The following is a 144,179-nucleotide window of genomic DNA, read 5'->3' on the forward strand; positions in this document are numbered from 1 at the left end:
AGCAAGGGCTGAGATGGACGAGGGAGAGGAGATTGGCTGTTTGGTTTTGATAGCATGTGCCAAATCGATTGTGGCTGACTAATCCAGTTAGTTATGGCAGAGGCATGCAGAAAAGGCGCTTATGGGGGTGTTAGGTTATTGGGTAGGGGTACGGGTGTGTGCGTGCATGCATGTGTGTATGTGTGTGTGTGTGTGTGTGTGTGTGTGTGTGTGTCTGCGTGCATGTGCATGTATGTCCGTCTGTAGTGGTGCGACTGGTGTATATTTCCTGCCCTGTGTTTCTACATGTGTTTGCACGCGTGTTTGTGTGAAAGCATGTCCAAAACAGCCGTGCTAGGAAAATTTGTTATCTGAGAAAATAATTAAATAAATGAATAACACAGCACACAACAGTTATTATTCGCTCATACATATTAATTAAAAGTGTTCCAACATAAACTCATTTAAATGACTTTTATTATAAATGAAAGGACTGGCAACAAAAAAAAATAACCTTTAACATGGTATGAATTATTTTCATTCTTTTTTGACTAAATGATAGATTAATTAGATTCTTCAGTGCAAACAGACATGGACAGATGGACTCTGTTGGCAAATAACCACTTGCAAAGGATTTTCTTAAGGTGTCCAGTCAACTAAACATTTTCAGGAATTACTGTATGTTAAAGAACAAGGAATTTCTTTGTCAGAATTCTTAAAAAAAAAAACATGGTAAAATATTATTGCTAAACAGCAGTAGTGCTACTTGGTGCTTACCATGCACTGCCCTGGTAGGCTGCTCTTAACAATGAGCCACTTATATAGAAAAGGAACGCTGGCATGTTAAATCAATTCTATAAATGCCTGCATTTACTTCTCCTTATCGGGGAAAAAAAGAAATTCTCTTAGGTCTAATAAATGCTGCCACTGACCATATTTCTGATTAGGGGCTTTGGGTGAAGGAAGGGGTTTGACACTCATTTTTCACAAACAATTTTTCCATTTTTCTTCACAGGCAGACAGTTGGCATTAGATTAGCACAGGCCTAACAGAGACAGGGCTGCTAGCAAATTGTGCAGCTTGAAGGGCAAACGCCCCTCTGAATTTATCAACTTATGGCTCCAGTGAGCTGCAAGGGATGGTGATGACCTTAAGATACCCTCCTTTTACCGTCAGTCCAAGCTACATGCAGAGGTTTGTTAGAGAGCCATAGGCTACTAGCCTGAATGGGTAGATTGTTTTCTGTAATTTCATATTTAATAAATCTGTATGTGCTGCACTATGGTACAACTACGACATACGTCTGTGGCTTAATTAAATAGTGAATACACATTTACAGCTTTATTCTTACTATGTTGTTATTTAAAGGTACAGTCAGTTGTTTTGGTTTATTTAATAGAAAAACAAATATTATACTCATAAATATACATTGATTTCTCTGTAATTATGTCTTCTAACAAATAAATTCAGTCTCATGAACTTAGAATTAAATACATGGTAGGGAGTGCCAGTTTGTGAAAGCTGCCAGTGGCAGAGATGGCCATTCCACCTAACCATATTTTATGTATGTGGTTAGAGATCTATATATGGAGTATAAGCGCCAGAGGCAAATGTTAATTTGTTGCTGCATTTTGAGACTAAAGATATAAACGGTCATATCTTCACATAAGGGGTCTCCTTCACCAAAGAAGCAAAAACACAAAGGGAAAAGAGTGCAATCAATATTTTAATAAAACAAGTTTTTCCTCATCTAAAACCTCATCTCCTGAACAGAAGTTAGCCAAAAATGTGCATAAATGTGCTTATTTATGCTGATATTGTTGCAATTATTTATGGTCAGCAGATTAGACATTTGACCCTCCTGTCCCCGGATAGCTGTCAAGGAGCTGGCTAAACAGCAACAGCTGGTTAGAAGTTAACATTATGACTGCATTCTCACATCATATGGAACCTTTTTTGCTAAGTAAGATATGAGAGCATTAAGTCCATTAAAAAGTAGTTAATAAACCAGCAAACAGTGGCTAACAGCAGCTAAAACGCAAGAACAGAAAAGTTCATTATATGATCAACAATTCACAAGTATCACTGCCATTGGTCAGAAGTGAGGTTCACTGACTCACCGACTTGTTTTGGACTTCTTTCAAAAAGTTTTGCATCCTTCTTCAGAAGTAAGCTGACACCCTACACCAGGGCTGGACTGGGACAAAAAAAAGCCATAAAGCCTTTGAATGAAAACAGATGCTGTTGTGACTGATGTACACTGTCTCGTTGGTATATGCATGATTTCTATACATTTTACATCAGATGAAAACGTTTGTTGTAAGATTCAGATCATTTTTAATTTAAAGCTAGACATTTTACATGAGAATAAGAAAGAAAAGGATTTCTTTGTGCCCCCCTTTCCCTGTTAATGCCCTACCTGGCCCCCTGGCAAAACTTTGCTAGATCCGCCCCTGCACAGTTACCAGCTGTCAGCTACTTAGAAAAAGGATCCTGGTGTTATTTGTCTCTCAGAAACAGTTCATAACTTCCCTTCAACTCATTCATGTCACCTAAAAGGTAAACCTGTTTCTCCATCACCTGTTCAGCTCTGATGATTCAGTAAGGACATCTCCTGGTTTAATCTTCAAAGAAAACAAAAAACATTGGCCCATAAAAATGAAAAATCACCATCGGCCCACCAGTGCCCTCACATACAGAGCACTAAAGGGCCAGACTCCAGACTTCTTCTTTTCAATCTCTTTTAAATTGCTGATTTTATATTTATTCTGTATCAAAATAAATTTTACTTATTTTATACTTTATGGATTATTATGGATAATATTAATACAATTTTATTGATAGATCCAATGTTGTCCAGAATGTTGTTTAAAGTAAAAACTTTGAGTATTAATGGAAACTAACAGTTTGGCACAGATACCACTCTTTATGTGCTGTCTTATAAGACTGAATGAAGATGGAATAGAGAGGGTATGATTGAGACTTGGATATATACGCAAAGCATGCTGTGTGTACTCAAGTGTGTGCTCCCCAAACTCCATCACTCATGTATATGGCAGCTTGATACAAAGAGCTGTTGTTCACTGCTGCAACTCAACTAAAAGGACAGAAACAAGGGAAGCATAGATTTCAAAGCCATTCTAAAATACAGTGTACTATATTGTACTGTGCAGGATTTCCTTTGTTAGATTAATTTAACAAAGTATATCCTTAAATTAAATAAGTGAAATGTAGCTGGATGAGTACATTGTGCCTTAAAAACAAATGGACTTCGTTAAATGCAATTGGTTTCTTTTCATAAGGCAGCTGGTCATAGTGCTTCAGTAACAGAGTAAGAGTAAGTCTTTACGACTGTTTGATTATGTAGACTGCATGCAACCATTCTACATTTAGTATCTCTGGATCTGCTTACTAGCTTACTAAATCACTTGATTTACTGATTGATTGACTCACTGATTATTTACTTATTGTTATTGCATTCCATAGATCAGCACTAAGAACACTGACACGCAGACTCCTAACTGTGTTATAAAAATAATAAATATAGTACAATGGACATATTTCATACTGTAAAGTAATTATCACCCAGTCTAGATAATCAAAAGACTTGTTTTTAGTCTAAAAGTCATTCTTACTACTTACTTACTTACTACTCTTACTACTAAATGAAAACATAGTTGTTAAAATGGCAATGTCACAAATAGCACCAGTCTGTGTCAAAGTTAACATTTTATTTTCACAGATAAAGTTGCAGCAAATGAAAGACAAGGAGGGCATCAGGCAGCATTTTTACAAATAATAAAAAGAGACAGACAGGGAACAAGTTAACATAATGAACAAATGCTCTGAAAACCCATATGGTTTACCTCAATATAACATTTTGCACTTAACTTTGAAAGCATGGTGTAATGGCCATGGATAAATTGGGCTATTACAGAGGAAATACACTAAGCTTTTATGTTGTTTTTTTAATTTCCGTTTGTTCCAAATTCACTTAAAGCGTAAAGGATTACCTCTATCAAAATGGGAAAGGAACTTCCTCAATTGCCATCTGCTGCACTGAACGACTACTTTGTTACTTGCTGCTATTTCAGAATAACAACATCATATTCCCTTTCCTGATCATTTAAGTTCTTATTAAAATAATGATGTTTGTAATGGTAAACATTTTGAACTGGTATGTACTGTTAGCTAAATGTAAAATAAACATTTTTTTTGTTGGTTTTTCAGTTTTGATTCCCTTGGTGTCAAGAACAATGTTAATATTTTGCTAGAATGACTATTACTGCTATCTGTCCACATGCAGTTGAGATGTGTGCACATGATGTACAGTGTTTTTTCCAATGATTTTTTCTGAGCTTTTGACTCGTGTCTGTGTGCGACTCTGTGGGATATAATTTATTCTTAATGTAACCAACTCCACCTCATCCTGTTTCTCCTCATCTGAAGCCTCAGAACTCAGGACTTTAACATGTTAAAACATTCATAAACATGCTTTTTTTTTATTTCAGATATTGCCACAATTGCTTATTATCATTAGAATTAATATGTGACTCTCCCATCTACTGACAGCTGATAAATCTGCTAGTAACAGCTGTTTATAAGCTAAAATAACATTAGGCTAGTGCCCCAAAAATCACACTTTCTATCTGATAAACTGATTGATTACATTCTTATATTGTATGGGAGTTCATTTGTTAATTGTAAAAGTCTGACATTAGATCCATCTTCTATTTACTTTTGAAGTAGTTTCAGTAACACCATCGAACAGTGGCTAACACCGGCAAAAATAGCAGCACTTACAGAAAATTTCATGATCTTCAGGATCTTCAACAGCTCACCTCAATCACTGTCATCAGTCCAAAAGGAGTCTAAGCCATATTAGACTCCTTTCATAAAGCTTTATCATCTCCTTTATTTACTCTGACTGGACCCACATTTCATACAGATGCATGATGGTCAGAGAGTTTGAGTTAACTTGGAGTAAAAATGCAAAATATTGTAAAATATTTGAAACAAATGCTTTTTTTCATAATTTGCTATTAAGTGTTGAAATTGTTCAAATGCCTTAACAGTTTGTACAAAAAAATGTTTTTATATAGAGCTGTAGAAACTTACTGGGCATCCTCATTTGTTATTGGGAAAACAGAGTGGCCAGAGGAAAAGATTTTTTTTTCCAAGTCAGTGTGACCCTTTTAGGTCTGATGGATCAGAATCTTTGCTTAGTCAGAATAACATCAGTTAGACTGCACTCTTAATACGGTATTAGTTTGGATTATTTCTGCTCACTGAGAATTAATTGGGAGGCTCACCTTTTTTAGGAATTGCTGATTTCTATTCAATGGATTTTCACCTACAAAAAACCCTGACCTGCAGTGAACCCAAAGCTCAAAAATGCCTATATAATGGCACAATTATTAAACAAAAACAATCATATTAATGAATAATACTAAATAATCTTAATCTATTTTCTCCACCATACTTACGGTAAGGTGTCAATCTGTGAGTCAAACCTCCTCTCAGTTGGGTGAATATAGTGGTAGTCAACATGTTGATATGTTAATGAGTTGTATAAAAAGGTAAATAATTAAAAATTCATTAAAAAGTACTGCACTGTAATGAAAAACATTGGACATTTCATGAGTTGAAAGTGGGTCAACATAAAATTTGCACTGCTACTGTCCCTGTATTAAATCATCCTGAACCTTACAAAGTAAATGTTGACTCAGAGTTAATCTATTTCATAAAATTTGAAAATTCAAATTGTGTTTTTGATTGCTTCTTTGTCAGACTGCATTTCCCTTCTGACTCATATCTGGCAGGACGCTGAGAGGGAGAAAGCGAGTGAGAGAGACAAGGAGAGAGCTTTGTGCATTACAATGGCTGGAGCCAAGAGCTCGAATTGATATGGCTCGGGACCACCATGGTCCTCCACCAAACTAATGGCTGCTTCAGAGGATGCTAGAGAAGAAAAGTCCATCCATCAATCTATTTTCTTAACCGTTTATCCAACTAGAGTCTTGGGAGAGCTGTAGCCTATCTTGGCTGAAATTTGCCGGGAGGTGGGGTACACCCTGGACTGGTTGCCAATCCATCACAGGAAAGGAAAAGTCCTTCACCTCAAAAGAGCTTTCTGTGTCACTTTCAACTGTTCTATGGCCCGGGGATCACTATTTAACTCTTGCCACACATATCCACGCAAATTTCAAGCCTCGTTTATTTTAAACTATCTATTCAGTGCCAATCTGATCAAACAGATCAGTTAATTGAATTTTGCTCTTTGATGGTGACACTACAATAGACTATGTATTAAAAATAATAGGGCTTCAGGAACAAAGCATACAAATGTTCTTTCACCTTCAAACTTTTCCTGCTTTCTTTTTATTAATGAAGCACTGAAGGCAAGCTATAAAAATATCTTGGAGTCCAAACATGTTTTGTAGAATCCTTAGAACATACAATAGCATTGAGATGACCTCAGCAGATTGGATATCCTATTTTAGCTTAACTACTGTACATTTAGTTGGCATCACAGATTATGAAATGCCTACCGAACACCTTTAAATGTCAGTTTGAAGAGTATCAATTAATCACAAATCTTTGGCTATACAATTACAAAGGAAAGACAGGTAGTACAGATGAAAAAAAGAAGAAGAATGAGGATTATGGATATAGAAAAATGCACCAAAAAGATGCAGAGGATTTCAATTTAATAGTTTGAGATGACACTTTAAATCCATTGAATTCACCATTGCAACACAGTTTCAATTTTCATCAGATATCGAAAATAAATAAGTGTTTCTACTCCTTTTTTGATTTACAAAAAGACAGAATAGTATATAAATAGCATATAGTATATAAAAATGACACAAGACTAACCAAACCCTTGCTCTCAAACATAATTATAACACATCATGGCCATGAATCATGGCTAGTAAAGCTATTCAGCCTGGTGTGACTTGCAATGTGACACATAAAGAAGCATAGCTGGTATCTCTTTGCATCACATTTGAATACACTACAAGCTCCATTTAGTGTTACATCTCAATTTTTCCTGTCCAGTTTTAATGGTGTGTTAAGCTTCATGCAAGCAAGACTGATCTACTGTTTTTTCCTAAACTAAATAGGCATTTTTTAATGTAAAAACCTGATCCTAACAGTGAGAGATATTTAAGGTAAATTGAAAAATTGGCCATTTTTGATTCCTTGGGAGTGTTAAAGGTTGCATCTTTTGATAATAATCAATATAATTATTGTAATGAACACAACATAGCTATCGCCATGGACCTCTGGGAATTCAGTGGGCCAAATATAGAAGTTCTAAACTATGTGATTGCTTTTGCTGTTATGGCTGCATTCAATTATGAACTCTCCCTCATAACCTCAGGTATTGCGTAGCACAGCAAAACCATGGCTGATTCAATTCACTACAAATAAAACCTGGGGCAGGGTGCCCGTAATCAATGGATAATTTCCACGTTACATGTCCTGTGGAGTTCTGTGGTGTCAGATGCAATCAAAAGTGTCAGAACCTGTAAAACTTCCTCTCACCTTGTGTGTATATAGGAGAGCGGGTGTGCTCAGAGGGTGTGCACATGTTGCCTTGCCACTCAATAACCACACTGTCGTGCACTGCTCTCTCAACAACAAATGGTACCAACCACTGTGTTGTGAATCCAATTTTCAACACCCAGTAGGCGTCATTCTGTACTTTATGTCAATAAAGCCGTTTCATTTGCATCATTATAAGTATTTATATTGATACTAAAATAATTTTACTTCTCTGAAGGCAGAGTGTTCCACCTGTGCTATTGTGCTATGGCTTTACCAGAACATAACTTTAACAGAGCATGCTACCTTTAAGATAACATTACATGCTGCAGGTGCATTAATGAGCATTTCAAACACGCTTACAGCTATTTGCAAAAAGCGCACATCGTAATTGCAAAGACTCTTTTATTAAAATACTGCTAGAAATTGCACAAAACCTTAACAGTAATGTCTTCTCTGACTTTTAACATTAAAACCTCTCACAGCAAAGGGTTTTTTGGTTGATTATTGACCTTAACATAGTAAGAATGTTATATTAACATAGTGCTATGTATCTGTCACTCTAAAAAACCATAATGACCAATTCTAATATTAATCATCAAGAGGTGCTATATCTCTAATAGTTATGAGGTGTATCTTTGCTTAACTCTTGGAAGACATAAGAATAAGAGAAATGATTAAATTTCTTTCCTTTTCCTGTGCTTGCTAATGGCATTACATCTCTTTGTTATGCCTTGCTGGTGCAGACAGCAGTCCCTCGGTAATTAAGTACAAATGCTAGAGAGAGAAAGAGAGCGAGGGAGGGAGAGGACGAGAAAGAGGAAGGCTCAGCTGGTTCCTTGAACATAAAAACAGGTCTAATTAACAGCGCTGGCTTCACACATGAGATTGACTCAAAGGGGAGTGAATTGCAGGCAATTACTCATACAGCAGAATATCATTTATAGACAGTTCATCTGGAAACTTCTCCCAGTTTATTAATTTTACTGCTATGATACTGGAAAATGTTAAGCATGGATGTATTGCAATTTATAAAATGATGTAACAATGTTAGAACGACCGAGAATCTTCTGTTGTGAAGACAAAAAGTACAAATCTGTTTTCCGTACAATGTGGGCTAATTACCCCTCCTTATTTTGACTTCAGGATGAAGTTGTTCCCTTTTTACAATGTGGATGTTACCTGATGTGAGGATATTGCTTCGTCATCAGGTTTGTCTGACAAAAGATGGAGAAAAAAACCAACGAAAAAAACCTCTCCACTCTCCCTGTCTCTTATTTTCTTTTCACAGTGAGACATAATAAATGGCTAGTCAGCATCCCACCAGAGAATAATATAACTCCAGCTGTTGCTTTCTGTCCATGTCTTCCATGTCTACCTCCACCAGTATTTTCCTTTTCCCTCCACCTTTTTTTTTCTGAACATGTAGTCACTGGCAGACACTCCCCACCTCATCCCACATACACACATACACCTCCCACCCTTCACTCCCATCTTAACTCTATCAGTCCCCTCCGTTTGGAACACTCTCCTTTCCCTTGTACCAACCCTTTCCCCTCTCCTCCATCGTCAGCACTCAGCATCCTCCCCCACAGAACAGAGAGAAGCCAACATTATTCTAGCAGAGGAGCAGGTGAGGGTTAAAAGGCGACCATGGCCTAGTCTTTCAGGAATTAAAGGGAAAGAGCTCGGGGAAGCTGGGGATAAAGACAGGGCCTGTTTAAAATTCTGACACCTCTCTGCTATAAAGTAGGATTTCTGAGCCACTTGGGGCACAGGGAGGAGGAAAAGCGACTTAAGCAGATGCAGAGGGTAAATGCAGGGCTTTGTTATTTCTGACAAGCCCACAGAATGGAAATGTCATTAACTGACTGTAAATATTCAAACTCCATCTCTTCCATTCCCACTGTCTGATGGAGGTTTTTACAATGTTATTTTGTCTTTAGGCATTTGCATAGATAATACACATTGTGCACTGAGAAGAAATTCTCTTAAACCTACATCAATAATTCAAGCATATAGGTAAAAAAAAGGAAACAAAAAAAAAGATAGGAATATGAAAGCCTCCGTACAAGAATTATTCATTTGCATTAATTTTGTGTGAGGTTTGCTGAATTATGCAACTAAAAAAGAGGGAACAATGTCTTCCATAGTCTAGTTGCAGTGTAGGAAAATGTACAGTTTTGTGTAGGCAACCGTATTACATTTTGCTGAAACTGCTTCATAAGAATTTTATTCAATTTCTCTAGAAGACTTTTTGAGTCAAACTTTTTTCCACCAAGTGTATGTTATTTCATTTGTAATGTGTACTATTTTATTGACCTGATATGCATATATTATGTTAAATTATTTACTTTTAAAGATTCTATTTAAAACCTGCAAAAATTCAAACAACAAATCTCAAGATTCGGGGTTTGGGCAACTGTAAAGCCATTGCATTTAAGATCAGACATTGCTCTGTTCTTACATGGAGTAGAAGTGCATGTTTGCCTGTCTACCATAGCGTGTCCATATATTGCACAGGGCAACATGATAGTAATACAGATTTCCCCTAAGGATATATAACAAGATAGCAAGAAATACAGAAAGAGTGAAAAAAAGCAGCATAGAAGTGGGACTCCCAAGTCCAAACCAAGACAAGACTAGCCTAGGTAATGAACACAAACAAACTAGCCACAAAAGACAACCCAAGCAGATGACAACATTTGCAGCCAACACCTTCAAGGACAAATGGAATACTGCTGGCAGCCACAGAGCACCTCAGGGCAGCCAGTGGAATCACTCTACCACCAACAACATATATTTATCATTTAGCCCTTGGCAATTCAGCCTCCAGAGACATTTGGAATGCCTCATCAAATGATGCCGATGTTCCCTTTCAGTGGTTTTGTGTTGTTTGCCCAAAAGCTGCAAGGCACATTCATCTTTGGAATAAGCCAATCCCCTTTCTTCCTTTCTCCCCTTGTGGATATGTTGAGAAGCCTGCTGATGTGGGTTATTTGTCCCCCTCATACTGAACACAAGGAGTGAGTGTATTTGGGTTGATTTTGTTGCAATATATTCTACACTACTGCATGAGATGGTTATTGGGAGACTTAAAACAAAAAAGAAAATGAATGTTTTTCTAGCCTGTTTATTTATTTATTTGTTTACTTTGTAGAGTTAGTTAGAGATATCACTGCATCAGTCAGCAAGTGATTGCTTTGACAAGACTGAGAAATACCAGAAACTTTATCACTAGAAGGTTCTGTACAGTAATATTCAGCAGACATGAATAATCATCTGAATTTTTCTTTATCAAAACTTATTGTGTGGATTGCCATAAAATGTTATATTCAAACCCCCCAGCGAATGAATCAGTGACTTTTGTGGCTGTGACCAATGACAGACCTAGTTTTCACCTAGTTTTCAGTGAAATATCCTCATAAAATGACAGAACACTTTGACCATTCCCCTTACTATGTTTCCTCATAACTTTTGCAGTTTTGTTACTTCTAAGATTGATATTTTTGTTTTTGATGAAATAACTAATATCTAATAAATGCACTGCCTTGAAACTTGTTATACACACTCATGTTTCCCTGAAGATAACATGCATATATTAACTCATTCACTGCCATTGACGTCTATAGCCGTCAATGGCAGTGAATGAGTCAATGGGTTTAACTCATTCACTGCCAATGGCTGGCAGTGAATGAGTTAAGTGGTTCCTTAACTTAACTTACATGTCGAAACAAAAAGAAAAGAAATTGAGAATTTAGTATTTTTTAACCAAATACAAAAATTTCCACCCGACTTTGTCCTTCTTAAATAAATATCAAGTCCTACTGCCATTCAAACTCCTGCACTAACATGCTAAAGTAAGGCTTTAGCCTGTAAACTAAGATGACGAGGTTATCATTTTACCGGCTGATCAGCATGCATTTCAATACTAATGTTAAAATGTAGTACACTGAAAATTTTGATTATTAAGTATGACTCCCAATCATGACGTTACCTGCCTTTTATCTTATCTTGCCAAACCAGGAGAGTAAAAAATAGACAAATAAGGGTTAAAAAAAATCTTTATCTGCAGCAAGCAGACACAAAACTGTAATGAAATAGGCATGCTCATTACTCGTCCATTTAAAGTCCAAAGATATCCATTGTACATGCTGCAGTTCCCTGGAAGCAGCTCGTTATAAAGAATGGAAAGGTACTGAACATCAATAGCATGCATGACTTCTTTTATGAGCCTTGCACACAGTTAAATTGGTGACATTTGGCCTTTAATGGGCTGGCTGAAAACTCATATCCTTTCTAACTACTGAATGAGGACTTCTAATGAACACCCAACCAGCTAAGAGAGTTAGTGGCCAGTACTCAGTGAACTGAAAAACCAGGAAAGGCAATTATCAGTGCTCCCAAACAGCACTGATCGAGGATTGCTGCCCAGAGCAATGTTTTTAACCTTGATTTTAGAACCCTAGATTTACTGCAGCTGCTATGCAGCAATTTTTATTATTAATCATATAAAATTTAATTATACTCTTTTTGAGGACATACTAACAGCACTAAATTGAAATTTAAAAAAATATACAGCCACAGAAAAATAACTACTGCAGTATAATAATTATAATGATGATGATGATGATTAGAACTCCAGTTTGGGCTTATCGGTAGGTTTTAGCCTGTAATCATAGCATAAACAACTAAACCTCGAGATCAGCTAATTCATAAGCTGAAAGGTCACGAAACCCTAGTTTACTGACCCAGCTAAAAACTTGCTGAGGGGGAACATATACCATGTTTTATACTTCAGCATTACTTTTCATGCCTTCATTTCAAGCACAGGACTTTGCTATTGATCTATGAGCCTGAAGATTGGACGTTGCGATTAATGACCTTAGATGAAAGAAGTATTCCTCTGAGGTCCATTCCTTGAAATGCCACTAGATTACCTCCCACCTTCCACCAGAACTTCATCATGAGTGTGAGTGATGCAGGGGCAGGAGGACTGAAAAAATGATGGCCCCTGAGTCGCAAGAGAGCTGTGTAAGTATAAGGTAAGGTAATTTTTGCGAAGAGCTATCTCCATCTCTCTTTTCGTGTCATTTACTCATTCTCTAAATTTTCCTTCTTCATCTTTCCTCTTCTTTCTGCCTTGCATCCTCACTCCCTCTTTTTACTCACCCCATCCCATTTTGCTTGGCTCAAGTCCTCAATTATTTTCAGACTGCCAGGCAAGGCAGTGCAGGGGCACAGGGGACCATTTTGACTTAGTACATTAAAGAATTCATGATTTGAAACCACCACAGCCCACGCTGACGACTCTATGATATGACTTTTCAGTGCCTGAAGCTCGTTCCTTCTTCCCCCCTTTTCCACCAGACTGGCTTTCATTCCCCCTGACGACTGACATTGATCTATCCTTGAGTCTTTTAGCTCCAGGACTCCCATACCTTAAACTTCTAAGTCTTGACCATTAAAAGAACAGAGAAGCCAATATTTATGAATCTGTCTGCAATGATTTCCTGGTCCGTTTCTTGTGTCACCATCTGTAAATTGGCTTGTTGGTATTAGGCACATACAGCGACAGACTTGACAGCAAACTGCTGAAAAAGTGATGAAATGTCTCAGGGAAACACGATGTAATGGTGTTAAAGAGAAGAAGGCATAACACAACACTGAGCAGTGTGTGCTGGACAAACAGAGTTTAACATATTTGGAAAAGGCAAAGTAAAACAATACAGGTCATATCTACTGACACATTAATGTTTTCATTTCTTTTTTTCTTTCTAATGATATAAGTTGAGTATTCAATAATAAACATTACACTCTAATAGGTTAACTTGAATGGTTTTGTATTAAGCATCCTGTACCAGTGGACTCAAACAACAACAGCTTATCAAAAAGACAAGCAGGAGGGGGGTATTAATTTAGTCAAATTCACAAAATTGAGCTTTTTAAAGTTATGGTTTGCTTGAAAAATGTGACTTCCTCAGGTTTATGTACACATTAGCTAAATTAGGGTTAATTATTGCACAAACAGTAGGTTTAACATTGTGTTCAGAGTGTCAACATCACAGCCAGTACCTGTTCTCTGCGGGAGAGACTTCAGATTTCGCTCTCAGTGGGACGGTGCTGACACTGCGCACATCTAATGTCGCTACTCTACTTGTAGTGACTTCATTCATAAACTGCAATGTGTGAAATAACACATTCAAAATATTTGTATTATCAGAGTCCCAACAATATCTAAATGCCACAGCTGTAAAATGTATAGTCTTTTACACACTTAGCCATTCACCCTTCACAATTTCATTCAAGCCCCACTGTGTATCCTGCTTTTAATGTTTTGTGTGTGTGTTTGAACGATCTGCTCTTCTGTGAATACAGTAAAGAGCATGGCGTGAGCAATGTGATGGGAACATAGTGCCATCTTCTGCCCAGACTTGTTACTGCTATTTTCTTGATTACACTGGTTCATGTCTGCGACATCTGGTTGCAGGGACATAATGTGATGTTAATCTCCTGAGACCTGGTCTTATTTTTACCTCAATATTCTGTTCAACCTGGTGCTTTTATTTACTTGTGTGGAATAAGAAGAACTCAGACAGACACCATCTCTGCTACGCACACCTAGTCAACATACTGAATGTCCTAACATGTGTTTCCAGACTGCAGGGGCATTCTTCCATTGCTTGGCTACAACATCCAATACCAAACAAGCCTTCCTCACTGTGGGCGGCATGCTGCTCACAGTGTGAGCTCCCTAATGGCTATAATGGAGGACAAGACCATTTATTATTACTGGCGGGATGAGGTATGTATACGGCTACAATTAAGGAGAAAAACATCCTGGTGCTTGTAAAGGGCAGTAATGTGACTCTGGGAGTGATGGATGCAGGAGGAATGAGTCTCGCAGGCCTGTGGGAGTATCTTATTATCTGAGGCAGGTGGGGGATCCGTCATTGAGGAAAATTAGAAAAGGGAGCCAGAATGAGCGGGAAAAGAAAGACATGGGGGAGAAAGAGGCTGGAAAGATAGGTATCTTGAAATTGGAGAGAAGGAAAAGGAGAGGAGCCAAGAAACAAAGTAAGAGATGTTAAAACAAGAGAAGGTAAAACACAGGTTTGCTCTGCTGGTCAGTTGCATAGTGACAGTAGGCAAGATAAGTGTAGCTAAACTTGCTTTGAAGCAAATTCATCTGTTATTACAGATAATTGGAAGTCAAATTGAAGAACTGCCCTTGATGTAATGCTTTCCATGTGGAATTCACTTATTTACTATTCCAATAATTAGATTATTAGTAAAGTTACTGACGATCCTTTCAAATTGCTGGTAATAACGCCCCCTTCTTGCCATGTATGTGCTCTATGTGGAAAAGGATTTCTCTCTCTCTCTCTCTCATCATTTTTCCTATTCAGAAATCTGTTTCCTTAAAGAACAGGAAATATTGTCTATCCTGCATCCATTTGTTTATATTTTGGTATCACTGCAGATATAAAGCCATTAATCTACGCCTAAGAACACATTATTGTATGCATGAAAAGGACAGGCACCACTATCTGTGTGAATTATTACAAACACCAGGGTCCATGTTCACTACTAGCAAGCAAATCTCAATTAAACTGGCAGGTGAAAGTGAAATGCATAAAATACCGTGCTTGCAGAATTACAGCCAAATGTATTACTAACTGTAAGTGTGTTTGTTTCTGTATGCGCCTGTTCACATGGTCCCCTATTTGGGATGAACAGCCATATGCATGAATTCATTCTGTGGGGCAGCAAATGCCAATGAGCTGCCTAATAGCGCCATTAGGCTCTGACAAATGAAAAAACAAACTTACTCTAAAATGGAGATTCATACGTTTCAGTGCCTTTGGTTTCTTAACCATCACTCCTGGGTCGATCTTACAATTATCTATGGCTGTGACATTTGAACTGCAATTGATTCAAATGGAACATTCATGCCCATGGATCACTGTTATTCAAATTGTACGACAGATGAAATTGTAGAATCTAATGTGGACTGATTTCATTATCATTGGCGCTTGGAAATGTCCAGTTGGAATACTTAACATAATCAGGCAATCAGGGAAGGTTAACTCTACACTGTACTTAGACTTTCAAATACCAATATTTTATTAAGCTATGATTGGCTGTTTGAGCTAAAATCAAACTGATAAAATAATGGGTGCACTGTTTCACAAATACTGCTACTCTTTTTAACTCTACATTATAGATATGTGTGAGTCAAATGCATTACAGAATTACTGCCTAATGTGAATTTTTACTAAATGTAGTAGATCGTCTGTGTATTCTTGAGGCTTAAATGCATGATGGGCAATAAAGATTATTGCATCACAGATTTTAAGAATTTTTCAATACAAATCAATTTTAAAATAACAGAAATACACACACAAAAAAGATATTTTCCAGTTGCTTATGTAAGAAAAATGCAGTTATATAATCTCAAAAAAGTAGTTTGTACACAAAAAGAAAAAGATGCATTCCTTTTTTTCCCTATCTTTTACTTATCTGGATAATCCGAAAATTCCTAAAACTGTCAATAAAATGTCAGGGTCCCCTATCTCATGTACATACTCCTGACATTTCGTGAGGATGTGCTGGAAACTTTATACAGTATATACCCCTGTCTGCGTGCACTGGGCTTGACTCTGTGTATGTGCACGAGTGTCGCCGTGCCCATGTGGACTTGTTAAATCGATTTTCTGGAAGATGTACGTGATTTGCAGTGTCAGTTGTACACATTGACAGGCAGCCTAGTCTAATGTAAAAATGGATAATCCCCAGCCTCATGGTGGATGCTCCATGATAAGAAATTTATTGTCATTTTAATGTGTTTTCATTGATATAATCATCTGCCAAAAGCAGGGAGGTGATATTGAGAGAAACAGAACAGCACAAAGAAACACATAGAAAAGCACACTGAGACAATTAGTCATAAAATAAGGCAAAGTGAACATGAGCAAGACTAAAAATCTATTTATTTATGCAGAAAGAAAAAAACTACAACAGTCAGACAGAAGGAGGAAGTGATAGAAAGAGGCAGATGGGGGACATTAAGTCAAAGTTAAGTAACCATCGTCTGCTTCTTTATCTCACCCAGATATGGTAATCCAGTGAGCCTCTGATATTTGTTTAACAGCCTGGCTTGTGTGTGTGTGTGTGTGTGTGTGTGTGTGTGTGTGTGTGTGTGTGTGTGTGTGTGTGTGTGTGTGTGTGTGTGTGTGCGTGTGTGCGTGTGTGTGTGCGTGCGCATATGTGTGAGATTGAGAATATGAGTGAGAAAAGGCCCAGTCGTGCTTTTTCATCTTGCTCCCAGTTACACCAGCTCAGCTTAGCCAATGTTGAATGAAACAGTTATAATCTCATTGTGATGGAAAAGTGAGTATAAACTACTTCTAAGGCATTCAGAAAAAACACAGCTGTGCATATGTGTGTTAAAGTAATCTCAGTAAACAGATATCTGCATATAAATTTGCAGGATCCGTAGGCAAGAGACATGACTTTTTATTCCTGATGTGCTTTCTGATGTGTGGTTGCAGTGCCACTACTATTGAACAGTCAAGTCTGAGCAGATAGTAAAAATTCTACTCACTGGTCACATGATGAGTCTCTGCAGCATTTGTAAAATGATGCATGGAAATATCAGCCATTTGAACCAAAATTAGGCCATTGGTCCCAGAAGCCACATGCATGTTTTATCTAGGTTTGTTGAGTCTTCAGACACAGAGGTCTAAAGAGCTGACTGGCTTTTTTCAGCTTGCTCAGTCACCATGGTAACTTTTTTTCTAGCATTAGGCTGATAGTAATATAAATTCTTAGCTGAGGAAAGACTTTTTGATACTGCAGACTTTATTTGTCTGCCAAGTAAACACACTCAACCTAAATTGTATCACACACATTTAGTTGTTGATGGTAGTGATTTTATGTAACTTGTACTTGATAATACATATAAATACACTGCGGTGAACACATTGCATTCTTGTCTTGTTCCTGGAAATATATGGGCATTTCCAGGAATGGTATACTGTCAATGAGTGGTTAAAAAATCTGAAAAATAAATGGAGGATGCTTAATTTTAAAATGGTACTTTTTTTGTTTGTTTGTTTGTTCTTTTCAAAACATATTCAATTTACATCCAATATATAACCAGACTTTGGTTATATTTCTTTTGAACCTAATTTTGTTTCTGTGAATCAAATTCATTTTTTATATCATAGGGCATCCATGAGAATCCTCCTTGGAACAAAAGTCAATAAAAGCATCAAAGTTAATAAACACATGTGTAATGATGTTTGATTTTCTGTTTTTAATTGCCAACTTGATTTTTCCTGTCCCAGGTCAGATAAAAAGTATGTTAAGTGTGAATGAAAAACCTACGCTTGCAGCTATAATGTATTGAGGGATTTCACAACCAATCCTGTTTTATTTCCATGCACAGATTTAACTATTTAGGAATTGCCTGAAGTCTAGAGCCCATGGACATCACCAATTGCTGATTTTTTTCCCTTTGAGATGCTCTGCTAGGCCTTTACTGCAGCCACCTTCAGCTTCTGCTCATTTGTTTGTCTCTTTGCATTTAATTTTGTATTTAATAAGAGCTATCTCTACTGGATTAAGATCAGATGAATGACTCAGAGTTTGAAGTATCATCATAGTCACAACACTACCGCCTCCTCCATGTCTCACAAATAATGTGCTACTGTCATTGTCAGGATATCGTGTTTGTTTTTTCCTCCTCTGTGCTTTGGTTTCCTTCTCTGGAGTTGGTTACAGTGGGTTCGCCTGTGGATGAGTTTGGATGCAGATACCATTCATTTCCCCTGGTCTTAAATGCAGCAGACTCACTGAGTTTGCTGTATTTAGGATTGATAATTGTCCCAAGAGCATCTTCACCCTTGTGGTGGTAGTGACTACTCTGTGATCCATAGCTCAGTAATAAAAATTCTCTTTCCATTCCAGCTTGCCTTTTCCAAGCTTGGCTCCTTGATTCCAGCCCATTTTTGTCCGTGGTTCATCCTCAGTGCCTCCAGTGTGCTCCCCGCTGTCTCACTAGGATTCTGTAAGCTGCTTTCACTAACTACTGTCCGCCTGCCCACTCTCCGCCACAGCTGCTCACCTAGCCTGTTGAGTAGATGTACCGAACCCCTCCCAACTTTGGATCCCCCTCACAGAAAAGTAAGAGTGTCTAAACTCACAAGGCAAACCTGTCTCTCAGAAAATTCAGCTAACTGTCTCCTCTCCTTCCCCAGCACCCCCTCGAGTCTCACTGGTTTCTATTAAAAGGAGTACCTGGTACGTATCAGTCTGTTCGAGATGGTGTTCTGCTGCCAGTCTGGTAAATGGTGGAGAAGATTGGTCAGTATTATCGATGATGGGCAACAGTTTGGTCAGTAACTTTCTCTCGACCACAGCTTCAAAAATGTCTTGTTTGAAGCCAATCACAGACCCATTCCTAGTAGTTTCATTCTGTCTATTTTTGTCACCAGCGCCATCGCTGGTCTCCCGTAGACTACAGCAAAGTATGCTGCACTCGCCACAAATAAGTGATGAAAAATCACCAACATTTTGTGGACACAATGAAGCATCCCAGCTTCCTTAAGAAACAGAGCCTTCTCATCCTCTTTTCATCCACCAGTGCTCTGTACTCCTTCATAGAGTATTTCTCTAAATTGGATGACCCTAGGTTGTGCTGAACCTGAGGCGTACAAGGCTGACATGGATGGAGATGGCATAGCCCCTTATGAAGCACTGCTTGTGCACATCACCAAATCAGAAGAAGATTGATCAATCTGACACTGGCCTGTCAGGAAGTCAGTAATCCATAAGAAGGTTGACATCTACACTGATATTTTCTGTAGCTTCTCTCTCAGTAGCAGGGGCTGGATGATGTTGAATGAGAAATCAATGGTGATCTTCATCATACAGCTGTTACTATTTTGATTGGAGAACAATCTCTGCAGCACATAGATTATTGGGTCATCCACTCTCATGTTTGGTCTATATGCAAACTTCAGAGGATCAAGAGATTTTTTTTTTTTACCTGAGACAGCTATGTGGGGCCAAGACTAATCTCTCCAAGTTGGTTGATAATCATTAAGTGAGGCTGACAGTGTTAACTTTTTTAACACTAGTATTTTCTCCTGTTTGAGTTAATAGTAAATGTGACAGAGGATCACAAACATTTGGCTAGCACAGGTCCTTGGAGCCTTGAGAATGATACGGTACCATGAAGCCCAGCAACCTTGCCCTTTATTCACATGTGTAGTGTGAGAGATCATTTGTTTTCTGTGACTTGTGTATTAGTGGGGACTTACAATGATTATGTGTATCCCATTATTGCATTGCCATAACAATTGGATGAATATATAACAAAGTTCAGTATAAACACAGGACCATTTCAACATGCTGTTGATGGCACACTTGCAAGTTCAGACATAGAAAAAGACCCATTCTTACTCACTGGCTTGCACATGTGATTATGGCCACACTCACCCTTTGCTGGCAAAATGACTTTTTGCAGGCCCTGATGGCTAAAGTGAATAAACCTCCATTAACTTTACCTTTTTCTTCCCTCTACAGTTCTCTCAGATTTTCTCCCATCTCTTCTGTTTATTTCTTAGTTCTTTCTTTGTCCCTTAACCCTCTTTTCTTTCTTACCACTCCCTTCTATCCATCTAACTCTCCTTCTGAGCCCTCTCTCTAATATCTCCCCTGCAGCCATTTTTGGGACCCTACAGGGAGGGAAGCAATCTTAGATTTATTTTACCTCCAATTTCCAATTTGAGAGACCCCTGCTGCTCGAGGCGAATCTTCAAAGGGCCTGATGTGAGTCGTACTGTTAAATTAAAGTCTGTAAAAAATGGCAAAATATTTCAACCCCCCCATGTTCCTAAATAGAGCAACAAGAACCAGAACATCATCTACACTCTGTACACAGAACAGCATGTATTACCTCCCTGAATAGTTTCTAGGGATACAATCCCTGGCAAGGAACATGACTTAAAGTGAACATGAGACAGAAATGTGCCAAAAGTGAATAATAATAATAGAAAAACACAAGTTGAACTGTAATCAGAACTTTTCATGTAAATAGTAAATCCCTTCAACAGGACAGTTAACATAACAAGAAGCATTTCAGCTACATAAATGACTTTCATGCCACTATATTAAATATCGTGTTGGGAAAATGCTATGTACTTGCAGTCAGTGCCACAGTGATACATTCAACAGTTACAGTAGGTGGCATTAAAAGGCAAATTAAAGCTCTCCTGGCCTTATTTCATAGCTGATCCGACCCCATGCAAAATAAGACCCAAACTATTGCCCGAATGTCCTTTGATACGCCATCACCACTGAAAAGAATACAGTCTGCCTTGTAGTCTCCATATGTCAGTTCTCAAATCCTTCCACAAAAGAGCCACATACACGCCATTTTTGTTCTTGATCTCTCAGAAACACAAACTGTCTCTCTCCCTCCCTCTCTTTCTTTCAAAAACAAACACTCTCTCTTTGACTGGCCTATACACACACTGTACTCTTGCATTTACACTCGCGCAGCACACAGTCCTCTTCTCACAGTATAAAGCCTGAAGACAGGTGTTGGATTAGCTTTCTGGAAGAAAAGAGCTCAGCTCCTTTCATAGGAGTTGAGCTGGCCTGGAGAGCCGGGGAGGCAGGTGCACCATGAGAAGAGGGAACGGGAAAGAAGTGCGTGTATGCATGTGCGTTTGTGTGTCAGAGGATGCAGCCCAGTCATCCTATCTATTGAGAGGAAAAGAAGGGGCTTTTGGCAAAGCTGGCTCCTGTAATTGGAGATCCTGGCGTGGCCAGAAGTGAAGCGTGGTTGGCTGTTGCCACGTGGTGACAGTTGCTTGCCAGCCATCCTGTCTATACACATATACAAGCACACTTTCATACACACAGAGAGACAAATGCACACTTGGACGTTTAAACTTTTGAATGCCTTCCACTGACTAACAGTTGCTCTAATCTGTTTAGATTTTCCCCACAAAAATTGTTATGTTCATCATGAGAATCAGATCATTTCTGCATCATCTCTAAAATGAAAAACAATCTTTTTATTATTAATTGTAAATCCAACAATCATGCAATCAGGAACCTGGCCAACCTAGCAAATACTTACATTGCAGACTCACAGACTTTGCAAACATGCACAAGCTGCCAGCTTGTAACCAGGGTAACAGAGAGAGCAAAGGAGGCCTCTTCCAGATGCTTTTGTTCTTAAGGACAACCCTTGGAGACTGTCTGCCATATTACCATGGGACTCTAGCCCTCTCTCTCTCTCACTCACCCTCTCCCTCGCTCTCTCTTCTCTCTCTCTCTATCACCTTTAATCCTCCAATTTGAGGCTTTTTTCATTTAAATGACCAATTACAGAGATGCAGAGTAAAGGGGGAAGCGCAACAAAGTAGAGGGGGTTTGAGGAGGGGAGTAAACTGAAGGGCAGATGGAAAAGTACAAAAAGAGCTGAAGATAGGCAAGCATACTGTAGTGTGGTTGTGTGTGTCTGTGTGTGCATGTGTGTGTGGGTGGGTGGATGGGTGGGTTGTGTGTTGGTGCGTCATATTAAAACCCAGAGGAACCCAACCTTACCCTGCCAGCTGTGAGGCAGGTGCAAGGTTACATTCTACACTCAAGTTGCACTCCAAAAAAACTCTTGCATTTGTGTTTAGCAAATAAGTGTGTGTGCGTGTGTGTGTAGGTGTGTGTGTGTGTGTGTGTGTGTGTGTGTGTGTGAGGCACTTGAATTTCGTCTGAACATTCAAACAAAAAGTAAAGTAGTAGCTTTTTTTCATACATTTGCTTATCATAAAAGCAAAAGAAGTTTGGCTCTTCACATTTACGGTAGCTCATGAAATAAAGTCTTCAGCATAGTGTGGCTCGTGTGATTTTTCCTGTTTTTTTTTGCATTTTGATCTTCATTTAATTGGGAATGGAAGATAAACTCAAAGTGCTTAAGGTAATAACACACAACCACACACTTATTAATTAATAACAGGTCCTCCTTTACCCCTGAATAAATAGCTGCAGATTTGAAATCATGTTTTTCCCTCCGCTGTATTTCAGCTATGGGTTGATCTTTTCATGTTTGCTTGCAGTGCTCGTTTTGCTACATGCTACGTGTTCTTCCTAAATTAAGAAACTTAATAAACCAAACCTTTCTGGGGAACTGCTCTATCCTTTTAAAAAAAAAATCTTATATTTATTATACTTTTTTGGCAGTTCTCAGTTAAATGGCTTGAAACAAGTGTGTGAGAGAGAGTGTGACCCTGTGGGGTGTGATTCAGCGTGATTAATTGTTGTTAAGTGCGCTTCTTATAAGAGATGTTGTGCCTGCAGAGGAAAGAGACTATTACAGCTGAGACCCATACATCAAGCCTGATAGACCAGTGAAAGACGACCACCATCAGCGCACATGTGCACAAATGGTACAATTAAAACAGCTAAAAATGTGGGGGTAGGTAACTACAGGGACATCAGGCTATTGACCCAGCAATCTGTGTTCATAATGTGTGCGTGGCAGGGCATGTGCATTAAGTGTTACTGGCTATTAATAATTTTGTGTTGGACGATGTATAGGATTTATACCTGACAGCTCCTTTCAGATCATATTTCCTCTCTATTTGCCTTCAAATCCATAACTTTGAAAATCCCAGTCTTCTCTGTTTATTAAAGCATGATGGGAGCATAAGGATAATTATAATTAAGGATAAACATCATTATTAGTTTACTGAAAATGATGTGAAACTGATCCTTTTTTGGTCACAATACATTACATGGATGCCATTACTGAAGGGCCTGTGTCAGAATTACATTAGCATTTATAGATATGGGATTTCTCTCAATTACTTCTTCCCATATTACTGGCTTACAGGGCTCATGGCCCATATAAGAATGAAGCTAAAGATAAACCAATTAATTTAACCAAAGATTACTGCTCTATCTTACTTTTTTTTTCTCACCACAATTCTTTCCAACTGAATAAATGCTGCCTTGGTTTAATGTCTGTACAGCTATAACTTTGACAGCTTTCTCTCCAAAGAGAAAGATCACCTCCATCACAATGGCACTTTTGCCCCCTCCAGTCAGTGGTTTATGAAATACAGCATGGTCCAAGTCCAAGTGGAAAGTCCAAGCTTCCAGCCCTGGAATGGCAGATTGACTGAGGAATCAATAAGATGACAAATAGGCCACAACACCAAGGCTAAGGATTCAAGATGGATAAATCTGGTCTTCCTTCTCTCCATCTATCATACAATATAAGAGAGGTAGGGAGAGCAAATGCAATGCAGCTACGATCACTACTACAAAATCTTTCTTATCTTTTGTCTCACTTGAAAAAAAAAATAACAAGAAAACATTAATTAGTTTCTGTGTAAGAAATCTTGAAACTTCAGTTCAGAAATGTTGAATTATGGATGCACATTTCACAATTGTAATAGCTTTTGCAAAGAATCAGCTTTCATTTCCTCTGTGCCTCCAATTCTCATCATAATATAATATAACAGGAAATAAATAAATCACATTATATCAAAGAGCTATTGCACAAGCCTTGGCATCGAGGAAAAGCTCCAGTTGCAGATTATTTTATTTCATGAGCAGAATGTTTCAAGTTTTCATTGGCTGCACCGACATCAAATGCTGTAAAACTTTTTTAAAACTTAATTTAAGTATTAAAATCATAGTCTACCTTAAAATGACTGTCAAACAGTACACATAATAATATCAGTAAATGTTTGACGAATGTAGGTCAGTGTCTAGATAGTATGTAATGGTGCTGAGCCTAGGCTGAATTTGTTTACTGTTATTGCAGTTCCCACGAAGTCCAGTAGATGTCAGGCTTGTTAGCAGAAAGTTAATATTGACTGCAGTGTGGGTGTTGACGTCGGTAGATTGATGGCAAATAATGTATTGCCATGAGATGCTTAAATTATTTATCTGATATTTTCATTTATAACATCTCTGTCACCATGGGATTTTTTTCTTGTTAAGATTTAGTGGCTAATGGAAGATAGATTTGTATGTTGTACAGATAGCAAAGCCAATTGATTGAAATTGTGATTTTTGAGACTGGGTTATAGAAATATAACTGACTTGATTTGCTTATATTATGTCTATTAGATCAAATTATCCAGAATTATCCAATCATAATGAGCCTTACTGTGTAGTATAATTTAGAGCACACTAACAGAATAGCTTAAAGTGCCCCCCCCCCCCCCCCCTCCCTACCTCTAAATAAGACTCAGTTATATGGGTGCTTAATATAGCTTTTAAGATATAGTGTATATAAATTATGGTGACATAATCAAATACACAACTCTCGAGGCAAAATAGCTTAATAAGGTGTACTTTTCTACCAATTCAATATAGATATTTATTTTAAATATGTGAAAAAAATTTATTTAAGATTAGTGCCACTTGAACACTGCATCATGAAATGAATGGTTGGTAGAAAAAAAGGCTAATTGGACAACATTTTCCTATACATGACCAGTAACTTCCAGAGAAGGTTCACCATATAAATCAGAGTATAATGAAATAAATTTGCAGCGGAAGAACACAAGACCACAGACGAGAACAGGGGAAATCATAGAGCAAAGGAGAATAAAATGGCTTCTGTTGCAGCCACAACACTGAATCAGCCATGAACATCTCTGTATACCAAAGTACTCTAGAATCAAATGTGAGGCCATCTGTCCAACAGCTGAAGCTTGGTAAAAACTGAGTCATGCAACAGGACAATGATGCCAAGCACAGCAGAAAATCTACAACAGAATGGCCAAAAAGGAAAAGAATCAAGGTGATGCAGAGGCCCAAAGTCCAGACCTCAACCTTATTAAAATGCCTAGAATAAAACCTTAAGAGAGGTGCATAAACAAATGCCTGTAAACATTTAAAACAGAGGAACTGTAGCTTGCCAAGTGAAGGGACACTTCAGTAAAATCTTGTTAAAATGTTATTGTTCCACTTTCCCATGAGAAACAATACACCAGCTTATTAACAAGTGAAAGTTTATCTTGAAACATTTGATTTTTAACATGGTAACAATGACACCCTGCTAACAGCACAATATTATAGCTATGTTGCTGTTTTACTCTGTAACTAGATAATGAGAACTTTCCAAACTTTATTATTTATTTATTTATTTTTTTACATTTCATTGAAAAATTACACCCGTCAGCCACAACATTAAAACTACTTGCCCAATATTGTACTGGTCCCTCACCATGCCTATCATGGTGTTCCGTTCAGTTTAGTTCAATTCAGTTTATAAAGCTGCCAACAGATAATATTATTGCCATGGGTTTGTGATGTGCAGCAAAATTTACATGGATGGTGGGTTTTCTCAGAGTAATATCATCATGAATGCCTGGACATACTGTAAGACTTCCAAACAGAATAATACACAGAGTATCACGCTCCATCTCCACAGCTTGTGTTCCTTCCTATCCTGCTACTATCTCAGATAAAAGAAAAAAAATAATTAAGTGTACCGTGTTGCTATTAACATAATACACAGGAAAAAGTCCATACATCCTTGTTTGATTCTTTCAAGAAATGGGTGTGATGCTTGGATGCACAGTGTGAAGTAGACAAGGGTGTAACCAGTTTGCAGCTTTTCAGGCAACACACAGTAAGTGGTAATGCATATCTTAGAAAGCATTCTTCTATAACCAGCAGAAAGCACAAGAAAAAAGCACTGTCTGCTTTTGAAATTTAATGCTAATGTATATGCCATTATGCTTCCATGCAGCTTAGTTTTTTAATACAGCATTTCATTGTATCTTATATCTGTGTCATGAAAATTTTACGGATAAATTTGAGCATCTAATAAAATGCACAATACAAACTTTACAAAACATAACCTCAGTTTTACTCTGCATGAGAAATGTCCACCTCAGTAGTACTTAAATCTGCATGCAAACCCCTTTTTATTTAAATAAACACAAAGTTGTACTTTTTAAAATACTGTATAATTACAGGGGATGAGGCAGTTAACCTTGAGGTGAAGGCAAACTCTGGAAGTCCCCAAAAGTAAAGAGGTTGATTTAGCAAACCTGTTATCATTACTGTCAAACCATTTCAGGGCTGCAGGATAGCTTGTGGTAAAATTGGAGTTTCCTTCATAATCAGCTGTCATACACTTATACACAAAAGGCATCTTGAGTCATAATGTACTCCGGCTGCAGCATCACTGCTAATGTAGGTCACAATGTCCTGCGGGTTGCCAGGTACCATCACCCTATATATCAGTTAACTTAAGTGATATGCCAAGAAGCAAACATGAGCAATATGAGATGCTTTCTTTCTTATATATATTTCTTATCCTATTTACTGTAGTGTTAAAAGCTATGTGCCTTCTATAGCTACACAACCTGCATCCATTTAGTAATTATTGTGCTGTATTTCACACTAAGTGTGTTGTAGGTGGACAACCTGTTAGCCAAACAAACACCAGACACACAGTATTTAAGTAGCATACCTTTAATATAAACATTTTATTATTTTATTCTACTGTGACCAATACTCGGCCCTGCTCTCTGCAGCTCAGTGCTGTCTCTCTCTAATGAGCTATGGTTTGCCATCAGTCATTACAGGAAGCCTGATTATCCAACTGGCATTCTGCACAGCTCACAGAGAACTTCCTGAAGGTGACCTTCTCAGGTTGCCATAGAAACCTCTCTCTCAGTGAGATAGAGAGAGAGAGTGAGAGAGAGGCAAAGAGAGCGAGGGACAGAGACAGAGCAATACAGAGAACAATAACAGAACATTTTGTCCAAATAAAAAAGCATTAGTATGCTGTGGTGTCATTGCACAGGCACATCATCTGGCAGTAGAGTTGTCTTGTTAACCAGTGGTAAACAGATAAAAAAAAAAAATCCCCTATCATTATTCAACAGCCTTCCATTTACTTTATTTATTGCATTCATTACCTTAAAAATGTTACTGTGAAGGTTCATTATTTGTCATCAGGTTAGAAGGTGTTTTTTTTTCCTTTTTGTGTTTTTGGGGGTGACGTGTACACCTATACACCATGTTTATCAATGAGCTGCACCATAGAACTGAAAAACAAAACAGCTGCTGGAGTCTGGGGAGATGTTGTTGCCATTCTTGACTGATATATAACTTAAGCTTGTCTTCTTTGTCATATTATTTGTTTCATGATGTGCCAAAAGCTTTGATTTGATGAAGGGTTTGAACTGCACACAGGCCAGTTCAGCACCCAGACCCTTGGACTATGAACCTGATGCAAAAGATGGTTTAACATTGTCTTGCTAAAATGTGAAAGGCCTTCCCTGAAAAAGATCACATGTGCAAAGGAGCTGTGTGTTGCTTTAAATACAGGTTGCTGTTAATATACTTTTGAGCACTGATGATATCTTTTTCAAATGTGCAAGCTGCCAGTTTCATAGGCACTAATGCAACCCCATTCCATCAGAGATGCAGGCTTTTGAACAGAGCGCAGAAAAAAGACAGATGGTCCCTTTCCTTTTTTTTAGTCTGGAGGATGTGGCCTCCATGTTTTCCCAAAAAGAATTTCAAATTTCAATTAATCTGACCACAGAACAGTTTTCCACTTTGCCTCAGTCAATGATAAATGAGCTTTAACCCAAATAATCCAGAAGTGTTTCTGGTTCATGTTCACATATCATGGCTTCTTTTTGTTCATAATAGAGCTTTTACCTCCACATGTGGATTGCACAATGAACAGAGCCTGTGCATTCATTTGCATGACTGACCCAGAGTCTTTGGAACTTTATGTTGAGGAACATTATGCTGAAACTATTCCACAATTTCCATGCATTTCTTTGAGATTTGTGAACATCTGCCTATCTTTACTTCAGAGGAACTCAGCTTCTCTAAGATGCTCTTTTTATACACAGTCATTTAACTGACCTTTTGCCAGTTAACCTTATTAGTTTCAAAATGTTCCTCCAGGTGTTTCTTTTTGCTACCATCTACTTTTCCAGTTTTTGCTGTCTCTATCCAAACTTTTTTGATGTATTGCTGCCAGCAAATTCTAGGGGTTTTTTTCAGTTTAAAAAACTGATGCGGTTCCAAGTCACTGGATTCTATTTTAATAATGCTGTGCACAGCAACATTTTTGCGATGCTGGTTGTACATGTAATACTTTGATCTTACATTATTACATTTCCAGTGCAACAAAAGCATGAAGGCAACTTTACTTTCCTAATACAGGTAAAAGAAAACATGTTGATTTGAAGCATAAGGTAACTTGACCTCTTTTTCAAGACATTACAGCATCACTTCATATATATCCAATGACTTTCATAGTGGATATTTCACTACCTTTCCACTAGAAAAACTTAAGAATTCCTTTACTGTGATTTGACTGCGGCGCAGAGACTTTTCAGCGTGCACTATCAGTCATTCAAAATAAAGAGATGAACTTTCTCAGTTACCTTTCTGCCAAATCACTCTTTAAAATTTGAATGGTCCAGCCCTTGTTTGTTCTCCTGTTGTTTTTCTGCTCCAGTCACTTACAATTACGCCTTTTGACCAATAAAAGACAAATTTTATTAAACCTGTTCTGTCTTTCTCCACAACCAAGTCAACAAAACAAACAGTGACAGGTTTTCTTTGTACAACTTAAATTCCAAAGCCTGTATCAAAAAAAGCTAACATTTTTCTAAAAGCTGAAATAAAAATGTCAATTACATTATTAAAGCAAGGCATGAGCAAGGCAAATGGGGAACTAAGTCTGCCATTCTTATTCTTTCTTTATTCCGCATGGACTTTATTTCTGAGGCGCAATATAGTTTGCTCTTTTAGATTCCACCTCCTTCATGATGATTGCTGATATGGTGACTAACATTTCCTTCAGCCATTTATGTCACCAAGTGAGCTAAAAATAGAGAGCTCTGGAATGTGACCAGAAAAAAATATATGTTTTACGTCACTCTGTACCATTGCATGTTCTCTGACTTTGTTCTGACTTGTTCCCCTTGAAATCTATCTATCTATCTATCTATCTATCTATCTGTAAAATTATGAATGAAATTCTTTTTTTCTAATCCTTCCATCCCTCCTGCCTGGTTATTTATAATCGTTACTGAATCATATACTGTCATGGATGGAACGCCTGCGCAGTAGACAGCGTGAAAATGTGAATCATCGACAGAGAGAGAGGGGTGACTGTAGAGTGATGGGACCCGGCTAAGGGAAGAGCAGCGAATGATCACTCTCCGAGCTGGTAATGACAGGTAAATGGCGATTTATCATCATCATCATCATTATTATTTGGAAATATGGGGATAGTGCTGTAGCATCGGTGCGGGTTGTTGTTTTTGTTAGTAGCACACCGAGAACTCACATTTTCTAAGAAGACTCCTTCAGTCGTGTCCTCCATGCACCGCTGCACATCTGGAAGAAGCTTCCGTGTTGACAATGTCAAAGTAATGTTTGTTTTAATCACCGTGCATTCATTTGTATCTCATTTTTTCTATGTCGAGTATTTCTGTCTTACTTTAAACTCGTTTCGGGCGTTGCTGTCTTAATGACATGGAACAACGTTTCTCCAATACGTTTCTTCGGCGTATGTCATTTCATGCTAAAGGATTAGCTACTTTTTCTCAAGTGGTTACAATATCAGCCAACTTGATTTGGACGTTTTTTGTGTTGTTTTTTTACGTGAAGTCCACATTTGCAAGGTTAAGCTTCAACGGTGCAGTGGGTCTCAATCTCATAGGGGGTTGGGAGGGCGAGTGGATGAAGTCTATTTTCAGACTGGCGTCACATATTACGTCTGTGTGTTTTCCTGCTGGGTTAAGGCTGAATGATTTTCAGCACCACGGTCAGTGGTGCTGATATGTTTGGACCGTTATATCAAGACATTCCGGTTTGATTTGTCCTAACAGCTCTGATTTTTAACCGAGATGGGTTAAAATGTTTGTGTTTGATTTACTTTTATTTTTATGTCTTGTTTTATCTGTTGTAGAAAGGAAACACACAACAGCTGATTGAAGATTAGTTAAAGATTGGATGTTGTTTAAAGTTATTCAAGCCATTCTAATTAAAAATGTTTGTTTTCTTAAAAGCTATTATAACAAGTTCCCATTAAAGTTAACAGACTGAATTAAATTTGAATTACACCTTGTTGTTGACTCAACAACTAAAAAAACAGAAAATTAAAACTAACAGTCAGTCAGCAAACTCAAGCTTTCATTGTTCATTTTTCAGGTACATGATATATGAGTACAATATAAATATTCTTCTGTACTTTGTACAATTAAGCTGTGTGTGACAAAGGTAAACGTACTAGGGAAGAGTGTGCCTCATCTGTATGCAGCATTTCAGATAAGAGGCACTGGCTGGGTAGAGTAGCAACATGAGAGCTGTTGTTTGCACAGAGAGAGAATGTGTCCTTTATCTACTTACTTATAATTACAACAATGAAGACAAAGTGAACTAACCCTTTGTTGGTATTTGTCATATGGTTAGTTTACGCCAATTAAAAACTTTTTGAACTATTTTGTGACTATGGAGTACATAAATAAAACAGACAAAAGTATAAACATCATCAGGTCCACTGATTATGTAATGGTAACTATAAAAGCTAAGTAAAAATAAGCAAACCGACAGTTTAAACTAGAGTTGTGTAACCATATTAATAGCACTGTGGGTTGGAGGTTAAAAAATACTTGACATGTCCACTCAAATTTCCTCCTGTAGGACTCTTTCATATTGCACTATCACTGTACACTTTGCATTAGTAAATTGATTTTATATGATTTACTCTACAACTCATCCACATATAATTTGGCTGTAGAACTTTCATTTAAAAATGTTGTTTAGATATTAACTGTAAAGCTTCAGATTATGACTGATAATATTGTTTACTGCCTCTATTAACATTATTTGAATGACTATTACAAAGGTGAACATCAGGTTTATAATATATGTGAAGTGTAACAGGAGTTTGAACATTAAGATCACAATCTGTTTCAATTACTGTTAACGTTTTCTTCGCTAGATGGTTAGGTTTGGGCAGCTTAATGTTGTGGTTTACACCATTAACCCTGCATATTATAAATGTCCAGTGCATGCAAATGTGAGCAAGAGGTCCTTCACAAGAGGTTTGGATCACTGATCAGCAAATAAACCATTATTACCTTAGAATGATAGTGTCTAGGAATGATTAAAACCAAACTAACAAACAAACAACCAATATGTTTTATAAAATGCAATGTGTGCTGATGTGTGTGAGGTGTTATCGTCTGACATTGACTATGATGTAATGCACAATACTATATTATTAATGATTTTTTAAATTTGATATCATAGAAACTGATGGAAAAAAAACATATTATATAAGATTACTAATTAGTTAAAAGTGAAGTTATTTAGTAATTTAGTTATTTAGTAATGTGTAATTAACTATGAATTTATATAGATGATTATTATATATTATTATATACTATTATTATTGTCATTATTATTTTATAGTATTGTTCTGTTTATTTATATCCTGCTGCTAAACTAAACTAATTTCCCCTTGTGGGACAATAAAGAAATTGAATTTAATTAAAAAAAATAATGTTTTTCTTTTAATAATAATATTGTAAATAATTTACTCGCTAGTTTGGTATAATGTGGTTCCAGCTACAAGAGGTATGTAATTTCATGTACTATTATGTCTGACATCTAACTGATGAGTTTTACAATATCAGGCCAGTGGTTTTCTTATGAGGTTAGACACTTAGTTTTTTTTTTCATTATTCCAACCACAATGCATTGTATACCAGTGTCTTACTGGAAAGAGCATGATCACATTTTAACATATATGGACTCAATATTTCCTTCCCACAATTAAACCCTTTTCTTATTGTAATTCAGTCCAGCAGAAATAGTCGATTTAGTATTAGCTAACAAAAACATGAAGCATAATTGGTTTGTACAGAGCAGAACTGTGCAATGCAGTTAGCTCTCAGTCAGTAGGGGATTAATGTTCATAAAATCTATTCACATATGGTCACAGATATTATTAGTTTTTAACTAACACCTAATAGTTACATATTTCACATATTTCACTGTTGAGGCAAAGTCCAATATGCAGTTATGTTTGTTAATAGTTTTTCTTTAAACATTACAAAAAAGATTTTTCTATGTATGTCAGCACCCTCTGCATTTAGCTGAAACATTATTGGATCCAAAGAGTAATATGTCACGCTTTATTTTATAACAGCAGACAAGCAGAATGCATCATTAAACTCAATGCCCTATGGCACCCATTCCTTCAGTACATTGTTACATAACAACAGTGACTACATGCTTATGTGTACAAAAGCATAAATGTACTGCACATGTGTATGCAATTATGCGTTTAAACAGTTTGTCCAGAAACTGTGTATGCAAACAACAACAAAAAATAAAATAAACAAACTGCCTTTTTTAACTCCTACTGCAAGTATGATGTATAAAAACAGAAATAGCCTCACCCATGCGGCTTTGGCTGTGGTGAGCAGAAGGCTGTACTATTAGGCTTTAGTAATGCCACTGATATCAGGCTGCTTTCACGGTAAGTCTAAATCTTTGAATATGAAGATACATCCCATTATATTTAAACCCACACTTTCCTTTTGACTGTCATTTTTTTTTCTTGCCTTGCTGAATCGAGAAGTTTTTGAGCTAGATTTTCCCCCATTGAAATGAGGTTTCCAATATTGGGAGATATGTACATTATATAATTAAGAAGAGGTGCAAGAGTTTAGTTTCCTCCCAGATCTCTTGAATTAAATCAGGCTTAAAGGTTATTGGAGATGTGTGTTTTTTATGTGTGTTCTCAGGTAGACAGATGTGAAGGATGACTTCTTGCTCAGAGATCTGTGGGTCAGAATATAGTGAGCAAGTTCAAACCGGTGGGAACTACCAGCAGTATGGCGTCCGCTCCTACCTACACCAGGTAACAGTGTAACCAGACTCAGCACCCACACAAAGTAAGACGTCTCCTATGAAACTCACAAACGGATAAAAGCACAAAATCACCAAACCTTCATTTCTTGTAGGTTTAGGTTCAAGATGTGAATTTTAAGAATGCCTGTACTTTTCTTTGATTCCTTATCCAGTTTTATGAGGACTGCACAGCTTCTATCTGGGAACGTGATGAAGATTTTCAGATTCAGAGATTGCCTAGCAGGTGGAGCTCTTTACTCTGGAAGGTCAGATTAACCCTTAGCTTGTTCAAAACGACACCAATATAATGGAACTGAAAATAAACCAAATTAACCAAATTATTTACAACTATAACAATATATGTTTTTGACTTTCGTTGTTTTTTGACTTTTTCTTTTCACAGGTCTGTCTCGCGTTCGGTACCTTGATCTTGTTTGCGGGCCTCATTGTTGTTTTGGTAGGTTATGCCACTCCAGCCAAGATTGAAGCATTTGGTGAAGATGATCTACTCTTTGTTGACAGGTATAGAAACAGTACAACGTACGAGTGGGAAAGAATTTAGGTAACCTTTGCTATTCTGAAATAGTAAAGGTTACATAGACTTACAATTAACAGATCATGAACTTTATTTGAAGTGTTACTTCTTAGTCTTGACAATAATGTCCAAGAACAGTGTTCTAGTAGGACATGCATATGTTTAAATTTAGAAATAACTCTAAATAGTTGTATAAATATTGAACAAAAAGACTTGGTGGCAAATAAATGATTGCTTTGAACTGTTCTTGTAACAGCCATGCCGTCAGTTTCAACCGTGCACTGGATGTTTGTAAGCTGACTGGTGCAGTGCTGTTCTGTGTGGGAGGCACCTCCATGGCTGTGGGTCTCCTGCTGTCTGCCTTTACCAAAAGCTACTCCAAAGAAGAATTGTTTCTGCAACAGAAGTTTAAGGAGAGGTTGGCAGATCTGCAAGCAACAGTTGGTAAGTTTTCATTCTCTTCTTTCCCAGTATAACACGTTCAAATTAATGTAAGCAGAATAAATGTAAAGGTTGTTGAAATGGCTCTGCGTTTGTATATGAATATGAATATCTAAATCACAGTAACTGCTTATGCCACAGGTACTCCAATAATGAGAGCACCAACTCCCGGAGAAGGAAAGGTGCCAGTCACACTTACCAAAGTTCAGAACATCCAGCCAGTGACCACAAAGTCAGAGCCCTGATCAAGGCTAAGATCAAGGCATAAAGTGAAAGTTGTAAGAGGACCGGTGTGTGTATGTCGATCCATGTGTGCAGTTTATCTTTTTAAAAGGTCAGCTTACATAACAAATAGTATTGCTTCCTCATCTTATTTTGTTTGACATTAAAATGAGATTTTAAAAACTTAGAAAGGATGAACAAAATATAAGGGATTTATTTATCAGATGTTATGAAACTTTAATATTAAGAAAACATTTTTTTTTAATTTCACTGGAAAAGACATCTGCAGAATAGTGACACAGTGCAGTAGTTTCCACAGAACGTGTTTTCTGTTTGTTTACTGTTGAGAGAATTCTTACTTTTGTAAAAGGCAATGATGTTACTGCTGGAGGGCGATGGGCAGCAAGTGGCATATTTGAAATTTTTGTCCCCCATTCCCAGAAATGATCAAATGTACCACTTAACACTCATTACCTCTGACTAGTGACCATCAGGATGAGTGCATGTTTGGAATTATTAGCTGTTAAAAGTGTAAATGTACTATATTTACCTGAAACGTTCATCCAGGCTGACAAAGCACGACATCGTTTTATAATACCTTTTTTTTCCCTTTCTGATAAAGTAGTAACTCAAAGGTCTTAACCTTTCTAAAGGTTCACAGTGTCCTAACAGATTAGACATAAATGCAGATTAGAAGAGACAGTATGGGGAGATTCTGTGTCTATCTTCTGTCTTATTAGGCCAGTGACCTTGTTTCCTTCAGTAAATCTTCAGACAGAATCAATACACAAGAGCAGACAGGCTGATGAAAGTTACATTGAACCAGACAGAGCATGCAGAACAGCAATGATATGTCAGATTACTTCCAACATACAGCAAATAAGACATTCATCATGTCTTCTATCTTTATTTTTAAGTTTTTAATACCTAAACACTGGCTTACCCACCTTTTCCTTTCCATTGTTTCCTTTTCACCCTGTGACAAAAGGCTCATAGACACACACAGATCCATCAGAGCAGACGCTGTTTTGAATCAAAATGCTAATAGCTACCAGACATGAGTCAGTGCTACTCATGAAAATGAAGATGGGTGCATCGAGAGAGACAATGTGACACACAGGTTACATAACGGAGGGAAGATGAGAGCACGTTCAGCTCTCCAATGGGATCGCAGCAACATTGTATCTGACAGCACTAATGGATGAATTAAAGAGATTCAATAAATGCCTTCCTACTATCACACACAAAATTTGAAACTCAATAATTTATATCACAGTCAGCAATGTTTAACACCGGAGAGCTGTTAAATTCCAGGACCACATTTTTTACACTATAGAGAATTTGCTTATGTACTGGATGTGAAACTGAAGGAGTGATTATTAAGACGGTTCCTGTTTTATTCATTCCTTTATGCTATACAAGAATTCACACTGTAACTGTAACTTAGAAGCACAATAAGCTGGTAACGGCCATGTTTTTCTGCTTTTTAACACACTGTGTCCTCATGTGTTGTACATATATTTATTACAATTACTGTAATCCTACCCTATCACTTTAAAAGCTTGTTTTTGTTTGTTTTTCTTAACATGTATCTTTTGTTTCATCATTATAAACAAACCTGTACTGTAAAAAAAAATCTGTACTTGGTTAGAACAATTCTACTGTCCAAGATACAAGCTTCAGTTTTTTTTAAACCATATCTCATCATCAAATTCTTGCAGCACAGCTTGTATATTTACTCTATAAGATGTTGATTTGCTATGCTGACTACTATTGTCAATGTAAGTTGACCTTTTCAATATTATTCTAATTACCTCCAATCTTCTTTCTACTAAGTCCTGGTGTCATTTTAACACATTTACTCTCAGATGCAACACAGAAGCATAGCTGTAACTACAAAAAAAACCAACCTAGTAATAAGCAAGGCATTTCATTTTCAAGATACACAGCCACTGAGCTGCGGGCCTTCAGTACATGAAGAAAAGCCAAGCTGTTAAACAAGCCATTACGGACAAACCTTCTAGTGCGGCCAGGACTTTAACAGGCAGTGCTGGTTTGTAATGTTATGCTGTTTCCTGCTGCATTACAAACTCTAATCCATAATGGATATTTTTTTTCTGCTATATATCAAACTTGAAGTCTTTCCTGATGTAACAGTGGATCATCCCACTAAATAAAAAACGATGCTACCCTTATTTGCGAACAGATCGGATAAAGAACACATATAAATCAGTGTCTACATGCAGTATGTCTATTTTTCGAACAGCACAATAAAACTGACATATCGGTGGATCGGAAATGTGTGAAAACTGTATTGCAGCACACTGTGCAGTAAACTGACAGCCTGGTGGCTTAACTGTTGATAAAACTTTATACCTCCCAACAGAAGTGAGAGGTATAAAGTGGTATAAAGTGGGAGTATAAAGTGGCTTAGTTTATGTCTCCCTACAGAAATAAAAAATACTTCACTGTTGTCACAAGGGTCAAATGTTTTTGATCTTATTTTAATCTTTAATCTTCCCTGCTGTTTTCCTTTAATATCTCACAGTTGCCATCTATGTGTGCCAAACAACTGACACTTTTACTTCCTAAATTCCCTGCAGGGTTATTTAAATATACTGTACAATACTAGCTAAGCAGGACTTTGTGTTCTTTAAAATCTGGTGCCTTCCCTTTTTTTCTTAATCAAGAAAAAATTATAATTTTTGATTATTGATTCAAATCAATGTTTAAATAATTATAGATTTAAATTAATTCAAACAATATGTTAATAATGTTCATTTTTACATTGTAGAAGCCTGGAGGGTGTGTTATTTAGGGCCTTACTGAACACGCCCACATGCATACACACTCAGAAAACAGTAGCTGGTGGAGGAGATAACACAGAATTAATGGTGACGCCAGAAATAGCATCTTGAGGATCATCACCTCAACCAGGCAGGCCTTATGACTCACACACTTCTGCCCCCACCTCCTTTGCTTTCTGCGTCTCCTGCTCTTTGCTCTCTCATTCTTCCTCCTCCCTCTCAGCCAGGTTCCTTATCTCTCTTGGGATGGTGACTCACAAACACATCGACTGCATGAATCCCAATTTGAACAGCTGCGGGGATGAGCGGGCAGTGGGGCCATCATACATACTGAATTAGATCAGAGTTCATATTTCCTGCCTGCAGCTGGTGGTTTATAGTGGATTTATGGAACTTTGTTTCAGGAAAAAAATGACAAATTAAAATCACTGAATGAGAGTGAGAAGAGTGGCTCTCCAAAAATATCACTTTTCTTCCTGTCAGGATGAAAGCAGCTAAAGACCAAAGTGCAGTTTCACTAAGACAGACTGAAGATCTAGATCTAATGCATCATGAGACATTAGTTATAGTAGGTCTCTAAGTCCATATTAGTCCATCTAAGTCTTCATAACAACAACATAATGACCTATGCCTAGAGTTTTAAGGGTTTTAAGAATGTTCTGTTTGGAAAATTCAACCAAGAGCGTCCCACAAAAAGTTGGGACGCTGTAAATAAAAACAGAATCTGATGACTTGAAAATCTCATAAACCGATATTTTATTCACCAAAGAGAAAAGAAAACATAGTTGTTTTACTATTTCAGGAAAAATTGTATTTTGAGTTTGGCAGCAACACATCTCAAAAAGTTGTGATGGGGTTGGAAATATAAATGCTACTGAAAAAGAAACAGCAGGAGGAACATTTTGCAACTAAGTAGGTTAACTGGCAACAGGTCAGTAAAATGACTGAGCATTTTACAGAGGCAGTGACAAATTGTCCAATTTGTAAAAAAAAAACATCTGAATAATGTCCCTGAATGTAAAATTGCAAAGACTTTAAATATCACATCTACTACACAGAGTCTGGTGAAATCTCTGTGCGGAAGGGACAGGAATGTGATATTTGAGACCTCAGGCAGCACTGCATTAAAAACAGGATGGATTCTGCATGGGCTCAGGAAAACTTCCAGAACGTGTTGGTGATCCACAGAAAAATCTACATCTGTGAACATGATCCAAATACACTGAGTCAAAGTGGAAAGCTGTTCCACCATGAAAAGAATTGAAATTTGAGATTCTTTTTGAAAAGCATGGACATCACATCCTCCAGAGTATAGAGGAGAGGGACCATCCAGGTTGTTACTGATACTTAGTTACAAAGCCTGTATCACTGATGGTGTGGAGGTGCATTAGTGCCCATGCTTCTATGCAGATGGAATCTTTTTCAGATTGTATAAGACACTAAACTGCATACTGCATCTACTACAACAAGGCCTTCTAATAGAAAAGTCCAGGTGCTAAACATTTGGCCCATCATGAAAAGAAAAGTGAGGAAAGTAGGACTGAAAACTACTGAGCAGTTAGAATCCTGACCTTTTTTTTTCTTCTTCTTTTGCAAAATAGTTTTCTCAGTTTAAATATTTGATATCATTCTATGTTCTAAAGTGAATGAAAAACGGGCTTATGGGACATTAAAACGTTTAATTCTCTTGTATTTACATTTTACACGTACATCTCAACTCTTGTGGAATGGAGAGTGTAGTTCCATCTCAGTGAACTTTTTAAAAAAGCTTTACGCCTGCTGTGAAATTAATTTCCAATATCATACATCATCATCACTTTTTTAAATGATTTTATTTTTACTATTCCATTGACTAATGCATTTCATCACTGAAGTATCAGTTACAGAAGACCAAAAAAACTGTCTTTTTTTCCCTCAGTTTAATTTTTCTGGAAGCAGATGGACATTGGCATAGCAGCAACATTACAAAATAATATGACATGAAACTGCCTTTAAAAATTAGACATTGAAAATATGGTTCAGTGACAGAAATCAACATTAGGCGTAACAGTAAGGTTCTGGGCCTCCACTTGCACTTGTAGACTGGGAATAATTCTGTAAGTCTCTGGAACTGCATTACAGGGATGAAACATCATTGTTATAAAAGATATTGACTATTGTGATGTGTTGATCCTGCCGTTAGAGGGGACTAAAAATATAATGGACAAAAATCTTGCACGAGTGTTCTGGGTATGTTAAATTTATATGATGCACATCACTTTGATGCTAACTGAATCATTCAGTGACAACTTTAGCCCTACAGATGGAAGCACTCATTTAAGAAGAAGATCTGAATTTTTTATAAATTAGCTTACCATTCAAAAACAAACAATAATATATGTCTCGTTAAATACATTAGTATGAGTTTCTATGAGAGGCATAACCATTCTTTCGAAAAATTTCAAAGGATATTATTATATTATCATTTCTCTGCATCACTCACAACAGTGCTCACAGACAGTGTGTAAAGAAACAATAAAGCAACCTATTAGTTAAGAACATTTTTAATGCAAAAATAAGAATATATATGGATTTTATATGTGTATTCTGTTTCAAACATGAAAGTTATAAAGTTTTGATCCATATGGTGTTTCTGTAGTTTAGCAGACAACCATTTAAAGATTTAGGTTACATGCTCAGCATTGCAAAACTGCTTTTATATTGCTTTGTTTTCTATAAATTTCTATAAATTTTCATCTGTCACTTTCATTATATAAATAGATTTTGTAATTTCATATTTTCAGTATAAAGAACTTGGTGTTTTTTCCTATCCTTTAAATTTTTCACTTTCGTCTTGCCTCTCTTGATCACCATCTTCCCCTGTGTGTGCACTCGGCATCTTTGCTGGTTCATTTTTTCTCATCTGTGTTGAGCTCTGCTTCACCTTCTACCTCATTATCTTCTCCACTGACCTCAGCATTCACCTTGCTCTCTTCTTCTTCACCTGACTCTTTGGTAGTGCCCTCTTTTGTTTCGTTTTCATCCTCTTCTTGATTACTGTTGCCTCTGCTACTTCTACTGCTATCGTTCGCTTTAGTCTCGTTATCTGACTGAGTCGTCTCTGGATCGTTGCCGTTTCCCGTCTTTTTCTGTTCCTCCACTGTGTCTACATCATTAGTGTGATCCGTAGTGCTTTTTTCCACCTCAGTGTGGTCTTTATCTTCCTTCTCATCTTCCACAATTTTCCTCCTTTCACCTTGAGAAGACATATTGTTTCCATCCTCAGTCTCCTTACTGTCTAGAGCCTTATCACTGCTAGATCCATACTCTTCACCATTAAACACCTTCTTATTCTTTTCTGGATCCTCCTTCTTTTCCTCCACTTTCTTCTCATTTTCTGCTATGTCTTCTCCTTTTCCATCTTTTTGTCCATCGATTTCTGTTTTTCCTCCACCTCCCCCCTCTTTTTCACCGTTTGTCTCCTGGTTATTCATCTTGTTTTCACTGCTAGGTAAATCACCTTCTTCTCTGCCATTTTCAGTGGCAACCTCATCTTTTTCTTCTGGCTTTTCAACATTCTCCTCTGTTTCATTTGTATCAGTAGCATCAAGTTTCTGTAATGCAGTATAACCACAGAAGCAATTAATATCTCTAAATATTTTAACAGATGCAGTATGTTGAATTCTTTCTGTGATTTACACTGTTCTGTTGATGCTATGGTTCGTTGGTGCCATCTGCCTCTGTACACCCGCACAGTAGATTTTAAATCAAACATCAAGAAACGATAAACAGCAATCAATTATTGCCATACTGTAACTGTTTAGGAATTACAGTCATTTTTATACATAGTTTTTAGACGCCTGAAGTAATTGAACAGTTAACTGACAAGCGGTTTCATGCCCAGGTGAAACCAGTCCGTCCCCTCATAATCTTATCAAAAAATTAAGCAGAAAAAGATCTGGAGATGAATCCAAGTATTTGGTATCTTTTCCCCCGAATTCTCAATGTGATGTCCCAAAGACATGAAAAAAACAAAAACCTATGAGACCTATGCACTGGCCAGCTCAGCAAAACCAAAAGGACTGGAACACCATCGTTTGTTGGTTACGAAAAAAGCCTTCACGACTTCTAGACCAGTCAAGAAAACTATCAAGGAGCTTAGTCTAAAATGAAGAGATGCTTTCATAAATGGAAAGAGAAGGTGCAAATCAGTGGTTCCACTGAAGAATGGGAAGAACATAGCAAATATCTAAAAGAGCCTACACAGTTCTGGAACAACGTTTTCATCTGTTCTTTGGTCAGATGAAATCAAGAATCATGGAAAGGAGCATGGAGAAGAAAAGGAATAGCCCATGTTCCGAAGCATACCACATCATCTGTCAGACATGATGGACATATGGGAATGTATGGCTACTGAAACCAGGTCACTAGTGTTTATTTATGATGTGAATGACAAAGTAGCAGGATAAACTGTGAAGTGTACAGGGTTGTACTCTCTGCTCCGATTCAGCCAAATGCTGCAAAACTGATCAGACAGTGCTTCACAGTGCAAACTGCAAAAGCAACCCAAGAATATGTCAAGACAAAAAAAAAATCTGATATTTTTCAATGGCCAAGTGAGTCACCTGACCCCAATCAAATAAAGCATGTTTTTCAGTTAACTGAAGAAAAAGCAGAGAGACCCACAAACAAGCAACTACTGAATGTGGCTGGAGTAAAAACCTGCCACCTCAAGAAGGAGGAAGAACAGCATTTGGTGATGTCCATGGGTTCTAGACTTCAGGCTGTCAGTCAGGTAGACTAGACTACCACCACTGACTTTCATTATTAGTATTAAGAACAATCCTATTTAAAAATGCTTTGTTTAATAACTTGTGAGTCTGAAAATGAGGGATTATGTATAAAAATGACTGTAAATATATATGTAAAATAAAAAGAGCGAGTGAGTAGTGTATGTTTATACCGCTTCAGGTCCATTGTCTTCTAGTTTTTGGCAATCAGCATTTCCTTCATCAAACTTCTGTTCCAGTTCATCTAGAAAAACAGACAATATTAGCTCTGCATGCAAAATCAGAAGCTCATTTTACAGAGAGGTATTTGATTCCTTAAAGTACCGAAAAAAACAAGTTAAAGCATGTTTTCCAGTCGTGTTCCATCCTAATGTGCAATATTGAATACTGAAAAGGCTTGTTGTGGCCAGTACAACATAAAGGAAAGGTAAATAAAGAGTGTCCTACTATCCTGGTATAGATGCAGTAGACTTAACTGGACTCATTCAGAAAAAAACATGTAAAATACAGTAAAATAATAATAATTGACAATGTTAATGAATACATGTAAAAAAAAAAAAAAAAAGCAGATGAATATAGTGTCACACCTGTAAAAACTTGCCCTCAAATCTTGTCAATCTTTGGGCATTAAAGAGCCAAAGTGTTTCTTTATGTGCCCACTGCTCATCTTTTCAAGACCCTGAAACCAAAATTTTCGCACTCACTGCAAATTAATTCATTTTACAAACCCAAAAAATCTGTCCCATAAATATGGGTGCTTTTATTCGTCCTTCAGTCGAAGTCTTGTTGAAATTATTCAGCTTTTATTCAGCAGATGTTGCCAAATTTGAATACATGCAGCACAAGAGTGACACCTGCTGGTCTAAAGGAAAAGCACCCAAGATAATTTGTTGCAAGTAAACAACTTTCCCTAGACAATGGAAGTGTGCAGGAGAGAGCCAGTAAACATTTTATAAGCTCATTTAGTGATCTAAATTTTACACTGAATGTTTAACATTGTCTTCATCTTTATTATCACCACTGCAGTAATCATCCTAATCATCACCACAGGCATGCAAAGTAGATGGTTTTCTCCTTTAACCATTGCTTTTGTATGATATCACAAAAAAAATATGATGACCCATGATAATCATCCAACAGACTAGAGGCCTGTAGAAGAAATCCTCCAGTTCCCCCCGAGGAAACACAAACAACTGTAAAGTGAGACTGGGAGTCCAGGAATTTAAATGAAGACATCGTACTACAACTCCAAACAAGCTCAGCTCAGCAAGGCAGTTCTGTTGGAGTGTGAAAATGGATACGGGGCTTTTCTATTTTCATGTGAGCATGTGCATCAAAGACCTTGGAGTAATTAACCCTAAACATAAGAGGAAGACAAGTATACGCTCTGATAAACAACATAATTACACACTTGTTTTGAAACATTGGATGAGACTGAAATTTCTAATCAGGAATGAAAAAAAGAACAGTGCAATTAATATCTTTAATATTAGTTTTCCTTTCTACACATACCGGTTAAGGAAGAAAAATGACTCCGGTAGAGATTAGAAGAGTTTATGGAGACATTTAATGCATTTCAAATGCAAAACTGATTGAAGTTTAGCCATGGTGGGAGATGAAACGTTATGGTAATAATAACAGACCTCTTTAAGAATATTTTATGGAAATCACCCCGCATTCATTAGGAGTGAGGGCCAAGCGATTCAGTGTAAGCAGTAAGCAGAGGAGGAGCTGCTATGACTCTAAACATCTTAACATGATTTAAGGATGAGGAACAGGCTCATGAAAATGCTAAATCAAATTAAATATGATATTTAGAATCTCCCCCTTCTTTCTCATTCCAGTATATCCGGAGAGTCTGGCTTTGCAAATGGTTGGACTGCTTTATGTATGTGTGTGCAACTGAGTGTAAAATGTGTCTGACTTTTCCTTTCATAATCAGGCAAACACACACACACACACACTCCCTCCTCCACAAGGCATAAGCAGACAGAGCACACCCACATTTCAGATGATGTGCTGCATCCATTAGTAAGAAGTAAAATTGTATGCAACTGCAAGCAGATATAATTACTCATATAAACGACTCTTGCTGGCATTATCTTGGAAGGTAAAGTTACAGATGATTGTCGCTCCAGAGAAATGCAATAAAACACAACTCAAGATGAAGTGATAGGCTGGATAGATTGCACACGTGCACACACAAATACAGTCTGCTTTTAGCGATGCAGGGTTTTTTTGCTGATCTAAATCCTGAAATGCATTGTTAAAAAGTTGCCAAAGGACATTTCACCAAATTCAAGTCTTAGCACAGTAGCAAAGCAGGTATTTTATCATTTTGCCTACCAGATGTAAAGGATTGCTGAAATCATGTGATGTTCTTAGAAGGTGTAGTGAAGAGGTTAATACAGAACTTAATAATCAAACATGAGCAAAGAGATGCATTCTACAAGAATGTTTCAAAGATTTTCCACTCCTTCAGGAAGCACTTTAAAGTCCAATAAACTTCTCCACAGGACATTTTTAACCACTATTGCAAAGGAATCTGTGAGTGAGTGGTATAATCTACACTGTTCTTTTTGTTGTTCTGCAAATTTGCAAATTATTCTCTAATTTGTGTTGGGACTTTTTAGAAAACCATTAACCCAGGTAAAACTCTTCTTTACCTTGTTTTTTTTAACCAAATCTTCCTTACAGAAAAAATAACTACTGTGCTCTGTCTAGTATCTGTGGATACTAGGTAGGATAGACATTTGTTATTGCAACATTTTCAGTGCTGATGATCACCAGGCATAATAACCTCTGACAGGGTGACACTTGCAGTAGGTTGTAACTCAGAGCAAAACAAATCACTGCTTTACACAGTAAAGCCAGTTTCTGCTGATCCCTTATTCACAAGGGGGTCACTCTGCATGTTTGATTTAGCAAGATGCCCTTCCTGACACAACCCTCGAGGGACTCGTGTCTCCTCTCAGGATCAAGCTGGAGCGCTTTTGTTAAGCGAGTGTGTAAACTACTACACTGTGGATGCACCACACTACATCACACACATGTGTGCTTTTATTTATTTATTTGCTTGGCCTCCACAAGCCTGGTCTACTTTAGCATTAACTGTACTGCAGCTAATAAATTCTCAAGTCTTGAAATACTACTTAATGGACCTGAATCACTTCACACATCACTCCTTGTATTTCACTGGACAGTACAGTAAATTGCATATTTACACCCAGATGATTTAATCCACTCAGCCTGTACCTGAGTTATAGTTGGGTGTAAAACAACATGCACAGTGATTTGGAATGCAGCCACTCTGCATGTGCGCTCCGGTCACTGACCAGGGTCCTGTTAAAACATGCAATGACTGTATGGCTACATGGGAGACCCAGCTGCTGCTGGCTTTACATAAATCTGAAACACAGAAAAGCTGAACAGCTGAGAATAAAAATGGTTGACTGGTCTAACTCTTTCATTCTGTGATACCACAATAACATGACTTGATACTTATAATGCTAATGATTTGTAAATGAAGATTTGGTGACTCACATGTCACTTACTCCAAATCAACCCTAAGGACTTTACTCATAAAGACAGCTGGAATCTCCCTTTGTTGGTATTATTAGAATGGTAAGATCCACCAGTTTCGGAGCTTAACTCAGTACAATGGATCACTATCTTGGCATTTGTTGCCATCGCTAAATATTATTGTTATATAATGGAAGTGCAAAACCTTGCCATGTCCTTTTAAAAGATATGGTATATTGAAATGTCTAGCATTAAGAATAGACACAAGCTGTCTACACTGTGGCATTAAGTATTTCTTATGTATAGCCTTTATCTTTGAGATTTGTTTCCAAGATACATCTGGAAAAAAAAATGCCATGCACTTTTGTGTAGAAAATTCCTCATATGCTCTGTGCTTAGATAGCTTTGACATTAAATCAAAGAAAACCTTTGCTTAACAATGTTGCAACCAGACAGCCAAAGTAATATTTATAAAGGTCACAGCTTCTGTTAAATGTTTAAATAATTCATGGAGCTTTTTCCCCTGCACTGTTCTCAAAGTTGCCTGAAATCTTGCCATTGACCGTTTTCATTAAACAAAGGTTTTAATCTGAATGAATGTCTAAGTGCAATATGAACACATATTAAAATCTGATTTCTTTTCCTTTCTACATAACTGAAAAAAAAACATGAGAGCATGACCATTTTATTCCAAGTTCAAGTACTTATGCTGTTGAGTTGTAATCATCAAATCTAAGAAAACACTGAACGCAATTCCTTTCTCTAATAATTCAAGCACTGATAGTCTTCTGTATATTTATTTAATTACTAATTGATTTATATCTTTTCTGATAGTTGTTCATGTTCTCTTTATCCTCTAAACTACATTATATGGACTAAAACTAGAAGAAAAGAAAGAAAAACACATTTTAAAATGCATCGTTGATGCCATTTGCTTGCATTCCTAAACCTCTCTTTAACAAATAATATAAACTTTAGATGGCCAAATGAAGAGAAATGCTAAAAAAAAGACAAGCCTGAAAAGTAGAGATTGAACCTGATAGACATGAGGAATATTTGTGTCAATAAGAGTGTCACACATCACCTTAACACATCACCATCACAGCCGGTGCTGTTGTATGTCACAGCCAAAACACTTGTTAACAGATGAATGTGGCAGATTAGTACAGCTTCCCTGCTCTTTAATCCAGTAATCCTGCATCAATGGGTCATGAAGAACCCTTTTCTGCTGTAGTGAAAAGGAAGGAGATGAAAGGAATAGAAGAATCCACGAAGAACAGACAAGCATGGCGGTGATGTCGGAAATTTGACATATGAGCGTGTGCACAAATGCACATAAAAACAGACATGTGTGCGCACACACACACACACAGCACACGTTGTCAGAACTTAGCAAATGAAAAAAAAAAAAAGTGGTGCCATCATTCATCCCTCACTGCTTAGCCTCTTTTTTGACACAGGCACACGATTTGAGATGCACACTCTCTTTGTGTACATGTCTCCTGCCTCCTAACACTGGGTTGAACCCTATTTCACTCTGACAAGCATTATAGATACATATGCTAACAGGGCTAATTCCCCCCAGCAGAATCACATTTTATGACACCAGAGGCTGAGGTTTGATCTGGTTGGTTGGCTTGTGCATACGCAAAGGCATGCAGAGACAAGCATAATCACACAAACACACATGCACACAAGCTCACTCACTCATGTCCAGCAATTTTTATTTCTCACACATTCAACTTTCAAATAATACAAAGAATGGTTTTTGTTCCCTTTCTTATTTAAAACTGACTTCAAATCAAAGCCCTTTTGAGAAAATGTATGCTGTACATCCTTCATAAAACATACTTAAATACAACAGAAATTCAACTGGCTTCTGCTACCTTCAAAAAGATAAAGTACAAGAAAAGAAGGGAGCCATGCTATTCAGACATGAAGGTTCTGTGTAAAGTGAATGCCCTTGAAGTATTAATGCAAGTGCAGAAATCATGTGTGTGAAATTCAACATCTCTAGATTTATATTTTTAAATAAAAGGCATGATGAACCATGTTGGAATATTGGCTGCTCTGTAAGTAAATAGAAGTAGAAATAGAAAGCCCATTTTTAGCTAAGCTGATGCATTTTTTTTTTTACCCTATTTCTGAGGGTTTCAAGCTGCAAAGAATCCAGATTTTCCACAAATTTTCCTGTAGTAACTTCCTATAGTAACTAACTACAAAGTGGAAAACAATGTTTGGCTTCCACTTCTAATCATTATTTGTACTGTAGCTTGCATTACATCCACTATTTATTGCATTGTGTGCTATTATTTCTTCCTACAAGAAAAAGCATCCTGGATTAAAAGTATTCCACAAATTTAATCACACAAAAAGTTCTTTAGGGAACAAAATAAACCTGACCCTTTAATTAGTGTCTCATCCACCCCCCACCAACAGTGTTAATGTAATAAGTAGGCATGTACACAGCCTGTAAAAGTTCAGATAATCAGTAGAACCCTGCTCTGCCTTTACCTTTCCTCTCTCTCCTCTTGTGCATACCTTTTTATCAGTAATTTCTTCTTGAAGTACAAGGCTCTTTTGTTGATTTTCAGAGCAGCAATTTGGCGCCAGCGAGGGGCCCAGGCAACTAAAAATCTGCTTTGATGACTCTAAATGGAGAGATTATCCAAATGAAAGGCAATTATCCAAACCCCACCCATCCCTCTACCCGTTAATATCTCTCTGAGCGTTTTTTTTTATTCCATCCAGTACTCATGCTTCATCATCCCTTGGTTATTCATCAAATTCACTGTTTGATTCCACCTGTTTTCCCTTTTCCTCCCTTCTCCACCTCCATAATGTTCTACTCACTTCATCATCTCAGCTTTTTATTCCCTCTTCTCTCCTTCTTTATCCCCAATCACCTGTCTAAACACATCCTTTTCTCCTTTTTCGGTTACGCTTTTCTTTGTCTCCCCTTTTGGTTCTGCTGCATTCCCCTTCTTTTCCCAGGAGAGCCATTAACTGAATTGGCCACAGAGGCCATTTAAGAAAGAGAACACTGATAAACATCCCATTTCTATTTTGAGGCTAGCAACAACTGCTAATTGCTTCCATTCAAGCTGTTTTTGAAAGAAAAGGCTAACACTGACTAAATTGGACCAATAAGTTTAAAAGAATAATAAAGACCAAACCAACAAGCCATGTGTCTTTCTGGTTAAGTCTTTTAACCCACAGATACTGGTTATGTTTCATGCCTTCACAGTATAGTCTGGGTTAATTCCCCTCATATTAAGTGTGTTTTGAACTACAGGTCAATTTAGAATGTCTAAATAGCATCTCTGAAATTAACAATAATGTTAATAATCCTTAATTAATGTTTCAGAGAGCAGGAAGAATGTATCGTTTAGGCTACTGGATGGTATCTACCATCACACAGTAGCATGCCCTGTTTTACTCAACACATGAAAACATAACAAATATAATGAATTTAAACATATTTTATCAAAAGCGGAAATCACGAGAACATTCTGGAACTGTTGGGAGTTGTTATGCCTAACCACTAAAACCTTACGTATGTGGCATTTTCACATATGCTTCCCACATACTACATAACTGCATGATGCTTGATTTAAATATCCTCCTCTTTATATTTTATGACTTGAGAAAGGAAATCCCAGAAATACGACACAACAGGTTCTGGTGCAAAAATCTTTGAGCTCCCACCTCTTCCAAACAATCTTATCACTGCACTCTCAATGCCAAGAGTACTTTTTTAATGCCAAAACCCAGATGGCACTGGCATAAGACATTAGCAAATTTGACCTTAAGTCTCTTGGCTGGCTGGGAATACTTTGGTGAATATTGATATATATCCAAAATCAATTGCAATTGTATGGGTCAAATTTGACCCTGAACAGCCTCAGGGTACAACAATTTATATTATACAATACAATTTTTAAATACATCTTGTGTATTTTGGGTCACTTTATAAAAAGTCTTAAAATCCAGGTCAAAAGCATGACATTTAGGGTACGTTTTCTGCTGTCAAATGTCAAAAAAGGCTACATTTGACCTGAACAGGATGCAAGGGTTAAGCTGGGTCTCTTTGTTATATTAAGGTCAAATTCATGTCATTCATTCCAAGTTTGCTGCATGAGATGTCACACCTCCTCTCCCTTCTCTCTGCTCTCACTCAGCATTGTGTTCCCTAATGAAACAGCAAAGGTAAAGGCTTTACAATAGACGGTGAGTAACGGGGACTGGTGAACACACACACATAGACACACGCACTCAAAAACTAAACTCCATGTTGTAAACACAGTGAGTGCACTGCAGAGGGAGAATCTCCGGTTACAGGGTCACTCGGTCTCGTTTGTCTTTTTTTCCCACTGTCATCGGCTTGCTTGTCCTTACAGTCTCATCCCTCATTCCAAAGCCATCTTTGACAAATACATTTATAATGAATTGATGCTTTTATAATCATATAATATCTTTTGTCTTGGTTCCAATGTTCCAACACATCAGAGATCTGAAGTGTGGGTTTCATGCTTTGTACTTTCCACAGCCTCTGCCAGTCTGGCAACCTTTTGGCTGTGTTCCTTTTGGCACCAGAGCGGGGTGTATTTACCTCATGCCCGGCCAGGGCAGGATTTCCCAAAGGGAAAATAACACCAAACACCTCTGTGCTGCTTACAATCACCATAAAAGGTGATATGAACACTGTGTTCCTGTTGCAAAGCCAAATACTAACACAACACTGAATTTAACCTACCTAAGATGATAGGCTAAAGGGACATTTTTATTGTTGTTGTCGTTGTTGTGTAAGCCAGTATTTGTTCATGTTTCATTTGAGAACCAAAAAAAAAAAACAAAACAAAAAAAAAAGCAATAAATAAAAAGAATAAAGATGTCTTTGGGAATTAAATATACTGCTTAGAGTGAAATCAGGACCATGGACAGAGACAAACACTCCGTCTTTCTATGAAACCAAACAAATAAGGAAAATATTGTGTCTCACTAACATGAAAGGACTAAGAAAGCATTGTACAGGTCAAACGGTGAGGACTGCATGAGAAAGTGAAATGTCCTCAAAGCCATTTAAAGATGTCTTATGTCAGATTTTGTTTTCTGAGATGTCTGTCTGTTAATGTAATTTTTGCTCAATGTCATCCAAGGGGACCAACAATGCAGTATGCTTTTCTGTGCCTATAATATGACGTGCCACACAATCTGATACAGGCAATTTTGAGGGTGACATTACAGGCTGCAAATGCAGACATGAACATACCAACACAGAGAACACACACACACACACACACACACACACACACACACACACGTTCCTCAGTTCTCTCGTTTGATGCAAAAAGCCACCTCCTCTGAACCACAGTCACAAATTCTCCATGCTCTTTTGGGGGTTCTGCTGTCAAATCCCCTGCCAGAGAGCCAACAGGCAAAATCTATTAAGAGCCACAACATGACGTAATGTGGTTCATACCACAGAATCAGTTATAACAAGGTCAGCAGCAGTCTGCAGAAGATTTGCTTCCCTTTGACTTTAAAACTGATAATCATAAAGACAATGGATGAATGGATAGATGGATGAATAATAATAATAATAATAATGAGATTAAGAGTCCCAGAGCAGCAAAACCTCCTAATTTCCAAAAAAAGAAAAAAAAAAAAAAAAAAAAGGATGGCAGGTGCCAAACTTTCTGTAGGACATTATTATATACGTATCACAAGAAGATGACGTAATGTGTTTGTTGTAATAAAGGTTAATGTCATCATGTTAGACCTACTTTTAATATTTCATGGCAAATATTTTGCAGAGCAACAGTGCCACTGTGTGGACATTTATGAATGCAGCAGGTTACATAAGATTCCAGTGACAAAGCATTACATCATATTTTTGTGTATGTTAAACTCTCAGCAGCACATAAACACCACTTGTGAAACATGGGATGGCAAATTCTTAAAGAAGTAGATTATTCTGATACCTTCCACTTGCACACATCTACCATACTCTATAGATGAAAAATGAATACAGAAAGTGGTGATGATGATGACAGAATCACAGGAGCATGAGTGTTGCTAACTATTGGTTATTGGGTATATTATTATCCATGAACTAAACTATTTTAGTTCTTGGGTAATAATATGTCAAACAAACTTTGATTAGATTCCTTTTGTATGATTTTCCTTCACTAGCTCATTTTTATTAAAATGTGACTTTTTTGACGGTGTTGGAACAAGTAAATACTACTGATTATAACTCTATGTTTAAATATATATTACAAACAAACTACTTAAGGATATAATTACAAATGCAAGCCCCAGAATAATATGAGCAAGAGCATGTCACTGCTATATTGTTTATCCAGTGTAGTCAAAGTAACCCTTAAATATAAACCTATACTATATACAGTAGCAATGCTTTCCTTTCTTTGACTTCGGGATGAATACAGCCCCGCTGAGCTTAATAGCCACCATGAAAACAAACAGGTGTAGATATTAAAATTTCACTTCTATTCACGGTGATCTTTTTCGTGTTTTTGCATTACCATTGTCAGATGCACCAGGAGTCAAGCTCTGTCTGCTCTTAATTTTCTTTAAGGAGAGCAGTCTGGCCTGAGAAATCTCTCTTACAATGGAGGACAGGTGTTCCTTGTTGTGGCTTGGAGGCGAGGCCTTAGGAGACTCTCCATCTCCACTGTCACTGCTCTGGACCATCGACTTACCCTGCAGAAAGTAGCAGTCAGATTTAGTTAGTAAGAAACTTCTCATAATCATGATGATGGAGAGTAAAAAAAGACTTACATCTTGGGTTTGCTGCATCAGTTTATCCAAAGGTGGGATTTTGAAATGAACCATAACGTTTTGTTTTTTTTAGAAACATGACTAAATATTTTATATTCACAATGAAATACAATTCTGCAAGTCCACTTGATCCTAAATTTAATTCAGGCTTAAAATTTAGGACTGGGGAGTCTAGACCACCATGTTTTTACATCATTATTTGCTAGCCATCCCTAAATAATTAAACCAGCAGAATTTTTCAGAGAAAATCTTTTCTCTGTGCTTTGCATGTTAAAGAATCCTGGAAAAGTTTTGGATTATAAAATATAAATAAATAACAGCTCACAAAATATTGGACTACTGACATTTTCACTCTGTTTTGAGAACCTGTAGATGGGCGGCAAAGAATAAGATTTCATTCTGTGAAAAAAAGAAAACAGACAAAAAGTGTTGACATATATATTTGATACTGCAAAAATGATTAACAAATATTGACTTACATACATGAAACCCATACATAAAGGATTGAAGTGTAATACATTTGAACATGACATGTGCAGGTATATTTAGTGTGTACGTGTGTGTGCATGTACATGTCTATGCATAGGAATAGTAGTGGTAGAAAAGTTATTTTAAGCTATATAGTTTATGTCTTGCATATTTCCACAACCATATCCATAATCACATACTGTGTATGCTACCATTGTATATAGTGCATTATCTTACTTCTTTTTTATTTGTTTGTATTTTATTTGTATTTTTTGTATTTTCCTTCTGATATCTGTACTTGAGCTGAGGTAATGCAAAAATCTCCCCATCGTGGAATCAATAAAGTCTTGTCTTATCTTATCTTAAATAACATCTGTTCACAAACTTCCTAATATCTATGTTTGTTTTTTAGTCTGTCTATAATTAAGCTCTTCATAGTTGTGTGTACGTGCCTATAATATCTATCTGTAATCATAATCATTTCAAACAGAACACCTTCATACAGATGGAACATGCGTGAGGATTGTAGTTTTCAAGGGAATTAAAAGCAGCTTTGTAGCCCTAAAGGAGTAATTAGTTGCCCCAGTGGAAAAGATCTAAACACAAACTGTACGGTTTCCAAAAAGCATCCCTGGTCACCATAGTATTCTATTTTTAAAGTTCCACAGCTCTTCATGAATGACTCAAGACTACACATAGTGATGGATATTAACGGTGTTCATGACTCACTGCTATTCGTGTGCAATTCTATTGTAGAAATGCTTGTGTTTATTTTTAATGCAGGCTAAATCAAATGCAAAATTTCAAACCTAATGACATCATTTTGCAGATCTTAGATGTGTGACAGTTTGGTAAATGTCAAGTCTTCATTTTTGTTTTTAAATCAAGCACTCAGTGTTAAGATAAAGTGTTACTTTCTTTACCCTCTGACTCGCCTCGTCCCTCTGGGTTTGGTGAAGAGCAGATCACTGTAAGGAAGCTTCTTAAACTTTTCTCTTCCCACAGCCACATAAAGCTGACCACTCTCTAGCTGATTCCCCTCAGTCACCTGTTGGCCTTCATAGGTAAAGAGACTAGAACACACAAAGAGAATCAAAAGCCTTATTGTTTACATCATGTGCTGGCTCCATGTGATCGTTTATTGAGCTGGTTGAAAAATGAAGCATACCGACTTTTGTTGTGCCAGTAGAATGTATGTTTCATATAGTGTCAGAGCAGATAGACTACCAGTTAAAAGTTTAGACACAGCTTCACATTTAATGGTTTTTCTTTATTTTTCTGACTATTTACATTATAGATTCACACTGAAGGCATCAACACTATGAATGAACACATATGGAATTGTATAGTAAACAAAAAAGTTAAATAACTCAAAACATGTTTTATATTTTAAATTCTTATATTTGGTGTCTTTAGCATATGCCTACAATATAACTGAATGAGAAGGTGTGTCCAAATTTTTGACTGGTAGTGTATATTTTTACTTAACAAAAGAAAATCCATTTTAGCATCGGTAGTAAATACATTTTGAGATCAAAAATCAAATCAAAATTCAATAATGCAAATATATGAAATTGGGAATAATGTGCTGTAACGGAAGTGCATGTGTTGAAAGTCTGATGAAAATTAGTTTATATAATAAAGTTTGCAAAGAAATGCAGTACATTTATGCAGTTTTTTGTTTTTTGAAATTGTCCACCTACCTTCTAACTCCCCCGAGGACTCTTAAACCCATCTTCTCTGTAATCATTTCTAGTATCTTGTCAAACTGGCCCAGTATCCTCTGGTGGACCAACAGCCTCACTGCGGAGTTCAATATATCACCATTTGCCACCACACTATGGAAGGGAAATGCACAGTTAAAAAAAAAAAAAAAGGCAGAACTTTGGTGCAAACTGCTTCAGTTTCCATTGTCAAGTCCAGTTTTTCTTACACTACCTATCTACTACATCTACTTCTTTTCTATGTCCAAATTGGTCATATATTTATATTGTGTATTTAATCCAAAATAATGGGACAATTTAAGAAGATTTTTTCCCAAAGTGAAGTTAAAAACTTGAAAAATGAAAATTCAGCTTACAATATGGTGCATGGCTCCTTGATGGGTTTCAGGAATCGAGCTGACACAATGAATCTATTTGGTGGAAATGGTTTAATCTAAAAAAAAAGAGAAAAAAAGAAACAGTCAAAAAGTGTCAATAAGTCTATATCAAACATACAGCTGTTAATTAAATTTATCTGGAAGAAAAAACCTATTAGTGCAGTTTTTAATAATGCATTAAGCTGAATGAGTAATGTTGATGTTTTGTGATAACAGGACTAAGTTAAAAGCTTGTTGGTGAATCACCTTGTCCACATGGGATCTGGAGGCTCAAAACAACAGACCTGTATAAACTTTAGGGACTTTGCAGACCAATGCTCATACTGTAGTCCAAACAGAATGGGCACTTTACTAACCCTTCATCCTAAATACTGGATACAAAAGACTCATCAGGGTTAATAATAGCATGCAAGCTCTAGAGTCAAAACTAGCAACAACAGTTTGACAGTAATTAAATGGCTTTGTAAAATCATTTTAACCATACAGGGAGTGCAGAATTATTAGGCAAATGAGTATTTTGTCCACATCATCCTCTTTATGCATGTTGTCTTACTCCAAGCTGTATAGGCTCGAAAGCCTACTACCAATTAAGCATATTAGGTGATGTGCATCTCTGTAATGAGAAGGGGTGTGGTCTAATGACATCAACACCGTATATCAGGTGTGCATAATTATTAGGCAACGTCCTTTCCTTTGGCAAAATGGGTCAAAAGAAGGACTTGACAGGCTCAGAAAAGTCAAAAATTGTGAGATATCTTGCAGAGGGATGCAGCAGTCTCAAAATTGCAAAGCTTCTGAAGCGTGATCATCGAACAATCAAGCGTTTCATTCAAGATAGTCAACAGGGTCGCAAGAAGCGTGTGGAAAAACCAAGGCGCAAAATAACTGCCCATGAACTGAGAAAAGTCAAGCGTGCAGCTGCCAAGATGCCACTTGCCACCAGTTTGGCCATATTTCAGAGCTGCAACATCACTGGAGTGCCCAAAAGCACAAGGTGTGCAATACTCAGAGACATGGCCAAGGTAAGATAGGCTGAAAGAGGACCACCACTGAACAAGACACACAAGCTGAAACGTCAAGACTGGGCCAAGAAATATCTCAAGACTGATTTTTCTAAGGTTTTATGGACTGATGAAATGAGAGTGAGTCTTGATGGGCCAGATGGATGGGCCCGTGGCTGGATTGGTAAAGGGCAGAGAGCTCCAGTCCGACTCAGACGCCAGCAAGGTGGAGGTGGAGTACTGGTTTGGGCTGGTATCATCAAAGATGAGCTTGTGGGGCCTTTTCGGGTTGAGGATGGAGTCAAGCTCAACTCCCAGTCCTACTGCCAGTTTCTGGAAGACACCTTCTTCAAGCAGTGGTACAGGAAGAAGTCTGCATCCTTCAAGAAAAACATGATTTTCATGCAGGACAATGCTCCATCACACGCATCCAAGTACTCCACAGCGTGGCTGGCAAGAAAGGGTATAAAAGAAGAAAAACTAATGACATGGCCACCTTGTTCACCTGATCTGAACCCCATTGAGAACCTGTGGTCCATCATCAAATGTGAGATTTACAAGGAGGGAAAACAGTACACCTCTCTGAACAGTGTCTGGGAGGCTGTGGTTGCTGCTGCACGCAATGTTGATGGTGAACAGGTCAAAACACTGACAGAATCCATGGATGGCAGGCTTTTGAGTGTCCTTGCAAAGAAAGGTGGCTATATTGGTCGCTGATTTGTTTTTGTTTTGTTTTTGAATGTCAGAAATGTATATTTGTGAATGTGGAGATGTTATATTGGTTTCACTGGTAAAAATAAATAATTGAAATGGGTATATATTTGTTTTTTAATAAGTTGCCTAATAATTATGCACATTAATAGTCACCTGCACACACAGATATCCCCCTAAAATAGCTAAAACTAAAAACTACTTCCAAAAACATTCAGCTTTGATATTAATGAGTTTTTTGGGTTCATTGAGAACATGGTTGTTGTTCAATAATAAAATTATTCCTCAAAAATACAACTTGCCTAATAATTATGCACTCCCTGTATTTTTAGTACACGAAAGTACAAAATAAAGAAAGAGCAACATCAAAGCTTTTACTTATAAAGAAAATCCGCTATTGTCCACACTAAAATCATCCGTGATGTCCATGACAGCAAAAGAATGAGCTCCCCTGTGATGTGAGGCTGCAGAGAGTAAGCTCTGCAGGTTTTGTCCCACAACACCTGTAACCTACTGTGAGACTTGCATCCTAGGGGAGAATGGGATGAGGGAGGAGTTGTATTAAAAGTCTTCTGGTGTGTGTGAGTGCAACCTGGCAACTGAGGTGTGAAGGTCAGAAGTAAAATTAAAAAATCTTAGATAAATAAACGGCGGTGCATGTTCAGTGGTACACCAGTTTTCAACAACAAGCCAACTGCACACTGCACACCGGGAGAAAATGCTACAACATACTACAGAGAGAGGCTTTGGAAACCACAGAAGATGATAAAACACCACAATCAAAAATCCTGAAATCTGCTGTTTGCTAGAGAATAGAATTATTTTTATTTATTTTATGTTTTTTGTTAGACCTAGCTAACCAATCCAAATCAGGAAGAAACCAAGCAAGGCAAGGCATGCATCAGTCTCTAGGGACATCGCACAAGTTTTTATTATCTATCGATTTGTTTATCAGTATCTGATCTTTCATTCTATAGTGGGCAAAAAGTCCCCACGGCTCGTTTTAGCGTCCTTGTACATAGTCCACTTGGCAGAAAAAAAAACAAAACAAAGGAAACTCCTTGTTCTTTCAGTGCATCATTTAAATGGAACCTCTGCCACATCACACACCTACTCAGTTATATCTTGAGTGTGCACTCGCTAGATACCAGTGAAGTAAACAACAATTAACAAGGTCATCTATAATGAAAGTTCTTGCAGCGGGTGATGAGACATAATCAAGAGCACGTTCTCTTTGAACGATAAACACGTTACAGTCAAGAGGAGCAGATGATGACAGCTAGTGTCTTTAAAGTTGTGGTCATAAGTTAAAAAAAATAAATTACAATAATTTTAAAAATGGGCTGCACACTTTTTAGAATACCCTGACAAAATTTGGAGTGCCCCATTATTTGCTCTGACAGCAATTAGCATGTCAAATTCTGCACCTCTTTATTTTCTGACATCTTGTCCATAATGCAAATGAAGTCAGCAAAATTTGTTATTTTGGGTTCTACTAGACCATTCTGTGCTTTCGCCAGGATACATTTTATATTAGTTTAAAAAAAAAATAAGGAGGTCATGAACCTGTGGGCTACCTGACTTTAAGCTCCTTTGGCTCTGACTTCATTGATGCATTAAAGATGTATTAAAAGGAGGGATGATTATGATCCATAAATCAATAATGCATGGGAACTGAGACGACAACACAGTGATTCCTCACAGAGAACAATTAGGGGGAATGCTAAACATAACACCTTTCTTCAAGGATCTTCATAAAATCTTTATGCTGTGAGTGTTTCCAAATATATTTTTCATTTTGAAGCAGTTTTGGATGTTAAAAACTGGACATAACAACTTTGTAGTTGAAATGTAGCCACTTCAACACACTAAAGTGTCTGAAACTAAATCTAATGCAACCTGTGGACTTGATGTAGTAAGAGAGCATTTGAGGAGTCTAGCTGGATTATTGGAACTGTAAATTATAAACCATCTCTTCTAATTGCTAGTTTAAAGCCAGCTATAAAAAAAAATCCTGGGAATTTCAGGCTGTTAACACCGTTACCCTATAACAGCGTGGATCTTACTGACTTTTGAAGCCGCTTTGCCATACCTGCATTGGAACGGTCTGCATCATTTTCTTCTTCCTGGAGCCAATCTGTAGATAACTAAAAACAAGAGATAACGTGACGTAAAGGTTAGGTTTCCTGTTCTGTAAGGTATTCTGCACCCCACACATGCAGAATAACGTTTTCAGCAGTTAGCAAATTCTCATCCCTAACTGCTGAAAGCTGTACCAAGAGTTAAACAACTAGAATTTAGCCACTTGTCGCATAAAGTCAATTACCAAATGTGCAGCTTTTTACTGCACAAAATTTAATAAGTTGTTATACAGAGAGTGTTAATTTCAATTGTTCCTGCATCATCACAGCTGATATTCCAAACATTTTTATCTGAATATTTAAAGAAAATAAATCTGCATGCACTTTCTCTGGTTTTTACTGTAAAAATAAAGGAGGATGGAGACAGTATGCAATCTTTTTGCATCTGGGATACATTAACTTCCCCTCTGCTGCTTCTCCATTGCATTCTATGAATAAGTGGCTGCTCAAATCTCATTATCTGCTGCATGAGGCCACTTATTTTTAGGCAAGGGCAGAGTACACTTCTCTACAGTGCTGATCTCATTTATCACTGCCGTGAGTCAGCACTGGTGCAAAACTTTAAAGCCACGACTCAGCTCCGTGTCTGACAATTGGCTCGATTTGCGTACATATATATTTGCTAATGTCAGCTACAATGATTATGAAACAGTAGGGATATTTCAAAAGAAATTTGCATGAGTCTCGATTAACAATGATTGCTAAGGGCCAGCTTTCCCTCTTGAATGCATCCGCAACTGGTAGATGGTTTATTCCTGGTCATCTACAGCTGTATGCATCTAATGCTTATTGACGTCTGTATAATGACACAGCGTGAAAGCCTTATAAAAGTAGGCTAGCTTATTTGCCTAAACCACAATTTATGCTTACTCTAGCTTTTTGAATTTTTCCCTCCCAGCAGCGACGTACTGCTCCCCGCTCCTCAGGCTCTCCAAGCAGTCAACTTTATGACCTCCTCTCGGTGTGTAAATGTTTCTCACGGCTCCAAACGGGGCTTGTATGCCGCCCGTCACCTCTCTTAGCAAGGTTTCAAAGTTGCACATCCTCTTTTGGTTTATCACTATCCGCCGAGCATCGTAGTATGGATCGCCGTTTCGAAACATGAAAACGTTCTTCACCACGGGTTGAGAGAGAAAGTTTGGCCTCTCCGAACTCATCTTTGTGCGTAAAAGCGGGCGGAGAGGAAAAAAAACACGTTACAACAAACTCACGGTTCAGAGGTACGGGCCATTATAACGTCATTAGAGCTGTTCCATTCTCGTCAAATGTTCTGGGTTGAGTAAAAATGGGTAATGGAGGCAAATCTTCAACCAGCAGACTGGACAGAGAAAAATCCAGAGGAGGAAAAAACTGCTTTCTGCACTTAAGAAAGTTGCTGATTAAAAGTATGATGGAGCGTATAAAAGTGCTGACGTTTCCCTGCGTTACAAATGTCAGCTGTCTGCAGAATTCCCGCTCCTCTGCACAGGAGTGTGTGGAGTAACCGCTACAGCGTGTGCACCGCTATAAACCGCAGGTGATGGTAAAAAGCCCAGCGAGTCTAAGTAGTTCCCTACTCTATGTAGACTGGGTATCATGGGAGCTCAACTGTTGGGATGTATCTATGGGAACAAGCCGTCGTCCCCTGGCCGATTAGAAGGGACCTTGCACAGCCATAATCACCAGGTAGTCAATCATTAGCTGATGAGATGGAGACCTAAGTGTTCAAATGCGCCCCGTCAGTGTGTGGGGTAAGATAACAGCATAGGCCCAAAGAAGTCCGTGATCAGAGAAAAATAATAATAAAAAAAAAAAATTGTAACCAAATACTCCTGGTGGGCAGGTGAGAACGTTAATGAGGCACCATGAGACCAGGTCGAAGCCGGGTTGCTGGTGACATCCTGAAAGCGGGGCGAAAAACATGTTTGTCTTGTGAACTGTAATTATTCTGGAAACGCAGCTTCTAGATATGTGTACCTTATGTACTTTTGCTCAAAAGTGAAAATGTATTCATACAAGTCAAAAGACCCTGATTCATTTTAATTAATGAATGCAATGTTTCCATTAGAACCAATACTGATACTACTAATAACAAGAAGAAGAAGACGACGACGAACAACAACTATTACTACTAATGCACTGTCTGTGGTTGATTTCTGTGAAGTTCTAAGCTTTCCACCTTATTTTTATAATTTTGCTGAGCAATCCGCTTGTTAGAGGTCCGTCAGATAATTCAGAGCAAAAGTTCTGCACAAGTAATTATAATAAATATAACTAAATGTAATAAATATAGCCACTGTGGTGTACTTTTTTGGAGCCATTTCGGTGACATTATGAGCGTCTGTAAGTGCGTGAATTACCTAGAAGATGATGCATAAAGTGTAATTCATTTACAATGAGAATTCACGCCTGGGCCAATAATAGCTTACACTAGTATGATTATTATCCGAATACTGAAATTTGAAGTGGAACAAAAAACCACCAAGTTTTGCATCATATTTTTAAACACACCATAGTAGACAGGATATGAGGTCAGTTATATTAAAATGGGTTAGGTTCTTTATTTGAACTCTTCATAATGAGTAAGCTCTGTGCTCTCTTTTTTTTTTTTTTTGGCAACCGAACTGTATATACAAGTAACCTTGCATTGATGGGCTGCTTATAGTGGCATATAGTGCCCTTTTCCAACCAGTAGAGGGCAGTGGACACCAAATAACGGATCATAAACACACACCTGCAAGATAAGAAGCCAAAAGAAAGTATTTTTATGCAATAAAAAGTAATTTGTGTACTTATCCATTCACAGAGGGTTGCCTCTGTTGGTTCCGTGATGTCATAGTAGTACAATAGTATGGTGCATGAAAACGTGATGCATTTAGCAATACTCTCATGACATAAGAAGTTATAGAGTATTGTCTCAAATGTACAATTAACTACAGGCAGTGACCGCTTTGTTTATTTGTTTTCTGTATGCTATGAAATTAAATTGATTCGTTTATTCTTTGAACATAAAAGACCTCCAGTTTGAGACTGGGAGGAGATGCAAACCCAGCCTCAGGTGGTCACAAGCTAGTATACTCCTAATGCTGGTTCCAAATGAGAGGGCTGCATCAGGAAATGACAAACCTTTGGAAATAAGGGAGCAGCTAAAAGTACCTCTTTTTTAATTTGGAAAAATGATTATGTTCCTAGCATTTTTTTTTCAAAAGACATGTTTATTTAATACTTTCAGTGCACAAGGTTTACACAGTTTCAGTTAAAGTGACTGGAAAGTTGCAGAATGTGTATATCCCATTAGACACAATATCAAGAATAAGCCCAAATAATATAAGCACAGTGCACATCAAAACAACAAAATTCCATTTTCTTCCACCTTTCCTTGTGTATATGTATGTCTTTTTTCAATCTCAACATCAGTGGCAAGACATGAAATTATACATAATTGCTGTTGTTTATCGGATGTGATAATGGCACCTTTTAAACCCTATCCCTGCACAGCCAAAATTGCTTTGCAATTGCCCTTGCTTGACAACATTTGGAAAAAACTTGATGGCAAATATCTGTCATTGCCTGATAACACTAGCGAGAAACTGAAGTCGGGTGGCATCATGAAAACGTAGAAATTCAGGTATATTAAGGATCTACGTCCATATCAAATAAAATGTAAATGTACAAAAGTGCTTGTTTGGCTAAAAAGGATCAGTAGAGATAGCAGTTGATACAAAAACAGTTAAGTGCTGTAACTAAGAAAAATGTGTGCTTTTATTTTGTAAACCTGGCACATTAAGGAATCATAATAAAATGATAAATAAGTGAAGGCTTTTATTTTTGAAAATCTGAGCAATTTCTGAGGATAACATTTAATTTTTTTTAAGTTAATGGGAGTTTTAACAGCTGGGATAAGATCCAGTAACGTATGAAAGACAGTCCTGTTCTTGTATTAATCACCAGGGTATGTCACATAGAAAGAGACGAAAGAGGCAAAACTGTGTACTACAGATAGGAATACAAACTTTATTTTACTCTATCTAATAATATTACATTACTATTACATTAATGTAGCAAAAGGTTCAGCTAACTTTGCATAAAAATAGGTGGTAGAAATATTCTTCAAGGAGCTATTTCTACTTTCTTATTTTAAGTATGTTTCAGAGCCTGTACTTTTTCACTTCACTTGCTGTAAAAATCTGAAATCTTTGGATTGTAATGATATTGATATGATAGTGGTTAAAAGAGTCATTGAGGCTATTATAAAACCATACATCTGTAATTTATCATTTCAAACTGGTCGATTTCCAGACAGAATGAAAATAGCAAAAGTTATACTTCTATACAAATCTGGAAACAAACACCATTTCACCAACTACAGGCCTGTCTCTTTACTACCTCAATTCTCAAAAGTTCTTGAAAAACTGTTTAAAAACCGACAGTAAAAATTTATAGATAAACATAAACTACTCACTGAGAGTCAGTACGGATTCAGATCAAGCAGATCAACATCATCGGCACTATTAGATTCAATAGAATACATCACAAATTCCATAGACAAAAAGAAATATGTGGCTGGGTTATTCATAAACTTGACAAAGGCATTTGACACTATAGATCATGATATATTAATAAGAAAACTGGAACGTTATGGTGTCAGAGGGGTAGTTTCAGATTGGGTCCGGAGTTATTTAAGTGACAGAAAGCAGTTTGTGAAAATAAATGGTTGTTCCTTATGTATGGACATTGCTTGTGGTGTACCCCAAGGGTCAGTTTTGGGTCCAAAATTCTCCAACTTGTACATTAACGACATCTGTAAAGTGTCCAAAGTATTAAAAATGGTTGTCTTTGCTGACGACAAACATTTTTTGCTCTGGTGATGATCTGCAGAATTTATTGGAGGATATGACTAATGAAATAAGTAAAGTGAAGTCCTGGCTTGATAAAAATAAATTATCATTAAATTTGAATAAATCTAAACTTATGTTATTTGGAAATAGTAGTTTAAATACAAATGCAAAGATTCAAATAAATGGTGTTGATATTGAAAGAGTCAGTGAAAATAAATTTCTGGGGGTAATAATAGATGAAAAACTTAACTGGAGAGCTCACGTAAGATACATTCATTCCAAAGTATCACGAAGCATTCCAGTACTAAACAAGGCAAAACAGGTATTCGACAGAACATCACTTCATATTCTCTACTGTTCACTGGTTTCACCATACTTAAGCTATTGTGCAGAGGTCTGGGGCAATAACTATAAAACCACATTACATTCACTTTTTACTCTTCAAATAAAAAGCAATTCGAATCATCCACAATGCAGGTTATAGGGAACATACAAACTCACTATTTTTGCAGTCTGAAATATTGAAAATTGATGATCTAGTGAAATTCCAAACAGCACAAATTCTATTCAAAGCAAAAAATAAAGACCTGCCAGGTAATATTCAGAGTATGTTTTTTTTGAAAGAAGGAAGTTGTAATTTAAGGGGTTTTTGTAACTTCAAAACAATGAAGGTACGTACTACAAGAAAAGGTTTTTGTGTTTCTGTTCATGGAGTGAAACTATGGAACAGTCTGAATATGGAATTAAAGCAATGTCCAAACATAAAACTGTTCAAAAAGAGTTATAAAAATATGATCTTCTCGAACTATAAAGAAAAGGAAAATATTTAAATTAAGTGAATGTTGCTATTTAAAAAACAAACAAACAAACAGACAAAAAAACTCATGATGTGATATTATAGTATATAGTATATCAGAAATCTGTTCACTATTTTTATTACAAATTATATCAGTAAGGAAGCTGACTAAATATTAACTGATCATTTATGGCAAAGGGGTGGGATTAAATAAGTGTTTACTTCTTCCCACTCCCTTTCAACATGTAAATTAATCAGAACTTTTTTTTATGTAATTTGTATAGTATTTTTTTCTTTCTTATTTTCTTTTCTAAATGTACTTGTATATTGTTCACATGTTGGAATAAATTACCAAATTACCCAAATTACCAATTACTTGAATCAGCACTTCAGCTTTTATTGTAGTGTTTTTTGACACTGGTATCAAAAGTACAGATATTCTTTACTTAGTTCTACTCAAATAAAGAACATCTGTACTTTTGCCACTTCTGTCTACTACTCAGCCACTGACAGCACTTCAGCATGTCTTAAATACTCTTGAAACTGAGGAAGAATCAAGAACAATGTAAACGTCCTCCTTTTATGAGATGGTTAGCATGAGGGTCTGTGCAGACCTCCTTTTGCTCTACAGGTCCATATTGCCCTGCCCATACAGATGGTGCACTAGGGCTCTCAAGAACCTAAATATCTGCTCTGGCTGGAGGTGTGGCTGAATCATTTGCCACCTGGGTTCAGTTACTACACCTGTTTCCCATCTTCAAATTACCACTGTGGATTTGAGGACCAGTTCTTACCTCAATTTTGCTGTCATACCTGCTAGTTGTCATTTACCGCCTTGTGTTCCCATGGATAGATGGCAATGTCATGAATATATAGTACCTGCTAGTATTTTATATTTTATTATTATCATTATTAGTAGTAGTAGTTTTCAGTTTATCCAGCTATAATGTGTAGAAGTTAATTAATACCAGTGATAGTGCTATTGATCACTACTTTCTTATGGACAGCAATGGATGATGATCTAGTTTCTTCATGAGCAAAAGCTGTTTGGTGCAAGTTTCAGGTCTGTGGTGAAATTGCTTAATGAACAGGACTTCTCTACATGCCTGAGAAAATAACCTTGAAGGCAAACTAGCCAAATTTAAATATTTAAAGATACATATTCTGATTCCCAGAACTTCTTCATTATGCTCAGTGTCCCATACATATTTATATATACACTCAGGGTAAGAATAAAGTGTACCCATTGTCGATTCTAAGATTTTACATATCTGGAATCATAAAAAGATCATCTGTCCTTTAGCAGGGTCTAAAATTGCATAATAACAATACATAACAACGGCATCATTTATTTAACAAAAACTAAGCTAAAATGCAAAATTATTGCATGAAAAACTGAGGTGCTTAGCTTTCACATGCTGTTTTTGCATTTTGACTTAGATTTTTTAAATAAATAATGACACATTGTAAAATGTCATGTACTCTCGTGATCTATTTCCTCATTTAAATGAATTGAATAATTTTAAAACATGCTAAGCTTTGATAAAACTATGATATATGATGCCTTAGAAATGAGGACAGATGCACTGAACACTAATGAAACATTTATTTTAAAACAACAACATTTGGGAATCTTTAACAAATGCAGAATGTAGAATGTTACATTAGTGCTTCCCATCATTAGTACACATCAATTAGCAAACTGTAAGTAACTAAGTAAAGTCTAATAAACAATGAAATTGCAGTGAATTAATCATCTTTTCATTCTGAATGACAAATCAACCCTTACAGTGTCATTTAATAACCAGGAAGTTAAACTTTTGATTTCTTTTGAGAGATCGTGCTTTTTAATCATCAATTGTACCCAAATGTTTGTCTTGGTGGATAAGGAATATTATGTTTCTGTGGACTGCCTCTGAAACCATTTGTCTAACGCACTTGTTACAGTAATGAACACCACAGAGTCTGGGTCACGCTGACCAATCTTGAAAGAGCTCAATTATCGGTGCTTTTCACAACATGCGGGCTGTGTTTATGTTTTTCAGTTTAGTGGTTATCTGTTTAGTTAGAATAAATCACTTGAATACAGACATGCCTGGAGGGTAGATGGCTAAATGTCTCTTTTGGAATACCGAAGACAACATTATGAGGGATCAATAAACCTTCTGGTTTTTGTACACAAAATTGTTCGAGTGGAACCCTGACATTTGTGCTCCTAATGATCATACCAGATTACATCATTTTTATTTAATATTAAAGTAATAGCTTCACTGATCAGCAGTTACTTAAAAAAATTATTTAGGTGCTAACTTCTATAAAGCCATCACAGTGCCATAAAGAAAGGAAAAGAAAGTATTATCGTTATTGTTGTTGCTGTTGGTTAAAAGAGAAAACAATGAGGTATATTTAAATTGAATTAATTATACTTTATTTGACAGTACAAAACAAAATTATACAGTTGTAAACACCACAAGGCACAGTACAGCAGCACAGGCATACAATTTGGGACATAGTGTTACATGTACCATAAGGAGTGATAACAAGTCATTATTGACCTGTTTGGGAAGGATTACTTGTTTTCTGATTAAACAGAAAGAGTTTGCAAGAGGAAGAAAATGTATGTAAATCTTATATGAATATATGTGCGTTTGTGTGTTTGCAGTTATTTAATATCATACAGTACAATACAAGGCTCTCTACATTACATTTACTTACACAGATATACCAGTTTGTTACATTACACACTATTTATTTGCAGTTCAATAAAAAGCAGCTTTCAAACAGTCTTGAAATACTGGTTAAGACTGTGTAAACTGTGAAATTAAAGCTTTATGCTTTCTGGAGGAAATGTGACAGTCATTGTCGCCAAATCACAACCTGAAACTTTTGAGGAAGGGGTGGGGACACGATTTGTTACAATGTGTAAAGAGTTAATGATCTTCTAAGATGAGCTGTGTACAGTTTAAAAGAAAGTACATCCCTTGGCAAAATATTCTCATTAGATGACGAGATATCTGAATTTTTTTTTTAACTCACTGTGCTCTTTGGTCGATTAAATCAGCAGCGTGGCTAATGCTTTTTTTTTTTTTTGTCTATCGGTACGTTCTTTTAAACTTTAGAATTGGCATTGAGCTCATGTGACTCCAGGGCAGCTGTAATAAATGACAGTTTTATCTTCAGCGTATTTTGTGATTTTTAACCTAAAGAATTACGTTGTGATGCGAAGTGAATGAGCTCAGAGTAAAAGCTCCTTTTTACTCTCATGTCATTTTAGTTTAATGCAATATTGGAATTGGAAATAAAGTAAAAACCTGGTGAAATATGCTCTGCAGGAATCCTAACTTCATAACAGTCTTTTAACAGAAACAGCAAACAGATATATAGCGACATTAATATAATATGGACTGGGATTCAGTAAAACTTTGAGCGCTCAGCATTTCAATTATTTCTGAGCGCTGAATATTTGAAGATTTTTCACCCAGAACAATAACAACAATAAAAACATAAAGGTAATGAAAATAAAGGCCACATGCTGTTTGAACTTTATCAGCTAACTGAAAATGAAACAAACCAACATAAATAAAACGTGACATTGTTTGTGTGTAGCACCTCAACATCTTCCACAGTTGTCATGTTGACAAATGTCCATGGGCATCTAAACATACAGCATTCATTTTCTTGGAGCTTTCATTGGTCGTTATTGGGAATGGCTAATGCAAAAATATCCAAGAACATTTCTCACACTGCTACTTCGCAAGCTGCATTCAGGGACCTTTGCATTTATGGAAAAGAACAGGCTGAACACCACATGAACTGTTTAACTGAATCCCATTCACTAGCAGTAATTAAATGGTGGAGATGTCCAATGCACAGCTTCACACAAAATTAAAGAACACTACGATTTCATTGTGTGTGTGTGTGTGTGGTTTTTTTTCTTGGCACTTTTAAACTTCCCACCACCATTATCATTGTTTTTAAATAAACTGCTCTCCTCTTCTTTGTTCCTTGGACATTTACTGTGCATGCATTCACTCAGTGTCCATGCAGTCATCCTCTCTCTTTTTCTCTCTCGCACTCTCTCTCTTTCTTTCTTTCCCACTCTCTCTGTAGCCCTCAGACCACCAACCAGTGATGCAACTGTGGGGGGGGGGAAAAGTGCAATGCGTCAAAGAAATAAATTACAGTACTGTGCTCCCGTACAAATTACCATAAAGTATGATTGAATTAACTCTTACAGTGAACTGCCGGACCTCCCCGTTGTCTACCAGATGATGCTCTGTCTCTGGGGTGATGGCATAAGCCAATCTCTGTTCAAGGGAAAAGAGTAATTAACTCTTGTCATACACTCCACTTAATTAATCAAGAAAGAGCTCCATCATGACAAAGGCAGCTAAAGATGGAAGATTAGTATGGATAAGAATCATCTGAAAAGATTTTGGAGCTTATAGACTTACGTCGCAAAACTTTCCAGGCAGTGTGCACAGTTTGTAGATGGCATAGAGAGGCACCATGGTCATTGATGACATGGCCAGACACCACCCAAGCATGTTAGCCCATGCAGGAAACATGTAGGAGCCATAGTTTGGGGGGTTAAATGTGGCAAAGCTCACCACAACCATGAACTATGGGAAAGAGATTTATGAACACACATGACCTGAAAAACCACTGATTAAAAGGAGGTAAGATTATTGCAAGACAACACTTGTGGCTGATGTTAAAATGGAAAGCATAGTAAGAAATGAACTCAATCATTCATTCTCATGATGAGTGAATCACATGCCTTAGCCACCCCAGGAAAGATGAGAGACTAGGGAATAATAATATCCAGTAAAGTTGTTTCCTTTGTGTACGTATTTGGAAGAAGATGCTGTAGTAACAGTGTTTTGCTGCTGACATATAGTTGTGTGAGTGTACTGCAAGACATAAGCAGAGGATATGAACAATCTGATTTATACTCAGTGTGAATGTGAATCAAAAGCTAAGCAGTGAGATAATGATAGGGTTAATGTATGGGGGTTGAAAAGCTACTTTATTCATTCAGCAGGTCTGTTGATTTTTTTAGATGCAAAATTAAACATGCTTTTTTATTTCTGGTATTGAGGTCACATGTTGTCTGTGGAAAACTAAATTCTCTGTTTAAAAGTCAAACTTTGTTTGGTTATCATGATAAAAAAAACACTGATGAGAGGAGAATCAGATCAAACTACAGTCTAAGTTTTATGCATCTTTTGATTTCACATTTTTTAACTTTCACTTGCTGGGGTTTGTATAACTCACCAGGAGGAAGCAGGGACTGACAAACTTCCAGCATAGCCTCCAGTACCTGCCTGGTCGGTGGCCAATCATCTCCTCAATGTCATCGCTGAAACGGTCCACTCCTAAAACACACAGAAATACTCAATATTACCATGACATGGTTAAAGAAAAGCAGAGTTACAGTACTGTATATTAGCTTGGAGCATAAGAAGAACAATCTCTCTGTCTTTCTCTCTGCACAATTCCAAGAGAAATTTTGGTATGAGCATTATCAACGCAGGGTGTGTGTTCATGCTCCATGTGTATACATTTAAATTGAAAGTTAAGTCTAATACAAAAAAAACTGTAATACCAGAGGTTATCAGGTATCAGTAAAAATAGCAAAAATACAGCATACCATTAAACTATTTGCATTAACCAACGTCATTCTGCAAAGCTAACCATTATGAGCTGCTGCACCATTTTTCACCTTTGTCATGATTTTGCTTCTCTTATTCCTTGGCTGTATTTTGCCTTTTTGCCTTCCTGTCCTGAAGGCATCTCTCACCGCAGAGGAATAGATCCGGAACGACTGCCAGGTATTCCGCACTGCTAGATGTACTTATGCAGTGGAGTGCAGATCAAAAGACCACAGTGGCCGGGGTCAAGCATTTCTGTCAGCAGTCAAGAGTATTGGGGGGAAAAGAGCCAGAAAAAGGCCCCCTAAAGCCTTAGGCTTGATTTATCTGACTTGCCAAGGTCAGGACCCACCAAAGTGGGGCAATATGTTGACCTCATTGCCTGGGGCCTGCTTAGTATTTAGTCCTTTATGCACCTCTTCATAGTCATACTTATTAGACATTAGACAAGAAACTCAGTCTCTGACCTTTAAATTGTTTTTCTGTCTGCTGGTGTTTCCGAATAGGGTCTAGAATTTCCACTCAATTATTATTATTATTTTTTAATTTGCTTGTTTTTCTTTTAAGCTGTTATTGCTGTCGGTGAAAATCCATGAAAAAAAATCAAACACACATAGACTTACCCCTTCCCTCTGGGGGGGGGGGGACCCAGATGGCTATCATTACTGCAATTATCTACAGAACCACAAGAGGTCACTAAAGAGCACACAGGGGTCTAATATTTTTACTTCATGAGCTCCTACCAAAACTAGAGGTGTCTTTCTATACAGTGCCTCTTACCCTGTAAATATAATAATTTTTTTTTATTTTCTTCCTCTGTCTGATGTCATTCACAAATAATTTAATTTGTTATTGACAAAAATTATGTTAAATGGAGTATCATAAGAATCTGGCCACATGGAGAGAGTTTGACTTGCACACAAGAGACTGCGATCTAGATATGAGGCAGCTGATTCCTGCCGGTTCCCAAGATACAATTTTCTTTACATAGTTCTTCATCACTGCTGATTGAGCACAAAGATTCACACGGGCAATGATTAGAATTCGTCTTCATCTTGCAAGCACCACAGGTACTGTATATGCTTGTGACTTGGGTAGAGATTTGGTCAGAGAGTGAAGTGGCCAGTAGGAATGGATTGTCTGGCAGCAATATTCTTACATCTAATAGAAATATGTTGCATTGAGGCACAGATGACTTATGCGAAAAGATTTCTCATCAAACCCTTAATAAAGCATCAGCTTTGTTGGCCATGAAAAAAAATCATCCCCCTGCCTCTTTTCTTTAGTCCATCTTTCTCACCATAGAACCACGCTATACCGATGGCTTCAATAAGCACTCCAAACAGAATCGATGTTCCTGCTGCAAAGTGGTCCAGCAGAGTAAACACATACATCCCTCCCTGGAGAGGAAGAGGAGAGAAAGAAAATAATGCCTGTAAGTTTTCTACTGTTACCTTGTTTTTAGACAGTTTTGCAGATATTATGTCTGTACGTATGCAAACACTAGAGTTTAACCACAGCGCAAGGATAAATTCTAACTAGCACACTAACGTGATGTGCATGCCATTAAACACAGACTCCTCAATAAGAGACTTACATTTGTAACACAGAAGAGGGAGATGAGAAAAGTGGAAACAACAATAAAGAGGGTGAACAGCTCTCTGTGCTTGTGGAGGAATTTGAATTCATCAATTAGTCCCGTGATCACTGATTCCATGCCACCCATCTACAACAAAAAACACAGCAGTTAGAAAGAAAGAAAAAGTCAGTCCTGAGCTGTTAAGTCACTGAAGAGGCCCGTCGATGCTTGGATAGTTACTGCTCCTAGACTATATATTTGAGAGTAATGAAAAACAGTAATTTGGCACAGAAAAGGTATGCTATTTGGCTGACCAAAGGGATGTAACTGTGAGTGTCTGTGTGGATACTCACTGCACTGTCAATGCCCAGAGTCAACAGCATGATGAAGAAGATAACTGCCCAAATTGATGACCCGGGTAGTGTTGCAATGGCTTCGGGGTAAATGACAAACACTAATCCAGCGCCTAAAAGAGCACAAAAACCATGAAAAAAAGAGCAAAGGTGAACAGCAGCGCAAAACAAAATGTAGTGCTCAAACTATTTCCCCTTCTAGCAAATATAAAATAAAAGTAAAAGAGGAGGTAGAACAAAAATGGATGTTGTAGATTAGCCAAAATCAACAGCCTTATAGCCTTCCCGTCAGTTTTATGACATTTTAAACTCAAAATTAAACAGTTTAAAAAGCTTTGCATAATCAACAATAAACAATCATACCGTCTCTTGCAACTTTGTCTAGAGCCACGTTGTGCTTTTGGGACATGTACCCAAGGAAGGAGAAAACCACAAAGCCAGAGAAGAAACTTGTTAAAGAGTTGATGGAGCTGGTAATGATGGCGTCCCTGGATCAATAAAAGAAGGCAGAAACACGATAGTCCATAATAAGAATGTAAAACACTTTGTCAATATATCATCAGCCAGCAAACAGTCAATATCCACATAACTGACCAGACCAGCTGTGAATCAGGGATGCACTTAAAAAAAAATTATGTACAGGCTTGACATCAGCTTAGGAAACCTTTGACTGATCTAGATCTAGATAGATTGCTCTGTCAGATTTTCAGTATCTTGCATCATGTGACAAACTAGTGAGTTGTTCTTTTCATTAAAAAAAAAAAAGAACAAAACAGCAATAACCTTTTTAAGGTTAAATGGTACGTTAAAAGCGAGTTTATGCTTTTATGGAATCCTCGAAGTGTTAGTTATCAGAAGCATTTTTTTAAAGGGCAAAACGGGGGAGATAAAAGCCACCTGTGGGTCGCAGATGATTTTCAAAGAGTGCAACAGTTTTGATTGGTGTAACATCTAAAGTAGTCTGCTGCGCAGCTTGGTGTCAAAGACATAGAGGGTTTCAAGGAGCTTCAAAGGTTATTGTAATTCACCTGCTTATGTTGCATGTGTGCTTGCAGAATCAGCTTCCCCACCTCCGTGTGCCTCCGTGAATTCCCACCTGCCTCTCCCCGTGTATCCGTACCTGTAACAGTTGTTGCTGAATTTGTTGTAGCTGGAAAAGGCAATTAGCACACCAAACCCCACTCCCAGCGAGAAACAGATCTGCGTTGCTGCCTCAATCCAGACCTGGGGAGAGAAAGAACAAGCGCACTTGTGTGAAGCGGCAAACAAAAGGCACAGGAGAGGAAAAAAGCCATTATTAGAGATAATTGCAGGAAACTCATTCAACAGCAGCAGATGAAAGACGCTTGTGAATACGGGGGGTAATTTTGCAAATTACTGCTCCATGCATCTATCTAATCTAATTCTCCAATTGCTCCCGTGCATCTCTCAATCTCTGTCCTTGCTTTCGCTATCATAAATGAATCCTTTAGTCACGCATGTGGATTTATTGGGACCCTCAACACCTAGTGTTAAGTTAAATTAGATATTTATATTGTGATAGGAGGTTTCATGGATAAGAAAAATATTTGAAATGAGTGACACAAGTAGTTTTCTCAAATTTCTTTATTGCCTCCAGGGAAGGTAGCAATGCTGTGTTTACTTGCACTAAAATAATTCCACATTCAGGCTTTTGGCACAATAAAATTAAAGGGTTAATTTAACAGTAGACATAGAGGATAGCAATAGTAGAGCCCAATGCTCTTGTTATGCTTCTTGTTTGTTAAGCAAATAAAACTTCATTATGCTTTTTTTCTGTTATCGCTGTTTCGGGTTCTCTTAATCTGTGGACTTGAGCTCAGAATTTTATGTGTCAACATTTTTTGTGTGTGAGCAGGTCTGTTGTCTAAATCACTCTTTGTGGAACCATAATTAAACTAAACTAGACTAAAATAAAATAAACTAAGATAAAACACAGATTTAGACTTTCTTTTATTGATGGCCACTTCCATCTTTTATATACAGCCTGTATTTTCTACCCTTTTTTCTGAGTTGTTGTTTTGTTTTTTTCTGTTTTGGTTATTTATCTCAGAAAATCCATAACTATGCCAACAAATCTACAGCTATAAAATACTTTCTTGGATTATGTTATATCACATTTTGGGTTGATAAGAATATCATTCATCAAGATCTAGGACTTTAAATGCTAAATTTATCAGCGTTAGTTGTTGCAGTATGTGTTGGTTTTGACCTATACACTGGCTTTGCATTGGATGTCAAGCAACAGGTACAAGTTACAATTCCCTGCCATGAGAACTCCTGTTAAGCACAGTAGTATGATATTTTAAAAAAATTGTTGTAGTTGTGCATTTTTCATTTTTTAGTATTGGAGTCTCTTTACATGCAAGTGTAAAAATTAAATACAGGAAATACAAGTGAAAATGTAAATAAAGCCACAGTATTTCCCCTCATACTATATCTTCTTCTTGTGGAACACTGTCACTCTCACTTCACTTGTGTCTCCTCTTTCTTCTTTTGGCGCTCACCTTGGCGTCACAGAGTCTTAGGAAGTCCACGGAGAGGTAGGCCTTAATGCCATCAATGGCTCCAGGCAGGGTGACTCCGCGGAGCAGCAGCACAGTTAAGACCACATAGGGCATTGTGGCTGTGATCCACACAACCTGAAAGAGTCACACAAGGTACACACACACACACACTCACATGATACACACAAGAAAAAGATACATGCATGCAGAACAATCATGCATTTAAAGATGGTGCTGCATTTGACTGCTATGCTGTTAAAGTCACTGTGCACCATGACTCACTTAGATTTTTAGTTTTGCAAATATAACAGTAATTAATGTCTGCTATCTTATATGTTACCTTGCCAGAAGTCTTGACTCCCTTCCAGAGACTGAAGTAGAGCAGAACAATAACCACAGCTAGACAGGAAGTCAGCTGCCAACGTGGACGACCCAGGTTATCAATGCCGTTACTGTCCTGGATATGGAGTACTGCCCTTCTGAGAAAGGAGAACATTCAAGCAAGAGGCATGGTGACTCCTAAATCACCATTTAGTGTACACTGACTGTCTTGTATGTATGAGCACATTCAAATTTAGAAAGACTTCGCTTAACAGAGGTGTGAAGAGACAGGATGAGCTCAAGAATACTGGCCTAAAAAGCTGTCACCAGAATTTCATGTCACACATTGTTGACACCAATCCATCGTCTGCACTGGGCTTAACATTGTAGCTAATTTCTGAGTTTTTTAGTTACCATAGTTACTGCACTAAATCCAAAGGGTTCCCTTTTTTTCTGACGAGAGCTTAGCGTCTTAAAAAAAAGAATAAAAAGAACATATGCAACAGAAGGTAAAGCAACACCTCTGTTGACTTCTCTCCAGACATTTAAAAAGAAAAAAAATAACCTATTTTATTATTTCTGTCATGAAAATGTATCAACACCAATTAAATATATGTTTAAATATGTTCCATATAAACTACAGGACGTAAAATACCATTACTAAAACACACACATCTAAAGTACATACAGTACTGTATGTACTGAGTAGGATATTCAGGGTTCACTGATTCCAGATGTAATCATAATAACTGCTGCAATCAAGATAAAAATGACTAAAGTTCATTATAATATTATTATTCATATCAGAAACTGAAGTATAAACTAGGCTCCAGATACCCTTCATAAGATTGGCTTTACATCCAGTCCCTGTTTCTGAAAGATGATACTTGAGCTTCACCTAAAGGGAGATTTGAGACCTCAGGCTGTCTGACCAGATGCTGCACCAAGTGTCGCTACATCTGTTGCAAGTGCTGAAAATAATGCATTATAATGAATTACATTATCACAAATGGCAGCTAAGATGGGAAAACTGCCTAAAGGTGACAACGTTCAAAGTCTACTTTATTCTAGATAGTTACCAAGCATGTGTCACGTTAAAGACTAAATTCAGTGGACATTGTTTTTGCCTTGATCCATAAATTTAGAGGCAGCCTAACAGATGAGACTAAATAAGATCAGCCAATTTTCAGCTGATATAGTCAAATTGTCTGCAGGTGGTTGTGCATAAATAGCCCACTGCCATTTTATCTAACGTGGATGAAATACTGCATCTGTCACAGCAGAACAACCCCTTTCACTTGCTGAAATAGGAGACACCTGGTCAGCTTCATAAAGGAAGGCAATATTGGCTAAATGCAGCCAAACTGTGCATTTCTGATTCTCTGTTATAATATATCTCAGCTATTTAGGCTGCAAAGGCATTCCATTACTGCACTCCAACCAAACACATCATACCTCATGCAGTAGACATGTGCAGGACTATCTAAGCAACCTTTTTTACTCCTTACAAATAGTGTGCTAAAGCTGAAGATCAGGCCAACTTACTCAAAATACTCCTGAGCCGGGGTGGCTTTGTAAATGTCACTGACTGAGCCGTTGTCAGCCCAGTCGGAGCAGTTTGGACTGTTCCACGTGTTGTTGCAATGAACCCACGGTAGCTCGCCGGTGAAAGAGGAGAAGAGGTAGAACATTGCCCATGAGATGATGACGTTATAGTAGAAACCAACATAGAGGGAGATGAGGATCACTGTAAAGCCTACACCTGTTGAGGGAAACATAAGTTATGTATCATAGACACTAAGGATACAATACTGAAGAATATTACTACTAATACTAATAATATTACTGTCTTTCTCGTGACCAGACATAACATATTGTTAGTGCACACCATAAAGCACACTGTGAGTATACAGTAGCCAGAGTAGCCAGTGCTACATGCCTGCAGTCTCACAAAAAAAGAAACAACCTTCAAACGCTGCCTCTTTATGCCTTAATTATCAATCCATCTACCCTTTCTGCAAATCAGAAACAATGTCCACTCTTCTAAGGCTGTATTTAAATGTTAACCTTTGCTAGGAAGCATAACTGCAACTGTGCCTTATTGATTTCTTTGTAATGTGGATGTGATATTTGTCCAGGGAGCCATGTCTCTTATTAGCGCCACATGCGGCCGTGCTATCTCTCAATCTCCCTTCACCAACCCTTTCCAAGTCCTTTTTTCTTCAAATGGATTGATCCTGGGAGGAAACCAGCTTTTTGATCAGAATAATTACTGTCAATACGGGCATGTGTACGTGTATTTGAATAATTACTGTTATCCCCCTGCTGAGAGACAGAGAGAGAGTGAAGCGTGTGATTAGAACGTCAACGTACTCTGTGTGGTCCCTGACAGACGGCACATGCTCCAAGGAACACACATAGACGAAAAACACGAAGCAACACGTACACACTGCGGGCCACCTTCAGACCAACAAGGGCACGATGCCACACAAGACAGCCTTATGGCTTCTCACTGTGGAGCAACAGATGGTCTGCTGTTATCAGAGATAACTTCTTCTAAAAAATCAAAGGGAATTCAGAGAAAGCGACGGATGAATGCACACAAATTAAAGCTTGTTTAAAAAGCGTAAAAAACAGAGCCAAGTAAAGTGTATCATTATATTTTCAACTCATGACTTTGCTTAGAAACGTGAGTCGGACTTCATGTTTGTTTCTCCATTAGTGTATGTTTGGATGGCATTTCTCCTGAACTGCGCTTTGCTTAACGGTGTGTTGAAAAGTACCCAGAACAAGCATCAGCCAGTGTTACCTGCCACTGGGTGACACAAAAGGATGCGGACAATCAGAATAAAAGTCTAAAAGCCCAATTTTCATTTGCTTTCCATGTGAGTGCCAGCAGAACCTGATGTTCCGGGAGGGATAAACAATGCCTGTCGCTGCTCAGCTCAGAGACAAGCAGACAAAAGAGACTGGCATGTGGACAGGCAGGCATGTGGGCAGGCAAGCAGACAGAAAGACACGTAGGGATTAAAGGGAGAATGTTAGCAGACAGACAGCCATGTAGGCAGATGGACATACAGAAAAATGTAACTCGTCCCATGATACATTTATTATATTCCTAAGAGGGTGTGCGTATATCCTCGAGTGTTTGCATATGTGAGCAAGGGTCTGTCACATTTGATTTTACCTTCATACATTTTACTTTCCTACCTTTAAATATGGGACATATCTTCCAGACTCCTGCTGCCCCCTCTCTGTTATACTGACCCAGAGCCAGCTCCATGTAGAAGAGTGGCATGCCTGCTATCACCATGAAAAACAGGTACGGCACCAGAAATGCACCTACACACACACACACACACACACACACACACACACACACACACACACACACAATTTTAAAAATAAATACATTTATTTACTTATGTCTTGCAGACATGTTCACACATGTAAATTCAAAGAACAGCATCAGTTTAGTGCCAGTTTACAGGATCATATGCAGTGTCAACGCAGATTATGAAAATGTAGTATTTAGTATTTTTACATTTTTCTTTCTATGTCAAACTGCCACTGTACGATAGACAGCCCTCTTTACTCCAATAATTGACTATTCTAATAAAATGAAAACACAATTTTCAAAAGAGGGGGCTCATATATAAAAGTGTAGTTTGTCTTTGAAGATAAAGTTTATGCCTCTGACAGAACTTTTGTCATATTTCCTTACATACATATTAGACTTAGCGACGTGAAAGGCTGTGTGTTAGCCTTGACCATAGCTGCAGCATCATTTACAGCTCTTAAACATAATGAGAGCTCTATGTTAAACAGCCATAATTAGTGACACTGATTGTTAGAGCTAATCTATTCAGAACAGCTGTGGTGGTTTTTCCCCTATTTTGATCTCTGTAAAGGATTGAAATAAGACGAAAACAACGGCCATCATACACACAGATCTGAAGCACACACAAACATGTGCATGTAGTACATGCATGCATAAAGTACTCTAGCCTGTAACTAATTCCTCCTTTTCTCTGCCTTCTTCTCTCTCTGTTTCATTATTTTTCTTATTTGCCTTTGCTCAGCACAGTCACCATGTTTATGCCCTCCTACCCCTCTCAATGTGGCAGACTAATCCCCTGGACTGGGGCAAAAAAAAGAAAGAAAGAAAGAAAGAAAGAAAGAAAGAAAGAAAGAAAGAAAGAAAGAAAGAAAGAAAGAAAGAAAAACAGTTTCCTCACATCAGTCTCTTCATCAGTCTCACCTCCTCCATTTTTGTAGCAGAGATAAGGGAACCTCCAGACATTTGCCAGGTCCACAGCAAATCCAATCACGGACAGGAGGAAGTCAATTTTCTTTCCCCAGGTCTCCCTCTCTTCCTCCCCACTGGGGTTAGTCTGAGTCGGAGTTGGAGTCACTAAGGTGGTCGATGTGAACTGAACCCCATTCTGTTCCTTTACAAGTATCAGCTCCACCTGAAGGGTCACCAAGTTTAAAATCAATCATGCATAATGCAGAATGGAATATTACAAACACATTCACCTTAAGAAATGTTATTCATGGTGATGTATTAAAAATGTACTGTAAAATACTATTATTTGTACTATTTTTACCATTTTTGTCATTCTTTAAAAAAAGCATCATATTTGTATAATGCTGATCTTTAGCACTTTATAGTTTAGTACAATATAATGAGTCACACAGATGAGAGAGCAAATGCAGTCATTTCATAAATTGAGACCTTTGCACAGTAACAGCCTTGTGTGTCTTAGATCTGTACCGACCTCTTTTGGACCCATCGTGTTGGAGGTGGGTTTTTCTGGGGCTACAACTGAGGACATCACGGTGCAAAATGGTAATAGTTGAAATCTCGGTAGGTAAAGCTGACAAGTCTTGAGCACAAAATGAGACAGAAAAAAATGAGTTTGTTTTTTTTTATTCCGTTTGTGAAGAATAAGGTTTTTGATTCAAGTATAAAAATCATCAAAAGGATCACTGGGATGAAAATTAAGGATTAAGAACAATATGAGATGCTTTTAAACACTGAAACTGTAGCAAAGATATACATATTTTTAAAAAAATTAAATGTGGCATAAGAGAGAGAAAGAGAAAACACAACAGAGTCATTTGATTCAGACTGAGGGTAACAAGAAGGGATGGGGGAGCATGTCTACAAGGTCATCACAGCATGCTCGTTTTATTTCACAAGTGCTGATAACCATTTTACTTGCAGAATGGCCTAGTATGTTGATGATGCACACTATCTACCAACATGTTGTACTCCAGATTTAATTTTGGTTTAAAATTATGTCACAAAAATACTTTTTATGTGAAAGTGTATGTGTTTTTTTGTTTTTGTTTTTCTCTAAATCTTTTCAAAAGGATCACATCAAATTATTGTAATTAAATTGCAATTAATTAATTTTTCTTTTTTACTAACAACACAGGATATAATGGATATATAATGCTATTAATACAGGGAAATACAGAGTTACAAAGCACAAAACATTTTAAACTACAAAATGATATTCTTACCTTTTAGAAATAATAGCTGAACTCCGATGTCAGTTTGGATTCAATTCCAGTGCTGATGTCCTCTAGTGTGCTGTAAACTGATGCTGATCATATTTACGCAGACCTTCCTTGATAAGTTAGACTCAAAGCAAGAGATGTTAAGCACAAACAGAAGGGGGGGAAAAGATGATAATTAAGAGAGAAAAAGATGAGGAACTGGCAATCTATGAGTTATAGAAAGCCCTCCCACCCTCCTTGGCTCCACTGACAGACACACAGAGCCCCGAGCACCCTGTGGGTTTGTATGGAGATCTGTCTGCGGGACCACTCTTGAAATATGAGAAACAATCAACAACACCCCCCCATCACCGTCACTCTCCTCCCTCCCTCCTCGATCAAGCTTCATGTCTTCCTCCTCCTCTCTCACCCATCATATATCCATGTAAGTGTGAGGGGATAAAAAGCAAATACAATATTGCAACACTTATTCCCAGATGCATGCAGTTTCAGCATCGTTATCATCCTCTTGATTCAGATACATTATAGCTGTATAACATAAGCACCTAATCTTTTCTGGCCCACGGATAAGACAGGAGTGAGAGCTTAAAGCTTAAAGATTTCTAAAATAAAGTGCAATAAAAAATTTTAAAAAACATAAATAAATTTAAATAATAATTTTATTAATTACATTGAAAAGCCTTAATTTTGCATCTAACCTACAGCTGTATTGGTAAATGGACTGATTCTTATATAGCGCTTTCCTACTCTCCCAGAGAACTCAAAGCACTTTATACGACATGCCACATTCACCATTTCACACTTTCTTTTATTCTTTCTATCCACTATTCACACCTTCATACTCCAATGGATGCATAGTTAGTATCTTGCCCAAGGATATTTGGCATGCAGACTGAAGGAAACAGGGATCAAACCACCAACCTTCCAATCAGTAGATGACCTCTCTACCTCCTGAGCTACAGCCACCCTTTATATAAGGTAGAGTGGTTGTGGTTAAAGCTGTTCATAGACTTTCTTGGTTTTATGTTCAGGGAACTCACCTTTAACAGCAATACAGTTGGCAGCAATTCATTGCAATCTCAATACCCAAAGTAATAAGGTGATAGAAGAAAGACGGTGGTAGAAAAAAGAGAAAACCATACAGCTCCTTCAACCTCCAAAATAAAACTATTCAGTAAATTAATTTGCAGTGGGTCTGAGGCATTATCACCAATATATGATTTGCATAAGCTGCCATAACAAGAACAATTTTAATATATAATTAGAAAAAATGTATTTTAATTTGTCTTAAAAAATGTCTAAAAAACCAAAATAAATACGCAAAAGGGTTGGCTTGGCCGAATCAGCATGAACACAGAATACCATTATGCAACAAACTGCAATGATTCAGTCTCTCAAAATCAAATCTCTAACTTGGTTTCACCTGAGATTCAAACTAGCTTATAACAATACCTGTCTCCTGGAGCAGCTAGCATTAGCGAAAACCCTCAAAAGAAATGAAACACTGTGAGCAGCAGCAAGAAAAGACAACCGTATCTAATAATAATATGCATCGAACCCTATCCCACTTGAAATCAGTGTCAGTCGCACAAAGAACAACACACACACAAACAAAATACTAATTGAACTAAATGAAACTTTGCTTTGGGGTTTAATAGTAAGAAGTAGAAGTAAGGTGTTCTGGGAGGTTTTAATAATTTTGCCTCTTATGTGTAAAACCCAAGGTTAACATCAAAGGTCTTTCTTAGTTGATACCCCCCCCCCCCCCCCTTCTACCTTTAAAACGATCTCAGTGACCAAGTGACACACCGTGTCCAAGCAAAAATGTCATTACCTGTAATGTTCAGCAGGCAAAACAGAATCAGCACTGACACTTAGACCCCTTCCATTTCAGATTTAACCACAGCAGGACCAGGGTATTGAATAACCCAATCAGCCTGCTCCCCTTGGACGGACGTATAACTCATGTTTAGAATGGCAACTTGTTGTTTGCAAGCCAATCGTGGTGATCAATTGTCCACCAACCCCAGCTCAACTGACACAATACACAACGCACACACCTTTAAAGTGCAATCATCCTTCAAGCCTCGTATCAGAAGTTGTTGGGTCGATGTAAGCCGTGCTGGAATTATGAGGTTTCCGACAGAGCTTGGACAACGATGAGTTGAACATAATCGAGTGTCTTGTTTTCATAAATGCAACAGCTGAGACCCAGAGGAGAAGGGTCACGAGGAGGAGGAGGGGAGCAAGCAGGAGCAGAAGATAGGCAAGGGTGAGGAAAGAATGGCAGAGGAGGAAGTGAAAGGCAATGCAAAAGGAAAAGAAAATGAGAAAAATGTTAAAATGGGAAGAAGTACAGTACAGTACCAGCCAGTAATACAGTATTACTGGCTGGTAACTACTACAACCTGAAACTTTCCTTTTCGTTCTAATGAGTTTTCTCCTTTGAATAAGCAGTTACATCTAGATGATGATTTGAGAGGGTTAGTAGATGCACAAGCCCGTTTTCTCCTTGTGAGCGCCGTCTGCTTGATCATGAAAGGAGGGAAAAAGAAACACAGGAGAAGGAATGAGGACAAATTCTTAACCCATTGAGTCATGAGCATAAGCACTCATTTCAGACAATAAGAACATTCCTCCCCTCCACAGACTAACCTATTTAACCTCCTGAGCATCACAGGGGGGGTTCCTGAAAGTCTAATTCAATAATAAATTATTTTTGAAACAGTTTTTTTTTTTTTTACTTACTTGTGTTCTCTAATTGGGAAAATGCCATTAACACTTTTCAGTTACATACAAAGCCTCTGGTAACCACAAAGGAACAATAATAACTCTTACATACAGTTATTGAGCAATTGGTTTCAACTGACTGAAGAGTCTTCAGCCATGGTAATTGCTCAGGGAGTACATACACACTGAGGTTTTGTACTAAATGTTTATGCAAGCATGGTAGCATATTGTTGCTGGATGTTTTACAGAATGGCAGAGAGAATTGCCTAGTTTTGCTACACACTAGAGGTCACACTATAGAGGCCCCTAAGTAACAAGAGTGCATGGAAAATAAATTCATTGAATTACACACTTCTGGAACTAAAGGAAAAGTCAAGGGACGACCAGTATTGTTAGCATCCATCCCCTGTGAACTCTGAATGTCTGTGAGTAACCCATTATGTACATGGATAGTGTGTCACATGCACATAATTTATGTCAAAACATTTCACTGTGGCTCAAAGTGGTGGAACTGGGTGAACAGAACAGAGATTAACGTCTATAGAGAGGTGACCAAAGTATATCTGACAAAAAACAGAGCTGGAAGGAAATTAAATGGCTGAATATACTTGTGCAAATCATTTCATAAACATGACCTCAACGTATTGTGAGTCACATAATTTGCTAGATATTTAACTTAAATTGTACCATTATGGATTTCTCCTACCCCAGTCTCCGTCATGCAGCCTACTGCAGCTCAACATACTGGACTTAAAAGAAAAAAAAACAAACAAAAAAAAAAAACACTGCATTTTCTCTGTGTTTCCTCAAGAGGGAGGCATTTCTGCAATAACAGGTCAAGAAAATAGATGACTGTATGAACATGTGGCCTGACTACGTTTCTATCAACCTTATAATTCATGGTTATAGATGTAAGGCATATATGGAAGATTAAAACAATTTAAGAAATGATACTGCAATTACACTTTCCTCAATATCTTTAACATGCGTTATACAGTAAAGCTAAATTCATAATTACAAATAGAATTTTTTTCACTGCAAAGGCTTTCTTGTACTGATGTAGAAGTCATTGCACCCCAACCTCACATAATAAAACCTCTGTTACAGAATGACCCAATAACACTGTGACAGACAGGAGTGTTGATGCTTCTTTAATTCCATCGGCGAGTCACATTAACAAGTTATATCATAGCAGTCCTGAACAAATTCAAAACTCTCAATCATCAAAATGCATTAACAAAATAAAAACAAAAACTTATTCAGAAAAAAGTTTGAAGTAAAGCTACAGGAGAAAAGTAGTTCAGTTTCATGGTCCATATACAGTGAGCCATCAGAAAGTTAATATCGCTCTTTCAGAGTACACAAGTCTTTCGTCTTAGGCTCACTGTTAGATAAACTGTTTAAGCAGGCAGTAATAGCATACAAGTTCTCTCATAGGTTTACATTTTCTCAGACTGATACAAAGTCAGGAAAAACACTGCCTCTACTGAGGTACCTGAAATGAAAATATGTGAGTGGAGGGAGACAAAAAAGTCATGAAAGGAAATTTAAATAGTATTTTCATATAGCCCCAATGCAGAATTGTTCTGAATATAAATACTGACTATATAAAAAGCAGATCTTTGACTTGAATACATATCATAGTACATCATCATCCTCTGACCGTCCAGTGGAGCTTTCCATTTAAAATAAAACTGCAGGAGGGGTTACTGTGGCTCAATAAATCGCATTCTGTCAGGTGCTGAAATATTGACTTCCTGTTTCAGCCGTAATTCAAAATAAGATTCCCCATTTATATACAAAAACAGTATGGTTTCAAACATACAGAGTGAACTGTTAACTATGCATTAGAAAAATCACATCACTAAGAAGTACATTTAATACTTATCCATTTCACGGTGCAAACAGGTTTAAGTCATTCAAATCTTTACACTGATGCCAAGTCCCAGAAGTTCACAAATTCAATTTCAGGCTACAAAATTTCCACAATCCTGAGATGTTGCAGAAAAGTAGGGCTAAAAAGGGAAGGGGGGGGCAGCTTTCTTTGTGATCTATACTTTTCTCTGTGCTCCCTTTACTGTAACAAATACATGAGAAAAAAAGAATCACATTAAAATGACCTACAATACTGTTGTCTACAAATGCAACATGCTTTAGAGCAATGTGAAATATTTAAGAAGGAAAAGCTACTAAAGTGCAAGCACAAATCGATAAAACTTCAATGACAAAGTATGGAGACAAGATTGTCATGACATGTGTGCAGTCTGGAGTGTCTGTATGATGTGGCCCGTCATGTGGCGGTTCTTCACCTCAGGGCTCGACATATGTACACACTCACACTTTACTTAGTTCAACCTGCACACATCACACATTAGTAAAACAAGGAGGAAGGGGGGTGTGTGTGTGAAAAAGACAGAAAACAAAACTTTTGAAACCTTAATTCCTTAGGAAAATGTCCACTGGAGATCAGTGCCGAGTGGCTTCCAATTGTGACAAGATTGTCTATACATTCTTGATTTTCGCATAAAAATTCTACAGATTCAAGGCTATCATCACGAGTAGTAATAATATAGCAATAAACCTTTCATAGTGTAAGAGGAATACAGCACAAAAACAACTGCATTATTACACAAAGAAAAATAAAATGTGGCTCATTTATCAACAATAAAATCTGCAGAGAAGATCACAGATCTTTGTCATGGCAGTGAAAATAAAAATCAGTCATATACGTATATCAAAAATTCACAAAATGTCCTGCATTTGGAATATTCAAAATGCATATAAGAACTCTTCAAAAGCATACATCTTGAGAAGGCTTAAGAGATGTGAAATATTGCTTCACTGAAAGCCATAATGGGATACACATATACACTATGAATGATCACAGATGAGATGGAAATGTGATTTAAAATAATCTCCCAAAATCCCTCATTTTATTTGTTTCCAAAATAAAATAAATAAATAAAATAAAAATAAAATAAAAATCTGACCAAAGAACTAAATGAGGAACTACTTAACCTTAATTTTTTATTAAATCCCTTCACTGTCATTAAAATTGAAATCACAACCTCACCCCCTTACTGAGTGACTAAATCAGACCCCCTGGAGGGAAGGGGGAATCCAAAAGTAAAATTACAGGCGGACATTTCAAACAACAGACTGGTCCCTCAAATGGGGTGTATGAAGCACAATGTTACAGATGACTAAGGAGCAAACTCCATCCTGGAAGTCATTAGGGAAGATTAATTGACAATAATATGGTCCTACAAGGATAACAGTGTAATGCAGAAAATACACTTTTGCCTTTAAAATATCCAACTAAGCTACTTAACTGAATGTGCTTTCAGTGGTCACGTACAGTGATGTTTTTCCACTCTTTTCAACATTACACAACTAGCTCAAAAGGACAGTAACAAACCTAGAAGGTGACGTGAAATCATCAAATGCATTTTTGGTCCAAGTGTAATTTCTTTTAAAACATAAAAAAAAAAAAAAAAAAACTTATGCGGGTGAGAAATGACCAAACTGTGGAATGTACATGCATGTGATCCATTGAACGCCAAAAATTGTGACATCATACAAGTTTTTCAATTTTGTCTCTGAACCCTGAGCGAAATCAAATATTATATTTATGTACAAATACATCCACACACACCAGGCTCATAGCAAGTACGACCACAAACTTGCAGAGACCCTAGTTAACCTCAAATGTGGCTATTGAAGCTAAATGCTTCAAGTAGTCCAACAGTTGTCACTGGTACCCTCAGGCCTTCCTTTTTCAGCACTTAATCCTCAATCCTGCTTAAATTAACTTGAGCCCATCCTTTCTGCACTTTCTACTCAAAAGGCAGCTATCATAAAGAGAGGAAATGGATAAAAGTTACAAATCAATGATAACCAAATACAGATGACTGGGGGCTCATTTTGTTCAGTTTCCCCTCATTTATATATTTAAAAAATAATAAAAAAAAAATATCAAACAAAAGGACAGTCCATACTCTGTTAGAGGGAAAAGAATTTGCCCTAGAAATTTTAATATGTGCCTGCGCTTCAAGTATTCAAGTATTGTAACCCTAACAGCCATTGTTTGGCATTCTGACAAATCTTACTATGGAAGAGGAAAAAAAAGTAACAAAATAAACCTTTTAGAGGCTGAAAATCTCATAAATTTCACGGATACAATGGTAATAAAAGGTTATGGTAAACTTGATTTTTGTATTTGTGATTAATGAAAGATAGTCCCTTCTTATTCAGCAATTTACAGCTCTCCTTACACAACACTCCTCTCACCAGGAGAGGGGTTTGCTTTCCCCATCCAATTTCTCTAAACTCTTTTAGTTGTGTTTCTTGAGTCCATCTATTGTGCCATCGTGGTCGCTGAATTCGGGACAGATACCATTAGCCGTTTTGCTGGTGGCGGCGGCTCCTTTCACTTTCAGTGTCGACAGGCTGGGTTGGGTTTGGTGATCATTGTAGGGAGCACTGTGGAGGTCTGTGTTTTCTGTGTACAGGTAGTCGTCAGCAAAGTCTTGGTGGTGCTCCACAAAGTTTCTGAACTTGTCTGCGAAAAGACCACATGGGGGTGCCAGACACAAAGGCAGCATTAGGAAAAACTGCCAAGAGACTGAGGGCATCTTAAAATAAAGTGTCCTGGTTGTCAAATCTAATCCAATGCATGAGGGGGAAAAAAACTCACTTTGATAACTAATTATAGCTCAAAAGAATTCAGTGAAATATTTTTATGGCCGTTTTATTCGATCTCTTACCAAATGTGATCTTCCCTGTGTTGTCCACGTCAATGGCGGTAAACAGATGTGACACGCTGATGTGACTCACGCCTAAAGCTGTCTTAAGTATAACTGCTAACTCGCTTTCTGTGATGGCACCATCCTCCTCTGCCTCAAACATCTGGGGAAGAGGAAATATGATAAGATTAAAACATTCTCCTTGGCTTTGCTTTAGGGCCACTTGAACAGCATATAAGGTGACCGCCCTTGCTCAACTCAAATATCAAGCAAGTAAGAAGAGAAGATTATCATGCTCTTCTCACCTTACTTCATCAAGCTGATTTATAGATACCCAGAGTAACTGATCGGCTTCAGTGAAACCCTAAATGCACACTTCATCAAGCATTTTGAAAGGTTTTGAAATATGGGACAAATATAAATGTACTACCCAGAAGATGCGTTAATGGAGCAAATGTTATGCTGGTGCTTATGAAGCACAAAACTATTCTGCCAGTTGGTCAGATAAGCAAAAATCTTACCTTAAAGGCCAATTTCATTGTTTCCAGAGTTTTGGCAGGCCTGCATACAACAGATAAGGCTATCACATATTCTCTAATATCCATTCTGTTATCTTCATGCTGAAAAGACAAGAGACCACAATAAAAATAAAATCAGACTGTGAGCAAGACTGCTATGTTTCACAGAAGCATCTGGCCGATAGCCATTTAGGTCAAAAACACATTGCAGCAACAAATCTTTTCTTGTTTAGGTTCCATTATGCAAATATGCACACTGAGTTTAGTTTAAAGAAAGCGCATACAATCCAGTTTTCTAGAAGCACTTTCTCATCAGACTACTTCAATCACGCCCCAAACTAGAACGAATATTGCTTCAGTTGTGCATTTTTCTAAAACTGCTGTTCTGTATCTGCATAATAAAAACTAAACGTGAAAATAATAAAACAAAATGCACTCAAGTAGCAGCAGTAACCACTGTGAAAGACTGCAGAGCAATCATGGTTATCAGTAAAAGGTCGCTGCAGTTTTTACCTCGTCAAAAAGACCAAACATGTCTCGCAGCATATCTGAAACTGGCACATCAAGGAAGTGTGCAAAGCCTTCCAGTCCCAGCTTCTGCCCCTCAAGCTTCCTGGCTCTGTTCCCATACTCCTGCAAAACCTTCTCGGAGTTCTGTGGTTTCAATCTGGGACAGCGATGACATAATAACATAAGAATAACAGTGTAAGCAAAGAGAGAGGGGAAAAAAATGAGAAGACTTGTGCTCCTGAGAATGAGCAAGCTATGACAACTCTATAGACTTTACAGTTATACTGTATAATATTTATGTGCTCCGTTCTACTCATTTGCATTTTCCCCCCCAACAAGCTACATGTTTTTCATTGTTTCGACTCTTTCATTCTCTGCTAGGCAAAACGCTAAATCCCTGCAGTGTTGGGAGAATATTTTGCCTTCCTCCCCCTTGTGCCCCTTACTTAGTCATCTTTGATAGGTTTATTGCCTTGGAAAGTTTGAATGACTCACCCCAGTCTCCTGACAAGCTTGGCAAACTCCAGCAGACAGGTGTCGACTGGCAGCCTCAGCTGGCCTTCTGCCATGGCCAGCTGGCAGTCTTCAAATGAATAATCTGTGATGGGTACCCCCAGGGCTCTGTGCACCACACAGGAGAGATAATGATGGGACATCAGTTTGTGCAAATCAATATGAACTTTGCTTAAGGCCAATAACGCAGAGAAAGTATCTGATACATCTACTTTGAAGTTGGGAACAATGTTCCAAGTTTTCTCCATGAATCTGCAGAGCTGAAGTTTCCCCATGTGTAGCTCAAAGCAATAATGCACAAAATGTAGTAATCTAATAGGCAAGTATAGCCCTTACACAGCATAAGACAATGATAACTAGGTGGTTCACATTCATTTAGGATTGTATTTTATATATAATTATTATACTTCTAAAGAAAAATGCAAAGTTTCTAAACAGTGTATACTTTATTTAATAATTAGATGACAATGGAAATCTAAAAGATGTGGATTAATACAACTTTACAGCTAGAGACATTCACTGCATTCACCGTTTTTAAATGAAGAGGCAAAATTGGAATTGGAATAATAACCTCAGTCAACTTTGTGTTGTGTACATAAATTGTTGAAATGTATATAATATGATCAATTATTTCAACATACTTAGCCATGATACGTCTCACATTGATGGCAAAGAGTGCAGGATTCTTCTTCTCCTCCTCTGAGGGTGTATAGATGGGAAGAAACTGTAGAAAGCCCCCCCAAAAATATCTTTTTTAAAATCATTAGCATCTCTCTCAGAGTCATATTTTTCATACGGGTAGATATGCAATTATCTATATTGACAGTAATGCACACTTACCTCTATCACAAACTCATTGTGTAACTGGCAGAGTGTCAGCCATAAAATTTGGAATCTGGATAATAACAGGACATCAACAACAACAACAAATTACAAACAAAAAAAAAAAAAAAAAAAAAAAAAAAAAAAAAAGGAGAGCCCTGCACAGACAACACGTCAACTGAAAACCTCTTACATTTTTCTTGTTGTTTATTTAATTTTCTTAATGCACAAATTTTCAAACCCTTTAATATTTAAGTTCCAGCTGGGAAAGCTTAAGGTAACATGCGAGAATAAATTAATTAAAACACTGTCAAATTATCAAGTCATGTGAGATTGTGTGTAAATACTATGCAATTTCCATATTTGTCATTTTGAGTTTAGTTCTTTATTTATGTCTGATTTTGACTTAAAACAATGTTAGTTACAGTATGTAAAGAATGCACAAAGTGTTAAATTAAGAAAGTGTGAAATTCTGTACTTACGCTCCTGGGCCTTGCCATGTCCATGTGATTGAGTCCTGTTAAAAATAAATAAATAAACAAACAAACCACATGAAGAAGAGACAAATTATTAGTCTCTCAAACACACTTTTACTTTTTATTTCTTGGTTCAAGTGATAACTTTGCTCCAGCTTTCTTTCTCACAGGCAGCTTATTTTCAATCAGTTTAAAAATGATTACAGTGTAATTAGTTTATGGTAAGTTAAGTGTGCAATTAAATACTCAACTCTAGCACATTAAAATTCAGTTTGGACAAACATTTTTCAGACACCCCCAACAAGCATTTCATACAGGTTTCAATATGTTACAGTTTTGATGCGTTTACTCAGAGCGAAAACATGTATTAGCTTTAGACTTCACCTGGATACGTGCTTAGGTTTCCAAAGCTAAGAGATTCATTGTGCTAATGATTATTTATTCTTTTAAATTTTGGAAGGCTTCTATCCTTTTATGGACATTTCCAAAATAAGGTTGCTCCAAAAAAATGGAAATGCTATGTTTAATCCCTTAAATGTAAACACAGTAAGATAATGTGTGTCAATAAAATTCAAAATCCATTATGCTTCATGGCAGACTGAACTTTTTTTTTATTACCATTATATTAAAAAGTCTACTGTTCTCACGCAATGACACCTATTAAATGCAAATGAGGCAGCCCAGGAATTAATATTCACACAGACTAGCTAGAAGTTATTAAAAATTGGTTTCTGTACTTCGTTCTAATGCTTTGCGGCTGAATACAGATGGGCAAAATGGGCATCACTAGCGTTTTTTCTCAGCTAGGAGTGATTTCATATGGCTGAAAAACTAAGTTCTTCTGGAATCGCTTTTAACTCTTTAAAGCTGTGGAACCCACCCCCTTTCTTTCCTCTAGCTGTGGACACCGACTTCATTTTCATCAGACATAATTTTCATATGTAAAATTATGTCTCAGAAAGCTGTTATGCTTTTGAATGACTAAATTCTGCAGTCATAGTAAGATAATTTGCTGTGATATCAGCAGATAACAGCCTTGCTGTGCATCATTGCACAGTTATTATCATTGTGCATGAATTTCGGCATCATAAAAGTAAAGCCAATAGTGCCATCATGAGGAAAAAAAATGGCAAAACAAATTGGCATCAATCAACAAAACATTTTGGGTATTTGAAAATTCCATAACAAAAGCATCATGGTTAACCAGTCAATTGGTTTGAGGAACAAAAAGGGCGATGAGTGCTTTTCCAAATAAAATGAATTAATGCCACAGGACACGATTCTAGATTTGTTTTGTTTTTTTCTACATTTCACAGCTCCTATTTCTAATCTATCACCTAATGACAAAAAGGCTAAGGGGGGAAAAAAAAACAAAACAACTTTTTGCCAATTTACTTACCAGTTTATTAGGGTAACGAATGACCACAGGCTGCACTGGTACAGCTGGGATGAAGGCCCCTACGAGGATTTAAAAACAACAACAAAAACAAGACAGGAGACTAGTTTTCATCTGTTATATTTGTAAAGGAAACATGTTGGTCTAAGAAAAAATTAGAATAGCAATTACACAGTTAAAAAAAGAAAACAAACAAAAAAAAAAAAAACATGGGTACTTACCTGGCTTAAAGGTGATTAGGCAGGATCTATTGGTGCACGTTCCCTCTGGAAAAATCATGATCTGTATGTATGAGAGGGAAACTAGTTAGTGGTTGATGTTTACTGCAATGTCTGGTAAAAACAGATCATGGCATTCATGCATTTAATTGGTGCAACATGGTGACTCTTGCATAACTTCACCAACTTACCTGAGGCCATTCTCCTCCAGAGCGGGCTCTGCGTTTGATCTCCTCCACAGTCTTCTTCCTGGAGTCCTGGTCTGACCGGGAAACGAACACCGGCCTGATGTACTTAATCAAAGCTTGAAGCAGAAGGAAGACAGTGGAGGAAATTCAGATAGAAATTACTTGAGAAGCCATTGCTGCAAACAACAAATACTTCTATTTCTGCAATAAATATCCCAATCGTAAATGTAGAACTGTCAAACATCAAAAGCACAAACGCTTCACTACACAGAATAATTTAATTGGGCAGAGATCTAATCTTTTGCAGGCACAAAACTCAATCAAAAGTCTAAAGTTTTTAACACAAAGGAAAAACCGTATCCAATAATGACTGGGATTAGATACATTTCAAGCAAAAACGCATAATTTTATGAAAATCTGTAAGATCCACAAAAAGTTTGCAGGATTAAATCATTGTTAAATATATCTTACATTGTACTTGCATTTCCTTTTGCTGTAAAAAAAAAAAATTAATGGTGTACTTCAGTGAGTATAACTCATAAATATACAGAAGGAGATATACAAATACAAGGAACACAGCTATTAAGGAACAAAAACTGTCACACATTTGATGTCAACTTCCTCTTTTGATGACAGATTAGGAAACCAATTCTGTACAATAACCCCCACCCACTCAGTGACATGCTGGCCAGTCACGGGAGCACAGTCAGTGACAGACTGAGATTACCCAAATCCACCACTGAATGACACAAGAAATCATTGCTGCCTGTGGTCATCTTTATGTACAGTTCCTCCATCTAAAGCACACATACACAATGCAGTAGTTGCACACCTTTAAGATCTGCACATACTGTACAGAGACAATAACAAAATAAGTATGATAAGAGAGGGACCTCAATTAAAACTTTATCCATATTCAATTTTGTTTGATATATTGGGATATCTATATATTAGAGCTATTTGTATTTATAAGAACCATTTTGTAGTATATTGTCATATCATCTAATGTTTAAATATAAGCCACGTTTCCATTGTAGGAACTCTGAGCAGGCAGAAGGTGGCACTAAAACACACAGGACATAACATACAGCCCTCTAATCATCATTGTTTTCATGACCATGAGACCATCGTCAGATGATGGAATAACTGATTTGAAACACCTCCGGCTGCGATTTCAATTCAGAGCACAACAAAACAACAGTAATGGTCAGTGCAACTATCGATCTGTGAAAAACAACCAGGGACAACAGGGGTAATGGTGGCTGTATGACTATTTGTTATGTCCGTCTATATGATATGATTCTTTTTATTTTGTTGACAGTGATACAGTTTTTGTGCTGGCAGTAGTTACACGCTGGAGCTTTTGTCAGTCCACTGCTGCTGGCTTGGTTGATGATAATCACCTGCATTTGAAACAAACTTTAACCTTTACATACTGACACAATCTACAACAACAGTGCTGAACCAGTTAACTGTGTGCATATTATCAGGTACAGAGCAACTGCCCAATGTAATGCTAGACCATTTATTTATTTGTTTGTTTTTCTAAGCCCTATCACTAAAATGTAAGGTGTAATGAGAACATTAACACTTGTTGCCACCCACTCCACCTTGCCTGCACTCTCTTCTTCACATCTATAGAGCACTGTCTATTGCTTTGGCTGGTTAACCCCTGGAGTGTAAATTTATCTACCCTCATAGCTTCACTGTTACACCCATCTCCTTCTCATTCACTGAATTTCATTCCTCTTCTCTCCAGGCTCTTTACCACCTGCTCTCCTCAACTCACTATAGATCACAATGTCACCTGTGAACACCATAGTCCATGGAGACTCCTATCTGATGACATCTGTCAACCTGTCCATCATAACTGCAAACAAAAAGGGGCTCAGAGCCGATCCCCGATGTAATCCCACCCCCCCCACTTTGAACCCGTCTGCCACGTCTACTACACACTTCACCACTGTTTTGCTGTCCTCATACACTTTCTGCACCATCCTCATATACTACTACAGTTCCTCTCTTGGCACCTTATATGCTTTCTCCAGTTCCACAAAGACACAATGCAGCTCCTTCTGACCTTCTCTACTGCATCTACAGCGCTCTTTGTGCCGTAACAACAAAACTGCTCATTTCACAGCCAAAAAAGTACTCTTGAGTAATGCAGTGAAATTATTGTTGGTGCATAATAACTGAAAGAACAAATTTAAATATTTTGATTTGATTTTTATTGATTAGCATTCAAATATCTCAGTGAAAACAGAACAAAGATCTACCACAAAGCAAGAAAGCATGAGACAAGGCTAATCAAAAGGTATTGGCTGAAGCATTTGCTTATTACGCCTACCCTTTTCACAAAATATCTTTTTGCATGCAGCTCGAAGCAAATAATAAAACAAAGCAAAAACCAAACAAACAAACAAGAAAAAAAAACAAAAAAAACTTTCCACCTTAGATAAGTAACTACATCAAAGCAAAAGAATCAAGAGGTTTTGTTTTTTTGGGGTTTTTTTTTTTTTTGCTCTTTTCATTCTTGATTTATATATTTTTCTAACAAGGAAAATGAACTACACCTTTTTAAATCACTGTCATAACTATTCCACAGGTTAACTCCTCTAACAGAAACACATCTCTGCTTTATATTTGTCCTCATCTTGTTTTTTTTTTAAAGAAATCTGTTCCCCTTAAGTCATACTGACTCTCTCTGACTTTGAACAGTCCAATATATGTGCAATCTGTGCACTAGTAGACGTGCAAAGGGACATGTGCAATGACAAACAGGAAACTGAGTAGGCAAAGACTAGGGTTAAAGACTTTGTAGAGCAGAAGCATCTTTCGTTTTACCGAGACCAAAAAAAAAAAAAAAAAAAAAAGCCTCTCTTTGCTCATACAGAAAGTCAACAGAAAGAGAGAAGTTTGAGAGTAGTAAGGGAACAAAATGAAGAAAGAAGAAGGTGAGACCATGACAAGAAGAAGAAGAAATGATTTCAACTGTGAGCTGTCTGCTGACAGGAAGGGATTACATCTCTCGCAAGAACCCTACAAGTCGCTCTGCACACGTCATTCTGGCTGATCAGGTCTTAATGCTTATTCTGGATTCCACGTGGCCATGCCCTTGTGCTTGGTTCCTACTGCAAGTCCAAAAGGACTTGTCACCCTAAAGAACATTAGAGGCCCTTTAACATTTTAGGGAAAGCCAATATTGAGATAGTAGAAACAATAGAATAACAGCATAAAATTCAATATATTTTTACAATTTCAAATGCATTCATTTGCATTTTTTACACTTTAGCCCAGCTAATCCAAATCATAATAGCTGACTGCATATTGTTTAAACAGACAATTTGCCAATAAACAAATATGCTGAAATATGGTCGTAATCCTGCAACACAAGTAAAGCTGCTTTAACTTGGCCGAGCTTCACTCAGCCTGGAACTAACAATGTGGCTAATTACTGACTCAGCAGGCAGAGCAGGAGGAGAAAGGAAGGCAAAAATAACACATAAACACCTTCACAGCATGTTCTGCTTACGGGGACATAAGAACCGGTGACTGAACTGGCAATTGAGAAGACTGTTGAACTTGCAGCCTAGTTGATAGGATTTGACTTATATTATTGTACTGAGTGCGTCTAAGCAAGTCCTGCCGGTCCTCTGGATGTTACTCTGAGTTGTGCAAAGACAAGGCCACACAGCTAGCTAAATAAGCATTTGGCTTTGTGGGATCTATGTCTGGCTATGAATAAAATTTAAAAAAAATCATTAGTCTGAGTGTCTTTTATCCAGACACTTATATTTTGTATTTTGACTTGGCTCCTTTTGACATGTTTGTGGGTTAAAGAATGTTGTGAGTACAGTGTAACACTGAGCATTCAAGTTTGACTTTTTTTTCTTTTTAACAAAATTACCTTGTTTAGTCACAGTTGAAAACTCAAACGTGTTGTTCTGGAGTATAATATCTGCTTTCATTACAGCATAGCATCTGTATTTTCTTTGTCTTTTTTTTTTTTGAGGTATAGCACTGCTATACCAAGCTACACAAGGCTGAACAAAAACCAAGCTACACTTGCTTTTAACTTATCAAAATTAAATGCAAATCAGAGTGGGCAATCCCCTGTTGACTGTAACGGCAGCAAAGTCATGGGAACTGTCTTACTGATGCTGTACTGATAATCTTCCCCTTTGTACAAGCCACATACCACAAATATCATCTTTCCCTCACGTGCTGCTGAAATGCATCTAGTAACTCACTGTCATGAGCAATGAGATTTTGTTTTTGTGTGTGCCTGTGTGTTCGTGTGTGTGGTGGTGGGGTTACTTACTTCCCCAGAGAGGTATATCCTTGCTCTCAGCCTTCATGACAATTGAGGACATTGTCATGGTGACTGGGATGGCATCAAAGTAAGAAGAGTGGGGTGCCAGGGTAAGGATAGGTGCTTCTGTAGGCAATGCCCTTCGCCCTTTCACAGTCATCCAATGGAACCCTCCCGCAAACCACATGACTCGCATGATTATTCTCAGAATGATGTCCACCAGTCTGGAAAACAAGATCATCCATGTGTGAGAAGCACTTTTCACTTCTTGCAAATAAAAGAAAACACTTTAAATGATATAGCATAATTTATTAAAACAGCAGTACCAATATTCACAATAGAGTCATAAGGGACACAGGATTAGTGTTGTAAGTTGCTATGGAAAATAAACTGCGTCAATAATTGGTGACCAGAAGCGAACTGACACCATAACCACCTGTAATGCACAGTGTGGGGTCTAGTTCTTCAAATGTATTACTTCTCACGCTGTTTCTTCACTAACATTACCGGTGAGATCTCACAACTTAAGACAGAATTATATCCGTCATCTTTCCAGTCAAGGCCAATCAAGAAACTAGCTATAATTTAAGTTTCACTAAAAAACACCTTTTACCAGAAGTATCACAAAATTTCTATTTGACACACAGCACTTTAAGTACATCAGAGCTTTAAATTCAACAAAAAGTGCTTGGTTGGTATCATCATAAAGTGAGTAAGACAGCAAAGACTAGCTGGAGAACTGTGTGCTTTAACCCTACAGGGCCTGCTGTCAACAGCCAAACTAAACTTGATATTAACGATGCTCATGATTATGCAATTGTTTCTTGTCTTAAAAATCAATAAATTCCTCAATTTATACTGGCTACTGTCAGGAGGAAGTAGGCACCACCTCCACAACTAAATTATAGAAAGACTGTGCTGGATTGGCAAAAACATGTTTGAACATGGATGCTATCATACAAACTCAACAAACATAGGAAGTCACATACTTTGACAAATTTCATTGTGCAGTTCCTTCGAAAACATAAAATGAGTAATGCAAGGGAAGCACATCACAAATCTACCATAACAATGCACATTAGTTTAACAGTACTAGACTCTGCATTCTAAACTCCCTCATTCAAGAGGGGTCGCCATAGCTCCATGTTTGAATGCCCACAACTCCAAAGGGAAACCAGGGATCTTTCATTTCTTAGGCCGATGTGCAAATCATTACACTATGGAGCCACTCGAGCTTAATTACTGAACTTTGAGCCAGTTCTACCAGTTGTTTTTTTTTTTTTAATTATCGAAAGCTATACATTAAAAAACACCCACCTTCTCCAGAGGCACTGGGGTTCAACGGTGGTCTCGGAGCGCCCCACTGAGGCAATGAAGGCAAAAGGCCAGGCCAGCAACATCATGAATGCAGCTATGAGTAGACGGATGGGGAATAGCGTGACTGTCATTAACGCAATCTGTGAAATAGAGAAAAAGCAAAAAGATCAGTTATTTTCTATACTGCTACAGTTCTTATTTGTAAAAGGATGACTTCAGCCTACAGAATGAATCCATGACTGAAGTGATCTCTTACAGGATGGGTATGTCAGCAACTTCATAGCTGTTCAGGTTGCCAAACTGGAGCTTTAATGGTCGAACAACAATGGTCTCAGGCTGCAGTTCAAACAAGTAAAATGACTGTGTGTTTGTAAAATAAGCAACACACACAAACAAGTGCCTAATATGTGTGTCCTACACAGTATAAATGGCAGCGAGTTTGCAGCATGGCCTCTAAACATAGCTCCTATAATTTAAGACTACGCAATACAAATTTGTCTTATGGGTTTACTTCCTATACTCACAAGCAATATCCTTTAAAGCTGACATGTTATATACCAAGTTGTGCATTCTTAGAGGCTCTGATAATCCTTGCACCTCACTCTAAAGATTCAGTTATGACTGTTTATTTAAAAGCTATTCATGACCCTGATAGCACACCTTATCTTTTGTCAATATTTGTCCTGATAGCAAGCACTGCTGTTAAACATCAAGTCTAAGTGGCCTACCTTATCAGGAGAGAGTTCTTATCTAACAGCAAATTCAGTTTAAACTGCATTTTAAAATGCCAAACACATTCTCAAAAAAGGGGGCTGGGGGTTCCTGTTGTTAAGAATGTCTTAACCCAGCGGTCCCCAACCTGTTTTGCGCCACGGACTGGTTTATGCCCGACAATATTTTCACGTACCGGCCTTTAAGGTGTCGCGGATAAATACAACAAAATAAAACTAGTACCGGTACCGAAAAAAAGAAGATTTATTCATAACACACGTGAAAAGACCCAGGAAAACAGAGTTAACGATAAAAACAATAACAAAAGAACGCTGAAAACCGATAAAAACCCTGAAAACTATACATTTCACACCTGAGCCTCAACTCTCGCGGCCCGGTACCAAACGACTCACCGGTACCGGTCCGAGGCCCAGGGTTGGGGACCGCTGTCTTAACCTGTGCAATGTTGAAAGATCAATTCAAAGCACAGGAATACATGAATGTCAACAGGCAATGCTAGTAAAGGGACTCTTTGGAATTTAAGAGGTATAGCAATATGCTAAAAAAAACTTTATTTTAGGGCTTATAGTGTAATCAAATATAAAAATGTTATCTAACAGACTGTATAAATCTTTTTTCTGTCCTAATTAAAGTCCCAAGAGGCTGAAAACAATGTGCACTGTTAAACCACATAATCATACATATGTAACAGAAGGCTAAGTTAGAAAGTGAGCTCTGTGTTAAACATCAGCTATACACGCAGTTCCACACTAACCTCAAAGATGATTTTTTGTGCATTTGGGGTTTTTTTCCCTTCCATTTTTAAATATCAGCAAAAATACAAAAACAATAGAGTGATTTTAGCCTGTGTTTAAGGAGATGCCAACAAATTAATAGTAAAACACTTCTCTGAATTAGCAGCATTGACAAATAAAAATCCAAGCGAATTGCATATGCCCAGAGGGTTTTTGTTTAACCACTCCCTCTCGTTTTAGCGCTGATGAGTTAGAAAAGAAAGAAAACCCTTAATGTTCACTTGATTTGGAAATATTAACGTGCAAAAGTATAAGAAAAAGACAGTGCTTCTGGGAGTGGACTTTCAAACGAAAAAAAAAAAAAAAAATGAAGCTGAGATTTAGTTTAGAGAACAGTGATGGTTCTTCGCAATGCTAATGCCAACAGTAATACAGTACGCAGTGGTCTGCCAATCAATCTATGCTCTATCAGACCTGCAGTCTGCAATCTTTTCTGTGTCATTTCATGTTCAACATTTATAAACTACAACTTTTACATGAGCAGGATCATACCCCTCATACTATTATTCAGTGTGGATGTAGATGCTGGATACTATAGAGCAAATGCTGAAGGCCATTTAGTTATGAAGGGGCAGGAGGTATTGTTTTCCAAAGCACTATACACAACTGATGTGCCCACTCTTGATGTCAGACCACATAAAACTTCTAATTATACTAAAAAGTTACCACAATATCATCGCTCATCGAGTAGTGAATCACAGCGATTATCATATACAGGACAGCATTTTGCTAGCGAACCCTGTGTTCTGGCATTCATGTAGGAAATATTATTTAATGGTGTGGTTTTGTGCAATTATGAGAAGTTGTAAATGTTTCCACTTTCACTACACAAAGACAGATTTGGGCCTTTAGGTTAGGCTTGTCAAAATCAGACTCCTAAGATTAGCAGAATGCATTGTGACACCTCACCAGCTTTTGAAGCTTCTCAGGAACAGTTCTTTGAAATAGAATATTGGCTGACCACAATCTAATCAAGAACATCACAAAATATTGCCATAAAGTCACCCTACTGATCAGCTCTCAGTCAATTAACTTGACTAAAGTTTACAGACATTGCATGAGCAACTTTATGTGGATTGAATAGGTAAGTATTGAATTACAAAGCCTCTAAAGTTGATCCAAGATTTAGCCACATTAGTCATTTGCCCCATTAGTAAGAATTATCTACCTTATTACGATTGCCTCTTTTTATAGAAATCCACTTTGAGCATCAGCAAAGCAGTGAAAAGAATTTATTCCTTTTAAAAATATGCAAAAGCAGAATAATTCTCAATTCATTAACAGCCTATCAGTTCCCAAGCCGTTAGCCTGCAAAACTATATAAAGTTAAAGCTTTATGGTTTGACAGCAACTCCTCTGATCCTGCTATTATTGTCCATTACTTAATTAAATTATCACCACACAACTGAGGCAGTCTTTCGCATTTGTGAAACACCAATGCAACACAAACTTCTTCAGTTTCACTAGAAAGACTGTGACAATGTCCGGTTTTACAATAAACAGAACATACTGCAGTTCCCTTTCTCTCTGAAGTGAAAACAGACTCTGTGGGTTGATCATTTGGATGTGAAAGCAAGACCTGAGCACGATGCTCTCTGTAGCCTCTTTGAGTGTCACTTATCAGTTGTCCAGTTGTTAGACTCAAAGTCTCATGAACAAGTTTTTATTTCTTCCCCTTTTGTTTATATATTAAACTTGCTGGAGAAACCACACTTTTGTTTTAGTCTTGAGGAACGGCTAATAAATGTAAGCCTATTCTCTTGGCTTTGATCCACCTATCTACCACACATTCTCAATTCTCCCTCCAGTCTCTATGGGGAAAAAAGCAACAAATAAAGAGATGTGCTTGACCTTCACCTAGTCACTATGTGTATCTGTAACACCATACTCTATTACAGAATGGCAGAGCTGCCTCATTCATAAACTCTGGCCTTCCCATTCTACTGTGCTGTGTTACTGAAAATACCTAACACATAGCTGTGCTGCAATTCCACATTGTTTACTAACACAGCACATATTACATTATCTATGTTAAGAATAAGCAGTCAATTGCAAGTAATTGTTTAGAATGAACGCACAGGTGCACACACATCTCTGTGTCAGCTATTTCGAGAGATCATATGAGGTTAACTACACATGGGCCATGTGTGCCTTTAATTCGCATGCAGTCCCAGTTTTCAAGAACATGACAGTCTAATACTCAAGCTTACAGATGATGACTGCAGGTTCTCATTATCTGTGCCTAATGCAACACGTAGCAAAAGTGGACAAGACAATACTGAAGGAGGTAAATCTGTGCAGGGTTCAAATTTCCGCTGAACGATGTCTGTACTTCTCACTTAAACAGTTTCATGACTTTAAAGTGAAACTGATCAGTGTAAGCCTAGTGGCTGCAAACCTGACTTGCTCTCCAATTAACTCCTTTTGCAGAGAAGCCCGAAAGCCCCAAAATCTGATTACGTGCAGCAGCAGTGACGAATAGCTGCTATAAAGTTTTGCTCCATCTTCAACGAGAAAGGCAAATTGTTTGAACATTAAGAGCTGTGGGGAAATCCATTTTATTTGTAGACAGGAGGAGGGTTGGAAAAAACGTGTCTGCCGGTTTACAACCCCCCTTCTCCAAATCCTCACGTGTTAATTGAACCGCGATAACCAACGAAGCCAGAGCAAAAAAGAAGAGAAGCATGTTTAAATAAACGACGTACACAAATGTTGTCATCCAATATAGTGAAACCCACCAAAAAACCTTTCTAATAGCCGGAGTAACAATTAAACAGCAACAAGCTAGGCCCCTCTTGGACAGGCAGCCATGCTCAAATAACTGACTTTCGTTCTCCTATTATAGAGACAGGGTGATTTACAAGCTTTACATCAGGTAGTCGTGTGTAAAATGGGACATTCTTTCTACAGTTAAGGCGATTGTTTTAAAGACCCCCCGCGCTTTCAATGGGGATTCAAGTAAGGCAGTAGAACCGACAAGATAGCGGAGAAAAAGCAACATGTATGTAGCTAATGTTAGCTGACTAGCTAATACTAGCTCAACTGAATGCATGCAATCAAGGGAATCAGTTAAATAACTGCCAGTATGACTCTGTGTCGCACTAAAGTGATAGTGTTCCACGGGCAGCTAAAACTGCATGAATAGGTTAAAAAATGCGTGCAAACACATACACAAAATTACCTTTGCTTTTTCCAGTGGGGTGAATTTCAAGACGTGCACAAAAGGGTTTCTGACCGGTGGAGCTTGATCCATTTTCTTTCCATCTCCTTCCATCACACATTGTCTGTTACTCGGCAACCTCATTTTTTATAGAGGTAATATTAGTCGTGGCTGCAGCTGTATTTCTTAATACTTCAGTCAGAAAACTGATTCTGCTTGAAAGGAAGGCTCTTCACGCAAAACGTAGCGTCCCTTATCTGTCTTGGACAGTGGCTAATTGAGCTGGCAGTGCAGGGCTATTAACGCTATCTCCCTTTCTTGGACAGCATGGAGGGATGATGACTGGCTCGAGGATTAGCTGGGGATGTCTGAAGTCGCCGATATCGCAGGAGTCCTTCCTCCACACCGTGCTCCCCAATCAAACCAGTCCGCTAGCTTTGGATGCTAACGGAGCCGCTGTTCCACTCGTCATGCATCACGCATGCGCAAGACAATCTTTCTTACCCATGTCGATCCCCTGTGCCCAGCATGGTGTGATGCTGCGTTCACATTTAACAAAAATGTCGTAATTTTAATAATTTGATCAATTTGCTCTACGTTTTGTTTGTATATTTGTATTTGGGAGGATATTTATTAATTTAGTTTCACTTTTTAAAAAATGAATATTTATAACACAAGCACACATAAATACGGTGTGCTTGTGGGTTAAAATTTATAGAATAGAATAGAATAGAATACCTTTATTGTCACTATACAGTTGTACTATGAGATACAGAGCATCTCCTACTCAGTGCAAACATGCTGGGGGGGCACAGTTCTGCAGCGGCTGTGGGGGGCGGCTGTGTTATCGGTGCATGTGTGAGTTCAGGGTGGTTATGGCTTTGGGGAAGAAACTGTTTTTGAGTCTGTGGGTTTTTGTGTTGATGCACCTGTAGCAGGCTGAACATGTTGAAACCCCAGGGTGGGAGCTGTCCTTGATAATGTTTGCTGCTCTGCTGAGGCAGCGGGAGGAATAAATGTCCATCAGGGAGGGGAGAGGGCAGCCGATGATCTTTTGTGCTGTCTTGACCACACTCTGAAGCCTCACTCTATCCGCCATGGTGCAGCTGCCGTACCATACCGTGATGCAGTAGGTTAGCAGGCTCTCAATGGATGAGCGGTAGAAGGTCAGCAGCAGGTTGGAGTTCAGCTTATACTTCTTGAGGACTCTCAGGAAGTGCAGCCACTGTTGGGCCTTCTTGACGACTGCTGAGATGTTGTCTGTCCAGGAGATGTCAGCAGAGATGAGGACACCAAGGAACCGGAAGGTGTGGACTCTCTCCACACACTCCCCGTTGATGTAAAGGGGGGCCAAGTCAGTGCTGTGTCTCCTGAAGTCAACAATGAGCTCTTTGGTTTTCTTAGTGTTCAGTGCCAGGTTGTTTTCTGAACACCAGGCTGCCAGCTTCAGAACTTCCTCTCTATAGTCTAATGACATCTATGTGTGTGTGTGTATATATATGTATATATATATATATATATATATATATATATATATGAACACCCAGCACGCCCCTGCGGGCGGTTTATCCTTCAAGCTCGGGTCCTCTACCAGAGGCCTGGGAGCTTGAGGGTCCTGCGCAGTATCTTAGCTGTTCCCAGGACTGCGCTCTTCTGGACAGAGATCTCCGATGTTGTTCCCGGGATCTGCTGGAGCCATATATATATATATATATATATATAATCCCAACACTGTTCATGATGTGAATGTTTTCGAAACGTCCTCAGTGTTCTGTAGAATGGTAGAGTAGCGTGCATGTAGAGTTTCCCGTGACTGCAAAAGTACAGCAGAAGTGGAAAGGGAAACTACCAAGAAGGAATTCGATGTATCCTCTGGGCAGAGGAAAAGGGACACTTGGTGGCGGAACGAGGAAGTACAGGAAAGTATTCAAAGCAAGAGGTCAACAAAGAAAAAGTGGGGAGATGAAGGAAATAGACACGAATACTGGGAATGTAGGTGTACAGCAAAGAGGGATGTGGCAAGGGAAAAGGGCTTGACTCTAAGGAAGGATAAAGGGTCTTGTATCAATTGGCTAGGCAGAAAGATCGATCTGGAAAGGATGTGCAACAGGTCAGGGTGATTAAGGACAGAGTACTGAAGAGCGTGTTGAGAATTTGGAAGGAGTACTTTCAGGAGCTGATGAATGAAGAGGGAGGATGGATGAAGGACAGCTATTGAATCATTAAATGCAGAAGATTACTAAGAGTGAGGGAGGCCAGCTATGAAGAATATCAGAATCAGAATACTTTATTGATCCCTAGGGGAAATTATGTAGGGTGAATATGAAGGGTGAATGACAGACCTGTGTCGGTGTGGACCTGTCTAAAAATGCCTGAGGACCGAGAAGAATTGTTGTAAAGGTCAGGAGGAGTTGCACTGTGTCTTTGTGGATCTAGAGAAAGCATATGACAAAGTACCAAGAGAAGAACTGTGGTACTGCATAAGGAAGTCAAAAGTACGTAAGGGGTGGTGCAGGGTATGTATAAAGAGAGTCAGACAATGGCGAGGACAGTATACAATGAAGATTCATGGATGTAGTTGTGGCGTGGGTGTGGTCTCTGGCCAGCTGCAGAGGAGGGGTGACTCAGTGAGCTCCCGGGGCGGCGCAGGGGCGGGGTGAACAGGTGTGCTGGGGATCTGTCAGTGATTGTCTCTCTTTATATGTTGGCAGTGACAGTCGGAGGAGGAGAGCGGACGTGACAGCAGTGAGAGAGAGCGGGAGTGTCTGTGTCCCAGTACAAAACCACAGTATTAAATAAAAGTTCTGCTGTCGTAATATTCGCTCCGGCTTATGTTTCTTGGGGCCAACATTACAGTAGTAAAATAGGACATGCAAAGGGTTTGCGTGACAGAGGAAGATGCTAGGGATAGGGTGAGATTGTGGCAGATGGTGCGTTGTGGCAAACCCTAAAAGGAGGAGCCAGAAGAAGAATAAGAGAGTGAATTTGAACAGAGCTTAACTTAACTTAACTTAACTAAACGATAAACTCTAAAGTATGAGATAGCAGTCTTTTCTGCTTTGCAAAGAGACCAATTGCAGAACTGTAAATATGTAGCTTAAACAGATTTGAATTTAAATGAATAAGGTGACATAGGCCTGAACATACAGACAACATATCCTATCAGTTCAATAAGCAATCAGTAATCAATAACAGGCAAAAAACAAAAACAAAAAAAACAACCCAACAAAAAAACCCCCAAACAAACACACATTTCATTTGTCCCAAACGTAGTTCATCACACAGTGGCTCTTTGTTAGTCAACTAACCAAGTATGAAACAACGAAATCTAGGACTAATGGTTTGCATTGTGACTATTCTCAAATAAACAAACAAAATAAGTATTTTCCATCCATTTTTTTAGGCTTTAGTTCATTTGGAGATTCATTTGTTTGTTTCCATAACTTGTCCAAAATCTGCATTGAGGTGTTTTGCTATTTATGTTTCTTTTTGTATTTTGTGTTTAAATGGCTAATTTAAGAATCCCACAGGGGAAGTTTCACAGAATTGTCATTAATGAATTAATTCCTATTTATTTATTATTTCCCTTCTCATTTTTGTCAGAATAAAAAGAGATGTGCAGAAAACGTTATCTACTGAGCCGCTTTTTGTTATGGCTTTAAAGAGTTCTGTTCCAGAAAGTATCTAAATCAGACATGTTTAGATGCATATTCTTTCATGTGCATATGTAAATATCAAGTTTGAGAAACGTTATAATATAGGAATTATTGGTCCTAATGTTTGTATCATCTGGAGTACTTTTATGGTGATATATATTTACACTGTTTACCCTATTTAATGGCTTGCCTTAATGCCAGTTTATAACCGATTATATGCTTCCCTCTAGTGGTGAAAACCTCACAGTGCCATCAGAAGTACAGTAATTCTGACTTACACTCAATGATATGTGTAAAGATGCTTACGTATACACACAGCTGTTGATGCCCATGTAGTTCATAATACACGTCACTTTCAACATAAAGAGCTAATTTTAGTGGAAGATTATATTTCCTTTGATTCTCAACAGTCATCATGCTCTCCTGATTAATTGCCAAAGATATTTTAGACAAAGATTTGACAAATGACATTAAACCATTAAACTGAAATCAGTCAGCAGAAAAAAAGAAGAAAAAATATAAATACATGTTATTTAATTCAGTTTTTATTGCTTGCTTTATTGGTTAAAAATGAATAAAAGTTTGAGTTATAACACCAGTTGCTTCACTAACTCCTTTCCATCCCATGTCAAATGATGTAAAAGGCCGCTAGTGAGAGCAGAATGTGAGAGGGTGTGTATATGTATGTCTTAAGTACCTACATGAAAATATGTTCATTTCATTTCAACACATTCATTTCAGATAAAAGGTGTGAACAGGGCAGTTGACACGTTTAAGACACATTTATTTGGAAATAACTTTTATTTAGTTATTTATTTTTCATAATAAAAGACAAATAGACTACGCTGTGCAGAAAACTCAAAGTAATCGCATTTATATTTGCCAGAGTGTTGAACTGCATTGCATTGTGTGTGCACAGCAGTTTTTAAAGTTTCCCTTTTGCAAGCCTATTGATTCAAGTACATGCTTGTATAGGTACTCAAGCATAGTGTGAAAAATGATGATGCATGTTGGAGGCTTTACTTTTATTGTGACACTTGATTTCTACTCATTCTCATAGCAGTCATGTTTCTCTGTTTTCTTTTTTTTCCTTTTTTTTTTGCTTATGGCTTTTCCAATTGCAGATATGTCAAGGACAACCAGTCAAACACGTACACACAAACACATACACACAACGCTCATTTTGCAGGCACAGACAGACTAGCACACACCATTAAACTTCATATTGTAATTTGGGTATGGACTAGCATGTAGCCAAAGTGCCCTGTGGGCTGACCGTATCAGGTCGTGACATTTGCATTTGACAGGAATCATATAAGACAGGGTTAATACTGGATAGGATGGAGAGATAGAAGAAGGGGGAAAGAAATAGGGGAAAAGGTTTCCCCCATTTCTGCGACAGCTCATTCCCTCTCTTTCCATCCTTCAATCCCATAGCTGAGGTGCTTAAATTAAAAAGGAAGAAATCCAATTTAAAGACATGGGGTAAACAATCACAAAACACTTGTTTCTAGAAGAGAGACAATTTCCCGGTGCCTTGTCCAATTTCTTATGGCCTGGAGGGCTGCCGCATGCGTTTTAACAACTGGTTCTACACCACTGATTAAAATTGTAATGCCGGTGTTGAATCAATCCATATGACATTTTAAAAATACACAGCTATCAGGACATTTTATATATACAGCATTTTTTCTATTGTTTTCATTTGGAAACAGAAAGGTGCAAGGTGGTGACTTGCACTGGGTGTCAGAACTCTGCCTTGCAACTGTTTGAAGGGGAGAGAAAAAATGAAGTTTCAACATCTTAAACAAGTATAAATATGTCACTATAATTGCATATGGTGTTTACTCAAAAGCCACGTGTAAGGTATGCACAGTGAAACCTGTAACAGGACAATTATCACTCTGTTTCTGCTGTTTTGTGAACAGTCAACATAATTTGGAACCAGTTAAGTTTACTATTTTTTTTTGTCTCCAACAGGATTCTGATGGGATCTTAAATTCTTCCATTTCTAAACAGGCGTTTCAGTGGCTTTAGTTGTCATCACCACCATCACATTTCACCCCAGATTCAAAACGGAGGCAGCTTCATGCATTTGTGAATTAAAGTGCAGTAAAGCTGACTATCAGTTTCTGAAGGCAAACTCTGTCAAATGTGAAATGAAAGAAGGTTGAGTCTGTGCTGATGAAGTCCAACGGTGGATAAGTTCGAATACCAGTTAGCAGAAAATTTAGAGAACAAAAATACAAATGAACAGCTATGATGAATGAATGAGGTGGAAATTAAATAGAGGGAATAAGAATAAGAACAAAAGAAGAAAATCCAGATTTCTATAGCACTGTTATATAGTATCCCCCCCACCCCCCAGGCCAAACATCTGAGGCAGAGTGACAGATGGACCGTTGTTTGCTTCACACCACAGAAATGTTTTACCAGCCCTTGCGCCCATGTCAATCAATGGCCGGCATGTTCCAAAACATACTCAACACACAAAGAGAACACTTTGGCTTGAGGAAATGGATTGTGCCCGAGATTGGCAGGGGACTCTGCAAGTGTCAATCACCAAAGGCCCTTTGTTTTATCCCTCTTCTATTGCTTCTATGACAAAGACCTGTCTTTTTACTTTCATTCGTCTTTGCATGAGTAATACGCATTCATATGACTTTTCTTTGTTTGTTGTTGGTTTGTTTTACATTTGGTTCCAAGACAAAAAGTGGTAAAGAAAAGAACCTCAAACAAAAGTGTAATGCTGTAGGTTTATCCCAGAGAGAGGATTTTATCAGAACCTACAGGTAAGAGAGGAATTCACAACCGTCCATTTCTGTGCAGCAGGCTTTTGTGAAACCACTAATCTACACATTGCATGATATGCTGATGATGAGTGCAGGATGAAGCGGGTAGGGAGGGGAAGGCGGTCTGATCGCTACAGTTTGAAACCGCAATTTCACACAACGAATGTTTGAAATCTGAGAAAGCTGCCGGTGCCTTCTCTGGCATTGCATCTAAGCGGCTTCTCGCTGTTTTCTTTTTTTTTTTCCTCGTCTCTTTCCTCTCATCTCGTGTCCTTTCTTCCTGTCTGGCCTCTCCAGGTGCTGTGCTATCTCAGAGCTAACACAGGAATCCATGAGCCGTGTACATCGACGGCCCTTTGAAAAAGGAAGCCACTTTGCCGCTCATCTTGGAAAGCACCTTCCATCGTCCTCTGTGTTCCTCGCTGAGATGAAGGGAGTTCCTGAGAGAAGAGCGGGTTTTGTAACCAAAGCCACATGTTGGGCAAGACAGCCAGTTGTAGGACAAGAAAGATCTTTGTGGTGAACACAAGTGCTTGGCTGTCCTCTGGCATGCCTGTCTGTCAGCGTTGCTTTGCCGACTGGACACCTGTACAACTGTAATATTACACATGCAAAAACAAAAGGGAGAGTGGGGAGTTATAAGGGGAGATTATACAGACAGTGCTTGTGCATGTGTTTACTTTGTAATATATCACTAAATGGTGCTGAGTGCCCACTCCTGTTTGATGGGGAAACAACCTCCCTTTGTCTCAAAAGGATCTCTCAGGAAGTGAGAGTATATTTTTAACACTCAAAAAAATGTTGCTGGGATATTTCAGAGACAGTATTTGACCTTGAAAGGCACAACGAGTGTGACCATGGCGTGACTGAATCACTGATCATTTTTTTGGACTTTGGTTATGCTTTGATCTTTTTGTTGTAATCTTCATATTAAATAATTTTCTCAAGCCGTGTAGAATGAAGTCAAAGGAACAAAGAGATAAAAAACCCCCACTAAAATAAGAAAACCCCCCCATACACTTGAATAATCAAAGAAAGAAGAAAAAATAGAGACACAAGCCAGTATGGAAATCAAATGGGTGTCAGTGATTTGGAATGTGACTGCATCATACTAAGCAGGAAGGGGAAACAGATAAAACCTGAATGCTGCTCTTTCGCACAGACACATACACACACAATACACATATCTTGTGGTGCTATCATCAGAGGGGAAGTGTCAGGTGACAGAAAACACGGATCAACCTCAGTGGTAAAACCACGAGTGTGTGTGTGTGTGCATTTGTGTCTCTGAATAGGAATGAGAAAGAAATGTACTTCTAAAATTAGTCTTTACTTTATTAGCCAAAGCAGGGTCTTCAGATTGTTACAATTATTTTCAAGAACAAGATCAACAAGTGTATCTCTGCTTTCTGAACTATACAGCTTTATGGTTTTGGATACCTGCTAAATTATGGCATAATTGATTATGTATATGATATGGTTCAAGTGACACTTGCTAAAAGACACGTCTATCTATGCAGTGGTGCACATTTCTTGATACATACACGTTACTTTCAGATGAAGCCCATAAGACAGTCCTTGCTTTGTATCAACCCAATTTACCCTGCATTTGGTGTGTGTGTGCCAAATATGATTTTGTTTCACACTGACCACTGATAACAAAGGGAAGTCGAAACTCGTGGAATTAAATTCCAAAAAATTCCTGAATATTAAATTAATATTCAGTCTACATGTTGAGTGGGGACAGATGATGGTTTTGTTCTATAGCCTAACATGTTGTTTTATCTGTGGAAGACAGGTTTGTGGTTTCAAGGACAGTTTACTGTAAATCACTTACATTATCAGGTAGAATAAGCTTGAGCATTATGTTTGTTTGAATTAAATATGCTAATATTACTTTCTTCCAAAGGGTTGATGAGGTTGAACAAGAAAATGTTAGCCAGATCATTTTAATGCTGTGGCTGACAGTTTAACATTAAATCTTCAGTAATTTAAAGTTCATCACCACTCATTCAAAAGCAACAACACAAACCCAGACTCTTAAAATGTATTACATTAGAGGGCACCACAAACAAAATTAAAACAGTTGAGACAGATTCAAAAAGATAATGCTTGGGAGAGGAGAGTGGAAGAAACAGAGGGTTAATTCTTCTCTTGACAAGCAGGTTGGAAAGATTAGACAGAAACAAAATTACTCTACTTGGATTGGTACAAGTGTCCAGGCAAAGTGGGAATGGAAGTGTGGGTGGCTTGCTGATGAAAGGCAGATGTCACATTTCATGTGTCAAATGTCCTTGTTAGGTTTTTTTTTCCTTCTTTTTTTTTCTTGGTTCTTCCCTGTCTCCAAATCTGCCAACACTTCAACAAATGTACCCCATTTTCTCTCTCTCGTCCTCTCTCTGATTACTTTCTATGTTCTCTTCTGCAAGAGGGATAGTGTTTAGTCTAATTGACCAACTATGGTGATGACAAAGGTATCAAAGCAAAGTGATTTTGATTTTTCCTTTTGAGACATGCCTGCTTTTTCATTTTGTCAGTTCCTCATCTTTTTCAAACCATCCAGTTAAGATCTTTATGTAGGTGGCAAAGATATAAAGGTTAGAGTTTCTGCTTAAAGTTTAGTATTTTATCCTAAGACTTGCAAATCTAAACTATGCTAGAGGTTGAAATACTTAATTTATTTGGATAAAATAAGCAACTTGTTTCAAGGTTATTTATATCCATATGTCTATGCACTTATCGGACTACAGTATGTACAATGTGGACTTTTTTTCTTTTGCTGCAGTACTAACTGTGAGCAATTGGAGGAGCTCTAGTGATATTGTTTTGATCACTCGGAAAGACCACTGGAAGGACCAAATCTGCATCTGTATACATGTGCATGCAAACCTTGACTGTGTACCTATTTTTGTATGTTTGTTACTTCTGCTGCTGTGCTGACGATGCATGCATTTGTGGATTAAAGTTATGTTAGTGCATGTGTTCAATGTGCACAGCCTTATACATATTTTTTGTATACACAGAGCCATGTGTGTCATATGGGTAACAAACGTGTGTAAATTCAAGTACAGCAATGAAAATAAACAACACTTATTTGTGCTTTGATTATAAGTGAACTTTGACTCCATTTGCTTTATTGACTATTTTCTTAACTCGTCTAGTTTAACCACTTTAACCAATTTGCATAGCTACACTTATTAAATGTTGTTGTAAATGTGATAAAAAAAATTCTTAAGTTATGGAAAAAGTTTGTTTTTTGTGAGGTCATATGATCGTAACCTTTGAGCATCGGTTCATCAGCTCATACTTCAGTTAAGTGAACTTTTATGCCATATTGAATTCAATTTCCTTTGTGTGTCATGTATTGTATTCTAGAAATGATAGATGTGATAATAGAAATGATGTGAGGTCACAGTGACCCTGACCTGACATCTAACAAGTCTATTCTAAGTAAATAAATATGATAATTAAAAAAAAAGGTCCTATAAAATTCTCAGATATCAAATTTGAAGTAAACACATATTAAACCTGGATAATATCAGTTGTGTTACAGAACTTAAACCAGAGTAAAAAGACAAAAAAGTGATTCACATTAAACATAAATTTCATGTAAATTATCTTTGAAACAGAAAAAAAAAACAGAATCAGAAACGGAAAAAGAAAAGAAAGTGTCTTTCTTGATAACAAGAACAAAAAATAACATGTTCTAAAAACTAATAATGTACACAAAATACAAAGCTATAAATTGAAGATGCTGCACAATCAAAAGCATATGCCAAAAACTGAATGCTGCAGGAACCTCAATGACCTGCCACTAACATTTTTTTTACATCAGAATTGACCTCCAAAACAAACAACATACAGTAGAATACAACAGCCTGTGAGGCAATTTAATCCAGGAGACTGAATAAAACCATGACTGAACTGACACTTACTTTTATGCATTTTTTTTTACATTTTTAATTTTGTTTTACTTAATTAATTTTTTGGGTGAAAAAAAGTGTGCCAGGCATAAATGTAATGAAAGCTAAGTTTTATAAAGTATTACATGAAATACATTTTAAAAATGGTATTAGTGTTTAAATGAAGGAAAGGGTACATCTGACAGTCAGCGTGTATTTAAGATTACAAAAACAGATTATCACTACCAAATCTCTCAGTTAGTATTTTGCAAGAGAAATATGTCTCTTTGTACATCTAAAGCTCAGCTGTCTTGTAGCTCTTACATGCTGTTGAAACGGTCTCAGCACAGTGGTTGATATTGGCCTTGCAGCAAAGAAAACAATGCCCCTACATGGTCCTATCAAATTCTTACTTAAATCCCCTCTTTTAACCCGCTTTCATTCTGTGTCATTCTGCCTTGTAGCTGGCCTAGACTTACAAGTCTCTGACTGTGACATAAGGGATTCTGCGTCGTCCAGTCCTAACCGATTACACAAAGATGCAAGACAAAAGGACAGCAAAGTGGCCTGCACATTTATTTGCCTCTGTAAAGTGAGACGGAAAGAAGGACAGAAATTCAAAGAGTGATGGGACGGAGAGAGAAAAAGAGACAGAAAATGGAAAAGAGTGGAACACAAACAGGAAGAAATGATTATTTATGATTATGGGTGTTAATAAAGTCAAATATACAATAAAAAAAAAAATACTTAAAAAAAAAAGGAGGAAAAAAAAGGCGAGAAAAGGGATGCCTTTCTTTGTAGTCACTCTTGTTATCGCTGGTCCAGGCCAGCATCTTTATTCTACCAGTAGAAAATGCTAATCATCAATCTCAGGCTGCGTGCTACGTCTCTGTTTAATAGCTGATAGGGAGTCTCCACAGGCTGCTTTGCTTCTTTGTTTAAAATGACATATAACGGGACTGAGCCTTATCAGTGTCTCTATGCATTCTCTCTCTCTCTCGCCAGTGTAAAAAAGCAAGCTGCAATTGATTTTGAGCCAGGGATAACTTAATTCATCAATTTAACATGAAATGAATATGCCCAAGTAAGGATGTGGGGACATTAGGCAACCTTTTCAACAATAACAAAAGAAGAGGAGAGACAGAGAGAAAGGGAGCGAAAGAGAGCAAGGGGATAAAGGATTGAAATTTTCTGGTATTATTATCACCTTTAGAACCCATATTTTCATCTTCATAGCAAATCCATCAGCAAGGGAGAGGTACTAGAGCCAAAATCACAATGTATTGTTAAACATATCAATAAATCTAGCGTACTGATAAAAATGACCACTGGAACATAATTTAAAAAGTGACTAAAACTATAAGAGGAGGGGGGCGGCATATTATCGCCAGGTTGTGGTGCCGGTGTTCACCTCTACTGTATGAATAAAAAGGAAACACACTTCTTCTTGCAAAGTAGTTGGGTCCTTTTCTCCTGGTAAAAGTCGGAAAACCTATCATACTTTTTATACTGATGATGATATTATTAGATTTTATATTACTTTGTAGTGCCAACCATAGCTTTTTTCTTGCAAGACGCTTAGGATATAACTATCAGATCTATCAGATAACAATTTATCAATTTCTATCAAATTAGAAAGCATGTCAATAGCATTGCGGAGTTGGCTACCTTACAAGCTATCAGCAGATATACTAATCATAAGAAGCTTTGCAGGTTCAGTAGCAGATTGAAGTCTTGCACTCACAAAGCGCCATCTGGAGTTTTTGTCCACTGTCGACATGGCAGTGGACAACATGGTACAACTGATCGTCAACAATGACATGATGGCAAATCCTTATGCTCAGATTTGTGTGTATGCACTGTTAGTAAATAAGGTCCAAATGATCTCAAACACACTACCAATGTAGTAAAAGCAGGATAGAAAAACACACAGTGCTCAACATTGTCTCAGTCATGGCCTCCGCAGACCACAAACCTCAACATTACTGAAGTGTGGGATCATCTTGACAGAGGGTGGAAACCTGTAGAACTGTTTATGAAGGCCACTTAAAGAAATTATGAGAAAGTTTGCCTAAGATAATTCAAGATGTGCTGAATAAAAGTGGTCATAATAAATAGTGATTTTCAAGCTCATGAGAACTGTACAAACTCTATGTTTGCATGTTTCAATAATTTGGTGCACTGATTTGCCATTTTCCTAGCAAAATATAAGAAAGACAAGTGACTTGTGAACAGTACTGTAGGTGCATACTGAAAAAAGTGAGAGAAAAAAAAGAATAAATACAGAAAGTGGTCAAAATTGGAGCTCAGAACTAATCTATATAATGAAATCCTAGCTTTTCTGGATGTTTAATGTATTGTGTCCTGTGATGATAAGCCTTTGGGCAGTTTTGTATCTCTCTATTTTTTAACGTTTACATAGGGATGTATTTTAATTAATACTTTTTTATACTTTCTAAAATTTGTGCCAGTGTTATGTAGTGGTCCCACAAATTAACTAACTGATGTATACAACAAAGTTCAAATATAATTCAATAAAATATCAACCATTTCATATTAATGCCTGGCTATTTCAGAAATTGATCTATTACACTTAAGTAAGTGTACACTTAAGTACACTTAAGTTTGATAACTTGTGCACTGACTCTACCTAGATAATGATTTTGGATCCAAATCAAATATTCTAGCTTCCTATTTCCTCACTGTCTTGCACTTACAGGATGCCACTGTTTATGATGGTTTCAGGTCAGCTGCTTGTCTGTCACATGATCAAGAAGGAAGGAAAACATTAACGCTGAACATGGGCTGGAGCAGGTGAAAGCTCTTGGCCTTACTGTCAGTACTGAGAGATGTCATTACTTATTCATGAGTCCTAAATGCAGAGCAAATTAGATGGCCATGGCAGACCCTAAGCCATGGGTTGGGTTACAATTCCTTGTGTGTAGTAGGGGATATTAGATAAAAGCAGTCTTGTTGAAACAAACTTAGTGAGTAGCTGTGATATTCGCCAAAAGTTGATTCTCTTCATCTGGATGTAGCATTTTAGATGCGATATTGACTTCATCTACATAGCCATTTAAAAGAAACAAAAAGGATACCCAATTGTTATTAATAAAAATGTTTCTTTCCTCTTGTACGAACACATATGGAGTAGGGATGGGTGAGGATGGAGTTTTGTCTCTGGCTTTGTTTAGGATAAACTGCAAATTGCTCTTTACACAGTGAGAATTCAAACATTTGTGCTAAAATTCAGTAAAATTCAGTAAACCTTTGTTTAGCAAATTGCAAATTTTATTTAACAACCTGCAAAAGATGGAGACTAAATTATTACCACTTGTTTATTGAGTTTATTATGTTTAATGTCATTCGAGACCATTATCATTATTGTCTAATGATTATAGCTTTCCTTGAACAAATGAGGCAGTAAAGTGAAGTTACAGAGCCACAAAGTACCCATAAGGAGGAGGAGGAGGTGAGGGTGGATTGTCATGGTAAGCAAACTCTTCTTGGCAGAATTGGTAGAGTTCATTTAAAATGATTGGTTTCTGAACCAGCTTTTAAGTGTGGTTCACAAATTTTCGATATTGTTGGAGTTGGGGCTTTCCCGAAGTTTAATGTTATCCTGCTTTATCCATTCCAAAACCAATTTTGATGTGTGTTTGGGATCACTGTCCTGTTGGAACACCCAACTGTGTTTCAAGTCTCCAGCTATTATGATAAAGTTTAAGAATTCGGAGCTAGCCATCTTTTTACGTTATTCCATCAACTTTGTGCAATGTACCAATACAAGTGGCAGCAAAACAGTCCTAGAGCATGATGCTACCGCCACCATAATTGACAGCTGAAACAATGTTGTTAGGTTTGAAATCCTAACCTTTATTCCAAACATACCTCTTGTAATTATGGCTAAATTCTTCATTCTGTGTCTCATCTAACTATGTATAGGATTTGGCTTGTTCATATGGGGAACTACAAATTTCAGTAGAGTTTTTAATGTTTTGGATTTTGGGGCAGGGGCTTCTTTCTTGTCTGGCACCCTCTCAGTCCATGGCCATGTAAAACTTGCTTCGCAGGACAGTGACACTGTTCCTAAACTTTCTAATCATTTTCCTCTCATTTGAGGGTGATAGTTTGGGTCTTCTTCCTGACTTTGGGAAATTGATGACACATCCAAGAGACCAAAATTGTGTAAATCTAAATCTCCTTCTTAGATCTTCACTGAATTTCTTGGACTCTCCAAATTCTTTGGAGTAATGTATAATCCAGCAAGTACTGTCAAACAAATCCCTTTTATGTAGTCAAAGAGACACTACTGACCTAGTCAAACATGATCAATAGTGATAAATTAATAGGTCTTGGTCTTTTTTTCTGCTGACATGTTGTCGTCTGTAGGACCTCCGTGTACAGGGTCTTTATAGTCCAAATGCAGATCCAAATGGTCGTTGTGGGTGGCTTTTCAACGTCAAACAAACGACTAATTTTAGACATCATTTTTATACTGCTTCAATAGGCTCTGTAGTCCCATGTCTCCAGAGGGTGGAGGGCATGTTTTATGTACAGAAAACATGAAGGAATGCAGGGTGATCAGTGGACATCTCCAAGATGGCGCAGGCTCTTGACGCTAAAACAAAAATGAGCAGCTGCACGGTGGATTTCGAGCAGAAATGTCCCCAGTTTCTCACAGGTAGCTTGCAAAATGTGCGCACCAACAAAGACTGCCGAGTAGATAGCCCAGAAGATACAGACTTCCACAACCTTTTTAATCCTGCTATTGAACACAACCACATTCACTTCCTCTTACAATCAGCTCTTCACAATAAAACAGGTTACTTGTAAAAACCTGAAAAAATACTTCCTCTGCTAAGTGCATTAATGGTATGTATTTGATCAGACATGAGACATTTTGAGTGAACTGTGTCTTTCGTGATCCAGTATTTCAGTTTCTCAATTTCCCACTGAATACAGCTCTTGTGTGATCAGAGGTCTGTACTCAGCAGAGGGTGCTACTGTTTCAAAGCAGCTGGAAATGATCTGTCATCAGAAGGGAGAGATGAAGATAATAACTGGGTATTATGGGATGTATTTGAAAGCTTAGGGACATCATACACGCTCAACACATGCACATTCTGTGTGCTTAACCGTGATACTTGAAGACCATGGCTTGGAAACGAGCCAGATGGCTGAACTGGTATAATATTACTTCATTAAGACAAACCAAAAAATACAATAATCATGTTAACTCTGCATGACAGCCATGAATAACCACTATGAAGCAACTGCCCTCTCTTACCCTTGCAAGAACAGAGAGCAGTTGTCGGCACTGATATAGTTGGCCATGGATAAAAATGTAAACGTAGTTTCAGCCTTGTAGCTAGACAGATGATAGCTGGTAAAAAACATTGTTGCTCCATGTACCCAACCTGATTTACAAATTCTCCGCTCTGTTTTCCATCTACCAGACTCCCAAGCAAACAGGCCAGAGAGGTTACACTACAGGAAATGAACTGCATATCACGTTACTATTTCTATTTGATAGAGGCAGGTGTAAAATATGCATGGCTGGACTCCGTGGGACAACCCCACCATGCTATTATTGACTATTCATTTTTCTTTGGTTGTCATTGATGTATGTTGGCAAAAGAGTAAGTAATGCATATGTAACCCACACATATATACACCTTTTTAAATATACATTGGCCAAGAACGAAAAATACTGCCCCAGTGATTTTTCCACAGTCCTTATCTGCATTTGCAGGTTGCCCAGATCCATCAATGTTTATGAAGCTAAGGCAAGTGTAATTCTAGCACATTTATCCACCTGGAACACACACGTGCATGTAGACATGCACATGGAATTTGGGATTTTTTTCCCTTTTCTTATTATCCAGCCAAGACAAAAATCTTGAATTATTTTTAGAGGAAAAATTCCCAAATATTTTATGCTAGATAAGAAGAAGATATGGCTTGGGGAGGCTCCTGGCTGGACATCATGGGAAGATAACTAGGATTTATTAATGACCTGACACTGGAAGAGTCTAAAGTAATTAGGCTCTTCCCTCTCTCTTTCTGGTCTGCCCGCTTTCCCGTTTTCTGCTTTGGTAGATGGGGAAGCAAATTTTGGTGATAGTTTGATAACCAAAGCAACAAGAGCACCCAGTGGACAACAGGGAAAAAAACAAAAACAAAAAAACAAAAACCGATGAGAATGAATGAGTATAGAAAAAAGAGGGATGCCACTGATGTTATCAAAGTTCTTTCAATTTGTCCCACAGAAAGCAAAGCGCCTATCAGCTGCATTCACCTGTGAATGGTTAATTGTCCAGCACATGCATATGGGTGAGTCATTAATAACATTTGATTAATGGTTTAATTCTCTCGCCCATTCTTTTTCACTCTCTCACAGACACAGCTTAAAGACAAATAAGCTCACAATGTCTGTATTATATTGAATGAATATACATTCAATTGCTATACAAATAGACAAAATAGCCTTTTTCTGACATGTATATTATGTAGATGTAAGAGTTTTTTTCATTTGTTTTTTGTTTTTTGTTCATGTGATGTGTGACACACAACCTATATAAATGGTAATGGACTGAATTTGAACCAATTTTCAGAATCCAAGATTTTTGGACTCTGAAAATTCCAAACTTTAATGTTTATAAAATAATGTTTTCAGACTCTGTGACTGTGATGTGGGAGAGAGTCACTGTAGTTTCAGGTTTATGGTTTTCCTACCGAGAGAAAGAAGAGTTTTCAAATTTAGCAAGTCACTAAAGTATAATAATGAATGTGCATTGCTAACATAAGTTACAGAGTGGATGCACTCTTTTTATGGCTGTTTACGATGACAGCCAACTATGACAAAATCACTCGGTAAAGAAAATGTCATAAAACATGTGCTATACACTGTGATACATTGCACTCCTACAGTTTCAGAATAAATTTTCAAAGGAGCTAATAAAAAAGGCAATGGATAAATATCGCTAGACAAAGAATATGTCATATAATTATCTCCTCTGTGCACACTCCTGCGCACTATCCCCCTTAAAGCCCCATTTGTCTCTTGATCCATTAGCAGAACCGTCTTGAATATCTTTCTATCTCTCACAGCTGCTCTAGGATGGAGAGAAAGCATCTGAGATACATTACAACAGTCAGTTGGTGTGTAAATTGTTCACATGTGATGCTATCCATCCCCTGGGTGCTCAGCTATCCTCCAGAATATATGTGTGTACATGCATGTTAGAATGTTTGTGTCTGTAAGCAAGAGAAAGTAGAACATTGTCCATCGATGGTGAAAACCCAAAGATGAATTTGAGATCTTGACAGCTATGTATGCGCATATGTACATATGCTTTTGGTCAAACTTTGTGTACCCCACTAAATGAGTGTGTGTGCAAGTGTGAGTGAGTGAGTGTGTGTGTGTGTCACACAAGGCACCTCACAAATAGAGAGCAACAGCAAGTCAATGTCCACTTATCACAAAGAAGAGGATAAGAAGATTATCTGAAAATCAAAGGCTGACAGTATCTGAACTGGTGAAGTGAGATGGACTGGCAGCTTTTCCTTCTGTCAGTCTTTTTATTTTTAATGCTCCTAAGGTCTGTTGTTGGTCTCTTCACTCATCCTGACTTTTGTCTCTTTCCCTCCGAGTGTTTTGATGTTTTTAAAATAATAATCATGTTCAGAAATATGAATTCTTCATGATGAGCTGAAACTTTGTTTTAATGGATCAAGTTAATGCTTGCTCAATGTGGGACTTAGTGAAATGTTGAGATTAGGACTTTATGACTGTGTGGTATGATGTTTTTCTGATGATAAATGTATCTACTCAAAAATAACTAAAAAAGGCAACCTAGGTTAAACAATAGGGTTAAACAGAACTTATCAAGATTAAAAATAGGATTTACAAGTTTTCAACAGTATATGATTCAGTGCCAACACAGGAAGGTGTGAGCAAAATTTGTTTGATGTTGACACTGTAAGCAAAGGTTTGTGTCTTTAGAAAATCAATCAGTGTTCTTTTCCTCAGTGTTTTTTTTATATCTTAACAATCGAACAGTAACTGCATTAATAGTAAATGTCTAAGAGTACACATCGATTTAAAAAAAAAAACACTAGCAGCTTCTTTGTTAGTTTTTATGCATCTATTATTGTGCTATCAGTGAATGTGTATTTCTGTACTGTATAAAAACCTGTTTTCTGAAAATAAGAGTGGGGAGCCGTGTTACAATATACATACTTTCATCTTTCATACTTTTATCTGTGTAATTAGGTCACTAAGCATCGGTGTGTGACACAAATTAAGCCAATATAATCAAGCCAAAGAAAAAATTCCTAAGCCTCTATACTTGCGTGTTGTAATCCACAAAGCCATAATTGCCTCAATTTGCTGTCTTAGGTTTGTAACAAGACAGACTAGATGTTCTTCCCCCAGTACAATGATGGACCTGTGATTTAAGATGTCGTACAGCAGTTTAGCTGTAGTGTGTGTGTTAGACAGACAAGATGTTCTACAGCCTTTACAATGACAGATCTGTGGTCAGAGCTTCACAGCTAGAGTGTGTGCATGTCTGAGCGTGATGGATCAGCTCTGGGTTGACATGATGTCCAACAGGAGTGTAGTACAAGCTCCAACAAACCACGTTGCTTCTGGTCTACATGCTCTGTGCATTTGCAAAGCTAACTAGTGCTTCTCTCGTGGTAAGCATTACTTCCTACCATTATGCAGGTTTTGTTTATTTCCCTAGCATGCTTCCTAAGTTTTTCTTTGGTGCTTACTCTTCATTGATTTGTTTTATTTTAAAAGACATGCAACTATTTGTTTTTGCTTCTATCACAATCTGTCTTCGCTGACTTGGTGCAGTGCTAATATAATCTCATAAAGATTTGAAATCTTCTCATTATGAAGCCTTTTAATTGACCTTTAATTTAAACTGATGTGGCACTTTTTGATGTCTACTTCCCCATAAAATTACCACATTTGTGCATATGTGGGTGGATGGATGCCTTTATGTGGATGAGTAGTGTTTTACTAGGGAGAAATGTGTCTGGATAACAGACATCTCTCTTGTACTGACCCGATTCAGCTTATTGTCATCACAACTTAAACCCCCACAGAAAAACATTGTCTGTCTACCTTCTCAGTTTAGTTAGTCTGCAAGGACTGGAGTGTCCCTGCAGAACATAACCAGAGTCCAAACAACACACTCTCAGATACACACACACACACACACACACACACACGCACACACACACACACACATACTCACACACAAAAGGCCATTATAAAATGCCAATTTATATTTAATATGTTCCTGTTTGAATCTGTTTGGGCCACAGTGTTACAAATGGAGGCGACGTGGTTAAAGTATTTATGCTATGCAACCCAACAGTCTATCTATTAGTAATATGGGTGTAGTGAAGGGAAACATATTCTTTGTCTCATATCCCATTTGTTGTCAGGATGGATTCACTCACTGAGCGAGATGCCATACGGGGATAACAAGAGGATCACGAGGGGCAGAGAAGAATCTGTGGCTGTTTGTGTGTGCATGAGTACACTCAGTAATTCAAATGGGTTGACTTAGTTTTTATATTTGAATGTGTGAGTGAATGTGTTTGTTGGAGACTAAACTGAAATATAAGTTACTGTGTTGCAATAACATTGTTTGCTTCTTTTTTTCATTCTATTTACTTTGTATTTACTTTGTATCTTTTTGCCCAGTAGTGAAAAGCAGTGGAAAGCATGAACGTCCATCCATTTGCAGGACCCTTTTCAAGATTGCGGGGGGCGCTGGAGCCTATCCCAGCTATCTTAGGGCGAGAGGCAGGGTACATCCTGGACAGGTTGCCAGTCTGTCGCAGGGCTTACACATAGACAAAGAGAACCAATTGAACTTAAATTCACACCTATGGGCGATTTAGAGTTTCCAATTAACCTAAGTGCATGTCTTTGGACCTTCTTGCAGTGGTAACCACCGTGCCACCATGCTGCTGGAAAGTATGAAAGTTAATACCTAAAATCCAAACTGGATATCATTTTGATGTGTCTTTAGCATTTCATTTATTTATTGTAATCTTATGTGAAAGCTTTGTAGACTGCAGCACACAAGTGAAGCAACTTGTGGGAAACACAGCAAAAAGTTTGTGTATAGCCTGAAATCATGATCATATTAACCTTTAAAAACAAAAGCCACAGTTAGATGGGATACAGTGTTGTTCTTCTTGTAAAGACACAGAAGTACTGTAGGTACTGTTGTAACATTGGCTCTATTTGTTGAATCACTTTAGGAAACAGACAAACAGTGGTAGTTGTAGGCAAACATCATGTAAACAAGAGGAACTGGATGCCGCATAGGCTAAATGACAGTTAAATTTAAGGCATGCAGTGCTGGTAGCGATATGCTACGGAGCAGACAGCAAAACAAAAGGAGAGATGTTTACAGTGGTGTGACAATGAGCCATGCCGGGGAGAAAGGTAAGAATTAATAGCAACAAAATGAAATCCTGCTTAGGATGCATGTTTACCTCTGGTTAAATGCATATTAGATGACTGGGTAGAACTTTAAAATAAAAGCAAATAAAATTTCAAAGCCACGCTGAGGTGCACAGGGGCATATTGTAATCACAACATGGTGGAACATAAGTTAAAAGTCTTTCAGAATTTATATAACATAGAAGTGACATTACTTTGGATGTAAGTGAAGAGGAGAATTTGCATGAGGTATAAATTACTTATCAGGGCACAACATAAGTTTCTCAGTACTGTTGGCACCAATCAAAATTAATTATTTCTGTTGTTAATTTTTTATTGTCTCAACACACAACTGAAAAAGTCCATTAGTCACTTAGCATCCATTTAATGTTTCATGGCAAGCTGCTTGGAAGGACAAAAATATAGTCACCAAAGAGAAAACAACTAAATGGAACCACATGATGCTTCTACATACAGATGTCACACATCGAGGAGGACAACTGTACTGGTAGTAACGTGAAAGAATTCAGTGCTTTGGCACAATTTCTATTCATTCATGTTCTGTATTGGACTAAAACAGGAAATATATAGTAGCTTTGGGGAGAGTAAATTTAAGATTTCTCTCCTTGGGAACTTTTATGAAAAACTGCTGCTGTCATCTTTTTTCCATTACTGCTGACTGCTACTTATGGAAGCCATATTGTGGAAAATTCTGTAGATAAGAATTCAAGTAGTTCATGAAAAAAACCTTAATTTTATTTTTAAAAGAATATATTCTGAAAATAGTTAGTGAGTGTATACTTCCTCCCAGGTGAATCTTCATATCTTATAAGTATTTCATCACAACTTTCTTGACCTCGTCCACAGTACAAGGCTAACAGTGTATGACAGGCCCTACTGATATTAAAGATATTTCCTTTCATGTTAAGCCACTGAAAGTATGTTCAGTTAACTATCAATTCTTGACTTTGTACAGTTATCATTCTTTATGGAAGAAATGTTCAGGGTGTCTGGCTATAACAGTTTGGTTCCTGGGGAACTGCAGCTTTTTAGTCTTGTCAATAATACAGGCCTTGATGAGGCACAACCTGTCCCCAACTGTGAAGGTTTCATCCAAAATTAATTAATTCCCTGTTTTATTAATCTGAAACCACAAGCTGAGATGTTCAAAGCTGCAGGAAATCCAGGACCTGTGGTTCAGAGGAAGAGGGCAAATAAGAGAGAGGGAGAGAAATGATGTTTGCCAGCACATTGGCTCCTACCATCGTAGTCTTCAAAGTTATTAGGAAAGTCATCAAACTCTAAAGAAGTGTATACAATACATACAACCTGGACTGGAAATGTTCATAAACAGTAAAATACTTAAAGTTGTGCATCAGATATAATAATAATCATATTTTTTTAATTTAAAAATGTAGTAAATGAAAGATCTATAAAAGGTAACACATACTTTAGGTACATGCATAACACGCACATCTAATGCAAATGACACACCTTGTGCTGTTTTAGACTCTTCACAATTGAATGGCCCAAGAGTAATATATATTCATCAGCGTCATTTTTCACACCCACACGTTGAGGAATGAAAACAACCCATCCATGCACGTATATAGACACACTCACAGCTTTGATGTATATTTCCATTAATTTATCGGGCAGGGGTGTGGGATGCCGGGAAGGTCACGGGACGTCATGTTTTTAAACTGACAGTGTTTTTTAAGGTACTTGTCAGTCTGGGACGACTGAGCAGAAAAGCTGCTACCCTACATCCACACTGTGTGGAAGAGGGAGTGTAGGGAGGGGAATGGGCAGGCATACAAGTGAGAAAGCCAAGGGGAAACGTCAGTGGGATGATAGAGAGGAAAGAAATTGGAAGAAACTGTGGGCATGGATTGAGAGCAGGAGGAGAAGTGGGCTACAGAAAGCAATGTGAAGGGAGCAAAGATGGAGTGAAGGGTGGAGCACGTTTTTCCACGGAAGTGAAGAAAAAGTTTTAAAAAGACTGCATGCTTGGTAAAAACATAATGGCTAATAATAATGATAATAATATGATATTACTTTGGATTCATCTCTCAAAGGCCTCTACTGTTAATAGAGCATTGAAAATGTATGTGCCCACCCACTGCATCATCTGATCTGTGTGATAAATTCCAGGGTAAATTAATTGTAGCACTCAGCTTCTGCTGGAAATTTGATGTGTATTATCTGCTTAAATAAAGGAGAACATATTAAGATGTGACCACGCCTTGTATTTAGAAATTTGATGTTCATGAAAATGACAGAGTAAGTTGGTATGCTTATTCCAATTATTCATTCGATTCAAGTAAAGGTTAGGCCTCTTTGCTCTTTGAACAGATCTTTTTAAACTACATCCTTCTCCATGCTCCTGGACCTCCCATGGCTGCCTTTGCCTCCATTTGCATTCATTTTCATGATTGCTCCATGCCTGTCTCCTTTTCCCCACCTCTCCCTCCTATTACCTGCCTGTCCACTTGACTTTGCATCACTCTGCAGACAGAATTCACCATACTCGCCTCCTTTTCAAAACCACAGGCATGGTTGAGGGGAGCTGTAGTTGAAATCGTTCAAGTGTGCTCATTCGCGTTTTTTAAGGCTTGTCATTTCACAATTCTACCTTTTCCAACGCTGCTGTCGAATAGACGGGGATTAATAGGCATCACCTCAGTGCTCCTCAGAGTGGATTTTTGCCTTGCCTTTGAAATTATTAAAAGAAAATTCAATTTTCTGTGGAATACATGTATTTTAAAACATATTTTCTAACTGACAGGATATCTTATCTATGACATTTAAAAATCAAGGCAACTAAGGTTTTTTTTTCCTTTTTACTACACATGTGAGCTTGACACAAATGTTTTTGCTTTTCATCTACAACAACTTTTTTCTCCCCAGCGCAACTATGGGGCGCCGTTTGTAAACTGAAACATGCCGAAATTAACAGCAACATTTTTCCACATTTAGCTCTAAATCTTACGCAACTGATGTAAAATAGAGCAGCAATCAGACAAGCTGAAAATCTAAATATCCATAACTATTTCCATATACTGCTAATGTTTCAGTAGAATACATGTTCTGCGATAGTCAGAATATGAAAACAGGGTGGGGGTGTCTATAAAAATTGCTTATGTAATGTAGTTTAAAATGCAGATTCCAAAATTACTATAGATACTCATTTGCAGCAGTATCAGTATTAACAGCGCCGTGTTGGCCTCCTCCAGCTGTCACACAGGTAGAATCACAGCCTGTTGCCTCACCAGCAAATGAACACATGAACAAGAGTTCACTCAACACTGAGCGTTCAGTGTCAATTTGAGAGGTCAGTATTAATCATTTATCATATATCTCAGCCTGACTGGTGGACAAGTCAACATAAGCCTTTTAGCTATTAGCGGTAACCAGATAGCTATGTTAGCTGTCTGTTTAGCTATCGTTAGGGTAGTGACTAGCTATAGTTAATTTGATTCAATTCAACAACCATTTTGCTACTGGCATTCTTCTATTCTTTCATCTGTACTAATAAATTTCACTTGCTGACTCCAAATCTAAAAAACCTTTTCATCTAGCATGTCTCATTTTTTAGTTATGAAGTTTTAAGTATTGGATCATGTGACAGAAATGGCAATGTGTTTTATCATTTAAGAAAAAAGGTGTTCATGTTTGTCCCTGAATCCATCAATACATGCTTGACGGTGAGTTCAAAAGGAAAACTGAAGCCAGCTGAATCATCAGCATGGGAACCATTACTGTGGGTTCTCCAAAATTGTATTAGCAATGAAAGAACAGAGAATTATGCTGAACGTGTGGATAACATGCTAAAAGCAACATTTTATCAGGTAATAATTACAGTAATGTCACTGAGGAAGCACTTTTTACATTCTCATCTTGACTTTTTTTCCACCAAATCTTTGCGATGTCAGCGATGAACATTTAAAGATATTTCATCACGATATAAAAGTGACAGAAAACCAACTTAATTTTGTTGGTTCTTACAAAGAGAGATGGATGAGGAGCACAAGTGTAAAAGTACATTCCTCAAAAAATTGTTTTATTTTGAGCTAAATTGACAGAAATGTGCTTTAATCTATCTATGGCATCATCTTAGGTTTGTTTTCAGAATAAACATTTTAGTAGAAAACAGTTACAATTTCAGACATTGTGTTTATATATTATATTTATTTTCAAAAATGTCAAGACATCAGTGATATATAGCTCAAACATATAGCTTAAACTGGATTCCATTATCTGAAATCAGTAAAGCAGTAGATAAAGAGCTCATATGTTCTCAGTAGCACACAAAAATTATGTTTTGAAGACCAGTGTTATAAAACAATAACGTTAAATTTGGAGATGGGCAGCAAATGTTATCAGTCTCGCCTCTCTAGAACGTTCATAGAAAGGGTCAGTTGAAGAGGATAACATAATTATTTGCTTCTCAAAAACCCCAGATTAAAGCTGTAAAAATTCTACCAATAGCTAGACAGAAACGGTGGCAACCTACTTTACTAACTCTATTTGCTCTGTTTGATCTTGACTGTGTTGTAGACCAGTCAAGATCAAACTCCTTGTAATGCCAGCCATAGTGTGTATTCAGGCCCTCTAGTTTGGATCCCAAGTGAGAGTAACATAAATGGTAATCAAAATGTTAATGGCTCACACAGTGTCATAGTGTTATATACACAAACCTCCCCTAAAACCTAAATTGTGAATAAAACATAAAAGCACTTGCTCCATAATGCTCTTCTGCCCTTTATTCAATCCCCTCAGCTTCTCTCTTCCCCTCTTCTTTCTTGAATGCCAGATAACAACTTACGTTTCACTTCTTTACAGGTCTTAAATAGAGAAAAGGTTAATTTCTTCAGTGTGTATAGACCTCATTTCAACTGCCAGGGTTATGTCCCTGCCCCCATCGTTAAAGACAACATTTAAATTTTTTAAAACCTACACGTCCTAACCAATTTAAATCCAGCTGATCATTCTACAAAAGCACATGGTGCAATGAAAAATGCATTGCAACCAAGTTTTTAATGGTTGGGAGAAACAGATGCTGGATGAGCAGATGTGTAATGAGGAGAACTTACAAATTTGGGGTCTAAGAAAACTTCTGAGATTTTGTTAAAATTGTGTCAAGTAACATATCCAGGCTGTCTTTGTGAACTTGCAAAGCAGTGTGCTAATCATTTACCCTCCACTCAAAATTGCCTTTTCTTTGTGACAGATCATTTTCAGCTAGGCATTCTCTATCAGTTGTTTGTGGGGTCTCCACTCCTTCAGTTGAGTTAGTGCCTTTGAGACTTTTATCTGATGCCAGTATTGACAGTATTGCTCCATTAAACACCTTAAACACATCCAGTTAGGTTTTTAGGTAAGAATTGGGTGCTAAATTAACATAATGAATAATTACCACTGGTAACACTTGTCAAATTTGCTTTGACAACAAGGGTTTTGTCAATTAAATGTACAAATCGTTTATGGGACATTTGCTGTGTTTTGGCTGTAGTTGTAGACTCAAGTTATACACATATAAAATTAAGGATAGGGTGTATCTAAAAAAACCATCTGGTTTCAGAGTGCTTTAATTCCACAGTTGTTCATGAGAAATAATCAAAACATATTGTTAGAAAGAGGGGATTCGTGAGTTTCACGTGGTTGCCTCCAGACAAGTTTGTGACAGTTTGGGAAGAGTTAGACTATCATATGGACGTACACATTAAATTTTGCCAACTGTATTTATTTATTTTTACGTCATCATACAGCACTATATTCTATGTGCTGTGCAGTGTTTTATCCACCCTGAATCACCAATTAACCTAACAAAGGAAAACTGGATATTCGCAGTGAGAATCTGCCAATCATCTCTTTAAATTTCCAGAGAATGAATGAAAGAATCAGAAGAGCCAAGAGAGTGGGAGGAGAGGAAGCAGAAACTCATTCTCTTATTTTGAGACCGACGGAAACCTGTCTAACTTTTTGACTATTATAAATGGAATCAAATATAAAGGTGGTGTAATTGATGTTATTTCTTTTCCTGCTTAACGCATCTTTGCATTAGAAATGTTTCTAAATCCAATAGTAAAATGGTCAAATAGTTGCATGTGTTTAAACTTGAACTTAAACGTGAAATGCATTCAATTACTGTTTATGTCTGGCAGTGTGCCATATTCCATACATTTGTCTGCATGTGGAAGTTATTGAACATGTAGTGTAGTATCCTGTATGCTCACTAATTTTACATGTAACTGCATGTGCCTGGCTAGTTCTGGCTAGTTGTAGTTGACCACGAAATAATAAAGAGAAATTTCCTCGAGGCCATCAGATTCGGTTTTCTAGGGCTTGCCATAATACTACATGTTGCTCTGTTTTCTATAGGCATTGTCATTCTCATAGTCTTTCAGTCCCTTTGTATCACACACTTGTGCATACACAGGTATACTCACTTACCTATGTATCTCACTTTCCTTTTCTCACTCCTTATCTCTGGCTTTCTAGCAAATATACAACAAGCAGAAAAGTCTGCAGGACATACAAACATATGCGCACAGTGCCTTCACCCAGTCACCCTTACTGCCGCATCTGCACCGCAAACAAGCGTATGGTTGTTATCGCTCTTCGCCATGCTCGCTGAGGGAAGTTTAAGCTGATTCGGTGACAACCCAAACTGAGCCACCCCGGCATTTCCTTACAGCGAGGGCTCTAATCTGCTAGACTCGGGGAGAAACAGAGTGGTCTGCTCTCTAATTCAACAGAGAAGCAAGGCTTGAAACAGCACAATTAAAAAGATACTGCTGTGTTTACACTCGCCGCCCTGTGTAACTGCTGAATGGGGGACATAAACAGCTTAGCTGCAGCCAGTGTAAGTGGCCTGCGCGGGCCTCCTCCTGCTGAATACGAGGAAGAGCTAGTGTATTCTGTCACACCGCATTTGACAGGAATTTGAAATCTGCTGTATTATGCACTGCCCACAATAAACCTTGTGTTGTTTGAAAAGCCGGCATTAGACAGCAGAAAACTGGCATCACAGAAGGGAAATAATTTGATCTTGTCTAATCTGGCTGAGGGGGAAAAATATTGTAATCCCTTCCATGCTCTGTGATTGCATGTGATGTGCATGTGCCTGCTGTCTGTTTGTGCAAGTTTGTTTAGCTTTACTGATGTGGTGCTGTGCATACGCATTTGTTTTCATCCAACACAGAGGTTTTTGAGCACGTAATTCTTTTATTTGGTCCTTTGTGTGAAATTGTTGATATTGCCTTTTCTGTTGATGTTCCCATAGGTTTTTCTCACATAGCAAATAATAACAGGAGAGTGATTTGGAGCTGGAAATCCATCGCGCACACATACACACTCACGTATTTCTGCTCAGTCCACAAGGGGCCCATTGGAGCTCCATTGTAAATGCTTCTGTTTTTTGAGGAGTGCAGATGTAAATCCTCACATTCTCTGTGATATGTCTTTGGCATCCTGTTGTCTCTATCTTTGATCACCTATCTTGTGGGAAATGATGAGTGCTGAGAGCCAGAAATCTCAAACAACAGACACATTCGGCCACTTGAATTTATACCCATCCAGAAACAAAGGACCTGCGTCGGGGCGATTGTTCACCCCCCCCCCCCCCAAAAAAAAAAAAAAAAAAAACAACTCAGGGAAGGCTTTGAAAAATCCCCAAAAAACAAAAACTTGTGTTTCATGCAAGCCTGTCCCATCTTTCGCCACCATTGTTGTTCTTCTTTGATAACAGGCTTGAACAAAACCCCACGCTAATCTCACATGCTCTCATTCATTACAATCCTGGATCATAAAAATGGACATTTTTGCATTGTTATTCGACTGAACTCGTGCTTTTCTCGTGCCAGAAAATTTGGTGTTCATTCTTTGCTGTTTGCTGTATGGTTATCACTGCACAGTAGGTAATAGGTGTTGTGAGAAAGGGCCTTTTCTCATTTTGTCCTTGGAGGGATCAGTAAAATGATCTGTAGGACGCACTCACCCAGGGAGAGGAGACAATGAACAGAGTAGATTGTCTTGTGTACAACGATAAACTAAGAGGCTCATTATTATCTGCAGAGTGATAAACCACATGGATAGTTCAGATATAATGCTTATACATCTGCAGTGCGGTTTGGTCTCATCCTTCAGTCGGAACATATTCCGGTGGATTAAACATGAACTTTTCTTCTGAAATAACTATAATAATTTTCATTGTATGCACATAACAAGCAGAAAAAGGACTTTTAATATAGCTTTACAACATTTTTGTCTTTTATTCCTTTTAAGGTAAAAGTAAAAAAATATCCCACCCCTATGACTTGTGCTTGATTTTTGTCTTCCTTTTACCCTATGGGGCCTACAATGTTTTATTTTAACACCTATAATGGTGTTTCACTTATTAAAACTTTGCCTATTTTTTAAAAAATACCACAAATAATGGGCACACATTCTTTCAGGCACACAGAAAAATCCCCCAAACAATAAAACATATTTCCTCTCGTCTTGTTAATCCTACATTTTTTGGAAACACTCCAACTGATCTGAAGAGTTGTGTGACTTATTTACCTGTTCAGCCTCTCTGTGTACAGCGTTGTCAACAAGATGTTAGCACTCAAAGGGGAAAATAACTGCAAATATAAACATGCTGAGGTACATCTTGAGCTGGAACAAACCTGCTTTTCTGACAGCTTGACAGTCACCTGAGGGTGAAACAGATTCTGAAATCACTGTCCAACCCAACACACATTGTCTTGCTTTGTCTAACTTATACACACACACTCACACAAACACACACACACAGCTGTCCGCACAGGGGCCAAGCCGGAAAAGAGGCCATCTCTGGCTGGGCAGCTGTACGGTCAAGCAGAAATATCTAGATGTTTCCCCTCCAGCAAACTGCTAGTATCACTGGTGACAGATAGACAGTCTGACAGGCAGTTTCTTTCTCTCTCTGTGCCTCATACACACACAGAAACATGCACAAATAAAGCACGGTGATTGACAGAGAGATGGTCAAACTGACAGACAAAGAGGCAGATTCTATAGATTGAATGTCGGATGGGAGATGGACACGAAGACACAGATTTCCTTGAGACACACACATGCACATGCACAAACAGGGAAACACAAGAATTAAGCTTCCTCCTACTTTTTATCCTTTAAGGCACAGACTTCAATATAAAAATCTGGGTGCTATTAAACCAGTTTGCATATACATTTGTCAAATGGTTTGGATATTCCAAAAAATAATAGTAGATGTTAAAAAGTTTACGCTACAATTATGGCACTTTGACCAGCTTGGACACCTAATGCCAGGTTTTAATTCAGATTGTCCAACTTCCAATTATGTAATTCTATTTTCAAACCACAGAGGTCACTGTTGCTTTATATACTACTTAGATTTGATAGGGTCAATGTAAACCTCTTCCCATCCCATTAGAGGTATCTGAGGTATTTTAGGTTTCAAATTCACTCTGGAAAGAGACTGAATTGCAAGGTGGCATTAGTACACAAAGCCTAACTTTAAACTAAACCCAACCACTTTATACTGACTTTGTGTGGTTCAACCTACTACTAGGAATACTGCTGTTTTCCAGGAATACCAATCAAAAAGAAAAATATAAGTTTTAACATTAATTTTCTTTTGCAGCTAAATGCAAGAAGTCCAAATTACAAAAACTGCAAAACAGCAGGCAAAGCAAATAGATTTAATAAAAATATTACAGTAGCAGCTACTTTAGCAAATGGCGAGTAGCTTACACTCAGTAAAGACTGCTGAAGCCCTTGCAATTAACTATTATCAGATCATGTGTACAAAAAATGCATAAGCTGCTTTAATGATATCAAATAAAAGGGACCATGGTATTATAAAATATTTTCCTATCTAGCTGACAAATATAACATGCTCACAAAAATGTTTTTTACTGTAGTTTTTGGGTTTTTTTTGCTACTGCTTAGCTGAACAAAAAGAAAAAAAAGAGCTGATCCAGTGAGATCAAACACAACCTTTGAAAGACATAAACACAAAACCACTTCCCAGTATGCTTTGCTTAGACTGAAGCAATGGGACACACAAGTGTGTGTGTGTGTGTGTCTGTGTGCGAGGCCTCCATAACTCAGACATGCTGTTTAAAAGTATACAAAGTGTGCAAGTGTCCATGGGACATGCTAAGCAAGTTCAACACACCTCTATACACGCTGACAACCATGCCCACATTTAACACATGAACTGCTAGTGCCAAATGTTCAGGCTCTGCTGGCTTGTTCTGGGGGTTTGCGCCCACATGGGCGCACACACACACACACACACATACAAGTGTACACACACAGTGTCTCATGGAGAAACTCACTAGAGACTCTGTGGCTTGGCATTCGGCCTATCAACATTCTATTTCCTTTCCGCCCCTTTATCCTGAAGTCTCATTTCCATCGCCTGACAAACACAAAGGCAGTATCCTCCCTGCCCAGTGAATCTGTTTATATAAATAAATAAATCTCCAGTCTGCTGTACATCAATTAATTATCTGTTTCACTGAGTGGCAGACTGTCTCTACCTTACTTTATGTCTGCACGTTTCCTTGCTCATGCACAGACCCACAGAACACACACAGACACACACAGAAACAGTGTCATAGAAAGGGAGGAAAGCAAAAGAGATGGCAGACTGCCACAGTGGCTTTCATTGTGAACTTGTTTAGTCAAAATAACGAGTCGGAGGATTATAAAAGTCTGTAATTAGAAGTTGCAGAGCAGTTGTGCAAAGGAGTGAGTGACTGCATGGCACACTCCTGACTTACCTTGTTAAAAATCCTTAGGGTTAGTTGGCATGTCATTCAGGCTGCAATGCCTTACACCTAGCAGGGGAGTTTTAAGTCATTTTGGCATGTAATTATCAAAGGAACACTTTGTGATAGATGGCAGAGTCTGCGACAGAGAGATCAAGGGAGCAGGAGGAAAAGTAAGCTTGAGACACCTAGTCTGAACCTCATCACAATTAGAGGATTTCTCTGACTTTGATCCAAAGGAAAAGGGTTTTCTTAGCCTTTCCGAAATGATATATTCTAACTGTAACTTGGACACATATGCGCACCTGTCAAATAAACAATTCTAATGAGATGTCAAAGGAAAAACTGAACGCTAACCTTTGGTGATGACAAATGATGGCGTGCTTATGTCAGTGTGCACGGAAAAGGCACAAATAAAGCTTGTAATAGCGGTAATCCTTTACTATGCCGCAATGAGTTATTTACCCAAAGTGTAAAGTTGAGCAATTCCAACAAGTGCTACATGTAAAAATCATATTTTCAGCATGTGTTTACTCAAAATTCATGATTTCTAAAATTCCATGATTTCTTACTGAGAAGGTTGAAAACTTTAGAGCGAAAGTAAAGTTCATTTGTGTCTCTTTGATAAATGTAGTTCTAGAAGATCAGTGACATAGATTTGCCTGTCAATTAAGTCAGTTTAAGGAATAAAGTTCCAACTTTTTGAAAAGACATTATCTGTCTCATAAGTGCCAAGAAACTACTCACTTTTGTGTAGCTCTTAAATACAGTTTTGGCTCCAGATAAATCACGATAACATAGTAAAATAAAACAGTTTGAACACATGACAAGATTTCACAATAATCTTTCAGGGAAAGTTTTTTTCACAGTCAAAGAAATTCTAAATCTTTAGCCCTTGTTTCTACTACAAGTGAATCACTGCATTTCTGCATGTAACACACTTTTGAGCCATCTGTAAATTGCAGCTACCAAAAATACGGGATACATTCTCCCTGACTGCGCATTGCACTGATATTATAAAACCCACACTTTAGTTGATTGTCAATCAGACATATACAGAAAGTCTGCTTTATTCCTGTTAGACTCTTCAATCCAAGTTACAGTTCCAGCTGACAGCCTTTTTCAGAGTGTTGTTTTGTGTTTTTGAGCTCTTTGTCGTCTATAACAGCAGCTTGGCAGATGGTCTGTTTTGGACTAATTTTTACTTGTCACGAATTTCTCTCTTCTATTGAAGCACAGCATGTTTCATGAGCTAGTTTAAGTAATGCTATTAATACTAAAAACACAAAAAACTAGCATAGAAGCTAGGGTGCTGTTCTGGCATTACAGTAATATTGTTTCCAAGAATACGTGATATCTTATGTGCTGTCAAATGAAATGCTCTTCAGTAAAAATTTCCATCAAATTTGAAGTTGGTGTCTTTTCAAGCATAACCATGATCAAGGCAAATCACTAGCAATGAACTGATATAGCAATGTTAGTTTTCAATGCTTTGGTCACCCTTCTTTTACAAGCAACAATATTTCAACACTGTTGGTTCCCTGCACACATATTTCAACTCAATCAGCATCTCTGCATTGTTATATGCCCCTTACTTCCTGTTGTGGTGCTATCATTGAATTGCTGCCATGCAGAGGAAAGGGCATAATGATTCAACTCAGAGATGCCAGCCAAATCTGTTCTGTACATATGCATGGCATTCCTGTTTAGAGGATGAGTAAATATAGGACAGAGGTTAGTGCAAACACAGACCCTGTGCAACCTTTTGCTCTGATCTGCAACATTTTCACTGAGCGAGCGAGAGCGTTGACAATTCAGTTCAGTTAATACAAATCAGCCTGGGTTGTAATATGTTGCTCCACAAGAGCCCATAACTGGAACTTGTACAGCCAAATATTTTTACCTTTACCTTATAATGTAAACAGAGATTGCTTCCTTTATGAATTGGCTCCATATAAATAAAATGTATTTTAAGAGAATTCCTTCAGTGCAGTTTCCTTTCCTTTCCCTTCCTTTCCTGTTTTATCCTCAAACAGATAAATCCTCAAATTCTGTTTAGAGGAAATAGCCATTTAATGTCAGGATTTATTTAGAATTAAATACAACAAAGACTTTTCTGGGAACATCCCTTTAACAATGCAGGAGAAATGCCAAGCCACACAGAAATACAATACGTTACGTTCTCTGAAAGCGATGTGCCAAGGGACAAACACTTACTACTTTTTTCTTCATCCAAGTCATATTTATTTTATTAGGTGTATTCTCCATAGGCTTCATGGTGGAAGGATAGCCATGCACTCAGACACTCACTCACATGCACACACATACACAGACGCACACAACAAGACCCCAGATCTCCACTGGTGCATGTAGTGATTCTATTTTTTTCCTTTTGGAGTTTTTCTTTCTTTCTTCCAAGCAGGGAAGATAACAACCACCAGTAGCCAGACATAATTAGTATTGGAGAGGACACAAAGAGGAGCTCCTAATGACTACAAACATCTAGGTGGTTGACTTTTGTGTATGTAATTGAAAGGGGTTAAAAATCAATAGTATTCAATGAAAACTAATTGCAAGAGGAGAGAGTGGCGAGCTATGAGGCGTCTATTAGGACAGGCAGCAGCACACCACTGTGATTTGTCAGTTGGTTAGAAAAGCGCTCTGAGCAAAAATTGGGGTGAAACTGTGCGTAAAAAATGGCTGAATAAAATACACATAATTCTTCTATTATTTAGTAACTTTCAGGCGACGTGGAGTGATGGGAAGCAGATGGAAAAATAATGTGAAGCAAAAGTCATTGTATCTGAATTTCTGCAGTTAGTGCTGAAAAAGAAGTGATGTCGAACAGGAAATTATTTAAACTTGAACTCTGTTTTTAAAATAAAAAGTAGGAGGCATTGCTATTATAGGAATGTCAGCTAAAGGTGATTTTAAAAATCGTTATCCTGCAGTAAGAGATTTGCATCATCAGATTAGAAGCCTTTTTGTTTAGTTCATTAGTAAAACAAACAGATTGGAGAAGAACCCTTTACATCCATTGCATCCTTTGCACATTCTTTGTATGCATGCGCAAACTTCTTGTAGTGTTTTTGAAAGTGAGCGTGGTAAAATTATATAGAATTACACACCAACAAAGTGTTGGAAAACTCTTCCGACCTACAAACCTACAAATCCTGCAGAATATCAGACATTTACTGAAGTGATTATTCCTATGCAGACTGAATAAACAGGATATCGATGTAGTCACAGTCAAACACTCGGGCCATCAGGAGGATAGATACTAGCTACAGACATCTGCCAAGTTCACAGGGCTGCGTGTTTACACTATGACTGAGTTTAAAGTCTGGAGTAACAAAGGGCTACCACTGGCAAGCAAATTAATGCACTCCTAATCATGGAAATCTGCCATTTTTCTTTCACGCGTGTGTTTACATCAGTAATTGTATTCTTATTAGGTGTTAAATTATGACAAACAAAACTATATTGGCTAATTGTATTCATTTTTTTCAGAGACTCCATATTTTCATTACTTGGTATCCTGGCTCTGTTACACTTCAAACATCACCTGTGGACCTGTACACACATACGGATACATGCAGAGATTATAGGGAGGCCACTGCACAAGAACCATGGCCAGCTCACACTGACCCACTAACATGCACACACAAAATGTCAGTTGGCCATGGTTGTTGGCAGTGGCGTTGCCATAATCTCTCTCTAATTATATACACAGCCAGGCTTACTGTTTTAATGCAGAGACCTGAGAAAATACAACCTGCTAATCTTATTTGCACATAGCGGCAATAACCTGCTGGGAGAGGAGAGGAGAGGAATGGCGATGATTGATTACTGAGTTTATGTCATTATAGTCGGATTGGAACAGTAACGATTAAACCATGAATTTTGGAATTTAAACTGTATATGTATATTTTCTAATTATTTCCCATCTTTTCTTGTTAACCTTTTGAACAGCAATTTGGCATTTCGGAGGATCTTACAAGATCATAAATTCTGCAGCACTTTGTCAATATGTTATGTTTTTATTTCTATTTCAACATAGTTTAGTTATAAACACTAGAGGGCTACATACAACATCAAATCTAGCATAAGAGAAAGGGGAACAGGTCTTAGGTGACAGGCTTCAAGATGGACATTTATATATATATTTTTTGATCTCATATCTCCATACATCTCTCCCTTTAATCTGAAACACTGTAAATATAAAATATCTGCACAGTTTTCTCTATACTTTCATCTTAAATGCTATCAACTGTTTTGACCCTTGTTCCTAAGACTTGATTTCTGTTTGACTGCAAGTGTGCATTAGTATGCACGCAGTACAAAAACACTGTTGATGTCCACTAATTAAGTTGCATGTTACTGGTTAAAAGTAAGTAAAGTAAATTTCTCCTGCCCATGTCAGACATAAAATATGATTGAGTATCTCTTCTTTATTTACAAAAAAACTTGTCCTTGCCTCTTTACCTAAATTCTGTAAGGTACGCTAATTACTTTTAACAATATTATGAATTAAAGTGAACTTAACTGCACTCTGTCTGCTATTGGTAGCTTAGCAATGCACAGCTAAAGTACCAGAGTACTTGTAATTCCTTTCTTTCCAGTCCTAGTTAAGTATAGTGTCAATGACAATATTTCCATTTCGACCGTTCTATATGGAGAATGGATGAGTCTTTGTTTCCACTTGAATGCTTTGTGATAGAATATATTCCTTCTCCAAAGGAGGTGCATTACAGACAGGGTGTCTCTCTGTCTCTCTCTCTCTCTCTCACACACACACACACACACACACACACACACACACACACACACACACACACACATGTAAATAATGCATGTGTCTTAAAGGGTTTCACCCCACCACAGCTGGCCCACTTCAATTAGAATGCTTTGCACTCATCTCCCCCTCCTCCTGTCTTATGTGTCCTTTCCTCTGCGTTCCTTGCTCATTCCAGTATATTTGTTTTTCTTCAGTTTGTACAGTATAATTGATTTTCTCTATATGAGTTCTCCATTGTACAGTATCTGTTTTAATTCTATGTTGTGGGGGTCATACATGTAATAATATTTACAGTTGAGAGCATTGTTACAGTAACATTAATTTTCTAATGTTATAAAGTGTTATAAATGATGTTAATGACCTGACCGAAGCACGTGCCTGACCGTGCTGGTATGTGTTTCACTCAAGTTCATTAGTCCTATGTACCTTAGAAGTAAAACAATATTTAAAATTAAATTACTTTCTTCCTTGATCTATTTCTGCTTCTCTTTTTTGCCAGAGCTCCTAAATTTAGCAGCAGCCTTGTGTGATCCTTGTTACTCAGTCACACCACCCTCCTCTTTGACTGTCCCCCTTCCTCCGTCTTTACTTTCACTTATCATACGTGGAGACCTTGGCCTGGTCTAGATTCTTCCAAACACATCTAATTACGCCAATGCCAAGCATTTCCCATCCATCACATAATCTTTCAGAGACAAGGTATTAGCGCTCCCCGTCCCGTCAGCCAATTACTTTCTGCCTTCTGCTTGAGTCACCTGCATTGCAAATGTGACCTTTACTTAGAGGGCTGATTGCATGTTTCCTTGAGTGTGTAAGAGAACGCAGGCTTTTGAAGTGTGTGTGTGTATGATCTTTGAAAAAATGTGTTAAGAGAATGAAATTGTGCTAGTGCATGTGTGTGCATATGCATGCATATGTTAATACATAATAGCCAGCATAGGCTGCAATTGCATGACTTCAGGTGTATTAAGGTGAGTGTAATGTGCAATGTGCATCATGTTTGCATGTTTGTGCAGGTCTGAAAGGTACAGCTACTTTGTATAGCCGTCTGTTTGCATGTGTGTACCCTGATGCGTTTATGTGTGTGTGCGTTTGTGCGTATGTGTGTGTGTGTGTGGGAGTGAGTGGGCTGGGGCAGTGAGCAGACCCTCTCAGACACCCTTCTGACCCCCCTCACCCGCCCTCATGTGATGGGCTGTCGTGAATGTTAATGTTCTGTGATGGCTGTGGAGCAAATAAGTGTTTCTGACACAGTACAGGCTCCCATTACAGGACCAGGCCAAATGGGCTCGCCAGTGCCTTAATGAGCAGACAGATCAGTCAGCCGCAGCCGCTGTACCAGTCCAACACACTGCTTATGCAGGGACGGACCTCAACACCCTTGACCAGACCCAAGGAAAAACTGACTTTAGCTTCTGCCATCTGAAAACCTCCTCAGTTCAGTGTGTTTCTTTAAAACTGCTCACTTAGAGGCCAGAAAAAGTTCTCTGACTCGAGACGAGTTTGAGATGATAAAGGCCTACTTTGTGGAAACAAATACCAGCATTCACTGATAAGTATACTTCTTATTAGTCAATAGCCCATATTGTAAGAAGTGTACTCATCACTGCTTGGGAGTTGGAGTTGAGAGAACTGCTGCTTTGCTGCTACCTTTATGGGAGCTGTGGCTCAACAAATAAATTCAATTTTGGGATTTAGAAAACACTCCTAGATAATCTGATCCATCTCTAGTTTTGCGCTAATTGCTCTATCTAATTTTGCTCTATTTAAATAACTAATGTTTGGATTGGTTGTTCAAAAAGTTTACAGCTGATGTGTACAATCAGGTACACTCCATGTGTTGTACACATTAAAACAGTCACAAAGATCCAAAGATTCCCAGTACTTCTGTGTCCTATAACAGACACAAAATTCTTACTGAACCAGTCTTCCACTTACTTTCTGTCACAAATGTTATTTACAGATTTTATGTCATCTGTATTCCTTTAAAAATATTTATGTATATTAATCTTCAAAGGTTATCCATGCATTTTGGTACGGAGGAAATTTTGATGTCAGTAGTGTCAAATTTATAGAACAGGGTACAAAAACAGAAATTGGGAATACTTGCAAAATATTCCACTGAAAGGAAAACTAGGACTCTTGTCCATTGTGAAGTCCCAGTTAGCTGGGCAGCCTATGGACACAGTCACAACCAGTCCACTGCAGTTACAAGCTTGTGAACAAAGACACTGTCTCTCTCTTCTCCCTCTGGGTTGTCAGGAGAAAGTACATCTTGTAAGTTGAGTCAAACAGTTATTTCAGAGGAAGGTGGAAAACACATCGCTTGGCTGACTCATCACAATTTGGATAGAAAATGAATCTACCCTTCTTGCACTTGAGGAAAGATCATAAAAAAAAAGAAATGCTTAGAGGAAAGAAGGAGCAAAGGGTAAAGATGGAGAAGCCAGGAAGCAGACATTACACTTGATTGAGACGCATGGCAGATAAAGAATCACGTAGCGCGTCAGAGCACATCCTCACAGTTGGCCGGGCTGTCTCTCAAAACTCTCCAAATAGTCTAAAGTCGACCTGTTGGAGTTACTGAGTCGTCACACTACATGTTGTAGCCCAGGAGCAATGGGCCCGCAAAGGTGTCTCTTTTCCTCTCTCTGTGGGACTTGTTAGAGGAGCTATTTTGGAATCCACCTGCCTTACTCTAAGTGCTGGAAACACATTGTGAGATTTAGCACACACAGTACTTCATACAAGCCTAGTTTCCAGTGAAAAGCAAAAAGAAACATTGGATTTGAATGTTAAACATTTAAATGCTTTTTCAAAGCAGCAAGTGCAAGAGTAACAACTGGTTTTCATTCATAGCCACAAAGTTACACTTTGTATTGGTGTTCATACAGCTCAGACCTATGCTGTCTTCAACATGTACGTCAGAAATGGCTCCCTCAGATATCTACAATGATAAGATGCGTGTGGTTTGCATGTGAAACGCTGTTGCTTAATGTACACACTTATTGCTCACACACAGAAAAAGCTGGAGCTACTAAAGGATTGTTTGGAGATTTGTGATGGAAATGGAGTGAGAATTTGAAGAAATCTTACTCTGTAAATGGGCCGATTAATTGTTTATGCTTTCCTGCCTGTACCTTAGCCTTGAGGTAGAGGCAGACCTTGAAAGATTCTTCTTGAACTTCTGTAGAACATTTAACTTTCTTCTTCTTGAGAACAACAGCTTCTGCTGAGTGTCAGACAACACTCTCTTTTTGCAATACATGCAGACAGCTGTATACGTTACATACCGGGTGCAGTAGGTCTTGCAGAAAACTCTTCAAATGTTAGCGTAAGAGAAAACAATTCTGAAATGTTCAAACAGAGACAGACCAGCAAAACAGTACTTCACAGTCTGGTCTTAAGTTACTTCTGTTTGGGAAAAGCTCATGATTAAGGCACAAAAATTATTGGTAAGGTTGGGCAAATGAAAGTTTGTAGTTGGAATTGCTGATAAGGCAAGCAGTATCCAGAGGTCTCTGACAGCTGATGAACTCCATGCTATAATGGATAATATGTAATAACAATGTATATTTCCCAACATGCCAGTCTGACTTATGGGGCACTTATAGTAGCACTTAAATACAGGTGTCAGGTGTGCACATTCCCATACTGTAGCCAGACATTCAAGTTAAGATATGTGTGTTCACCAGTAATACTGTAGCAGATATGCATTGGGTTAACTTATTTTCAGCTGCAGTCTACACACCATTTGTTTAAACAATGTGTAAACACTAAGATGGCTTTGGACTCCTGCAGGTGTAGATATAATAATGCATTATACATTACTAGTGAAATTATACTGAAAGATTGTATTGTTTGAGATGAAAAAGAGAAAATTAACAACATATATTCAGAGTGAACATCATTGTGACTTGCTAAATGTATTTAGTTAACTACTGTGTGTTACCTCAAACTGCATAGTAAACATGGTGATGATAATAAGCAGTAGATGTTGGTCAGTCTGTAACAACAACAACGGCCCAGCAGAGCGGAGAAATAATGAGATATAAAAATATCCCACACTTTCCACAGCTAACACTGGCCCGTTACTTAAAAAACAAAGAAAGAAAACAACAAAAAAAGAAACTTTTCTTTCCAGAGAAACCTGAGGGCCTCATTTATATGTTTTGTATGACCTCCTGAACACGATGGAAAATGGAACCAAAGGTCAGTGTTAAGTCTCCCCTGGCTTTTGTTCTTTAAAACAACAATATTGTATTGATCTGTCCTGAATGATAAACACAAATGTCTTGGTAAAACACAGCCTCTTTTGACCTTTAGCAATTACTTCTACATGGCTTTAGTGGTACTGTAGATGAAAAAAATAACAATGTCCAACTCATTTTCTTTTGTTTTTGTGTGCAACTACACCTACACCTTACCAGAGTGGTAAATTTCACAGAAGCTGTTACTTCCATTATACATGAGAAATGATTGAGATGTTGCAGGATATTTACATTTAAGTCGATTAAATATTAGAGCTCTACTTACTGCTCACCACAACATTGTCACAGAAACAGGATTCCTGGTTCTCAGCTGGGGGAGCAATGTGTGAAGTTTTTATGTTCTCTATGCACTTCAGCTTCCTCCCACAGTTTCGAGACATGCATGTCGGGTTATAAGTGATATCAAAGTGGTTGTGAATATGAAGCACAGAAAATGCTTGAAGTTTAGAGAATACAGTGCTGCATGAACATTTTGTAAAAATGTAA

The 144,179-nt window shown here is 37.7% G+C and overlaps 4 protein-coding genes across 6 annotated transcripts; 1 reads left to right on the forward strand and 3 right to left on the reverse strand.

Annotated features, from left to right (window-relative positions):
- Positions 1-29,561: 29,561 nt before the first annotated feature.
- nrsn1 (neurensin 1) lies at positions 29,562-37,151 on the forward strand. The gene is made up of 6 exons (XM_085473187.1): positions 29,562-29,792; positions 33,375-33,490; positions 33,654-33,746; positions 33,884-34,002; positions 34,272-34,459; positions 34,598-37,151. The coding sequence occupies exons 2-6, from the start codon at positions 33,392-33,394 to the stop codon at positions 34,699-34,701; spliced, it is 603 nt and encodes a 200-aa protein (XP_085329313.1). The 5' UTR covers positions 29,562-29,792; positions 33,375-33,391; the 3' UTR covers positions 34,702-37,151.
- Positions 37,152-39,298: 2,147 nt separating this feature from the next.
- Positions 39,299-60,608, reverse strand: LOC146698170 (doublecortin domain-containing protein 2-like). 2 transcript variants are annotated; one of them, XM_085473186.1, is made up of 9 exons: positions 60,214-60,608; positions 58,954-59,008; positions 55,129-55,205; positions 54,752-54,886; positions 53,972-54,121; positions 52,925-52,979; positions 52,325-52,502; positions 42,428-42,498; positions 39,299-41,078 (listed from the first exon to the last, which is right to left on the reverse strand). In XM_085473186.1, exons 1-9 carry the CDS (start codon positions 60,231-60,233, stop codon positions 40,374-40,376), a joined length of 1,446 nt encoding a protein of 481 aa, XP_085329312.1. In that variant the 5' UTR covers positions 60,234-60,608; the 3' UTR covers positions 39,299-40,373. The 2 variants fall into 2 exon arrangements, with proteins under 2 accessions (XP_085329312.1, XP_085329310.1); XM_085473184.1 differs by having other exon boundaries at positions 59,873-60,608.
- A 6,412-nt stretch (positions 60,609-67,020) lies between these two features.
- Positions 67,021-80,861, reverse strand: slc6a3 (solute carrier family 6 member 3). Of its 2 annotated transcripts, XM_085473188.1 has the most exons (16): positions 80,580-80,861; positions 79,829-79,936; positions 79,309-79,519; positions 78,258-78,389; positions 76,593-76,809; positions 75,067-75,205; positions 74,727-74,861; positions 73,322-73,425; positions 72,565-72,689; positions 72,202-72,314; positions 71,867-71,995; positions 71,570-71,669; positions 69,893-69,993; positions 69,070-69,237; positions 68,851-68,922; positions 67,021-68,752 (listed from the first exon to the last, which is right to left on the reverse strand). In XM_085473188.1, the coding sequence occupies exons 2-16, from the start codon at positions 79,883-79,885 to the stop codon at positions 68,729-68,731; spliced, it is 1,827 nt and encodes a 608-aa protein (XP_085329314.1). In that variant the 5' UTR covers positions 79,886-79,936; positions 80,580-80,861; the 3' UTR covers positions 67,021-68,728. The 2 variants fall into 2 exon arrangements, with proteins under 2 accessions (XP_085329314.1, XP_085329315.1); XM_085473189.1 differs by lacking the exon at positions 69,070-69,237.
- Positions 80,862-86,316: 5,455 nt separating this feature from the next.
- LOC146698172 (lysophosphatidylcholine acyltransferase 1) lies at positions 86,317-103,501 on the reverse strand. The gene is made up of 14 exons (XM_085473190.1): positions 103,029-103,501; positions 98,322-98,461; positions 97,014-97,228; positions 92,696-92,808; positions 92,508-92,568; positions 92,290-92,348; positions 90,897-90,931; positions 90,433-90,487; positions 90,234-90,316; positions 89,575-89,700; positions 89,083-89,236; positions 88,573-88,671; positions 88,073-88,214; positions 86,317-87,867 (listed from the first exon to the last, which is right to left on the reverse strand). The coding sequence occupies exons 1-14, from the start codon at positions 103,149-103,151 to the stop codon at positions 87,641-87,643; spliced, it is 1,632 nt and encodes a 543-aa protein (XP_085329316.1). The 5' UTR covers positions 103,152-103,501; the 3' UTR covers positions 86,317-87,640.
- Positions 103,502-144,179: the final 40,678 nt, after the last annotated feature.

The sequence above is a fragment of the Copadichromis virginalis genome, linkage group LG11 (genome assembly GCF_057382275.1).
Source record: "Copadichromis virginalis isolate Kocher_CV1m ecotype Utaka linkage group LG11, C_Virginalis_male_GT1.1, whole genome shotgun sequence".
NCBI lineage: Eukaryota > Metazoa > Chordata > Actinopteri > Cichliformes > Cichlidae > Copadichromis > Copadichromis virginalis.

Bases quoted from the DNA above. Each gene is read 5' to 3' on its own strand.
- LOC146698170 (XM_085473184.1), bottom strand. From the start codon at position 60,159: ATGAGTTCGGAGAGGCCAAACTTTCTCTCTCAACCCGTGGTGAAGAAC. The intron at 55,206-58,953 runs GTATGGCAAAGC...CTTTTTTTTTAG, and splicing joins TGCAGACCGTTCCAATGCAG to ATTAAACCATTTCCACCAAA. The intron at 52,980-53,971 runs GTAAAGAAAGTA...TTTTTTTCACAG, and splicing joins GGGACGAGGCGAGTCAGAGG to AATGAAATCTTATTCTTTGC.
- LOC146698172 (XM_085473190.1), bottom strand. From the start codon at position 103,151: ATGAGGTTGCCGAGTAACAGACAATGTGTGATGGAAGGAGATGGAAAG. The intron at 88,672-89,082 runs GTAAAAACTGCA...TTGTCTTTTCAG, and splicing joins TGTTTGGTCTTTTTGACGAG to CATGAAGATAACAGAATGGA. The intron at 88,215-88,572 runs GTAAGATTTTTG...CCTCTTCCCCAG, and splicing joins CAATGAAATTGGCCTTTAAG to ATGTTTGAGGCAGAGGAGGA.
- slc6a3 (XM_085473188.1), bottom strand. From the start codon at position 79,885: ATGTCCTCAGTTGTAGCCCCAGAAAAACCCACCTCCAACACGATGGGT. The intron at 73,426-74,726 runs GTGAGCGCCAAA...TTCTCTCCCCAG, and splicing joins TAAGACTCTGTGACGCCAAG to GTCTGGATTGAGGCAGCAAC. The intron at 72,690-73,321 runs GTACGGATACAC...TTATTGATCCAG, and splicing joins TTCAGCAACAACTGTTACAG to GGACGCCATCATTACCAGCT.
- nrsn1 (XM_085473187.1), top strand. From the start codon at position 33,392: ATGACTTCTTGCTCAGAGATCTGTGGGTCAGAATATAGTGAGCAAGTT. The intron at 33,491-33,653 runs GTAACAGTGTAA...TTCCTTATCCAG, and splicing joins TCCGCTCCTACCTACACCAG to TTTTATGAGGACTGCACAGC. The intron at 34,460-34,597 runs GTAAGTTTTCAT...CTTATGCCACAG, and splicing joins AGATCTGCAAGCAACAGTTG to GTACTCCAATAATGAGAGCA.